The sequence below is a fragment of the Salvelinus alpinus genome, chromosome 4 (assembly GCF_045679555.1).
Source record: "Salvelinus alpinus chromosome 4, SLU_Salpinus.1, whole genome shotgun sequence".
Taxonomy (NCBI): domain Eukaryota; kingdom Metazoa; phylum Chordata; class Actinopteri; order Salmoniformes; family Salmonidae; genus Salvelinus; species Salvelinus alpinus.
This window is the reverse complement of record NC_092089.1, coordinates 58,585,295-58,729,473: the sequence shown is the minus strand read 5'-3', so window position 1 is coordinate 58,729,473 and position 144,179 is coordinate 58,585,295. Positions and strand designations below refer to the sequence as shown.

The following is a 144,179-nucleotide window of genomic DNA, read 5'->3' as shown; positions in this document are numbered from 1 at the left end:
AGCCCTGACCTCAATCCCATTGAAAATTTGTGGGCAGAACTGAAAAAGCGTGTACGAGCAAGGAGGCCTACAAACCTGACTCAGTTACACCAGCTCTGGTCAGGGGGAGTGGGCCAAAATTCAGCCAACTTATTGTGGAAAGCTTGTGGAAGGCTACCCGAAACGTTTGACCCAAGTTAAACAATTTAAAGGCAATGCTACCAAATACTACTTGAGTGTCTGACCCACTGGGAATGTGATGAAATAGATAAAATATGAACAAAATCATTCTCTCTACTATTATTCTGACATTTAATTTTCTTATATAAAAGCAATTTTTTTGTCCATTAAAATAACATCAAATTGATCAGAAATACAGTGTAGACATTGTTAATGTTGTAAATGACTATTGTAGCTGGAAATGGCATTTGTACGACTTTTTATGGAATATCTACATAAAGCGTACAGAAGCCCATTATCAGCAATCATCACTCCTGTGTTCCAATGGCATGTTGTGTTAGCTAATCCAAGTTTATCATTTTAAAAGACTAATTGATCATTAGAAAACCCTTTTGCAATTATGTTAGCACAGCTGAAAACTGTTGTCCTGATTAAAGAAGAAATAAAACTGGCCTTCTTTAGACTAGTTGAGTAGCTGGAGCATCAGCATTTGTGGGTTCGATTACATGCTCAAAATGGCCAGAAACAAAGACCTTTCTTCTGAAACTCGTTAGTCTATTCTTGTTCTGAGAAATGAAGGCTATTCCATGTGAGAAATTGCCAAGAAACTGAAGATCTCGTACAACGCTGTGTACTACTACCGTCACAGAACAGCGCAAACTGTCTCTAACCAGAATAGAAAGAGGAGTGGGAGGCCCCGGTGCACAACTGAGCAAGAGGACAAGTACATTAGAGTGTCGAGTTTTAGAAACAGACCCCTCACAAGTCCTCAACTGGCAGCTTCATTAAATAGTACCCGCAAAACACCAGTCTCAACGTCAACAGTGAAGAGGCGACTCCGGGATGCTGGCCTTTTAGGCAGAATTGCAAAGAAAAAGCCATATATCAGACTGGCCAATAAAAAAAAAAAGATTAAGATGGGCAAAAGAACACAGACACTGGACAGAGGAAGATTGGAAAAAAAGTGTTATGGACAGACAAATCTAAGTTGAGGTGTTCAGATCACAAAGAAGAACATTCGTGAGAGGCAGAAAAAATGAAAAGATGCTTGAGGAGTGCTTGATGCCATCTGTCAAGCATGGTGGAGGCAATGTGATGGTCTGGGGGTGCTTTGGTGGTGGTAAAGTGGGAAATTTGTACAGGGTAAAATGGATCTTGAAGAAGGAAGGCTATCACTCCATTTTGCAACCCCATGCCATACCCTGTGGACAGAGCTTAATTGGAGACAATTTCCTCCTACAACAGGATAATGACCCAAAGCACAGCTCCAAACTATGCAAGAACTATTTAAGAAGCAGTCATCTGGTATTCTGTCTATAATGGATTGGCCAGCAGAGTCACCGGATCTAAACCCTATTGAGCTGTTGTGGGAGCAGCTTGACCATATGGAACGTAAGAAGTGCCCATAGAGCCAATCCAACTTGTGGGAGATGCTTCAGGAAGATTGGGGTGAAATCTCTTCAGATTACCTCAACAAATTGACAACTAGAATGCCAAAGGTCTGCAAGGCTGTAATTGCTGCAAATGGAGGATTCTTTGACGAAAGCAAAGTTTGAAGGACACAATTATTATTTCAATCATTATTTATAACCTTGTCAACGTCTTGACTATATTTTCTATTCATTTTGCAACTCATTTCATGTATGTTTTCATGGAAAACAAGGACATTTCTAAGTGACCCCAAACTTCTGAACAGTAGTGTATATACACATGCTTACACATATACTCTAAAAACACTTAATTAAATAAGTAAATAGGAAAATAAACCCAGTAAAATTCAACATTTGTATCAATGTAACCCTCTGTTGAACATCCTAACAAGCCAGAACACCGAAAATTGACTGGCAAACACTTGGTAATTAATACCCGTCCTGCAGAGCTGCAGTGTTCGCTCGGCTATACAACCTGCAAAACCGTGCCATCCGCCACCAAGCACCAGGGCGGACCAAACAGTCAAATAGTAAAGAATAATACACATGGTCCTTTGGGAGTATAAACGTGTATGTATTAAACATGCTTACAGTATGTTAGTAGGGTATACTATTAAGGCATGGAAAGAGAGCTCAGTGGCTACTCTTAGGTAGCGACTAGGCTAATCATTACCGCGCTACCTAGCACCGTGGCTGTACGGCCACATCTAGCTGCTAAAAGCTAAATTGTACCATGTACTATAAATAAAACACCATTCAAACTATATTGTCCTTGTGAGAACATGTCACCCTATACATACCATCATTGTTCATAATGTTAAGTTACTGGATGAATAATTGTAATTTTTTTGGCAGCGGGGTGGAGGCATGTTTCTAATCAAGATATGAATTCACTAGTTGGTCCTTGGTCGCGTTAGCACGGCTAGTGCAGGGTCACAGTTTGAGCCCACAATGGCTAGTTAGTATTATGTCGCCTGTCCTCCTGTGAATGTAGGTTTATTCTTTGGCCTTGGTTGGGTCTAAGAATGTCTTCTGCTCGCCGGAGGGAGTAGTGATCTTCAGTACAGCTGGGTAAAGAATGCTGAACTTGTTGTCCAGACAGCGGTGTAGGAGCCCCCTCACCTCGTTGAAGGCGGACCTCTTCTTCATGACTGCCGCCGTGTAGTCCGGGTAAATTAGAATATTCTGGCCGTCGTGGGTGATGGGTGCCGCTCGCGCTGCCTTACGGAAGACATCCTCCTTCTCTTGAAGGTAGTGGAGTTTAACTACTATGGGTCTGAGCGGCACCCCATTCTTCGGTGCAGACTGTATGCTTCTGTGCGCACGGTCAAGGGTGGGGGCGTAATTGAGGCCTAGAATTTCATGTAACAGTTTAGCTATGGACACAGTAGGCCACATTCCGCCTACGGTCTTGAGTCCCTCTCTCACGCCGAAAATGAGACCGCTCCCCCTGCACTGTCTGTTCCCGAGGTCCTCAACCTTGGAAGTGAGTTTGACGACATAGCCGGGTGACTTGCTCTTCAATTCAATGTTTGCGCTATCTTCCAGGCTATTCAGACGGGTGTCATGTCTCGCCAAGTCTTCGTTAACGGAGTCGATCTTTATGTTGACCTCGGTGGCGAGAATAGCTATTTGTGTGGATAGGTCAGTGGATAATGACTCCACCTTAGCCAGCACAGTCTCTTCAGAATTAATGATAGTAGCCATTACCATGGCTAGGTCGGGGGGGGATCAGAGTCCGTGTCAGGTGATTCCAAGGCATCAGCATAGGCCTGATCCTTTGTGGCCTGCAGCCGTTGTCAACTCTACATTTTACGATTTAAATGGCCAAACATTTCAGAGAAAAAAAGCCAGATTAGTAAATTTGGTTCGATTCCAAATTAAATGTTACAAAATGAACACTGTGGGAGAGGTGTTGGTCAAGTATTAATAGTAAATTTGTTCGCACTGGATCTGAGCACCGAGAAAACGCGTCTTCACATGTTGCTGCTCACTAGCAACCCCCATAAGATTGTATTTTATAATTTAGCTAGTCATGTTGGCAATATAACAAGCTTTCAAATTATGCCCACCTGACCCAGATTGCGATTTATAATGGACCGTGTTTGTAAAAAACAACAGTAATTTTGTAACGGCGGGGGTGCAGGCTGTCTTCCAAACAAAACCACAGCTAGGAGAGCATAAAAAAGCACCTTATAGTTGAAGACTCTTCTTTAAATGCATTGAAATTACTGTGCATATTTGGAAGAGGTGTGTGGCCACTTAGAAACACTAGTTAGACCTCTCACTGAAAAGTTTTTGTCTTATGTTGCACCTACCCCAAAACTTCCAAGAATTGTCTTATCATGTATCCAGAGTATTTTCAGTCTAATAATTTCCCATAATCTCCCAACTGTTCCCTTTTAATTGGTACCATGGTTATGCATTTCCATATTTCTTCTGTAAGAAACATTTCAATTTAGCCCTATCCATATAGGCCAGTTCCCTCAAGTGTAAGGGGTAAATTATATAATGGATTTTTTTTCAATAATTGTGGCATTTTGTACATATATGCATCTCCTCATGAGCAACAAGTTTCCCATAAGGACCTATAAGCTCGGCCAAGTAATTACAGCGAGGAAAAAAAATACTTCTCTCTCTCATTAATCCGCGCAACATAAATTTGAATTGTTGTCAGTAATTGGCCCAAGGGGAGAGAGCGTGAGGGAGAGAGCGAGAGCGAGAGCGTGAGAGAGAGAGAGAGAGAGAGAGAGAGAGAGAGAGAGAGAGAGAGAGAGAGAGAGAGAGAGAGAGAGAGAGAGAGAGAGAGAGAGAGAGAGAGAGAGAGAGAGAGAGAGAGAGAGAGAGAGAGAGAGAGAGAGAGAGAGAGAGAGAGAGAGAGAGAGAGAGAGAGAGAGAGAGAGAGAGAGAGAGAGAGAGAGAGAGAGAATAACCCTGGGCCCCTGAAAGGCCTCCTTTCTATCTCTGAAGAGCTGCCCAGAGGGGGCCTCTCAGCAGGTGAGTGATATTAAAATGTGGAGCTGCCAAATCCCTTTGCTACCTTCATCTGGGAATGATGAGGAACATGGGATGCCACGGCACCACCTGCTGGCACGCCTTCAGCTACCCCAGGCAGGGAGAGTGGGGCAGAGGGCGTGGGTTGGCGCACACAGCCAGAAAATGAAATACACTCATGCTTTGCTGTGCCCTAGTCCACTCCTTCACACACACACACACACACACACACACACACACACACACACACACGTGGTAGTAGGGAAGATAACGTCCCTTGTTTTGTTGTGGTGCATTGTTTAGTGGTAATAGTGTGATGTACATCTGTTCCTTCCAGAGACATCTGCTGTCTTCTTCACCATGTCTCTATAAAACAATGGGAGGCTAAATCATGATGATGCGTTGACGAATCGTCCCGTTCCAATAAAGCTAAAAGATAAAATATAGTGTACTTTTGTTAGAAAAAAATCTGGGTTCTACAGTTTGACCCCACTGCTGCCAACTTCTGTGTAATTCAGTACTGGATCCATGCAGATACCCCACATATCATTCCGGCATGGTTGAAGATAGAATCTTCCTCATGTATGCCATCCTCACTGGCTGCTTTGGCACATTCCCCTATCCATTCTGCTACTTAGTAAAAACCACTCTCAAGATCTGGAACCAGTTTAGATGTCACTTTGGTTTGCAAACCTATTCATTAAGGGCCACTCTACTCATAAATCACGTTTTCCATCCAACCTAGATGGAGCCTTCTCCATGTGGTTCATCCATGGCATCAAATCATTCAATGATTTGTATATTGACGGCATGTTTGCATTGTTCCAACAACTCTCAGCTAAATTCCATCTTCCGAATAGTAATTTCTTTAGATATCTGCAAGTGCGCAGCTTTGCCCATGACATTATCTCTCAATTCCCCAGTCCTCATGTGGGCCCACCCACTGATGCATTTTTCACACCATCCCCAACAGTAAAAGGTATGATTTCTTATAGCTATGATAAAAGTTACTCTCTTCACAATCCTTCATTCGCAGCTATTAAAACTTTATGGGAACAGGATCTAGTTGATGAGTTTACTGATGACACATGGGAAGATATTCTGTACCGTGTCCACTCCTCTTCTATTTGTGCCAAACATGGTTTGATCCAATGAAAAATCTTACACAGTACTCACTGGACTAAACTCAGGCTTTCTAACATCTATCCTGATCTTGACCCTGTTTGCGACAGGTGTCGGCAAACTCCTGCTTCATTAATACATATGTTTTGGTCCTACTCTTCTCTACATAACTATTGGAGAGTAAATTTGATCTGCCATCTTTGATTCCATATCTAAAGTATTACAAGTGCCTTTTGCTCCTACTGCCATAACATCATTATTTGGGGTAATACCTGAAACTATAAGACTACCAAAATACACATCTGACTTTGTAGCCTTTGTGAGTTTGTTGGCAAGAAGGTTGATTTTACTTCTGTGGAAGTCGCACACTCTTCCCTCTCATTTTGTGTGAATTAAAGAAGTCTTGCACTTGAGTAAATTGGAGAAGATAAAATATACCCTGCGGGTTTCTTCTGACAAATTCTTCCGAATGTGGCAACCTTTCTTTACCTATGTAGAGACACTGCAATTTCCCTCTACTCTACAGTAAACTGCCTACCTAAGCACTGTATTTAATTGATCTACCTTCGTGAGTGTTTAATATTAGCCTGTCTTTTTATTATACTTTTTCTATTCATTTTGAAGACTAGCCATGTTTTTATGTAGTTTTTTTGTGCACTTTGTTGTTCCTAATGTATGTTTTGTTATGAACGTTTTATATCTTTGTATGGGCATATACATTCCTACCTCATTCAAAAAGCATGTTCCCATGGTATAGCGAATGTATAAAACACATGTGCAATGTACTGTATTTCAATTTCGTTTACTGTAACTGTGAAAGAAAAAAACAATAAAAAGTTATTAAAATTTAAAATAAAATAAATCCAAAATAGTTTGCATAGTCAATTTACACACAGCTCTGTCACACACACTTACCCCACCAGACATGCCACCAGGGGTCTTTTCACAGTCCCCAAATCCAGAACAAATCCAAGAAAGCATACAGTATTACATAGAGCCATTATTGCATATTGTTCAAATAAACACCTCAAGGCACAACGCCTCTCCTCTATTTGACTTACAATAGTTTGTGTGTTTGCATTGATATGTAGGCTACATGTGCCTTTACATTTTTTATCAATGTAGTTCTGTCATTGAGCTGTTCTTGTCTATTAATGTTCTGTATTATGTCGTGTTTCATGTTTTGTGTGGACCCCAGGAAGAGTAACTGCTGCTTTTGCAACAGCTAATGGGGATCTTTAAAAAAATACCAATACCAAAATAACAACTATGTTCAGTGAACTTTGAACTTCCTGTCCACTGAGCTGTTGACCACTTGATTTGTGGTGGATTACGAGAGAGAGAGAGAGAGAGAGAGAGAGATCTCGTACCCAGATGTACAAGGTGAGAGGCATCGTTGATGAATGGCATGGTTCATGATGATTTAGGAGACCCCTGTAAGTATGTTATTGGCTAAACTCTAAATTTGTTTCACTGAATCACTGAATTAATTACCTAATTTGGTAATAAAATACTCTACTTGTCATGCATCACACTGCTGGGTTCTTTTCAACCGTGGCGAGTGGAGAAGAGTTCCTCCGCTCCTCCACTCCGGAAAACAAATTGAGATCATATAAATGGATTGGCTGGCTCACTGTAAAACAGCAAGTAAATATAATTGATATCTTATTGATTGAGATGTAAAAGGCATGAACAGACCATTACCCACGATGGAGTGCACATAAACGAGGGTTCCCCAACTGGCGGGCCAAATTTGACCCACAGGTGATTTTATTTGGCCCCAAAGATATCTGGCCAACAAAAAATATATACACTGCTCAAAAAAATAAAGGGAACACTTAAACAACACAATGTAACTCCAAGTCAATCACACTTCTGTGAAATCAAACTGTCCACTTAGGAAGCAACACTGATTGACAATACATTTCACATGCTGTTGTGCAAATGGAATAGACAACAGGTGGAAATTATAGGCAATTAGCAAGACACCCCCAATAAAGGAGTGGTTCTGCAGGTGGTGATCACAGACCAATTCTCAGTTCCTATGCTTCCTGGCTGATGTATTGGTCACTTTTGAATGCTGGCGGTGCTTTCACTCTAGTGGTAGCATGAGACGGAGTCTACAACCCACACAAGTGGCTCAAGTAGTGCAGCTCATTCAGGATGGCACATCAATGCGAGCTGTGGCAAGAAGGTTTGCTGTGTCTGTCAGCGTAGTGTCCAGAGCATGGAGGCGCTACCAGGAGACAGGCCAGTACATCAGGAGATGTGGAGGAGGCCGAAGGAGGGCAACAACCCAGCAGCAGGACCACTACCTCCGCCTTTGTGCAAGGAGGAGCAGGAGGAGCACTGCCAGAGCCCTGCAAAATGACCTCCAGCAGGCCACAAATGTGCATGTGTCTGCTCAAACGGTCAGAAACAGACTCCATGAGGGTGGTATGAGGGTCCGACGTCCACAGGTGGGGGTTGTGCTTACAGCCCAACACCGTGCAGGACGTTTGGCATTTGCCAGAGAACACCCAGATTGGCAAATTCGCCACTGGCGCCCTGTGCTCTTCACAGATGAAAGCAGGTTCACACTGAGCACGTGACAGACGTGACAGAGTCTGGAGACGCTGTGGAGAATGTTCTGCTGCCTGCAACATCCTCCAGCATGACCGGTTTGGCGGTGGGTCAGTCATGGTGTGGGGTGGCATTTCTTTGGGGGGCCGCACAGCCCTCCATGTGTGAGGTAGCCTGACTGCCATTAGGTACCGAGATGAGATCCTCAGACCCCTTGTGAGACCATATGCTGGTGCGGTTGGCCCTGGGTTCCTCCTAATGCAAGACAATGCTAGACCTCATGTGGCTGGAGTGTGTCAGCAGTTCCTGCAAGAGGAAGGCATTGATGCTATGGACTGGCCCGCCCGTTCCCCAGACCTGAATCCAATTGAGCACATCTGGGACATCATGTCTCGCTCCATCCACCAATGCCACGTTGCACCACAGACTGTCCAGGAGTTGGCGGATGCTTTAGTCCAGGTCTGGGAGGAGATCCCTCAGGAGACCATCCGCCACCTCATCAGGAGCATGCCCAGGCGTTGTAGGGAGGTCATACAGGCACGCGGAGACGACACACACTACTGAGCCTCATTTTGACTTGTTTTAAGGACATTACATCAAAGTTGGATCAGCCTGTAGTGTGGTTTTCCACTTTAATTTTGAGTGTGACTCCAAATCCAGACCTCCATGGGTTGATAAATTTGATTTCCATTGATAATTTTTGTGTGATTTTGTTGTCAGCACATTCAACTATGTAAAGAAAAAAGTATTTAATAAGAATATTTCATTCATTCAGATCTAGGATGTGTTATTTTAGTGTTCCCTTTATTTTTTTGAGCAGTGTATATACACTACTGGTCAAAAGTTTTAGAACACCTACTCATTCAAGGGCTTTTATTTATTTTTACTATTTTCTACATTGTAGAATAATAGTGAAGAAGAACTATGAAATAACACATATGGAATCTTGTAGTAACCAAAAAAAGTATTAAACAAATCAAAATATATTTTATATTTGAGATTCTTCAAAGTAGCCACCCTTTGCCTTGATGACAGCTTTGCACACTCTTGGCATTCTCTCAACCAGCTTCACCTGGAATGTTTTTCCAACAGTCTTGAAGGAGTTCCCACATATGCTGAGCACATGTTGGCTGCTTTTCCTTCACTCTGCCGTCCAACTCAGCCAAAACCGTCTCAATTTGATTGAGTTCGGGGGATTGTGGAGGCCAGGTCATTTGATGCAGCACTCCATCACTCTCCTTCTTGGTAAAATAGCTCTTACACAGCCTGGGGGTGTGTTGGGTCATTGTTCTGTTGAAAAAGAAATGATAGCTCCACTAAGCCCAAACCAGATGGGATTGCGTATTGCTGCAGAATGCTGTGGTAGCCATGCTGGTTAAGTGCGCCTTGAATTCTAAATAAATCACAGACAGTGTCACCAGCAAAGCACCCCCACACCATAACACCTCCTTTTCCATGCTTTATGGTGGGAAATACACATTCGGAGATCATCCGTTCACCCACCCCGCGTCTCGCAAAGACACTAATGAACTTATCCTCTGCAGCAGAGGTAACTCTGGGCCTTCCATTCCTGTGGCGATCCTCATGAGAGCCAGTTTAATCATAGCGCTTTATGGTTTTTTGCGACTGCACTTGAAGAAACTTTTAAAGTTCTTGAAATGTTCCATATTGACTGACCTTCATGTCTTAAAGTAATCATGGATTGTCCTTTCTCTTTGCTTATTTGAGCTGTTCTTGCCATAATATGGGCTTGGTCTTTTACCAAATAGGGCTATCTTCTGTATACCCCGCCTACCTTATCACAACACAACTGATTGGCTCGAATGCATTATGAAGGAAAGAATCACCTGTTATTGAAATGCATTCCAGGTGATTACCTCATGAAGCTGGTTGAGAGAATGTCAAGAGTGACAAAAGTTGTCATCAAGGTAAAGGGTGGCTAATTGCAAATTGTAATTTGAATGCACAGAGATACCGTGACAAGATCCTGAGGCCCATTGTCATGCCATTCATCCGCCACCATCACCTAATGTTTCAGCATGATAATGCACGGCCCCATGTCGCAAGGATCTGTACACAATTCCTGGAAGCTGAAATTGTCCCAGTTCTTCCATGGCCTGCATACTCACAGACGTGTCACCAATTGAGCATATTTGGGATGCCATGGATTGACGAGTACGACAATGTGTACCAGGTCCTGCCAATGTCCAGCAACTTCGCACAGCCATTGAAGAGGAGTGGGACACCATTCCACAGGCCACAATCAACAGCGAAGGAGTCAAATAGTAGTCACACCAGATATTGACTGGTTTCTGCATATATCTGTATTCCCAGTCATGTGAAATCCATAGATTATTTTTTAATTTAACCTATATTTAACTAGGCAAGCAAGTTAAAAACAAATTCTTATTTACAATGACAATCTAGGAACAGCCTTGTTCATGGGCAGAACGACAGATTTTCACCTTGTCAGCTCAGGGATTCGATAAAGTAACCTTTTGGTTACTTGCCCAACGCTCTAATCACTAGGCTACCTGCCGCCCTAGATTAGGGCCTAATGAATGTATTTCAATTGACTGATTTCCTTATATGAACATTAAGTCAGTAAAATCTTTGAAATTGTTGCATGTAGCATTTATATTTCTGTTCAGTATAATGTTGACTCCCAAACAGAATATATGATTCCATTTGTGTTATTTCATAGTTTGATGTCTTCACTATTATTCTACAAATGTAGAAAATAGTAAAAATAAAGAAAATCCTTGAATGAGTGATACTGTATTATATGTATATATAGATCACACTATTGGCATTTTTCTGGAGCCTCAGCTCTGACAGGTGCTGTCAATTTGTGACTGGAGAGAAACTCCTCTCTAGAGTATTGGGCTGGGCTGTCAGTGTGTTTTATCCTCACTCAGAGGGAGTATTTCAACAAGCAGCTGGAGTTAGCATGGGTGGTGGGGCAGGAAGAGGGGGAGAAGGAGAGAGGGGGAGGAAACTGCCCAAAATTGTACCACTCATCACGGGTCATTATCATACCAACGACAGACATGATAAATCATGGCCCCTTCGTAGACCCTCTGCACAAACGGCATGACAAACAGCTTAGCCTCTAACCACCAAGGTCAGCATAAGGCTATGCACCGAGAACACGAAAAAGCTGAGCTTGCTTTATTTGCCCTCAAGTTGAATATTTATGCGTTTGGGTGGTACTGTACTTGTCATCAATATTTTGAAGGGGGGTTTTGTAATTGAGCTCTTGAATGCGTAGGCCTACTAGCACAGGCATGCGATAAGTATTTAATGCTAAGCATTTTCGAAATAAAATATTATGGTAAAAAAAACAGCAGCTCTTCCACAAAGTGGAATTCAAGCAATACTGTACAGTAGCTAGCCCTTTGTACTTTATGTATAAGATATGCATGTTGTACTACCACTTATAAAGATTACGATTTATTTGGGACTATTAGTATTCTAGAGTCTGCAAATGTTGAATCACAATAACAATAGCTATAGTACTGGTTACAAAATGAAACGGCTGATGCACACCAACCTTCCCTCCTGTGGCTTAATGTTGTCCCTGGTCTGATGATGGCATGAGAGGACTGCAATAGCTGTTGAGTGTCACTGTCCTGGCTTCCTGGCTGAGGGCAGTGCTGCTGCTGCTTCTGGTCATCTCCCCCTTGGCCCTGTGTGCCCCATGCCCCAGGGGCTGCAGCTGGCCTGGGGTCAGGGAGGTGCACTGCACCTTCAGCCACCTCTCCTCCACCCCACACAATCTGCAGCCCCTGGGGCATGGGGCACACAGGGCCAAGGGGGAGATGACCAGAAGCAGCAGCAGCACCCCACACAAGGACACAGAGAGGGTCAACCTAGGGTAAGACTGCCTGTGCTTCATATACAGTATGAATGTTCATTTTTATTATGGGTTATGGAATTGTAACTAAGAAAGTGTAATGTACTGGAGTGTGATGAGGTTCTGAGCAACCAATGTTAGCTACAAAGTGTATTACTTTTTTGAAAGAGTAAACTCGCACATTCACTTTAACGTGCTAACAGGTGTATGAAAAACTTGGTATTGACAAATAGACATCGGTATGCTGGTGCGCAATGTCTAATATTAAAGAAGTCTCGAGGTGTTGCTCGCCTGTAGTAGAATAGCTCATGATAAGTTGTAGCCCAAACTATCTACCAAGAGAGTTCTCCTCTATATTATTCGTAGCCGTCTATTTACCACCACAAACTGATGCTGGCACTAAGACCGCACTCAATAAGCGTGTTTAAGGCCATAAGCAAATAAGAAAATGCTCATCCAGAAGCGGGGCTCCTAGTGGCCAGGGACTTTAATGCAGGCAAACTTAAATCCGTTTGACCTAATTTCTACCAGCACGTCACATGTGCAACCAGAGGGGGAAACAAGGAGTGGGACACTAATCCAGACGCTTATAAGAAATCCCGCTACGCCCTCAGACAAACCATCAAATAGGCAAAGCATCAATACAGGACTAAGATTGAATCCTACTACACAGACTGACGCTCGTCTGATGTCGCAGGGCTTGAAAACTATTACGAACTACAAAGGGAAACCCAGCCGCGAGCTGCCCAGTGACGCGAGGATACCAGATGAGCTAATTGCCTTTTATGCTCGCTTTGAGGCAAACAACACTGAACCATGCATGAGAGCACCAGCTGTTCCGGACGACTGTGTGATCACTCTCTCCCTAGCTGATGTGAGCAAGACCTGTAAAACAGGTCAACATTCACAAAGGCTATGTAGACCTACATTGAGGACTCCTTAGCTGCAGGGTGTATCCGTCCTTCTACTTCATCCGCCGGTGCAGGGTTCCTCTTTGTGGAGAAGAAGGACAAAACCCTGCGTCCGTGCATCGACTACCGGGGCCTCAATGAAATCACTGTGAAGAACCGCTACCCGATACCACTCATAGCCTCGGCCTTCAAGCCGCTCCAGGGGTCCACCTTTTTCTCCAAGTTGGATCTGCGGAATGCCTACCACCTGGTGTGGAAACGGGAAGGGGACGAGTGGACTACTGCCTTCAACACGGCCAGCGGTCACTACGAATATCTGGTCATGCCATTTGGCCTTACCAACGCTCCAGCTGTGTTCCAGGCCCTGGTTAATGACGTTGTCTGCGACATGTTGAACCGGTTCATCTTTGTCTACCTCGACGACATCCTCGTTTTCTCCCACTCAACCCAAGAACACGTGCTCCACGCCTGACAGGTTCTCCAGCGCCTCCTGGAGAACTAGCTTTTTGTAAAAGCGGAGAAATGCAAAATGCATTGCTCCACTATCCCCTTCCTTGGTTACACCATCGCTGCAGGGAATGTACAGATGGATCTCGGAAAGGTGAGAGCAATGTGGATTGGTGGATTGGCTGCAGCCTACATCCAGAGTGCAGCTGCAACGTTTCCTGTGATTTAGCAACTTTTATCGATGGTAAATCCAGGGTTACAGCACCCTGGCTTCCCCCTGTCTACACTCACCTCTCCCAAGGTTCTGCTCACATGATCCCCAGCTGCTGACAGGCTATTCCGGGACCTCAAGCACCACTTCACGACAGCTCCCATATTGGTTCATCCTGACCCATCCCGTCAGTTTGTGGTGGAGGCTGATAATTCGGATGTCGGAGCGTGGGCTGTCCTTTCCCAGCATTCAGCCCTGGACCTCAAGTTACATCCCTGCGCTGCCTTCTCCCATCGCCTCAACACCAAGGAGAGGAATTACAATGTGGGGAATCATGTGCTACTCACAGTGAAGATGGAATTGGAGGAGTGGAGACACTGGTTGGAGGGGGCGGAACATCCCTTCATTGTGTGGATTGATCACAAGAACCTGAATTATCACCGCATTGTCAAGCATAAATTCCAGGCAAGCTAGGTAGGCCCTGCTTTTAACCCGGTTTAAATTCTCCCTCTCCTACCTACTGGGATCCAAGAATATCAAGCCAGATGCGCTGTCACGCCACTATAGTCCCGCGGCTACACTCAGCTGGGGAATAGGGAAGCAGGTCTGTTAGGCGCAGCGTTCCCAGCTGAACCCCGGGGGGGCACAGATAACCGGATGTTTGTTCCTGACGCTGCCCTCCCCTCGGTCCTGGAGTGGGCCTCCAGGCTTACCTGCCACCCGTGCTCCCGTCGGACCCTGGCCTTTGTGCGGCAACACTTTAGGTGGCCTACCATTGTTCCGGGCGTCTCCGCGTTCATCGTCGGCTGCACAATCTGTGCGCTGAACAAGACTCCTCGGCAAGCTCCGGCTGGTCTCGTTCAACCACTGCCTGTCCCTCACTATCTCTGGTCTCACATATCCCTGGACTTCGTCACGGGTCTCCCCCCGTCTGATGGCAACACCGCCATCCTGACGGTAGTGGACTGGTTTTCCAAAGCCGCACATTTCATTCCTCTCCCCAAGCTACCATCTGCCAAAGAGACGCCCCAGATCATGGTGCAGCACGTCTTCCGGATCCATGGAGTCCCGGTGGACATGGTCTCTGACCGGGGTCCTCAGTTCTCGTCTCGGTTATGGAAAGTGTTCTGCACACTCATTGGGTTGTCGGCCAGCCTAACCTCTGGGTTCCACCCTCAGTCCAACGGCCAGTCGGAGCGAACCAATCAAGATCTGGAGACCATTCTTCGCTGCCTTTTCTCCGCCAACCCCACCACCTGAAGCCAGCAACTCGTGTGGGTTGAATACGCCCGCAACGTCCTGCCCTGCTCTGCCACCGGGCTCTCGCCTTTTGAGTGTTCCCTGGGTTATCAGGCCCCACTCTTCCCAGAGCAAGAGGAAGAGGTCGGCATACCATCGGCCCAGATGTTTGGCCGCCGCTGTCGCTGTACCTGGAAGAGAGCCCGGTCAGCTCTTCTCAAGACTACCTACAGGTATCAGCGACAACGGACCGCCACCGGACCCCGGCTCCCGGTATCGTCTCGGGCAGAGGGTATGGCTGTCCACCCAAGATCTGCCCCTCCGGGTGGAGTACTGCAAACTTTCTCCCCATTTTATCGACCCTTTCCCCATCTCCAAGATCATTAGCCCGTTACTACATGATTCCATATGTGTTATTTCATTTGTGTTATGTCTTCACTATTATTCTACAATGTAGACAATTATAAAAAAAATAAAGAAAAACCCTATAAAATGTTCTCTCATTTGTTGAGAGGCAATCATATGGTAAATCATGTTCAAAATGAATCTTTTTTTTTCCCTTGCCAGATTCTGAAGCTGAGCTACAACAAGCTGAAAACCGTCACCCTTGGTATATTTGAGGGCTTGGTCAGCCTGGTGCGACTCCACCTCGCCCGCAACAACATAGACTTCATCGAGCCGTACACCTTCAGTGGGCTAACATCATTAACACTACTACAGCTTGAGGGGAACAAGCTGAGGGACCTCCACCCAGACGGCTTCGTCACCCTCTCTCTCCTGGGAAACTTCTGGACCTGGGCTGTATCACCTCCACATATCTGACAACCAGCTGCACTAACTCCAGCCTGGGACTGTGCAGCCTTCAGCAAGCTGGAGCTACTCTCACTGCACGGCAACCCCTGGACCTGTGACTGCCATCTCCAGTGGCTGCTAGAGTGGAAAACCAAGCATGAGGGTAAGGCCTCTCACACATACATTCTCTCTCTCTCTACGGTTGTTTGTACTGTATAGTCCTGAAGAGCCTGACCTAGCGGACACCTGGGACCTGGAGCGTCCCCTGGGCCACCTCACCTTCGTCCTGTCCGACAGCCATGGGAACACAGCGTACGAGGCCTGCAATGTCCGGCGGCCCAGCAAGAGCTTCTCTGTGACATTAGAGAACCTGCGGATGTCCGGGGCAGTGGCGGTCAATGTGACCCTGGCCAGCCTGCTGGAGTGTGAGATCAACCGGGACGCTCTGCAGAACCTCTGGAGGCTGATGGCCTACTACTACGAGAGCCCCGCCCTCGTGGAGAGGGGGATGAGTAGAGAGAGAACACCAGCAGAATCACAACAAGGAATCCCCTTACTTTACAGATCTCAAATGACACTTCATGGCTGAACCGACATGGCTCCTCCAACCCAGGGTCACCCTGCAGCTGAACAGGAGGCAAACCACCCCAAAAAAACTTGCGCTGGACTACCACATTCATCTCCAAGCACATCAGTGGTAGGGGAAAACAGGAGGATGGGACTTCCTCCTGGACCCTGATACAGAGAGGAAGCCTGGGGAGAGTTCAGTCTGTGCTGGAGGGCTCTGAGGTCAGTTTGGGGTGTACAGTAATCAGTTCAGGGTTACAGTAATCAGTTCAGGGTTACAGTCTGTAGAGTGGATGCTCCCAGATCTATCTAACCTGGAAGAATCAAATTCCTGGCTGGTGTCTGAGGGAGGCAGACTGGTCATTGGGAATGCTAGTGTGTCTGACTCTGGGTTGTATCACTGTCTGGTCTGCACCGAGACTGATGTGGACATGGTGCCTGTGAGGTTGACAGTGAAAGAACGCCTGCTCAGCCCAAACAACGAATGGGACGATGGAGGTTGAAAGCGGGGAGTCCCTCTCACTTCCCTGCTCTGTGACCTCAGCACAGCCCTGCGAGACACACTGGTACTTCCCTAAAAATCTGATCCTACTACCGTCGCCACCAAAGGGGAGGGTCTAGGTCAATCAAAATGCCACTGTGGTGATCAAAAAGACAACCCGTGAGGACGCTGGGGAGTACAGCTGTTTGGTTGCTAACCTCCATGGAGTAGACATGTTGGCTCATCTTGTGGTTGTCATAGGGGAGAAAAACGTGCAAAAGAAGAGGGTGAGAAAGAATCATCAGGTGTTGAAACAGCCAGAGGAGACTCACCTTTGTTTAAGAATATGAAGGTGAGGGGTCGGGATTCGAGGAGATAAAACACCCCCATGCTACACAGTCTCAAAAGAGGGTAGGTGGACAACAGAGGTACCCTGGAAGGTTTCTACGTCCTGGTACGAAAGGGAAGAGAATCAAGAATAACAGGAGGAAACCTAATAAGTTTGTCAAGGAGCTCGACCCCAACCGTTGGGCTGACATCCTAGCCAAAGCTAACGCGAAGCCTCTGACAGTACCACCTACAAGACAACCACCAACAACAAAAACGGCAATGACAATGACAGCCAAAACCCCTGTGACCACTCCCAAACCCACTACCACCACTAAAAAAACTACAACTACTACAATTTCGACCACTGCCACAACAACTACTACTCCTCCTCCTCCAGCTACAACCTTAACTAAAAATCCCATCAAGCGCCATTCTTAAACCAAAACTGCGAGCCCCGAGTGGTGCAGCGGTCTAAGACACTGCATCTCAGTGCTAAAGGCATCACTACAGACCCTGGTTTGATTCCAGGCTGTATCATAACCGGTCGTGACTGGGAGTCCCATAGGGCGGCGCACAATTGGCCCAGCGTATCCAGGTTAGGGCTTGGCCAGGGTAGGCCGTCATTGTAAATAATCATTTGTTCTTAACCGACTTGCCTGGATAAATAAAAATTCGAAAGAAACAGAAGGAGAATTAGACTTTTCCGAAAAGCAACCTGAACCTTTACGACCTCCACCTTGAAAACAGGCCCCAAGATGGAAAGCACCACCTATGAACTGTGGTAGAGGAGATCCAAACAGAGACTCAGACTCGGTCATAAACCTGTATGTTACTGATACTCCTCAATCCATCTCACAACCAGGGCAGCTAGAGGACAAGCATGTTGAGAGAGAGAAGAAGAGGGTGAATCAAAAAAACAATCCAGTTTGGACTAACAGACAGAGACCCCCTTATAGACGGGGCAGACCCCAACAGAGATGGTTTCGACCTCAGAACCCTTCCCTCATCACACAAACTACAGATGACCCTCCCTCAAAACACAACAACAGTTGAAAAACATGAATCTACTGCATCACGCAATGACAATTTTAAAATGTAGGACATTATTACAGAAGAAATACCCACTATTTTAACGCATGATGACAATGAGCCTGTTGATCAAATCATTGATCCAGCACCACCATAGCAAAATCAGATAGATTCACATAAAATCATTATCACCAGAGGTGAAAGACCCTAGTGTATTTAACCCTTCAAACAGAGAGCATGTACCTGCACCAGAGACAATCACCACACCAGAGCCTGAAAATATGCCTCCCCAACTGAGATGAGGTCACGGGAGAACTCAAATAAACAGGACGCTTATCAGACTACATAAAACAGGCAAACATCCACAAAGATAACTACAAAACCAACTCTTATTATGATATGAATATAAAACCTGTCACGTGACACGGTTACTATGGAAACACAGGTCATGACTAAAGTCAAGGTAGCTGCACAGCCAGAAACACCTATAACAAAAATCCATATTCAAAATCAACTTCCTAAAAATCGCAAGTTGATAAAACACAAACACAAACACACTTGAGAACACCCGCTGCAAAAGGCATTACTCCTCGGGAGGACATTGTAAGAAATAGATACAAAAATAAAGAGGATCACTTTAAAACTAAACCTGACAGTCACAGTCTCTCCATCCACCCCTGGATCCACCAACAGCACGTCCAAAGGAGCGTTCAAACCACCTCTCCACCCCGCTCTTACCCTTACCTTATTGCACTTACAGCCGCTTTCCAGTATGGCCCTCAGTTCATGGTTCAGGGCCATATCCTGCCTTTACAGAGAGGCCCTGGCTTTCCCCCCCGGGGAAAGACAGCAGGACCTCTTAACGCTCTCCATGCTCAAAAACAGATAGACAGGCTCAGCTCGACCGCATTTCACAGCTAGCGAAGAGAGTGACACCTAAGCCCAAGATCAGTCACCCTACACACAGACCTCACTACCAGCCTCCCACTCCATCATATAACTACCAGCCTGTGCCCCCCACCACCTCCCTCCCCGTGCCCATCATTAGACCCTACTCCACAGCCAGTGTCCTGCAAGGCAGCCGCTGGCACTACAGCCACTGGGGCCCGAGGAGCCGTTCCCCAACCTGATGGGTAGTGGGGTGAAGTCAATGATCTCACCTCTGTGAACAGTCAGTGTGTCTGCCATGGCTGAGGGCGATGTGCTGCTGCCTTGTGAAGCATCAGGAGACCCACAGCCAGCGCTCTCCTGGACCAAAGTCTCCACAGATATTGAAATACTCCTATTGTAAACACTCCTATTGTAATGCTAGGCATGAACATTATGACTTCAGCCTCTCGTCTGCTTACCATCATAAAGAAAAATATACAACTGAAATACTATCATTTACAAGCTTGTTAACATTCTAGGGGAGGAAGAAATACTATATGCATAGGCGAATTGAGGCTCCAAAGGATTAAACACTAAACACAAAGGATTAAACACTAAAATAGATTTAAAAAATGGCACCACCTGAGTGTGCTCAACTCACAAGTGACTAATATTTCATGATGTAATATTTGACAGAGAGACCCTTGACAAAAGCTCCACAATGATTCACAGCATTAACATTATAATTCAAGACTAATCCAGAGTACCAATTATGTGCTTCTCTCTACTTTCAACAACAGGTGCTACCATCCACGCCAACACAGAACACCGACAGAGATTTGAAGTTCTAAAGAACGGCACCTTCGTGATTAAAAACGTTAAACTACAGGACTGAGGCCAGTACCTCTGCACGGCACTGAACAAATTTTACCCTGGCTGTGCTGACCCAGCCTCCCAAAATCATAGGACCCCACTCCAAAGAGGTCCCAGTGTATCTGGGCAAGCCTATAAGCTTAGACTGTGTAGCCTCAGGCAAGCCTCAGATCTCCTGGATTCTTCCAGACAGGACCTCTGTGCATGATGTGGGAGTTCTTGACAGGGCAGCCTCTTTGCTGCCTAATGGCAACCTGAGGGTCCAATAAGCCAACTTCTCCAGTAAAGGAGACTATAAGTGTCAAATGAAATCATGAAATCAAATTTTACTGGTCACAGACACATGGTTAGCAGATGTTATTTTGAGTGTAGTGAAATGCTTATGCTTCTAGATCCGACAGTGCAGCAGTATCTAACAGGTAATATCTAACAATTCCACAACAAAACCTAATACACACAATCTAGTAAAGGAATGGGATGAGAATATATAAGTATAAAATATATGGATGAGCAGTGACAGAGCGGCTAAGATGCAAAATAGTAAAGAATAGATAGTGAAGGATAATACAGTATATACATGAGAAGAGTAATGCGAGATATGTAAACATTCTTAAGTGGCATTATTAAAGTGACTAGCGTCCCATTTATTAAAGTGCCAATGATATCAAGTCTGTAGGTAGGCAGCCGTCTCTTTGTGCTAGTGGTGGCTGTTAAACAATCTGATGGCATTGAGATAGATGCTGTTTTTAAATCTATCTGTCCCAGCTTGCACCTGTACTGACCTCGCCTTTTGGATGGAAGCGGCGTGAACAGATAGTGGCTCGGGTGGTTATTGTCCTTGATGATCTTTTTTGCCTTCCTGTGACATCGGGTGTTGTAGGTGTCCTGGAGGACAGCTAGTTTGTCCCCGGTAAATGTGTTGGGCAGACCGCACCACCCTCTGGAGAGCCTTGCGGTTACGGGTGATACAGTTGTCGTACCAGGCGGTGATGCAGCCGACAGGATGCTTTCAATTGTGCATCTGTAAAAGTTTGTGAGAGTTTTCGGTGACAAGCCACACTTAGGTTCTGATGCGCCTTCTTCGCTACACTGTCAGTTTGTCAGTTATGTGTACGCCAAGGAACATGAAGCTTTCCACCTTCTCCACTGCAGTCCCGTCAATGTACCCTCTGCTGTTTCCTGAATTCCACGATCATCTCCTTTGTTGACGTTGAGTGAGAGGTTGTTTTCCAGGCACCACACTCCCAGAGCCCTCACCTCCTCCCTGTAGGCTGTCTCATCATCGTTGGTAATCAAGCCTACTATTGTTGTGTCATCTGCAAACTTGATGATTGCTCTGTGACTAACGCTGTCGGTGCAGCCAGGAGAGCTCTGCACCTGGACGGCAGACAGGAAATCCCCAGCCCGCGACAGTCACACCACCCCACCCAACAGAACAGAATCAAAGCCATGTATGGCTCCACTTTGTACCTGCACTGTCCAGCTACAGGAAACTCCCCCATGCTAGTAATCAAACCTATATGGCAGTTTTCCTATAAAAATAAGACACTGTGCTGAAATTGGTATCAGAGAGCTGACGAATTGTTATACTTATTAATTAAGCTAAATGATTTCATAAGACATTCGGAAGTCAAATGTATATTTATACATGGGGTGGCCAAGGCTACTTCAGGGCGTCCATAGACCATGACAGAAAATGAGTGTGTAACCCTAACCTGGCATCTAAGGAGCATGAATGAATCCTATGACTGCTGATTAGAGGTAAAAGTGATAATTCACTTAACCCGGTGTAACGTCCTGACCAGAGTTATTATGTGTTTTGCTTGTTTAGTGTTGGTCAGGACGTGAGCTGGGTGGGAATTCTATGTTGTGTGTCTAGTTTATCTGTTTCTGTGTCCAGCCTAATATGGTTCTCAATCAGAGGCAGCTGGTAATCATTGTCCCTGATTGAGAATCATATATAGGAGGCTTGTTTGGTGTTGGGATTTTGTGGGTGATTGTTTCCTGTCTCTGTGTTTGTGTTCTGCACCAGATAGGACTGTCTCGGCTTTCACGTTTGTTGTTTTTGTATTGTTGTAAGTGTTCACCGTTTATTGTCAAATTAAACATGTTGAACACTAACCGCGCTGCATTTTGGTCCTCTCCTTCATCCCAGGAAGAAAGTCGTTAGAGAATCACCCACCAAACCCGGACCAAGCAGCGTGGCAACGGGCAGCAGCAACAGCAGCAGCGGTACCAGGAGGAATGGTCATGGGAGGAAATCATGAACGGAAAAGGACCCTGGGCTAAGGTTGGAAGGGATCACCTCCCATGGGAACAGCTGGAGGCAACCGGAGAGAGGAACTGGCGTTATGAAGGTACACGGCTAGCACGGAAACCCGAGAAGAAATCCCAAAAATTTCTTGGGGGGGGGGGCTAAAGGGTAGTGTGGCAAAGGCAGGTAGGAAACCTGCGCCCACTTCCCATGCTTACCGTGGAGAGCGGGAGTACGGGCAGACACCGTGTTATGCGAAGAGCGCACGGTGTCTCCTGTACGTGTGCATAGCCCGGTGCCGGCACCACGCACCAGGCCTACTGTGCGCCTCAGCAGGTCAGAGTCGGCCGTCTGCCCAACGCCGCCTGCACTGCTCGTCTGCCCAGCGCCGTCTGAGCCATCCGTCTGCCCAGCGCCGTCTGAGCCATCCGTCTGCCCAGCGCCGTCTGAGCCATCCGTCTGCCCAGCGCCGTCTGAGCCATCCGTCTGCCCAGCGCCGTCTGAGCCACCCGTCTGCCCAGCGCCGTCTGAGCCACCCGTCTGCCCAGCGCCGTCTGAGCCACCCGTCTGCCCAGCGCCGTCTGAGCCACCCGTCTGCCCAGCGCCGTCTGAGCCACCCGTCTGCCCAGCGCCGTCTGAGCCACCCGTCTGCCCAGCGCCGTCTGAGCCACCCGTCTGCCCAGCGCCGTCTGAGCCACCCGTCTGCCCAGCGCCGTCTGAGCCACCCGTCTGCCCAGCGCCGTCTGAGCCATCCGTCTGCCCAGCGCCGTCTGAGCCATCCGTCTGCCCAGCGCCGTCTGAGCCATCCGTCTGCCCAGCGCCGTCTGAGCCATCCGTCTGCCCAGCGCCGTCTGAGCCATCCGTCTGCCCAGCGCCGTCTGAGCCATCCGTCTGCCCAGCGCCGTCTGAGCCATCCGTCTGCCCAGCGCCATCTGAGCCATCCGTCTGCCCAGCGCCATCTGAGCCATCCGTCTGCCCAGCGCCATCTGAGCCATCCGTCTGCCCAGCGCCATTAGAGCCGCCCGTCTGTCCCGAGCCGCCAGAGCCGCCAGCCAGTCAGGAGCCGCCAGAGCCACCAGCCAGTCAGGAGCCGCCAGAGCCGCCAGTCAGTCAGGAGCCTTCAGAGCCGCCCGTGTTTCCCGAGCCATTAGAGCCGTCCGTCAGTCAGGAGCCGCCAGAGCCGCCAGCCAGTCAGGAGCCGCCAGAGCCGCCAGCCAGTCAGGAGCCGCCAGAGCCGCCAGCCAGTCAGGAGCCGCCAGAGCCGCCAGCCAGTCAGGAGCCGCCAGAGCCGCCAGCCAGTCAGGAGCCGCCAGAGCCGCCAGCCAGTCAGGAGCCGCCAGAGCCGCCAGCCAGTCAGGAGCTGCCAGCCAGTCAGGAGCTGCCCTACAGTCAGGAGCTGCCCTCCAGTCATGAGCTGCCCTCCAGTCATGAGCTGCCCTCCAGTCATGAGCTGCCACTCAGTCCGGAGCTGCCACTCAGTCCGGAGCTGCCACTCAGTCCGGAGCTGCCACTCAGTCCGGAGCTGCCATTCAGTCCGGAACTGCCCCTCTGTCCTGAGCTACCTCTCTGTCCTGAGCTACCTCTCTGTCCTGAGCTACCTCCTAAATCATGTGGGGGCCTTGGGGAGGATTCTTAGGCCAAGGTCGTGGGCGAGGGTCGCCACTCAAAGGACGCTAAGGAGGGGGACAAAGACAGTGGTGGAGTGGTGTCCTCGTCCTGCGCCGGAGCCGCCACCGCGGACAGATGCCCACCCAGACCCTCCTCTTGAGTTGTAGGGGTGCGTTCGGAGTCCGCACCTCAGGAGGGGGGTACTGTAACGTCCTGACCAGAGTTATTATTTGTTTTGCTTGTTTAGTGTTGGTCAGGACGTGAGCTGGGTGGGAATTCTATGTTGTGTGTCTAGTTTGTCTGTTTCTGTGTCCAGCCTAATATGGTTCTCAATCAGAGGCAGCTGGTAATCGTTGTCCCTGATTGAGAATCATATATAGGAGGCTTGTTTGGTGTTGGGATTTTGTGGGTGATTGTTTCCTGTCTCTGTGTTTGTGTTCTGCACCAGATAGGACTGTCTCGGCTTTCACGTTTGTTGTTTTTGTATTGTTGTAAGTGTTCACCGTTTATTGTCAAATTAAACATGTTGAACACTAACCGCGCTGCATTTTGGTCCTCTCCTTCATCCCAGGAAGAAAGTCGTTAGAGAATCACCCACCAAACCCGGACCAAGCAGCGTGGCAACGGGCAGCTGCAACAGCAGCAGCGGTACCAGGAGGAATGGTCATGGGAGGAAATCATGAACGGAAAAGGACCCTGGGCTAAGGTTGGAAGGGATCACCTCCCATGGAAACAGCTGGTGTTCACCGTTTATTGTCAAATTAAACATGTTGAACACTAACCGCGCTGCATTTTGGTCCTCTCCTTCATCCCAGGAAGAAAGTCGTTACACCCGGAGTTCTTCAATGTGGCAGATAGTGTGGTCCAAAAGGGTTACTTCACTAGAATCCTTTAACATACTATGAATAGTCAGTGTCTCTACCTCGGAACTGCAGCTCAATTTCTTTCTCACACACACGAGAGACATGGGTCACTCTGTTTTAAATTAATATATAATCTAGGTCTATAAGTGTTAAACATCCAAAATATTTCCAGCAAATAAAGCTCAAGCACCAAGGAGATAAGATAGCATTTGTGTGTTACATAAATTGAATAGTGTACTTACAAAAAAGTAAATGTACAAAAAAAAACACTGCAATTTGACATACCAGGTATCAAGCAGAAATGGACTTGAAAAATGTTAATAGTTTGTGCCCATCAATATTACAAACTTACAATATCATATTTATACTCAATTACGGTATGTTAACTAAGAGCAAAGAAAAGTTTTGGAATTGGCCTAATCAAGACCAAATTTAATCTGTGACATGATACCCCTTTGGATTTATGATTTCTGATTGTCAGTGTACTAGGTAGTACACAGTGCAGGTTTTAATCAGGACCAGACGTACCGCCTAAGTGCCAAATTAGCCTAGGTAGATTTAAAACAGCATAATTCTGCGGTTCTGGTGAGAACTGGCAAAATGTTTCACAAACTCATCCATGTTAAGGGAGCGTGCCCTCCTTGACTCAACACTGAGAATTCCAAGGTGACTTAACCTGTCATCAAACATTGTCCTAAGATGGGTTTTAATCAGCTTTAAAGCTGAGAAGATTCTCTCGCAAAAAGCACTACTGATTGGTGTAACAGAAATCTTACAATGTCTAAATAGCTCATGGAAGACCTATTTTTAAGGTTCTAGAAACAAAAGTCCCTTCCACTTTCTCTCTCCTATCAAGAAGCCGCTTGGTTTGATTAACCTCATGTTTGAGGTCCTCTAAATCTGACTCAAAGTTCTGAGCAAAGGCAAACAGAGGCTCCTCATTCAAGAATGTTGTACTCTTTGGGTTGAGAGACTGGACCCCTTGCATTATCTCGCAATTCTTCTTTGAAAAACGCCTCTGTAGCTCAGCTGTGAGACTGTCAAGCACCTGATGAAAGATAGCTCTTTGGAAGCTCTCACCATCACTTTGGTCACTATTTTTCTGTCCTACAGTGCTCATCAATGAGTTGTGAAATCTTAAGCTTGTTTTAGGCTGTGTTTTACACACTGTTTGTACACTTATTTTGCAGTGCTCTCTAATCTCTTCAACCTCTTTCCATAGTGATTGGAGCATGTCAGAAAGACATTTGGCATCACCAAGCACTTTACAAAGGGTAACCAAAAGCCCTATGAAATGTAAATCTGAGAAAGAAGGCCCCTTGCCTCCACTGATTTTTTTTAATAACGTTCCCAAGGTAAACGGACTATTTCTCAGGCCCAGATCGTAGAATATGCATATAATTTACAGATTAGGATAGAAAACACTCCAAAGTTTCCAAGACTGTCAAAATATTGTCTGTGAGTATAACAAAACTGATTTTGCAGGCGAAAACCTGAGGAAATCTAACCCGGAAGTTATTTTTTTATTTTTTTTTATCTGTGTTTCATTGCCTGTCCCTCTTCCATTTAAAGGGGTATCAACCAGATTCATTTTCCAATGGCTTCCTCAGGCGGTGACCAGGCTTTAGACATAGTTTCAGACTTTTATTTTGAAAAATGAGCAAGATTTTTCAAAACTAGTCAGGTGTCCTTTGATTAGTTCCTGCGCGCGAGAGGGGTAGCTCGACATTTTCTTTCTCTCTTTTATTGAATAGGTTACGGTCCGATTTAAATATTATCGATTCTGTATGTTAAAAACAACCTGAGGATTGATTATAAAAAACATTTGACATGTTTCTACGAACATTACGGATACTTTTTGGAATTTTCGTCGAACGGAACGTGGCTGTGGTTTTCTGAACATAACGCGCAACCCAAATCGCTTTTTTTGTTATAAAACTAATATTTATCGAACAAAAATAACATTTATTGTGTAACTGGGAGTCTCGTGAGTACAAACATCCAAAAATTATCAAAGGTAAGCAATTAATTTTATTGCTTTTCTGACTTTCGTGACCATGCTAATTTGGGGCTAGCTGTTCTAGCATTGACTGATACACTCACAAACACTTAGATTGCTTTCGCTGTAAAGCATATTTTCAAAATCTGACACGATAGGTGGATTAACAACAAGCTAAGCTGTGTTTTGGTATATTTTACTTGTGATTGCATGATTATAAATATTTTTTGTAATATTTTTGAATCTGATACTTTTAGGAATTTTATTCTGCCTTTCAGGACCGGAACGAGGCTGTGGTTTTCTGAACATAATGCGCAACCCAAATGGCGTTTTTTGTTATAAAACTAATATTTATCGAACAAAAAGAAAATGTTTTGTGTAACTTGGAGTCTCGTGAGTACAAACATCCGAAGATTATCAAAGTTAAGCGATTAATTTTATTGCTTTTCTGACTTTCATGACCATGCTAATTAAGGCTAGCTGTTCTAGCATTGATTGATACACTCACAAACGCTTAGATTGCTTTCGCTGTAAAGCATATTTTCAAATTCTGACACTATAGGTGGATTAACAACAAGCTAAGCTGTGTTTTGGTATATTTCACTTGTGATTTCATGATTATAAATATTTTTTGTAATATTTTTGAATTTGGCGCCCTGCAATTCAGCGGTTGTTTAGGAAAATGATCCCGCTAAAGGGATCTGTGCGCAGAGAGGTTAACAGGAGCACATCTGCAATTGTTTTAATGTAAGTACAGTTTTCCTCCACTTTATTTGTCCGGTCCTCATTTATGACATCTAACATTGATGAGTTGCTGTCAATAGCCCTTTTATGCTGATTCCAAGCATACATAGCATTGATATGATGCTCTGCCTTCGAATGGAGCTTAAACCCAGAATCTTTAAACAGCGCCTTTTTCCAGTTACAAAAATGTGAAGGCAGATTCAGGTGGAAAGAAGAGGAAAGGCAGAGAAAAATGCCTACAGGCAAAACAATAAGTTGAATCTTGACTTACAGAATATTCAAGCCATGAATTGTCCTTATACCAGGAGCTGTTGAAAGCCCTTTACCTAGTACCATGCTGAGTTCTGGGAAATGTTTTCTAACACGGCTATACAGGACCCTCTTCTCTGGATCTTGAAATGTCTGAAATACACGTTAAATAATGTGTCATATCTCTATGTAAATGTATAATTAAGGGATCCACAAGATTAGATACTAACAGCTGCTAACTAAAATGTGTAGTTTAAAGTATAGGCCTGGCCTACCATTGGGTCCTTTTGGAACAGAAGTATCTCTCCCTTTCTTTTCATGTTTAATTGACCCTATGCAAAAATAAGACTGTCTATGGTTACATCTAAGCATTCACCCACATTGTAGGTCCAATCTCAATCTTAATTACATCCCCATTATCATAACTGTACCTTAAAATCAACTACCAGCCTATGTTACTAGTTAGATCATGGCTAGCCCTACTCTGCAGTAAGTATCTTAGAAAGCTGTAATTTCTTACACTTTTACGATAGCAAACAGGCTATCTGCAAATTGTGGTAGTCTTTTGAGTAACGTTAACAGATTGATAATAACAATTGTTCGTTTTGAGTTCAAGTACGAAAATTGAACTGAGTTAATGGATTTCAAATTGCTGAATGTTAACTTGCTGAACACTGACAGCTGTAGCCTACTAGTTACACCACATTAGCTAAACATTTGTATACTGTAACTTATGACACTGCACTGTATATGCGTGTATTACTAGCACAGATGTAAACATAATGTTAAGCTAAATTGGGAACCGGCCTCTCTTATCTGATTAACTGTCTGTTAATGGAGCCAAAAGGTCTAATGTTAACTTACACAGCGACTCAACTTTCGTAAAGGTTGTTCAGGAAACCTAAACCCGATATGCTAAACCTTTAAACTTACTTCAAATATGATGCTTATGCCAATCGCTAAAAGAGCTTGTGAAGCTGTGGAAAAATTCTCTCTTCTACTTCTGTATGTTCTTCTTATTCTTCTGTATCTCGCAACCAACGTTAATATTCTCTCTTCCTCATCCTCGATTTGAGAAATGCGCCACCGAACGTCAAAATAAATGCTTCTTTCAACAAGAGGTGAAATGAGATGTCAATCAGCATCAAACTGACAGTAGCGAATGAAATTCTGGGGTGGCACACTCCTCTGGCTCTGCCCCTGGCCCTGAGAGACCTGTCACTGTGTTCTCCAATGGAACCTTACGGATCCTACAGCTGACTGAAATGGAAAGAGGCAACTACCTGTGTATTTTCCAGCACCAACGGTGAGGACATGGAGCTGTTCCAGGTGGAGATGCTCATGACACCACCTAAGATCGAACACCTGGGCACAGCCCAGAAGAGGGTGACCTACGGGGAGAACTTCCAGTGGACTGTGTTGCCTCAGGCCTCCCTGACCCAGAGATGTCCTGGAGCCTCCCTGATGGAACCATGATCAACAACACCCTCCAGATGGACGACAGCGGCACGCGTTCTGGCCACGAGGTCATCTGCGGGAATGGATAAGATGGCGCCGAAGAGGATGGCTAACCAATTGTACTGTTTTTTTGCATTGTTTGTAACTTATTTTGAACATATTGTTGCTGCTACCGTCTCTTATGACCAAAAATAACTTCTGGACATCAGAACAGCGATTACTCACCACAAACTGGAAGAATATACCATGATGAGAAGGATATACTGCTCTACCGGAAACAGGCCCAAATCTCTGTCATTTGCGTGAAGAAAAGACAAAGGAAAAAGGGACACAGATCGGGCTGCCTTCTGAGAATCCGTAGGCGAGCGAGTAAACTCACACTATTTCCGTTCTACTTGCTAACATGCAATTATTGGAAAATAAAACTGATGACCTACGATTCTGATTATCCTACCAACTGGACATTAAGAACTATAATATCTTATGTTTCCCCGAGTCGTGGCTGAACGACGACACGGCGACGACACGACATGGCAGGATTTTCCATGCACCGGCAGAACAGAAATGCTACGAGAGGTGGGGGTGTGTCTTTTTGTCAATAACAGCTGGTGCACGATGTCTTATATTAAAGAAGTCTCGAGGTATTGCTCGCCTGAGGTAGAGTACCTTATGATAAGCTGTAGACCACACTATCTAACAAGAGAGATCTCTTTCTCTATTCTCTATATTATTCATAGCCGTCTATTTACCACCAGAGACCGATGCTGGCACTAATACTGCACTCAACCAGCTGTATAAGGCCATAAGCAAACAACAAAATGCTCATCCAGAAGCAGCAGGCCTAGTGAACGGGGGCTTTAATGCAGGCAAACTTAAATCAGTTTTACAAAAAAATTACCAGCATGTCACATGTGCAACCAGGGGGGAAAAAACTCCATACAAAGCTCTGCCCCGCCCTCCATTTGGCAAATCTGACAATAATTATATCCTCCTGATTCCTGCTTACAAGCAAAAACTAAAGCAGGAAGTACCAGTCACTCGCTCAATACGGAAGTGGTGAGGTGACGCAGATGCTACGCTACAGGACTGTTTTGCTAGCACAGACTGGAATATGTTCCGGGATTCATCCAATGGCATTGAGGAGTATACCACCTCAGTCAGCGGCTTCATCAATAAATGTACCGACAACGTCGTCCTCACGTATATATCCCAACCAGAAGCCATGGATTACAGGCAACATTTGCATCTAGCTAAAGGCTAGAGCTGCCGCTTTCAAGGAGCGGGACACTAATCCGGAAGCTTTCAACAAATCCCACTATGCCCTCAGACGAACCATCAAACAAGCAAAGCTTCAATACAGAATTAAGATTGAATCATATAACACCAGCTCTGACGCTCGTCGGATGTGGCAGGGCTTGAAAACTATTAAAGACTACAAAGGGAAACCCAGACGCGAGCTGCCCAGTGACGTGAGCCTACCAGACGAGTGAAATGCCTTTTATGCTCGCTTGGAGGCAAGCAACACTGAAGCAGGCACGAGAGCACCAGCTGTTCTGGAGGACTGTGTGATAATGCTCTCCGTAGCCGATGTGAGCAAGACCTTTAAACAGGTCAACATTCACAAAGCCGTGGGGCCAGATGGATTGCCAGGACGTGTACTCAAAGCATGCGCGGACCAACTGGCAAGTGTCTTCACTGACATTTTCAACCTCTCCCTGACTGAGTCTACCTATATGTTTCAAGCAGACTACCATAGTACCTGTACCCAAGGAAGTGAAGGTAACCTGTCTAAATGAATACCACCCCGTAGCACTCACATTGGTAGCCATGAAGTGCTTTGAAAGGCTGGTCATGGCTCACATCAACAGCATCCTCCCGGATACCCTAGACCCACTCCAATTCACATACCACCCCAACAGATCCACAGATGACGTAATCTCAATCGCACTCCACACTGCCCTTTCCCACCTGGACAAATAAAACACCTTTGTGAGAATGTTGTCCAGGCCTCTGGTAGTCTCTATGGGGGTGCCACAGGGTTCAATTCTTGGACCGACTCTCTTCTCTGTGTACATCAATGATGTCGCTCTTGCTGCTGGTGAGTCTCTGATCCACCTCTACGCAGACGACACCATTCTGTATACTTCTGGCCCTTCTTTGGACACTGTGTTAACAACCCTCCAGGCGAGCTTCAATGCCATACAACTCTCCTTCCGTGGCCTCCAATTGCTCTTAAATACAAGTAAAAGTAAATGCATGCTCTTCAACCGATCGCTGCCTGCACCTGCCCGCCTGTCCAACATCACTACTCTGGACGGCTCTGACTTAGAATATGTGGACAACTACAAATACCTAGGTGTCTGGTTAGACTGTAAACTCTCCTTCCAGACTCACATCAAACATCTCCAATCCAAAGTTAAATCTAGAATTGGCTTCCTATTCCGCAACAAAGCATCCTTCACTCATGCTGCCAAACATACCCTTGTAAAACTGACCATCCTACCAATCCTCGACTTCGGCGATGTCATTTACAAAATAGCCTCCAATACCCTACTCAATAAATTGGATGCAGTCTATCACAGTGCCATCCGTTTTGTCACCAGAGCCCCATATACTACCCACCACTGCGACCTGTACGCTCTCGTTGGCTGGCCCTCGCTTCATACTCGTCGCCAAACCCACTGGCTCCAGGTCATCTACAAGACCCTGCTACGTAAAGTCCCCCCTTATCTCAGCTCGCTGGTCACCATAGCAGCACCCACCGGTAGCACACGCTCCAGCAGGTATATCTCTTTGGTTACCCCCAAACCAATTCTTCCTTTGGCCACCTCTCCTTCCAGTTCTCTGCTGCCAATGACTGGAACGAACTACAAAAATCTCTGAAACTGGAAACACTTATCTCCCTCACTAGCTTTAAGCACCAGCTGTCAGAGCAGCTCACAGATTACTGCACCTGTACATAGCCCATCTATAATTTAGCCCAAACAACTACCTCTTTCCCTACTGTATTTATTTATTTTGCTCCTTTGCACCCCATTATTTCTATCTCTACTTTGCACATTCTTCCACTGCAAATCAACCATTCCAGTGTTTTACTTGCTATATTGGATTTACTTTGCCACCATGGCCTTTTTTTTGCGTTCACCTCCCTTATCTCATCTCACTTGCTCACATTGTATATAGACTTATTTTTCTACTGTATTATTGACTGTATGTTTGTTTTACTCCATGTGTAACTCTGTGTTGTTGTATGTGTCGAACTGCTTTGCTTTATCTTGGTCAGGTCGCAATTGTAAATGAGAACTTGTTCTCAACTTGCCTACCTGGTTAAATAAAGGTGAAATAAAATAAATAAATACATTATTGTTATGCTATTGTGTTACTTTTATTTTATACTTTAGTTATTTGGTAAATATTTTCTTAACTCTTCTTGAACTGCACTGTTGGTTAATAAGGGCTTGTAAGTAAGCAGTTCACGGTAAGGTCTACCTACACTTGTTGTATTCGGCACATGTGACAAATAAAGTTTGATTTGATTTGACCACTATTGCTGCAACAAATGGAAAATAAGGATGAGGGGGACTATACGTGCCATGCTAAGAATGAGCTGGGGGAGGATGAGATGAAGGTGAGCGTAAAAGTAGGTCCTGACTCCACCCGAATCATATCCAAGGCTCAGCTGTTGCTCACGGCCCAACTAGGAGACTCTGCCTATATGACTTGTCAAGCGACTGGAGATCCTCCACCGGCCACACCAAGCAATGACGTCACCATATTGTCTTCAACTAATTAACAAATCTTAGGTGATGGGACTTTAGTGATAAAGAGGGTGACTTTGGCCGACCAAGGGAAGTATGCTTGTGTGGTAAGGAATTATGCTGGAGATTACATAAAGAACATGAACTAGAAGCAAGAGAGCCACACATCAATGACCAATGTGGAAGAAGCAGTATGAAAGTGTTGGCAGTATCTTATCAGACAACACTGCTTGACTGCAGAGTGGAGGGAAAGCCTGAGCCACACAATGCCTGGGCCACACCATACGGCTTCTCTCTGCCAACACCTGGGAGGACGCTTCCAAGTACACAAGAATGGGAGCCTGGAGCTGCGTGGAGTGAGGAAGATAGACGAGGGTCAGTATGTATATCTGGCCAAAAATCACTTGGGAGAAGCAAGCCTGGCAATTGAGCTTGGAGAGGCAACCATAGCAGAAAAGCCTAGCTTCGCCATGCCGAACAAAGATTTTACCAATAAAGCAAGATGGAAGTGATGGCCCTCTGGAATGTCCTGCCCGTGGTAAGCCAAACCCAGAGTTTGTTTGTATCCTGCCAAACGGCACAGTTCTGACGCCTGGCACTAGACTCCAACGCTTCACTCACTATCCAGGAAACCAGATGTTGCGCATCGCCCGGCCAGTGACAGCTGACAAAGGTGTTTATCGTTGTCTGGCCAAAAACGTGGCTGGGACAGAAGAGAAGTGATATGCTCTCAAACCAGGAAGAAAGCCTGTGATTCAAGGCACAACAAGGGGCATGAATGTCACGTTTGGCCAAGTTCTGAACCTGCCGTGCTCTGTGGATGGCTGGCCACAGGCCTTGATTACATGGACCCTACCAAACAGCCTGGTCCTGGACAAGCCCCAGGTTAGTGGGAGAATTACTTTTTCATCAAACAGCAGGGGAACCTTTCTCATTTGACAGCAGAACCTACATCTGCAAGGCCACCAACACATTTGGATCATCTACGTTTTCATACCCAGTTGCAGTTATGGTGTATCCTCCACATATCACAAACGCACCCCCTTCCATCACTGGAGTCCACAGGGGCTCGCCAGTAACATTGAACTGCATCGCTGCAGGCATACCAAAGCCTGAAATTACATGGACTCTACATGGAAGAACCACACTTGCTCCCAACAACAGTTTGACACCACAGGAAGGAATTCACATAACAGTTGACGGCAACATGGTCATACAAGATCCAGTGCTTATGAATTCAGGGATTTACAAATGCAAGGCAAAAAATGCTCTAGGAAGTGACTTCAAAGCAACATATCTCCAAGGGATCAGAGCCACAACCAAATAGAAGTGCCTAAATGAGTCATATTTGAACATTTCAATTGAATTCTAAACCTAATCGTCTAGAAAACCATATGTACAGTGCAATTATGTAACCGTGTAATTACTGTGCAGTATTAGTAACAGTAATATCACTAAAATGATGCAAAGATAAAAAAGTGTGCTTAAATTGTTGGCTGAAATATAAGCATATGGAACAACAAAAACTAAACTCTGATGTACCTTAGAGAATGCTTTTTTTATTGATAAATATTCCTGTCTGTAAATATTTAAGTATACTGTTGACTGAACTCACATTGTTGTTTTAACTATAAAACTTTTTTTTCACTAAGATACAGTTTACAGGTAACTAGTGTTCCTTCTGACCATATAAAAAAGTCAATGTGAATTGCTTACATCGGAATCTGTCTGTATGCACTCTCTGATTGTAAGCAGTGAGAATCCAATTCTGGAGCATGCTTTCAGATTTCATAGAAACCATTTGGAACAAATGAGCCTTTCATAGAGAGTAAAAATAAGCTTTGTGTGATACAAATGTTAGAATTGTTTTCTACAGAGCTAATCAAAATGGAGATCCAGTATATAACTCTATGAGCTCTTTTGGAACCAATATTTCATTAGGTGAGTGACATGAATTTGTTAATTACATTGTTAATACATATTTGGTACATTTTACTTAATGACTAGACCTACATATTTAATTATAATAGACCTATGATATCCAGTGCAAATGGGAAACATGCATCATTGGTGCACTTACTTGAAACCTTTCAAGCTGCGTTATACATCAGACACTTGTCTTGCGTGGACAACAGGTTTGAGGCAAATGCATTTGCGCCATTTTGAATGATGGCATCTGATCAGCGGTCGTCACTAGTTCCCCCAGCCACAAAGTCATAAACCCCGCCTATTTATAGAATTTATCTTCTTAAAATCAGATTTTAAATCTAACCACACTGCTAACCTCATGCCTAACACTAAACCTTAAATTAAGACCAAAAAGCAACAAAAATATATACATTTTTACGATATTGCAAATATTGACTTTGTGGCTGTGGTAACTAGTGGAAACCCTGATCAACTGAATGGATCACATGATTTTTCTGTGTGAAATCAAACGTTACTGACAAGAAACGATTGTATATACATAAATAGCTATTTAGAAATAGGGGGACTTTGAAATAATTGTATTTTCCCTTCTTCCACGAGGAAGCTGCTTTTGGGGGAGTGGATTGCTGTTGTTGCTCTGCCTGGCAGCCTCACCTTTCTTCCCCCATTCGCGAGAACAGTGCATAACTGTGTACATCATCTTACCGTAATGACAAATGAATCTCTTGAAAATGATGGAGGGACCGGTTCGAGAAATTCAAGAAATATAAATTTCACATCATCTGTGGATCTCAGCACGTCCTTGGAATCGAGTGTTCAGACTCGAATATTTAAAATAATTGTAATCGGAGATTCAAATGTAGGGAAGACCTGTTTAACCTTCCGCTTCACCGGTGGGAGCTTTCCAGAGAAGACCAAGGCGACAATCGGTGTGGATTTCAGGGAGAAAGCAGTGGAAATAGAGGGCGAAATAATAAAGGTAAGAGCCTACTTAAGCAGCTGATCGCTTTTCTTTCTTTCCTTGTGTCAATTAACCATTTATGTGTTCATCGCTTCAACCGTTATACATCTATGCATGACATGTCAATATACCGAGTTGAGAATTATTTATTTCCAGAGTCCATACGCAATTAAGATGTTCTATTTATATTTATATGGGTTGTTAGGTTGAATGTTTCTATTAAGTAATATATCCATCAGCAATGTTTGCATGTTTTTTGAGTTAAGGAATTGACAGTATAATTTTATGTTGCATCAGAGCACCATCACCATCATATCCTCTGAAACGAGTCGACAAACCTCTGAATGCCCCGTGCCTAACATGATGAACTAGTCCCAGTGTTTTTAGCATAGCTAATGTGATGTTTTAACAATATTTCTCTTAATCTGTCTTCTCATTGAGATTCACCATCAAAATAAAACCTGTGCTCAGTATGAAAGCATAAGCAAGAGCCTCTTTGTTCAATTATCTATTATTCATAAATGGAAGACATGCACTAATGCAGCATTGAAAACATTGGGCCTTTTATAAAAGCATATATATGGAATTAATCTGTCCTCCCTTTTCACATGTCCACTGGCTTCATAATGCAATGATCCTCCAAACATAATCATTAAACTAAGCCGATTACCTACATTTTCCTTTGTACATTGTCCAGTTTATTATTTATTCTGATTATGTCTCAACCCATTTAATATACCATCTATCTCTGACCAATACACACGATTACTCTCTGACCACTGGATCTGTTATTACTCCTCAACAGGTGCAGGTGTGGGACACTGCAGTACAGGAACGCTTTAGGAAGAGCATGGTAGAACACTACTACCGCAATGTGCACGCTGTCATTTTCGTTTACGATGTCACTAAGATGAACTCATTCCAGAACCTGAAGACGTGGATCCAGGAGTGCAACGGGCACCGTGTCTCACCCACTGTGCCTCGGGTACTGGTAGGCAACAAGTGTGACCTGGTTAGTCAGATACAAGTGCCCTCCAACACTGCCCTCAAGTTTGCAGACGCCCACAACATGCTGCTGTTTGAGACATCGGCCAAGGACCCAAAGGAGAGCCAAAACGTGGACTCCATTTTCATGTGCCTGGCATGTCGGCTGAAAGCCCAGAAGTCCCTGCTGTACAGGGATGTGGAGAGAGAGGACGGAAGGGTTAGGCTTTCACAAGAGACAAATATTAATAAGAGCATCTGCCCTTGCTGAGGGAAATACTGTGACTCTCCTCCACTCTGCAATGATTCCTCCTCTCCTTTTAGTACTGCTGTGGCTTGAATTGAAGAATTTAACATAAACAACATAAGAAGAAGATACTGTTCTAATGTTAACATTTCTTGGAGGAATGTGCGTGCAGTTATTTCAATTTTTTTATTGAACGGTCTAATACGGTATTGTTGTCTGTCTGTATACACCTCTTTTTGACCCTCTTTTGCTTTACTCTCTTTCTTTGATATATTATCATTATCACATTCTGTGTTTCCTCCTAAAAATGGCCTTAAGGCAAGAGATGTTATCCAACGTTGTGTTTGTAAAATATGTTTATTAATTTTGTATTTGAGTTGTACATGTCTGTACATTTTTGCTGTCAGTATTATTGTTTCATGCAATATACATGTGTGTAACATGATTGTCACATTCTCACAAAGGGACTTTCATGAAGAATATTCCATGTCAGACTATTTGGGTATACCAGTCAAAAGTTGACACATCTACTCATTCCAGGGTTCTTTATCATTACTATTTTTTTACATTGTAGAATAATAGTGAAGACATCAAAACTATGAAAATAACACATATGGAATCATGTAGTAACTAAAAAGTGTTAAACAAATCAAAATATATTTTAGATTCTTCAAAGTAGCCACCCTTAGCCTTGATGACAGCTTTGCACTCTTGGCATTCTCTCAATGTATCTATACAATCAGAGAGGAAGAAGCAAAGCAAGAGGAAAAATTGGTCTTCTCCATCAGGAGTTTTTGTATGGAGGTCAATGAGATTGTGTAATTTGGTCAACAAAAAATGGAATGGCTTATTTGCTATGCGAGGCATATTTGATCGAATAGAAATTTCGTAATGCTTAGGTTGTTATGAGTGTACTAATAAGTAGGACACGTGACAACTTTGAGAAAACATCGGAGTTGTGCCTGTTGTTCACATGGTCAGAGTGCTATGCGGTATCCTTGGGTCTTCCCTACCCTTAACCCATACCATTTTAAATTTCAACTTCAATGGGGCAGGGATGTCCCAAGGATCCCGGATATTATCGATTTCTTGGGTGGGCATTATCTTTTTCTCATTTCTTAATCCCCACGATGCATATCAAAGTAGTGAAGGTATACGCTGTATCAATTAATAAGGCTGATGAAACAGATCAAAATGTTTAGCTTAAAATGTTGATAAAGTATTATTGCTTCACATTTTAAGCGCAGCAATGTAAACACGGTGGTAGGCCGAGCGGTTTCATAGACTGAGATGGAAATATCCATTTGAAATTTTGAAAGATGGGAGATGTAAAGATGCAACAAATATCATGGATTACTAATATGACTAGGGTAATGCCTTTAGCTGCTAGATAATGAAAGAAAGTTGTTTTGAAAACCAATAGAACAGGAGAGTGCATATGAGGAAGTCTTTATAAAATAATTGCCTCCACGTTTCTATGGTGGGATTTTGGCTATTGTCACGTTCCTGACCTGTTTTCTTTTGCCTTGTATTTATTTAGTTGGTCAGGGCGTGAGTTGGGTGGGTTTGTCTATGTGTGATTTTCTATGTTGGGATGTTTGTGTTCGGCTGGGTATGATTCTCAATCAGAGGCAGCTGTCAATCGTTGTCCCTGATTGAGAATCATACTTAGGCAGCCTGGGTTTCACGTGTGTTCTGTGGGTGTTTGTATCTCGTGTCAGTGTTCGTGCCACACGGGACTGTTTTCGGTTTTGTCACGTTTTTTGTATTTGTAAGTGTTCAGTTTCGAGTTAATAAATTATCATGAGCACTACCCACTCTGCGTGTTGGTCCGATCCATGTTCCTCCTCGTCTGAGGAGGAGAACGACTATGACGACCGTTACAGCTATAGGCTGCTTTGAAGCAAGGTAAGACATGCCTCATAATAGGAAGTAAAACGTCCAGGTTTCAAACAATTAAGGAACAGCAGATGGAAAGGCTTTGCCAAATACCTTCTCAATGAAATGTTAACTAGCTACAAAGTAGTCTAAGAATGATATTATGATTATTTGCATCAATCCAGTGGCCATTTGTTTTGCAAACGCCATCTTCATGTGTGCTACAGAAACACTGCTAACCAAACAACAGTGCTAGGTGCCTGCTCAGTTGAATTAAATTCTAACTACACTCAAATCTAAATGTCTTAGATTTTTACCAAAAGTGGTCTCCTGATGTGGTTTAAGCATTGTTGTCAACTTAGAACATCCAATTTTGTTGTTTTCTATTAAAAAACCTATAAAAAATATGAGATTTCTCATTTTAGGTCATTGAGAGTCTATGTCACTGTTTGTCATTAAAATAAATTCACACGGCACTGTGCCTTCACCGGGTGGGCCGGTAGGGACATTTTTGGCAAAATGTGTATATACCCACTTCTCCAGGCACCACTACACCACTGCCGACACTATATTTCCTGCAAGCATTCCTAAGATCTGGAGAAGCACGTTTTGCAAACATGGAGGAGCCAGAGATAGCCAGACTAGTAAATTGGGCTAGGAAAAGAAGGTGGGTATTGGAAAAAGGCCATCAGTGCATGTTCTGCAAACAGTGCAGCGGATAAAGGCACGGCATGAGCGGGGTGAACGGATAGAGGTGGTTATGGACAGTGAGAAGGAGAAGAGTCGAATACAGTGGGAAGAAGTGTGTTGAGGAAGAATGGCGCCAAGTAACCTGACGAGAGTGAGGATGAATTAACTGTGGTGGCAGGTGTGGTGAAGACCTCTGAGTCCGAGTCTCGCCCCGATGGTCATGCAAAGGATGATTCGGGCCCAGTGGGAGTGAAGGTTTTGGAGAAAGTGGATCTCTGTCTTTTGACTGATCCATATGTAGTCTCAGGGTGGGTAGAAAAGAAGTTGGGTACTATTAAATCGGTGAAGGTAGCTCGAAGTGGATTCTTCTGTTCAGAGGGAGCTTTGTGTCACGCGCCTAGGGACAACACCTGTGACTTGCTTTGCTCTCCGGAGCCGGGCACCTTTGAAAGTAGTGATTAGTGAGGTGGCGTTAAGTGTTGAGGTGGAGCAACTGAAATGTAAGATTCCTTGTGTCTGTGATGCCCACCGTTTGGTGCGATGCAGCTCGTGGCAAGCATGATAAAACTGGGAAGACACTGTCTGTCCTTTTAAGTTTTGAAGGAGAGGCATTACCTGATAAAGTCATGTAAGGATATGTCAGTTATCCTGTGGGAGCTTTTGGGCCGAACCCACTAAGGCATTTCAGATGCCAACCTTATGGTCATATTGCAGTCTGGTGTATTCAGGATGCTTTGAACATTAACACTCAAAATTGGACAACTTTGTTACTTTGCGATTTTGGGGGGATGAAATTTAAAGTCGGCACGATATTTTTTAAAGTGGTTTGACACTTTATTCAGGCAGTAATTAAATGAGATAAGAAAACAGGCAAATGCTAGAAACAGTGGGTTAGAAGCAGAGATTGATCCCTGTCCTCAAGTGGAACGTTGTAACACTGCCTGGCACATGTCGTAGACTAAACCAAGGCTCTGCACAGGAAATATTTTTTATTTATTTTACCTTTATTTAACTAGGCAAGTCAGTTAAAAACAAATTCTTATTTTCAATGATGGCCTAGGAACAGTGGGTTAACTGCCTTGTTCAGGGGCAGAACAGATTTTTACCTTGTCCACTTGGGGATTTGATCTTGCAAGCTTTTGGTTACTAGTCCAATGCTCTTACCACTAGGCTACCCTGCCACCCCGAAGGAAATATTAATGTTTGATGGTAGTGGGTAACCAAATCATAGATTGCAATCTCCATGTCCATAGACTGCTTTCAAGGCAAGGACACAATCATTTTGTAATTTGGGTGAACTCTCTCTTAAAATACGTCTGGAAGAAAATCCTGCTTGCTCTCCAGGAGGTAGATCCTTGCCATCATCTTACTCTACATCAGCGGTGTAAAGTATTAAGGAAAATACTTTAAAGTACTACTTAAGTTGTTTTATTGGTGGGGTATCTGTACTTTACTTAACTATTTATTTTTGACAACTTTTACTTTTCTACATTCCTGAAGAAAATAATGTACTTTTTACACCAAACATTTTCCCTGACACCCAAAATAACTCGTTACACTTTGAATGCTTAGTAGTACTGGAAAAATTGTCAAATTCATACACTTATCAAGAGAACATCCCTGGTCATCCCTATTGCCTCGGATCTAGCAGACTCACTAGACACATATGCTTTGTTTGTAAATTATGTCTGATCGTTGGAGTGTGCCCCTGACTGTGCATAAATAATACAAAAAAAGAAAATGGTGCCATCTGATTTGCTTAATATAAGGAATTTGAAATGATTTATTATTTTACTTTCAATACTCACGTATATACACTACTGTTCAAAAGTTTGGGGTCAAACATTTCTTCTGAAACTCGTCAGTTTATTCTTGTTCTGAGAAATGAAGGCTATTCCATGCGAGAAATTGCCAAGAAACTGAAGATCTCGTACAACGCTGTGTACTGCAAACTGTCTCTAACCAGAATAGAAAGAGGAGTGGGAGGCCAATTTGGTGGGTCAATTTCTCTTCACCACTGATAACCTAAAGGCCATATTTCCTCCTCATCCTTGCAGGTTCAGCTAATAGTCCACTACACCTGTCACTAGTATAAACAACCCTGAACCCATTACAGACGTTTGTATTCAAGACCAAACCTTGACTGAAGTATCCCACAGCGTCAGAATCTCCAAGTGGAATGCAATTTGCTATTGAAGTTGTGTAAACAATTTGCTAATGTCGAGCTGAACACATTCCTAGATGTATTTTGTCTAACCAAGGAATTTCTATGTTCCTTTTTAGCTATGTTGTCCTTTACGACATCTTTCAGTATTTTATATTTCTTTATTGGCCCTTCTTTTAACAAGCAAGTTGACTGAGAACACAAACTATATTAATGCACAAACTGGGGACCATTTGCATATATTGGAAGGTGACAGGTAGAATGGGCCAAAATTAAGTGTTCAAAAATCAACATGTGTTTTTTGTGGGGTAGGGTCTGCCTGTCTTGCCTGGACCCCCTGGGCCTCCAGGTCTTGCAGTTGCTGGGTCAGTGGGACCCATAACTGACACTCTTGCCCATAACATGCTGGTGCCAGATGTGAGTCGTAAAAATGTGGTTGTTTGCTCTGTTTTTAATGGTGGGAATTGAGTCACAAAAATATGTTGAAATTAAGTGTCCAGTATATTGAAATTAAATGCTACCTGGTGTTTATGTGAGACAGAAAGATGAATGGAATTAAAATGTTTTGTTTATGTGTTGTGTGATAATATTTAACAGCATGGCAGTACATGTTAATATTTTACTCAATTTCAGAACTATACATTAAATATGCACTTGGTTATAATGAGTCCTAATACATACATTTGTGTTACAGATAACCCCATACACCCTGGTGACATTGGATATCTCTCAACTTTATGAACATTTCAAGTAGTACAAAATCTTCCTACAGTATTTGTATTTTGGTTGTTGATATAGGGCAGACAGACAAGTTCTCTGCTTTCTCCCCTTTTCACTTGCCTCCTTTTTTGCAGTAATGCTGCAATCACTTGGTTGCATGTATGTATGTATCATCCACCTCTGGCCTGCTCGCCTCCCTACCTCTGAGGAAGTACAGTTCCCGCTCAGCCCAGTCAAAACTGTTCGCTGCTCTGGCACCCCAATGGTGGAACAAACTCCCTCACGACGCCAGGTCAGCGGAGTCAATCACCACCTTCCGGAGACACCTGAAACCCCACCTCTTTAAGGAATACCTAGGATAGGATAAAGTAATCCTTCTAACCCCCCCCCCCCCTTAAAAGAGTTAGATGCACTATTGTAAAGTGGTTGTTCCACTGGATATCATAAGGTGAATGCACCAATTTGTAAGTCGCTCTGGATAAGAGCGTCTGCTAAATGACTTAAATGTAATGTAAATGTATGTATACTTCCTATTCATAATATTTTTTATAAAGATAATACAATTTTTAAACAATCTGCCCATTTGTTTTTGTTGGCATATAAGCATTTGTATTTCTCATACCAACTGAGCCATATGTTTAAATCTGTCAACTCTGTCATCCATGGTCCAGATAGTGACATTTACTGTAAACATTTCTTATAAATTCTGGAAGCAGTAGGCATAGCACACATGCATACTACCTTTACTCCGGTCACTGTCGTTAATGTTATTACTTAAAGGGCTTTGAGGATATTACAGTGCCACCATCGCGGCCCGCTAACAAGGATTGCACGCCCCCCCCCCCCCCCCCCCCCTTGGATCCTGAGTAAAACATTTAAACATGTTAACCCTCGCAAGGCTGCTGGCCCAGACGGCATCCCTAGCCGCGTCCTCAGAGCATGCGCAGACCAGCTGGCTGGTGTGTTTACGGACATATTCAATCGCTCCCTATCCCAGTCTGTTGTCCCCACATGCTTTAAGATGGCTACCATTGTTCCTCTACTCAAGAAGGCAAAGAACTGAACTAAATGACTACCGCCCCAGAGCACTCACTTCTGTCATCATGAAGTGCTTTGAGAGACTAGTCAAGGATCACATCACCTCCACCTTACCAGTCACCCTAAACCCACTTCAGTTTGCATACTGCCCCAACAGGTCCACAGATGACGCAATCGCCATCACACTGTACACTGCCCATCTGGACAAAAGGAATACCTATGTAAGAATGCTGTTCATTGACTACAGCTCAGCATTAAACACCATAGTACCCACCAAGCTCATCAAAGTGGAGGCCCTGGGTCTCAACCCCGCGCTGTGCAATTGGGTCCTAGACTTTCTGATGGGCCGCCCCCAGGTGGTGAAGGTAGGAAACAACATCTCCACTTCGCTGAACCTCAACACTGGGCCCCACAAAGGTACGTTCTCAGCCCCCTCCTGTACTCCCTGTTCACCCACAACTGCGTGGCCATGCACGACTCCAACTCAAACATCAAGTTTGCAGATGACACAACAGTAGTGGGCTTGATTACCAACAACGACGAGACGGCCTACAGGGAGGAGGTGAGGGCCCTCAGACTGTGGTGTCAGGAAAATAACCTCACACTCAATGTCAACAAAACAAATGAGACGATCGTGGACTTCAGGAAACAGCAGAGGGATCAGCCCCCTATCTACATTGACGGGACAGTAGTGGAGAGTTTTAAATTCTTCGGCGTATACATCACGGACAAACTGAAATTGTCCACCCACACAAACAGCGTGGTAAAGAAGGTGCAGCAGCGCCTCTTCAACCTCAGGAGGCTGAAGAAATCCGGCTTGTCACCAAAAACACTCACAAACTTTTACAGATGCACAATCGAGAGCATCCTGTCGGGCTGTATCACCGCCTGGTACGGAAGCTGCCCCGCCCATAACCGTAAGGCTCTCCAGAGGGTAGTGAGATCTACACAATGCATCACCGGGTGCAAACTACCTGCCCTCCAGGACACCTACACCACCCGATGTCACAAGAAGGCCAAAAAGATCATGTAAGGACAACAACCACCTGAGCAACTGCCTGTTCACCCCGCTATCATCCAGAAGGCGAGGTCAGTACAGGTGCATCAAAGCGGGGACCGAGAGACTGAAAAACAGCTTTTATCTCAAGGCCATCAGACTGTTGAACAGCCATCACTAACATTGAGTGGCTGCTGCCAACATACGGACTCAACTCCAGCCACTTTAATAATGGAAAAATGTATGTAATCAATTTATCACTAGCCACTTTATATTATATAATGTTTACTTACCCTACATTACTCATCTCATATGTATTTAATGTACGCTATACCATCTACTGCATCTTGCTATCTTGATGTAATTAAATGTATCACTAGCCACTTTAAACAATGCCACTTTATATAATGTTCTCATACCCTACATTACTCATCTCATATGATCATGAGGAAGCCGGAATTCTTACTGGTTGGTAGGTGATCAAATACTTATGTCATGCAATAAAATGCAAATTAATTACTTAAAAATCATACAATGTGATTTTCTGGATTTTTGATTTAGATTCCGTCTCTCACAGTTGAAGTGTACCTATGATAAAAAATTACAGACCTCTACATGCTTTGTAAGTAGGAAAACCTGCAAAATTCGGCAGTGTGTCAAATACTTGTTCTCCCCACTGTATATACTGTACTCTATGCCATCTACTGCATCTTGCCATCTTGATGTAATGTATCACTAGCCACTTTAAACAATGCCGCTTTATATGTTTTCATACCCTACATTACTCATCTCATATGTATATACTGTACTCTATACCATCTACTGCATCTTGCCTATGCCGTTCGGGCCATCATTTATATATTTTTATGTACATATTCGTATTCATTCCTTTACACTTGTGTGTATAAGGTAGTTGTTGTGAAATTGTTAGGTTATATTTCTTGTTAGATATTACTGCATGGTCGGAACTAGAAGCACAAGCATTTCGCTACACTTGCATTAACACCTGCTAACCATGTGTATGTGACAAATAAATTGTATTTTATTTTATTCTAGCCGAAGTCCAGCGCGCTATCGACCGTGCCGCAAAAGCATGCACGGGCATGGGTCGTTACAATATAATACACCTAGAATGTCCCACATATTTTCCTAAACTAACAAAACCAGGCTAATACACTGCTAGCTGGCACTCAAAAATGTATAAAACATATACTTTATACAATTGTCATAAATTACCTGCAATCGTGGGACACACACCGTATGGGTGAATGATGAGTAGTCGACGGGATGTAAATAGCACTCCTAAAGAAGATGCATTTTCGAGTTGCCTACCAACTACCAACATTAGCTAGCATAAAATCCACATGGCAAACTGAGATTCGGCAAATAACATATAAAGTGGTTTATTTGACACCAAACCAACAACAGTAGTTATTAATAACATAAACTGCTAATGTACGATGTAAAATGTGTATTTTATGATGTAATGTCAACTTTATGTCAACTTGGAATACAAAATGCTGCTCACATGTTAATTGGTTTTGGAAAGCGAATTAATGTCCAAATAAGACCTGGCACTGCCATCTGCATGATAATGAATTCAGTGTCATTGTCAAGCAATATCCTAAATAGACATAGGGCCCATGATAATGCACCTATATGTGACTGGATTCAGGAAATGAGGCGTAGGTCCCAAGTCACGACTTCACATGAGTGCTGGTTGAACGTCCAGAAATTGTAGTTCTAACCCCTTTGTGGTTTGTTGAGAATAATTATTTATTAAAATGTGCTACTTCGACCCCTCCAGCAAAGCCAATTTATCGGAAATCACGAGTCTGCAAGGCTTTATCTCTAAATTGGTTTCTCTGTAGGTTACATACTTAACCCTCTAAAATCATTTTTGGACCGTTAAATGTTGCGGGAAGATATTTTAGTTAAAGATGACAATGGTGATCTAGATATTCAAATTACAATATTTACAAAATAATCTAAATTGACTTGCCATGTTAAATAAAAATATATTTACAAACTCCACAACTAACAGGTCAATGAAAATACAATACTTTGGAAGAAGCAAACCTGTCTAATCCATTAAGCTCAGTTTGGGGTATGCCAGGCTCAAATTAGGTTCTCCTCACCATGACATAAACAGTAAATTACATGCAACCATGGCCTGTATCACATCTAACAATTAAACAGAAATGTGCTTCTTTTAACTCCAAAAGAGCAATAAAACATACAATTGTTAACAAAGGGCAGGAATACAATGACATAAACTAAAACAGAATGGACATGTTAAAAAAAAAAGAAACAAACAAATAGACAAGGCAATACCTGTGTTGTCTGTCTGTGCCAGTTCGTCTTGTTTGTCAAGCTTACCAGCATTTGTCCTAACAGCGCCTGTCTTTTTCCAGCCTCGCTTTTCTTGTCCATCTGGTTTTTGACCCTTGCCTGTCCTGACCCTGTACCTGCCCGTCTAACCATTCTGCCGGTCCCTGAGCCTGCCTGCCGTCTTGTACCTTTGCTCCTACTCTGGATTATCCACCTCTGCCTGCCTTGACCTGTCGTTTGCCTGCCCCTGTTACAATAAACATTGTTACTTCACACAGTCTGCACTTGGGTCTTACCTTTGTACCTGATAAATATACAGTACTGTGCAAAGGTTTTAGACAGGTGTGATAAAAGGCTGTAAAGTAAGAATGCTTTCAGAAATAGACATGTTAGTAGTTTATTTATCAATTAACAAAATGCAAATTGAATGAACAGAAGAAAAGTCTACATCAAATCAATATTTGGTGTGACAGCCCTTTGCCTTCACAACAGCATCAATTCTTCACACTTGCACACAGTTTGAAGGAACTCGGCAGGTAGGTTGGCCCAAACATCTTGGAGAATGAGCCACAGTTCTTCTGTGAATTTAAGCAGCCTCAGGTGCTTCTCTCTCTTCGTGTAGTAATCCCAGACAGACTCGATGATGTTGAGATCAGGGCTCTGTGGGGGCCATACCATCACCTCCAGGACTCCTTGTTCTTTACACTGAAGATAGTTCTTAATAACTTTGCTGTATGTTTGGATTCGTTGTCACGCTGCAGAATATATTTTGGGCCAATCAGATGCCTCCCTGATGGTATTGCATGATGGATAAGTATCTGCCTGTACTTCTCAGCATTGAGGAGACCATTCATTCTGACCAAATCCCCAACTCCATTTGCAGAAATGCACCCCCAAACTTCCAAGGAACCTCCACCATGCTTCACTGTTGCCTGCAGACACTCATTTGTGTACCGCTCTCCAGCGAACAAACTGCCTTCTGCTACAGCCAAATATTTCACATTTTGACTCATCAGTCCAGAGCACCTGCTGCCATTTCTCTGCACCCCAATTCCTGTGTTTTCGTGCATAGCTGAGTCGCTTGGCCTTGTTTCCACGTCGAAGGTGGATGGGTGTACCAGGGTCCCACTTTTCTACCAATTCTGAGCTGATGGCACTGCTGGACATCTTCCGATTGCGAAGGGAAGTAAGCATTTGTCTTTCATCTGCTGCAATAAGTTTCCTTGGCCAACCACTGCGTCTATGGTCCTCAACGTTGCCTGTTTCTTTGTGCTTCTTCAAAAGAGTTTGGACAGCATATCTGGAAACCCCTGTCTGCCTTGAAATTTCTGCCTGGGAGAGACCTTGCTGATGCATTACAACTACCTTGTGTTCTGTTGCTGTGCTCAGTCTTGCCATGGTGTATGACTTTTGACAGTAAACGGTCTTCAGCAACCTCACCTTGTTAGCTGAATTTGGCTGTTTTATTCCTCCTACACAGCTGTTTCTGTTTCAGTTAATGATTGTTTTTCAACCTACATATTGAATTGATGATCATTAGCACCTGTTTGGTATAATTGTTTAATCATACACCTGACTATATGCCCACAAAATACCTGACTTTGTGCAAGTGTACCTACAAGAATTGATGCTGTTTTGAAGGCAAAGGGTGGTCACACCAAATATGGATTTGATGTAGGTTTTTCTTCTGTTCACTCACTTTGCATTTAGTTCATTGATAAATATAATCTATTAACATGTCTATTTTTGAAAGCATTCTTACTTTACAGCATTTTTTCACACCTGCCGGAAACTTTTGCACAGTACTCTGTGTGCATATTTTCTCATCAGGCCACAGAGAAACCTCCGTTCTAGCACCAGACTGAAGGTTCCCTCCAGATTGGTCCTCAATCTGTTACTCTGCAGTCTGTGGAGTGGTGTCTGGAAGCGACTGCTGGTGGGTGACCATCGATGGAGAACGCTGTTCTTCCTCTCCATCGTCTTGAGTTTTATGTAACCAGAAAGGTTCTAAATAATTTGACCAGGGAGATCAATTATATTCATTGATCTAACAATTGCACTGTTAAAAACTGAGGAAGTACCTCTCGATCTGCACAAGCTGAAAAACAGCTGTTCAGTCTCCACTTTCCTGTTGTGCCCTGAAAATATAAAATGGATTGGAGAGGTCATACAATAATGCATGCCGAAAAGTAACAACTTTGTTAAGTCATTTGAAATTGATTACATACATTGCAATTGTATGTTGCTGGAGCATTGCTGGAGCATTGCAACATACTCCTCCCAGCAAAGAGCAGGTTTTTGCCTTTCAAGGGTGACACCTACATTCCTGCCCCAATCCCTAATGGTGTCCAGTGTTGTTCCTAAAACATAACAACAGTGACAGATGTGACAACATTTCTAATCAATACTGAAATGCTTAGATTATTGATTCAATGGTTTACCTGAAAGAGACTGCAATTTCTGCCATTTCCCTTTCTGCCTCTGTTGCAACTTCTGTTGCTCGGGAAAACCTCTGTAGCAGAGAGTCCACTAAATCAAAAAACAGGAAATGTTAAGAACATCACTAGAGTCAACCAGCATCAAGTAAATGAATAAAAATTCCAAGTGTACTAGCGTTGCCTCTGGCATATCTTTTTCCCATGGTAGAGAAGTGCATCAGTCAGGAGTTCAATACGATGGGACGGCGTAATTTTTGGGGTGACCTTCCCAAAGCGCCTCAGATACGACCACAGGCTCCCCATCTGCCAGTCCAGCACTTTCGACATATCGGGTGTTGAATTTCCTCTAGAAATATGAAATCATGTCATACCATGGTAAAAGGGTTATTTGATTAAACCTTATAAAATATGAATAAATACCTACTGATAATATTAATGATAATGTTCAAGTACCTGACATGGCAAGTCATGTCCATAAGCATGGTAAACTGGCACAATGAATTTGGTCCCATGCTTCAATTCAGGAAGGTTTCTCTTAAAAGTTATGGACAAAATGTTCATGTCAAAAGAAAATTGGGAGAACTGCTATTCAAATCTTAAAATGTTAAAAAAAGGTTGATTACGTGCACATGTGGCTGCATCTTGCGTGCAAATGTCATACATGAAGATGCGATTTATGTTCTTGCCTCATCTCTCATAGCAGGTACACTGCATTTGATAAACTACAGAAGAGATGCATCATTATTTGCAAACTAGGTTAATCAAAACCTGAAGAAAAAAACTGAAAAAGAAAAAAACCTAATTATTACTGCATCCCACCTTTCACCCTATTCCATGTTCAAGAAGTGAAGTGGGTGCTCATGCTTGCAGGAAACCCCCAACACGCCTGTCTCATCCAAATTCGTTGTTTTGGCTTTGGACCTGATGGCGTTGCCCTCTTGAAATCCATGGCAACCCTAAAAAAACTACAAATAAATTCAAGTACAGTACAGGTATAATGGTTCCTCTTTTAAATTAAATTGACATTCCAACAGTTTTCCCTCCAATCAGTGAATGGGAAATAGAACAAGTTGTGTTTGTGATTTTAGAGTGTGGGTCAGATCATTCTCCTGGTGAAACTTTTGTCATTTGTTGTCTGAAGCAGATCACACACAGTAGTGCAGGTTCAGTGCCTAAATGGATGTTGCACGAGAACCAGTAATATTACATTCAACATACACAATACCAACATACCGTCACCAACCATAAGACCACTGAGTCAAACAGATGAAGTGGAGGGACAACTGCATCATTTAAATATGACATCAAACTTTGCCACTAATTCATGAGTTCAAATAATTCAAGATTTTGTCACATTCCCTTCCAGTTGTGCATAAGGTAACAATGAAAGGTATCCTTAAAATGCAATGCATATTACATTCAGGCATTACCCGTTGGTGATATGGTCTAACAAACGGATCGATTCACATCAGCTAGGTTTGCAAAGTACTTTTCCCCATGTTTTGGTGAAAGACTGAAAAATGAAAGACTATAAGTCTATTAGTCTGTACAATTGTTTGACAAAAAATGGAACGGATGTTTCTAATAGATCATTTGTGTTTATAAAAGAGGGAGACATCACAAATCTTATGCTTTGATGTGTTTTGTGGGGGTGATAAAACATTTAATAGGCCAAAAAATACAACAAACCTTGGGACAGAGCGGGCACTGAGTTCCATCGGCAGTTTCTGGGGCCAGACGGCGCAACATATCATGTTCCGACATAGCATGTCGGAACTCCTCATAGGCCTCATTTGTCAGGGCAGTTTACAAGTCTCTTCCCTGAAATGAATGAACAGTGTCACTTAAATGCCCTCTGATTCATTACTGCATTCCATCAGAGTAGGCCATCAACACATACAGCAAATGCATCTTCACATACAAGTAGCACAAGGTTTCTGTGACAGATCTGTTTATCAAAACAGGAATTTGGTTAGGAACTGTTGCAGACAAAGTAGACATAGTATAGAATCAGATTATAAAAGTGATTATTTACTGTCCTATGAGAAAAATGTTATGACAGGTATATGGCCCTCAGTGAAACACCACTCTCAAGCTGCAGGCTGGTTATCTGCTTGAGTAGTGAGCAGACCACTGCGGTCTGAGGCTGGCGGGGTGTGCAAGGTCAGAACATGTACCTGACCAATGACACTGCTTCCGGCTCACACTGGCAGAGCTCTACTCGCACATCATGCACGCGGCCTGTATGAAGAAATATTGTTAGTCATGAAAAGTTCCATTAAAAAGAATGGAGCAAAAACATGTTTTTTTTTCTTTGGCATATCTGTGATGTGTAATGGTGTAACAGGGTTGGTTATGTTTCCACTTGCCTCTAAAGAAATGTGTATTTGATGTTCAAGCATTCTTATTGGTTAGTTCAACTCTGATGACAATAAGGGGTGTTGTGATTGGCCCCGCTTGCAGATAGGGGGAGATCGCGAACGTCAGGTCTTCCCAGTAGGAAAATGTGATGCAAGGGGTAGGTCACGTTCTGAATACTGTTTTTTTTTTTGCACATTTATTACAACAACAAAAAAATGAAATACCTTATTTACATTGGGAACCAAGTTGGTCTACACGGACAAGTTCTGGCCTGGTTTAGATCTTATCTGTCGGAAAGATATCAGTTTGTCTCTGTGAATTGTTTGTCCTCGGTGTTTCGGTGTTCCTCAAGGTTCCGTTTTAGGACCACTATTGTTTTCACTATATACACTGCTCAAAAAAATAAAGGGAACACTTAAACAACACAATGTAACTCCAAGTCAATCACACTTCTGTGAAATCAAACTGTCCACTTAGGAAGCAACACTGATTGACAATAAATTTTACATGCTGTTGTGCAAATGGAATAGACAAAAGGTGGAAATTATAGGCAATTAGCAAGACACCCCCAATAAAGGAGTGGTTCTGCAGGTGGTGACCACAGACCACTTCTCAGTTCCTATGCTGCCTGGCTGATGTTTTGGTCACTTTTGAATGCTGGCGGTGCTTTCACTCTAGTGGTAGCATAAGACGGAGTCTACAACCCACACAAGTGGCTCAGGTAGTGCAGCTCATCCAGGATGGCACATCAATGCGAGCTGTGGCAAGAAGGTTTGCTGTGTCTGTCAGCGTAGTGTCCAGAGCATGGAGGCGCTACCAGGAGACAGGCCAGTACATCAGGAGACGTGGAGTAGGCCGTAGGAGGCCAACAACCCAGCAGCAGGACCGCTACCTCTCGCCTTGGTGCAAGGAGGAGCAGGTGGAGCACTGCCAGAGCCCTGCAAAATGACCTCCAGCAGGCCACAAATGTGCATGTGTCTGCTCAAACGGTCAGAAACAGACTCCATGAGGGTGGTATGAGGGCCCGACGTCCACAGGTGGGGGTTGTGCTTACAACCCAACAGGACGTTTGGCATTTGCCAGAGAACACCAAGATTGGCAAATTCGCCACTGGCGCCCTGTGCTCTTCACAGATGAAAACAGGTTCACATTGAGCACATGCGCACATGTGACAAACGTGACAGAGTCTGGAGACGCCGTGGAGAACGTTCTGCTGCCTGCAACATCCTCCAGCATGACCGGTTTGGCGGTGGGTCAGTCATGGTGTGGGGTGGCATTTCTTTGGGGGGCCGCACAGCCCTCCATGTGCTCGCCAGAGGTAGCCTGACTGCCATTAGGTACCGAGATGAGATCCTCAGACCCCTTGTGAGACCATATGCTGGTGCGGTTGGCCCTGGGTTCCTCCTAATGCAAGACAGTGCTAGACCTCATGTGGCTGGAGTGTGTCAGCAGTTCCTGCAAGAGGAAGGCATTGTTGCTATGGACTGGCCCGCCCGTTCCCCAGACCTGAATCCAATTGAGCACATCTGGGACATCATGTCTCGCTCCATCCACCAACGCCATGTTGCACCACAGACTGTCCAGGAGTTGGCGGATGCTTTAGTCCAGGTCTGGGAGGAGATCCCTCAGGAGACCATCCGCCACCTCATCAGGAGCATGCCCAGGCGTTGTAGGGAGGTCATACAGGCACGTGGAGGCCACACACACTACTGAGCCTCATTTTGACTTGTTTTAAGGACAGTACATCAAAGTTGGATAAGCCTGTAGTGTGGTTTTCCACTTTAATTTTGAGTGTGACTCCAAATCCAGACCTCCATGGGTTGATAAATTTGATTTCCATTGATAATTTTTGTGTGATTTTGTTGTCAGCACATTCAACTATGTAAAGAAAAAAGTATTTAATAAGAATATTTCATTCATTCAGATCTAGGATGTGTTATTTTAGTGTTCCCTTTATTTTTTTGAGCAGTTTATTTTACCTCTTGTGGAAGTCATTCGAAAACATAATGTTAACATTCACTGCTATGTGGATGACACACAGCTGTACATTTCAATGAAACATGGTGTAGCCCCAAAATTGCCCTCGCTGGAAGCCTGTGTTTCAGACATAAGGAAGTGGATGGCTGCAAACGTTCTACTTTTAAACTCAGACAAAACAGAGATGCTTGTTCTGGGTCCCAAGAAACAAAGAGATCTTCTGTTGAATCTGACAAATAATCTTGATGGCTGTACAGTCGTCTCAAATAAAACTGTGAAGGACCTTGGCGTTACTCTAGATCCTGATCTCTCTTTTGATGAACATATCAAGACTGTTTCAATGACAGCTTTTTTCTAGTTACGTAACATTACAAAAATCAGAAATGTTCTGTCCAAAAATGATGCAGAAAAATGTATCCATGCTTTTGTTACTTCTAGGTTAGACTACTGCAATGCTCTACTTTCCGGCTACCCGGAAAAAGCGCTAAATAAACTTCAGTTAGTGCTAAATACGGCTGCTAGAATCCTGACTAGAACCCCAAAATGTGATCATGTTACTCCAGTGCTAGCCTCCCTACACTGGCTTCCTGGCAAGGGATGATTTCAAGGTTTTACTGCTAACCTACAAAGCATTACATGGGCTTGATCCTACCTATCTTTCCGATTTGGTCCTGTCGTACATACCTACACGTACGCTACGGTCACAAGATGCAGGACTCCTAATTGTCCCTAGAATTTCGAAGCAAACAGCTGGAGGCAGGGCTTTCTCCTATAGAGCTCCATTTTTATGGAATGGTCTGCCTACCCATGTGAGAGACGCAGACTCGGTCTCAACCTTTAAGTCTTTATTGAAGACTCATCTCTTCAGTAGGTCCAATGATTGAGTGTAGTCTGGCCCAGGACTGTGAAGGTGAACAGAAAGACACTGGAGCAACGAACCACCCTTGCTGTTTCTGCCTGGCCGGTACCCCTCTCTCCACTGGGATTCTCTGCCTCTAACCCTATTACAGGGGCTGAGTCACTGGCTTACTGGTGCTCTTCCATGCTGTCCCTAGGAGGGGTGCGTCACTTGAGTGGGTTGAGTCACTGGCGTGGTTTTCCTGTCTGGGTTGGCACCCCCCCTTGGGTTGTGCCGTGGTGGAGATCTTTGTTGTGGGCTATACTCGGCCTTGTCTCAGGATGGTAAGTTGGTGGTTGAAGATATCCCTCTAGTGGTGTGGGGGCTGTGCTTTGGCAAAGTGGGTGCGGTTATATCCTGCCTGTTTGGCCCTGTCCGGGGGTATCATCGGATGGGGCCACAGTGTCTCCTGACCCCTCCTGTCTCAGCCTCAAAGATTTATGCTGCAGTAGTTTATGTGACTGGGGGCTAGGGTCAGTCTGTTATATCTGGAGTATTTCTCCTGTCTTATCCGGTGTCCTGTGTGAATTTAAGTATGCTCTCTCTAATTCTCTCTTTCTTTCTCTCTCTCGGAGGACCTGAGCCCTAGGGCCATGCCTCAGGACTACCTGGCATGATGACTCCTTGCTGTCCCCAGTCCTCCTGGCCGTGCTGCTGCTCCAGTTTCAACTGTTCTGCCTGCGGCTATGGAACCCTGACCTGTTCACTGTGATTACTATTATTTGACCATGCTTGTCATTTATGAACATTTGAACATCTTGGCCATGTTCTGTTATAATCTCCACCCGGCACAGCCAGAAGAGGACTGGCCACCCCTCATAGCCTGGTTCCTCTCTAGGTTTCTTCCTAGGTTTTGGTCTTTCTAGGGAGTTTTTCCTAGCCAACGTGCTTCTACACCTGCATTGCTTGCTGTTTGGGGTTTTAGGCTGGGTTTCTGTACAGCACTTTGATATATCAGCTGATGTAAGTAGGGCTATATAAATACATTTGATTTGATAAGTATTCAAACCCTTTGCTCTGAGACTTGTTTACATTTATCATCCTTGAGATGTTTCTACAACTTGATTGGAATCCACCTGTGGTAAATTCAATTGATTGGACATGATTTCACAGTGCATGTCAGTGCAAAGACCAATCCATGAGGTTGTAGGGATTGTCCGTAGAGCTCCGAGACAGAATTGTGTTGAGGCACAGATCTGGGGAACAGTAATAAAAAATGTCTACAGCATTGAAGGTCCCCAAGAACACAATTTCCTCCATCATTCTTATATGGAAGAAGTTTGGAACCACCATGACTCTTTCTAGAGCTTGAAAATGAATACATTTTCAACCTGTTTTTGCTTTGTCTTTATTGGTTATTGTGTATAGATTGATGGTAGGGGGAACTATTTCATCCATTTTAGAATAAGGCTGTAACGTAACAAATGTGGAAAAAGTCAAGGGGTCTGAATACTTTCTAAATGCACTGTATACACTGTCAATTAATTTGTATTTTGATTATGCCATGATAGTCACTGCTAGACTGGTAACTACTTATAGCAGAGTAAACATGTTTGTTTGTTCGTTGTATCTTTGACTGGCTTTAGCTAAAGTAAGCTAGCTAATGTTAGCAAATAAGAGTAGCTCAATCTGGTAGCCGTCTATTCCACCCTTGTCTGGAAAACACTGTTACTATAGAATTGGCGATATAGCTAATTCACTATTTGTTTGTGTGATGGTGACGTTAGCAATGATGAATGTGTATAAATCTTCTATGGTTGGTTAGTTGGTTCTTAGCCAGTCTCAGCTGAATAGCAATCATGACGCCAAATTTAGTGACGCTAGTTAGCTAACAGTAAGCAGAAAATATTGAAATGTCCATGTTGGGTATGGTAAGCCAGTCTAATATAGATCAATACAATTAGTGGGTGGGGTGGTTAAATTGTGTATTGTTGTGTACTCTGTTGTAGGTGGTACAGAGTCTGATTCCAAGTTGAAGGTTAGTTGGCAATTTTTTTTACAAGCTGACGGCTAAGATAGCTCAATTTACAGTAAGCATGGTATAAACATGAATTGGGTAGTGTTTGTGTTATGGGGTTACAGGTGGTTACATGTAGCCTGAGGACCACAGAGTCTCTTCCAGACCATGAAATCAATTTAGTCTACCCCTCTTATTTATCTTAGTAAAACTCTTATCTAGAGTCATTCCACAGTGCCCTGCTGAAAAACACCCCAAAGCGGTAGCATTTTGGGTACACAACTATGAGGGAGCCGACACACCTTGCGGTTATGGAGCACAACAAGATTGTGGGACAGAAACCAGCAAGGGACGCTGAAAGATATAACATCAAGACTACAACAGTAATGACACAACCACCTCATTATTCTCTCTGCAGATTCTCAAAACACAATACAAATCCATGTCTACAAAAAGCCCCTGCAAAAGGCTATTTTACAGACAATACTTTGAGATGAGGAAGGGGTTTTGGTTCTGAACGGTTGTGCTTAGACCAGCGTTTCCCAAACTCTGTCCTAGGGACCCGAAGGAGTGCACGTTTTGGTTTTTGCCCTAGCACCACACAGCTGATTAAATTTATAAACTCATTATCAACATTTGGTTATTTGAATCAGCTCCTGTGTAGTCCTCCACAATTAATGTGCCACCAACCTCCTGTGTTCAGAACGACACCTGTTGAGGCATTGCAGGTGGATAGTGGGGAACTGTCACTGAGGATAAGGCGGGACACACCTGCATTAGCATACTGGGCGAGGTTGAAAGGGTGTTCAGAAGGACATCCTGTGGTCACGGCAACTGGGGAATGCAGGGAGTGAGGGGTGGGAAAGCAGAAGGCGTACGGGTGGACAATTGGGCAGAAGGTGGTAGAATATGGACTGGGGGAGAGAGAGATGGGGCCGGCAATTGCATTGGGGAACTTTCCTCTGTGGCTGTTTTGTAGATGTGGACATGATTGAGGGCAGGAGAGAATGGGGTGAAGACGTGAGAATGGTGTTTGGAGAGATATATAGATAATTGGTTTAATTTGTTTTTAAGGATATATACAGATGGTTCAAAGGACCCAGTCAGTAGTAGGGTGGGGGCAGGGGTGTATATCCCATATTTCAATGTTAGAATATGTAAGCGGTTAACTAATTCTGCATCAGTTAGTGTGGCTGAGTTGATGGCCATGATAGGTTTGAGATGGTTGGAGGAGGTGAAACCACTCAGAGTGGTGAGCTGCTCTGATTTGCCTGCAGTGTTGGGTAGTGTGAAGATGGGCAGGTCAGATAGGGGAGACTTGTTTGTGGAGATGATGGAATTGGAGAGGATGGGAGTGGTAGTAAGCTTTTACTGGGTTCCCGCCCATCGGGTTGTGGGTAATGAGAAGGCCAATGTGGTGGCTAAGAGTGCTGTGAGGAGAGAGGGGGTATTTTACTGAGGTCCCGCTGGGCCGTAGGGAAGTCAAGTCCTTGATCCGGGCAAAAGGGCTTGGTCTTTGGCAAATGGAATGGGATGCTAGTAATAAGGGGAGACAATTTTTTTGCATGTACTGGTCAGTAAAGGAAGAGGTGGGGAGTATGGGATGTATGAGAGAGGAAGTTGTGTGGAGTAGACTACGGTTTGGGCACACAGGTTTGAATGGCACATGTGGATGATAGGGAGACATGAAACAGGTCTGTGTGATGAGTGTATAGTGGAGGAAAATGGTGGAGAATGTGTTGATATTTTGTGAACTGTATGACGTAGATAGGGAGAGATTGTGTGAAAGGGTTGGGGTTTGGGTGGTGTAGTGGGAAGTGGTGTCTAGGGCTCTATTTCACTTTCTTGGAGGAACAGGACTAGTGAAGAGAATTTAATTTAGGTAGGCCGTGACTGGCCTCACACTCCAGTACAGTTGGTGGCGGTGTATGTGTTACACCCCTGAAAAAGGGTAGAAAGAATCACGATAGTGATACGGAATGTTTACTCATTGAACGTTTAGTGCAATCATTGTACATAAATAACACATTTTACAGAACAACAGATCTACAGGAACGATAGGTTTTGTAGGGTACAAGGCTTATTCAAATCATAACAGGATACACTGTACATCACTGAAACAAATACTGTTTTCAATATAACTGTCAAGCAAAGCTTTAACTCAGTAAACCATAACACAATTCATCAACAGGCAACAAAGTGTTTGAAAAACAACCACACAAATAACGCCGCAAAACATCTTACCAACAGCGCACACGTTCATTCACAATCGACATAAAATGGCAGCTACGTAGCAGTACCTAGCAGTACGAAGCTAGCTGCAACCGAGCACGGCTCACATTACTCTCTGCAAACCCAACCAACTTCCTCAACATGTTACTAAACAAACCTTAAACACTCTTGACATGTTATCAAGTTATTACATTTAAATTACTCTTTTTAATCATCAATAATGTACCTGAAAAAGGGTAGAAAGAATCACGATAGTGATACGGAATGTTTACTCATTGAACGTTTAGTGCAATGAGAAAAAGACCGCGAATTCTCTGTGAACTTGAGTGGAGACCAGAGCAATCGATCTCAGGCTCATAGATTAAGAGCATTTAGTAGATCACAGATTAACACTTTTATCCACGACAACATAAAGTAATCAACATAACGTTTACACATTCCTCTCACAATTCGTACCCTTTGTATGCTTGACGGATTTTAACAGAATTATATAAATGTTATCAATCTATCAACTAATACTGAATGCATGATCTTCTTAACCTTAGATGTTTTAAGATCCTCACATACTATGAATTTACTAATACTTTTTAATGTATAACAGGCTATTAGTATTTCCTTTAATCTGTCACATATGCACCTTAAAAGTTGGCTGTGATCTGCCAACCCAATCCCAAAGGACAGAAGAAGCTGTGCTTCAAAAAGTGATTGAGAAGGTATGCTGCTAACTACCCTTAGTTTTAAAACTATATTATTTATCAGTTGATACGTCTATGACCAGTCCCTCAAACAAAATGTTGAATGGATGGCAGAAGTGGATGCTGAGTTCGAGTCAAGCAGCGCATCAAGCAAAGTTGGTGACGACAAATGTTCAGAACGGAAACTGATGGCGGAAGTGGATGCTGAGTTCGAATCAAGAAGCGTGTCGAGCAAAGTTGATGAAAACTAATGTTCTGAATAGACAACAGTAGTAGCGGAAACTGGAACAAAAAGGCATTTAAAAAAAAATTGGAGTGGAGGATACGTGTATGAATGATAATGAATCGCTTCTTGTTGGGATGTGTTTGTTGAGTAAGGATGCATATGTGGGAAACCCGTTTGAGGTGTCAAAAATTCTGAAGTATGCGCTTGGGAAAGTGGAGTCTGTCAGAGTGACCAGGAGTGGTCTTATTTTGATTTAATTGTACATCTGAAGAACAGAGGAAGATTGCAGTGAGCCTCAAACGAATCCGGACAACAGAAGTTTTGTGTTTTGACTTCGTAGTAGAGCACCCGTCAAAGGAGTCATCTCAGGAGTGACAATGGATGTTCAGGTTGAATACCTGGTGAAAATTCCTGATGTGGCTGGTGCCTGGCATCTGACCCACTGGGTGAATGGAGAAAAGTAAGAAAGTCTGTTGGTCAATCAAATCTCCTATGCGGAGGAGAGTAAAATAATTGAGAAAGCAAGTGATTCTAGTGAAGATATCAAAAGACACCCTGCGTGTTAAAAAGGTGGATTTTGTGGCGTTCATTACCACCATTATAAACTGTACGGCACAAGTCTCGAAGTCTAAGAAACTGGACATTTTTGTGGCTGCGGCAGAAAAGTTTTTGGGACTTAAGGATTTTACATCTGAAGACTTGCAAAGTTGTACTAGTGCCCGGAGACCCTCCCTCCCAGGTTCCCCTTGAGCCTGTGTAGGGATCAGATCTGTTTTAACAGAAAGTTGTTTGATTTAGTTTTATTCATTTATTTTGGGTAATTTTGTTCCATTTTTGGGAATCCTGTTTCCATTCCCGCACAGTAGGTGGCGGGATGCACATTAAATTGTGCGATCTCCAATGTACCATCGAAGAGGTCAGATTAAGAAGAACATCAAGACGAAGCAGCTGCTTTACAAGTGGGATGCACTGTTGAGCGCTACATCCCGAGGGGTTTGTGCTGATTGTACGGGGATTGTGACAGCCGGTTAAATGGCGTCCCTTGAGAAGGCAAGAAAAAGATGTATGTCAGGAGAAGTGCAGTATTATCATAAGGAGAGTTATACAGAGGAAGAATGGAGGGAAAAGGAGAGGCGGAGGAGGTCTGCGAGAGAGAGGGAGGAAGAGGGTGAGCTTGAGTCAGTTATAAATGGTGGGGAAAAGGAGATGGTTTGTTAAAGAAGAATGGTAGAAAGTGTAAGCAGAAAGAGTTGAAGACAGAAGGAGAAATGGAAGTGATTGAGGGCGAAGTATTGGAGGTGATAGGCGTGTTGAAGTTCTCGGAGCCCGAGGCTTTTACCGAGGGTCAGGATAAAGATGAGTCTCTGACAGTAGGAGTGAAGTTTTTGGAAAAAGTGGACCCTTGCCTTTTGGCTGATCCATTTGAAGTTTCAGGGTGGGTGAAAACAGAGTTGGGTGCTGTTGAATCGGTGAGGGTATCCAGATGTGGTATTGTGATAATTATATGTTTCTGCTGGTCAGAGGGAGCAAGCACTCCATGTTAAACGAATGGGGGAAAGCAATGTGAATTGTTTTGCTCTCAAGAAAAGGGTGCCATTGAAAGGAGTGAATACTGGAGTAGTAGTAAATGTGAAAGCTGACCAACTGAAGGGGAAGATTCCCGGTGTTTGTGATGCTCGTCGTTTGCTGCGACGCAAACAGGGTGGCGTGAGTGGAGAAACATGGTCGTTGTCTGTTCTTTTGAGTTTTGATGTTGTCTTTGCCCGACAAAGTGATGTTAGGATATATAAGTTATCCTGTACAAGCTTTTATGCCAACTACATTACATTGTTACAGGTGTCAAGCTTATGGGCATGTGGCAGCAGTGTGTAGGAGGGAGGCTCCTAGGTGTGCAGAAGAGCATGAGACAAAGGAATGTGTAGCATTGGGGAAAGTAGTGGTTTGTGTTAATTGTAGGGGTGCTGGGGATCAGAAATGTCATGTATGAGAGAGGCAGGTTGAGCTTTCCAGGGTTAGAGTAGTGCAGAAGTTGTCATATGCTGAGGCAGTGAAGAAAGTAGAGGAAGATGGGTCAAGGGGGAGGGATCCTGAGAGAAGTGGTGAGAGTAGACGATCTGTAACAGTACATAGGGATCCACCAACAAGGTATATATGTTTCAGTAAGATTTCATTTTTGGCATTTATAGTAATGGTTATAAACTTGCAGAAAATAGAGGTTGTGGTGGCAGCTGTAGAGAAGTATTTGGGTGTGCGAGACTTGACATCAGAAGATGTCCCACCCCTACAATGGAAATTATGTAAAAATGTACCTCTAGCCACTTTAAACAATGCCACTTAATATAATGTTTACATACCCTACATTACTCATCTCATATGTATATGTATATACTGTACTCTATATCATCTACTGCATCTTGCCATCTTTATGTAATACATGTATCACTAGCCACTTTAAACTATGCCACTTTATGTTTACATACCCTACATTACTCATCTCATATGTATATACTGTACTCTATACCATCTACTGCATCTTGCCTATGCCGTTCTGTACCATCACTCATTCATATATCTTTATGTACATATTCTTTATCCCTTTACACTTGTGTGTATAAGGTAGTAGTTGTGGAATTGTTAGGTTAGATTACTTGTTGGTTATTACTGCATTGTCGGAACTAGAAGCACAAGCATTTCGCTACACTCGCATTAACATCTGCTAACCATGTGCATGTGACAAATAAAATTTGATTTGATTTGATTTGATTTGATTTGAAGAGTTACAGGGTGTGTTAAGTGGTGGTGTCCCATCCTTCCAGGCTGTTGGCCTGAAGTAGTACTAAATACATTTTAATAGTGGAGTATGGTAATTATTTTTTTATTTTTTGTGAGTGTAATGTTAGATGGTAGGGTATTTGTTGTATTTTCTTTTTTTGTAGAGTTATACTCCAGTCTAGTAGGTGGCAGTAATGCAACATTTATTGGATGCCAACGGCCTTTAAATCTCATCAAGAAGCACCATAGAAGAAGTGATTGAAGAGGTAGGCTGCTGTTAACCACCCTTAGTTTTAAAACTAGATTATTTATCAGTTTATTCATCTATCACCAGTCCCTTATACAAATGTTGAATTGTGTTGTTGATGTTATGTAAAAGTAAAGCTGATCCCGTTTGTAAACCAGGAGCTAGAGCTTGCGTAGAGCGTGTTAGCATTGCTAGCTAAATTAGCTACCTTTGTTGGTTGCTAGCTAGCTAGTTGTCTTTGCTTTGTTAGCTAACTAGCTCAAATACTAATTCTAGCTAGCTCATGTTTTGATTCGCCATTGTGTTTATTAATTTTATTGCCAGATACATTAGCTAGTTGGTTAGGTACATGTCATGCTTAATACACCGTGTTAATTTCCATTTTGTCGTGATAAACCAACGCTTGATGAGCTTCCCAGCTCAGACCCAGCTAATATTAGCTAACTGACGTTATTGTAGCTGACGAGCAGTTTTGTGATTACAGCAACTAAAGGTTAGTTGCCAGCTTACTAGCTAAATAAAAAAAATTCCCGTTACGTTAAGCAGATGAACACAGAGAGGGGTTGCAGATTTTATTAATTTTACAAGCTAATATGTTACAAGTTGTCAACAACACTGTGCTTTGACTTTGTGGTTAGGGAGTGGATCTCAGAATACTGTTAACGATAGACTATTGTTTGTGTTCTTCAGCTGCTGTGTTGTGTTCATAAAGGTTAGTTATGGCCAATGGTTTGTTGTTTATCAGATGTGTGAAGGCTTTTTATGTAACTTAATTGGTTTATTTTTCTCTCACCAGATTATTGTTAAATTGGTCCAAGAACTTTGGAATCAGTTGGAACGGATGTAGATTTTTCAGTGTGTACTACTACGTAACATTTGACCATTTTTGATTTCACTCACATCTTCCCTATCGCAACATGAGCAGTACAGTAAGTCCTCACATGTGCACCCAGGGCCACGTGATAACCCTCCAACACCTTCAGTTAAATTTTCACAGACATTTAGCAAAGGTGTCTGGTTTCTAAGAAGTAGTGCTTTGTTGTCACAGACACAGAGGAAAAGAAGGACTGGAGTCCCCTCAAGTTCCAGACGCACGGCCAAGAGTAGCAGAGTCACCACAACCAGTGTGCGACCTCCTGCTGCAGCATCAGCAGCAGTCCCAGAGGCCATTGATGTGCTGGAGAGCAGCAGGACTACTAGTGGGTAGCAATGGCTTTATGCTTTTCTTTGTCATTTTGGTTGATTATGGAAATTCTAACCCGTCTATTGGCTGTGCAGGTGAGGAGGTGGTGGACTTGACATGTGAAGGTTCTGAGTTGACTGTGGTTGACTTGACCAACAATGATTCTGTGGTGGTGAGTTTGAGCTTTCTTTATGCAAATAATGATGTATACATATAACTGTTTTTAATGTATTTATAAGAATATGCTTTTGTCACTGTTGTAAAGACTGACATGTTGACATTTGTTTCTTTTCCACCACTGCGTGATTGCGAATGGGGAAACCAGGTTGTCGATGAAGGTAATTCATTGCTTTTCCTCAATCGCAACAATTATATTTAGATTAAAATATGTTTTGGTCCTCTAATAAAGTAAGCATTTATTACTATGTCAAGCATGTCTTTTTCTGTGAGTTTGTCTATCTGCTTGTGTCTATCTCAGGGCCTCATGGCAGACGTGAAGCTGACAGTGAGAGTTACGTACTGAGCAGTGATGAGGAGGAGGATACTAATGGAGGCCTCAGTGCCGACCTCCTGTCCTCTCTACAGGCCAGCAGTAGAGCCAGGTACTAAGCCCCTCAACCCCTCTGGCTATGATAATCTCTTCAGATGACATATCAAACTTTTTTTAAATCAATTTTATTTGAAAATTGAAGCACATTAAAGCAACGTCATCCTCATCCATCGATTTATCCACTCATAATATTTGCCATGTGACCACTGAAATCAAGACATTGAGTTATGGTAGACCCTGATGGTCTCTTGTCCTCCATAGGTCTACTCCAGGGACAGTCAGCTGCCCAGTGTGTATGGACGCCTATGCTGAGGTAAGCGAAGCATAATTCAACGTGTGTGAAGGTGACTATGTCAAACTGTAATTGCTGTGTAGCTACCAGAATGTGAAGTTGTCCCTTCAACTAAGATGGAGCTCTTTCTCTTCTTCCTCTAGATCATTGAAAGTGGGAGACTAGTAGTCTCCACAAAATGTGGTCACCTGTTCTGCAGTCACTGCCTCCGCGACTCACTGTTGAGATCCCACACTTGCCCAACCTGTAGAAAGAAACTGACCCAGAAGCAATGCCACCCCATATACATCTGACATCAAACACCCATAAGACTCACCCATTGGTTTCAACCTCGCCAAACCTGCAAGACTTTTAATCATACCTTCTCATCTCACTTCCCCCTACTGGACTTAAGAATAATTTTTACATTTACATACACATCATGTGTATGTAAATCTGACCGATGCTTTTGTCTTTCTTCTGCAATGAAAGAAGCAGGAGCATAGGGACGTACTCTTATGCCAGCACACATTCACTTAGATTTTTGCAATTTTCTTCCACTGATTTTCCTACTGCTCTCCATTCATTTCATAGTGAACATATCATTCTAAAGCTGCATCCCCAGTAACCACAACCAAGAAAAGAACTAAGCTCAGAATCATTTATTTTTTGCTCTTAAGAAGCCACATGTGATGTTGTATTGGTAGCAATCACACGTGACTGGCACTCAATTGCAATGAGAACTCAACTCGAAAGTAGAAATGTCGATTTTTATTGCTGCTGAGTAGGTGGATGTCTGAATGATGGGTGTTGCTTGAATTTGGTCATCACCATTGTAAATATTGTTGTATGTTTTGTATATATGGTTGAATGACAAGTTAAGGTGCGCCTAATCTGTAAGCTTCAATAAAACACATTTATGATTGTAAAGGTTTGTTACATGTTTTGCTCACCTGACCCAGATAGTTTATTCTCACAGCCAGAGTGACAGAGACTGAGAAGAGACAAGTCCAAACGTAGGACATTGCATTGTCGAGCCCTCATGCCGACTTGCTAAATAGCTTTTTTTTTAATTACATGTTTTCACTGACTTTTACATTGAATTTCATTTGTAAACTTTGAATTATTTTATATTCTGAACTACATGTAACTTGGCTGACTCCGTTGTGACACGCATCCCCTCAAATGTCCACTAAGGGGCAGTATCTTCTTGCGCATGCATGGTCTGTTGTCCAATAATGATCAATGATAATACAGTTTCTTCTCCATCCTCATTGCAAGGGGTGTGTTACTTGATTAACATATTACCAAACACAGGGTTTATTTCTTGGACCCAGAATAAACCTAGTCCAGGACTAAATTATCTATGGAGATTTTACATGGAGTGTGTTTTAGTCCAGGACTAGGCTTAATCTGAGTATGAACAACTGTCCCTTTCTCATATATCTAATTTTCTTCAAATGACAATTTTCTTTTATGTTGTTGACCTATTTCCTAATGTTGGCGCAGTGTGTATTTATAACACCCAAACCATACTATTTTAATAAATAATCAGTGTGTCATATTACATAATGAAAATAGAAGTTCAATTTACCAACTCAGTGTTATTACTTTGGAATTACATAATGCATTCAGTACATTTAATTTGTGTTTTATTATTATGAATATTATATTTTTGTTTAATTATTATGACGTAGTCCATGATGTTAATAGCAGAACTGCCCTAAGCGAAAGAGTTAATTCTTGAACTGTGTTGAATAGCTACTTGGGCTACTCTGTGATTGGGCAAAAATTCCGAGGTCGGACGGACCGCAGTTCCCACTAATGCGGTCGATTCCTGGATGGCAAGGTATGTTAGCTCAATTATTGCAGTAAATTATTTAGATGTAAATGGTATTTGGGATTAAAAAAGAGACAACTGCTTCTCTTCCAAAATGGATAATGGTAGGAGTTAACTGTAACGCGAGCACAGGGCTTTTATTTAGTTTTGACGCACGCTCGGTCCGGTGTGTTGGGTCTCGCACGAGCGTGATGTGATGACCGTCAATTTAAATAAAACTAGCCATATTTTAGCTGCATGTTTGACATTAAGGTTTTATAGTGTTATTTTTCTTAGAGGGTAACATTGTATCCAGTAACTGAGCCAAGAATACTTTGAGCGAAAGTGCGTGCAGTTCAACTTTTAGTGTTCAACTTTTAGTGGATATTGATATGTTAATTATGTGGATTAAATCACCTTTATTGATGCGAATGTAATGACAATGTAATCATGATAAACTTGTCATTAGTGGGAAACCGATTCAAGACAAATCATTGCTGCTGGACGTTTCAGGTAAGTCCCTAACTTGTATTAATATCAAAGTGTTATTGGCCCAGATCACAATGCGATTATTTATAAGCAGCTGATTTTAGAAGGATGCAGGTTTGTTGTAGACCTGTAATAAAAAATACATACGTAGCCAATTGGAATACTTTTTAACTTTCAATTTATACTACAGATTATTACTTATGTATTACTAATAGAATAGTACACAACTGTATTGCATAAATCAATATTGTGTTAATTATAGTTCTGCTATATTACCTTACAAAGCTATTATTTGTAGTCCACATCTGAGTGTAGAATGTTTTAATTCCACTGATTCAGCATTCATGGATCTATGTGTGCATGAGAGTGGATGGGACTTGAGTCTTTGCTTTCTAACATGTTTAATAAGCAGGTAGATTAGCTGTAGCCTATACAACAGCATCTACACTATATATACAAAAGTATGTGGACATCCCGTCAAATTAGTGGATTTGGCTATTTCAGCCACATGTGTTACTGACACGTATAAAACACGAGCACACATCCATGCTATCTTCATAGACAAACATTGGCAGTAGAATGGCCTTACTGAAGAGTTCATTGACTTTCAACGTGGCACTGTCATAGGATGCCACCTTTCCAACAAGTCAAATTTCGGCACTGCTAGAGCTGCCCCGGTCAACTGTGTTGTGCTGTTATTGTGAAGTGGAAACGTCTAGGGGCAACAACAGCTCAGCCGTGAAGTGGTAGGCCACAAGTCGACAGAATGGAACCAACGAGGGCTGAAGTGCGTAGCGCGTACAAATCGGCTGTCCTCGGTTGCAACACTCACTACCGAGTTCCAAACTGCTTCTGGAAGCAACGTCAGCACAAGAACTGTTCGTTGGGAGCTTCATGAAATGAGTTTCCATGGCCAAACAGTCGCACACAAGCCTAAGATCACCATGCGCAATGCCATGTGTCGGCTGGAGTGGTGTAAAGCTCGCCTACAGTGGAAACACGTTCTCTGGAGTGATGAATCACGCTTTGCCATCTGGCAGTTCGACGGACAAATCTGGGTTTGGAGAACGCTACCTGCCCGAATGCGTAGTGCCAACTGTAAAATTTGGTGGAGAATAAATAATGTTTTTGGGCTGTTTTTCATGATTCAGGCTCCTTAGTTCCAGTGAAGGGAAATATTAACGCTACAGCACACAATGACATTCTAGACGATTTTGTGCTTCCAACAGTTTGGGGAGGCCCTTTCCTTTTTCTGCATGACGATGCCTCCATGCACAGAACGAGGTTCATACAGAAATGGTTTGTCGAGATCGGTGTGGAAGAACTTGACTGGCCTGCACAGAGCCCTGACCTCAACCCCATTGAAAACCTTTGCGATGAAATGGAACGCCGACTGCAAGGCAGGCCTAATTGCCCAACATCATCGCCCAACATCAGTGCCTGACCTCACTAATGCTCTTGTGGCTGAATGGAAGCAAGTCTCCTCAGCAATGTTCTAACATCTAGTGGAAAGCCTCCCCAGAAGAGTGGAGCCTGTTATAGCAGCAAAGGGGGGACCAACTCCATATCAATGCCCATGAGATGTTCGACGAGAAGATCTCCACATACTTTTGATCATGTAGTATGTAACCCATTCTAAGACAATGAGAGGAGGATAGGTGTAGTTCCCCAATAGCTGATGATTTAACAGTCAATTAAACGCTTGTTATGTTGTTATGTATTTGATCAAAGATTAAATGGAAAACTCTAAAGGATTTTCATTTTGGATTTCAAATTACTTGTTTGTTGTGCAAACTGGCAGAAAGAATAACTCCTCTAACCAGAAACATAGGGACATATGGACAAATGAAAAGCTACTCATTTAATTGAAGTTCATGAATAAAAAGCCTATGTTGCTTTTCCGGAAACTAATTTTATAGTGATGGGGACAGACGTCTTGTGTTTTTCGGTCTGTTAAAAGATTAACAACTTATTTTATTGTTACTAGTTTCGACTGTAATTCTGTTATATTTCCTCAATGCCTTGACTATGCCACTTCCAAAAGAAACTTCTGTGAGAAATATAATTTGGTTGTAAAGCATAATATACAGTAGCTTAAGATGTGATATGGATAATAACAATGTGTTCTTGCACCTCTCCTCACTGTGAATTTACTTTTTTCTTTCTCTAAGATTTCAAGTGTTGAAGCCTTCCATCCAGAAAGAATGGGACTTTTATGCATTTGCCTGCTCATTTGTGAGATAATCCTGTTGTCGGACTGTGCACGGGGTGAGTAGTAACGTAGTAGTAATGAACAATAATAACTGAGCGTTTTAGTGGATCTGTAGGCAACCATCTTCAAAAAGTGCCTCACCACAATGAATGATATCTACTACAAGCTGTACACAATTGTGGTTGTGTAACTCCAAGTTGGTGGTATAGTCCATTCAGGCTAAGGGCCTATCTTCCGTTTTCTAACGGACCTTGCCTAGATCACACAGACTTTGGGACAGTAACCTTTGGGATACTTGGTGTGCAAGTGTCAAGTGAGGCATGCTGATAGAGTGTAGTCCTAACCCTCCTGCTGCACAATCTGAGCTGTCAAACCTAGACTCAACATGCCACTGGTCGTCAGCTCTGGCCTGCCTGTCTGGGGAAAGCGAAGGGGCATGGGGGGACCCAAACACACGGCGCCCAGGCAGATTGGATCGGTGAGAGCCCTAGCCTGAACAATGCAGCATTCACAATCACACAGTCGAGCCGTCATGGAGACGCTTAGGCAAAAGTAAATAGAGACCCATAGAGAGCAATGTGATTAGATTAGGCAATTATGTTTGTTTGCTGTGCAATGCCACAGCGTTTCCGACCATGAATGGAGCAACACGGCAAGGAGTGCTGTGGGCTAAAAAGTAGAAGAGACAACATATCTTCCTGGTGATGATATCGGAGGGGTTTACTCACTAGCTTAGCCTAGTTAGCGCCTTATTGGGTAGACAGAGGGAGAGACAGACTAAACGTTTCTCTATCATGATGGCATGCGGATATCAGAGCAAGGAACGTTTTACCATTTTTATAAAGTCTGATATGACACGTTTGATAAGACAGTGAAAAGCAGGGTGGTTGTGTTGAAAACAAAATACCTCAGAGGTACTGAGACAGAATCAGAGATTATTTTCCAATTGAATGTCAGATACGTTGCGCTCTATTTTTCCAAGCACTGTGATTTTGACGTACTGTGGTGGCTCAACAACGACTACTCAACATACAGTAGAAAAGGTTGAGTCCACATCAACACACTTCTCCTCATGGAAAACATTTCCTGACATTATATCGATATTTTGTGACCTGAGTTTGATACCTTCATATGTGAACTTGTTGGAGAAGAAAAGGAATGGACATTCAAAACTACAGGTCAATTAATACTTTTTTTTAAGGATTTTTTTTCTAGAGGAAGAGTCCAGGTTGATTGCTATGATATGGAACGTGGCAAAAAATGATCCCCCAACCCCATTTGAGCGCTCCCCTACTGACCAAGTTTGCTGTTCCTGGTGTGTCCTTGTTGCACGGGGAATGCAGAACATCACGTCAGATGACAAATATTTTCCGCTGCTAGCGGAAGCACAGTTTGGGTCCGGCTGCCAGAGAGGCATGTGAACCGTATATGCTTATGCAATGATTCTGGGTCTGAGTCTGAGCAGCTGAAAGGTGAGGATTTTACTCTCTTTGGTGCATGCCTGAGAGAGAGTATTCATGCATAAATGTGGGCATTAATGTCTGTGTTAACTTTTATTTAATTTTTTTAATTTAACCTTTATATTTAACTAAGCAAGTCAGTTAAGAACAAATTCTTATTTACAATGACGGCCTACCCCGGCCAAACCCTAACCCGGACGACGCTGGGCCAATTGTGCGCTGCCCTATGCGACTCCCAATCACGGCCGGTTGTGATACAGCCAGGAATCGAACCAGGGTCTGTAGTGACGCCTCTGGCACTGAGATACAGTGCCTTAGACCGCTGTTGCACTCGGGAGCCCGACTAATGGGGAAAACAACGAAGTCATGGGATGGTTGACATAACGCAATTTTTAAAAATTATGATCACAAATGAAATACAACTGCATTCATTTAGGTATCACTCATTTGACTCCTTATGACGCACATTATTAAACTAAGTACATTTAAAACTCCATCCACACTGGAGGCAAGATGCGGTGGGACCCAGCTATAAGCACAGGATCTTGGTGCAGCAAAGGTAGACTAAATACTACAGCATTGCATTTAAACAAAGGCGGCAGGCAGCCATATGGACGTGTGGGGGCTATTGGAGGTGGAACTGTTGGGTTTGTAGGGGCATGCTGTGCACTGTACAAACTAGGACCACCCTGCAGCTACATGCTGGTGTGTCAGTGAGAGGCAGCCTTCCAAGATTCATGATTGAGCATCTGGACACGTCTTCATAGAGCAAACAACAAAATGGGCTGATGCTCTAAACACATACACCTATCTAACTTTCTTGTATTCGTCTGAGCCTTCTAAAAGTCAATAGAAACTGAGATGAGTAGTAGCAGCACATTTGTAGAGTCTGCTCTTTCTCTCCCTCAATCTCTCCCTCCTTCCATCCTTGGGCTCCCGAGTCGCACAGCAGTCTAAGGCACTGCATCTCAGTGCAAGAGGCGTCACTACAGTCCCTGGTTCGAATCCAGGCTGTGTCACATCCGGCCATGATTGGGAGTCCCATAGGGCGGCGCAAAATTGGCCCAGCATCGTCTTGGTTTGGCCGGGGTAGGCCGTCATTGTAAATAAGAATTTCTTCTTAACTAACTTGCATAGTTAAAGGTTAAATAATAAAAAATACAAAAATAATCTCTCTCTCTCCTCCTCACACTGCAGCATTTTATGGCTAGGTCTAAGCCAGAGGAAATGTGTGAAGTTAATGTAGAGTGTTGGAGAAACATAGCTGACCCATTGTGTAGCCTTTTGTCACTTCACAATCCTTCATAGCTCTGTAGTAAATTTGAGAATATCGACAGAGCCTGCGGTGTGGGTTTAAACAAACAGTAGTTAATGTTTGAATAGGGATCAATGCATATGTCTAGGTAAAAGGCAATGCTATTAACAATGATCATAAAGTGTGTATATTGAGACGTGTCATAAAATGAAAATATTGCAATGTAGTAATTTACAAATAATGGTGCAAACAAAATGTAAGGCACAAAACCATCAGGCAAATCTCACACATAAACCGTTTTCCAGACGTGACAAACATAGCTGAGTGTGAGTAAGGAATGAGAGATTGGCTCCAAATTCATCTCAATGAGGAGGATGGATCCATAGAGAAAGGCTGCTGTCAGACTACAGGCCATAAAGTGGTTATTAGATTGCCAAATGGTGTTTACACAGACACCATCTTTCTCTCACCCCTTCTCATTAGCATTGGGCTGCTAATCATATTCCTTAGTAATGAAGCTGTATTAGTACATTGATTTAAGACTGGGAACAGCATGTTGATGATGTGGTTATTAGTAAATACAGGCTGGTTTCAAAAATAACTGAATTGTCCCATTAAATGGGAGCTCAGATAAAGTTAGCTTAGCACCCCTGGTGTTTGGTTTTAATGTGTCCATCAAGACACCTCACGGGTAGGTTGATGGGATAGGTGTTGTGTGTGTGAGTGAGAGACCTACGTAGCATGCAGAGGCGCATGGAATGTGGAGTAGTGTGCCTATATTCTGAGGAGAGCTCACAACACACAAGCACACACACACAGAGCAAGAGAAATAAGAGGCATTTTAATGAGCAGGACAGCAGAGAGAGGGGAGGCATTTTACTGAGCCTGAAAGCAACTGAACAAAGTCTGAAGTAAATTATCTCACCATTTCACCCCATTCAACCTTTACCATCAGCCTCCACCTGGTAATTGCTAAGGCAACATGACTTCACAGGACTGAGGTCACAAATATTAACTGTGCTGAGAGTACGATAAAAAAAAGAGCGAGATGGACAAAAATCCATATTACAATTTATCACTATAATGCTAAATTGAACAATAAGTTTATAACAATGTGTACCACTTTTTTACATTTTATATATTACCCTTAAAACTACTACTACTAATTTGAATGTTGTAGCTTTCAATTGTCCCATTAACAATCACCCATATTAGCGAACTTATTTTATTTAAAACCTCACATTTCTCTAGTAGGGCCCTATAGGTTATATATCGTAAAGAACAATATCAGCAAAATGTCCACAATAAGTGGTCGGTTTGGCCGGTGTCAATCATTTTCGGTTTATCATCCCAGCTTTAGTGTACACACACATAGCCTTTATGTCCCGCCCTGGCCTTAGTATTCTTTGTTTCCTTTATTATTTTAGTTAGGTCAGGGTGTGACATGGGGAATGTATGTGTTTTTGTATTGTCTAGGGTGGTTGTATGGTTTAGGGGGTTAAGTACAGTAGATGGGTTTGTGTTTAGTGTAGGTGTCTAGCGGTGTCTATGGTTGCCTGAATGGTTCTCAATCAGAGACAGATGTCATTAATTGTCTCTGATTGGGAGCCATATTTAAGACAGCCATAGGCACTAGGTTAATGTGGGTAATTGTCTATGTTGTACATTTGTAGCTTGTGTGTGCACTTACGTCTTTAGCTTCACGATCGTTTGTTGTTTTGGTTTCAGTTTGTTAAAGTGTTCGTTGCGTGTTTTTTTCCTTTTCTCTAAAAATAAAAGAGAATGTATTTTGCACACGCTGCGCCTTGGTCCACTCTCTCTCAGCAAGACGATCGTGAAACAGCAACAGGACCCACCTACACAGGATTCATGGACATGGGAGGAGATATTAGATGGAAAGGGACCTTGGGCACAACCGGGAGAATATCGCCTCCCTCGTGAAGAGCTGGAGGCAGCTAAAGCCGAGAGGAGGCGATATGAGGAGGCAGCACGGAAGCAAGGCTGGAAGCCCGTGAGTACAACCCAAAAATTTCTTGGGGGGGGGGTCTGAAAGGGAGTGTGGCGAAGTCAGGTAGGAGACCTGCGCATACTCCCTGTACTTACCGTGGAGAGCGAGAGTACGGACAGACACCGTGTTACGCAGTAGAGCGCATGGTGTCTCCTGTACGTGTTCATAGCCCGGTGCGGGTTATTCCACCTCCCCGCACTGGTAGGGCTAGATTGAGGATTGAGCCGGATGTCATGAAGCCGGCCCAACGCATCTGGCCACCAGTGCGTCTCCTCGGGCCGGCTTACATGGCACCAGCCTTACGCATGGTGTCCCCGGTTCGCCTACATAGCCCGGTGCGGGTTATTCCACCTCCCCGCACTGGTCGGGCGACGGGGAGCATACAACCAGGTAAGGTTGGGCAGGCTCAGTGCTCAAGGGAGCCAGTACGCCTGCACGGTCCGGTGTTTCCGGCGCCACCTCCCCGCCCCAGCCCAGTACCACCAGTGCCTACACCACGCACCAGGCTTCCAGTGCGTCTCCAGAGCCCTGTTCCTCCTCCACGCACTAGCCCTGTGGTGCGTGTCTCCAGCCCATTACCACCTGTGCCTACGCCACGCACCAAGCCTCCTGTTCCCAGAGTCCTGTGCGTCCTGTTGCTGCTCCCCGCACTAGCCCTGAGATGCGCGTATTCAGCCCGGTACCACCAGTGCCGGCACCACGCACTAGGTCTAATGTGCGTATCCAGGGTCCAGTATGCCCTGTTCCTTCTCCCTGCACTAGCCTGAAGGTGCGTGTACTTAGCCCGGTACCTCCAGTTCCGGTACCACGCACCAGGCCTACAGTGCGCCTCAGCTGGCCAGAGTCTGCCGTCTGCCCAGCGCCATCTGAGCCATCCGTCTGCCCAGCGCCATCTGAGCCATCCGTCTGCCCAGCGCCATCTGAGCCATCCGTCTGCCCAGCGCCATCTGAGCCATCCGTCTGCCCAGCGCCATCTGAGCCATCCGTCTGCCCAGCGCCATCTGAGCCATCCGTCTGCCCCGAGCCATTAGAGCCGCCCATCTGTCCCGAGCCGTCAGAGCCGTTCGTCAGTCAGGAGCCGCTAGAGCCGCCAGTCAGCCAGGATCCTCCAGAGCCGCCAATCAGCCAGGATCTTCCAGAGCCGCCAATCAGCCAGGATCTTCCAGAGCCGCCAATCAGCCAGGATCTTCCAGAGCCGCCAATCAGCCAGGATCTTCCAGAGCCGCCAATCAGCCAGGATCTTCCAGAGCCGCCAATCAGCCAGGATCTTCCAGAGCCGCCAGTCAGCCAGGATCTGCCAGAGCCGCCAGTCAGCCAGGATCTGCCAGAGCCGCCAGTCAGCCAGGATCTGCCAGAGCCGCCAGTCAGCCAGGATCTGCCAGAGCCGCCAGTCAGCCAGGATCTGCCAGAGCCGCCAGTCAGCCAGAGCAGCCAGACATGAGCAGCCAGATCCGTCAGCTAGCCATGAGCAGCCAGATCCGTCAGCTAGCCATGAGCAGCCAGATCCGTCAGCCAGCCATGAGCAGCCAGATCCGTCAGCCAGCCATGAGCAGCCAGATCCGTCAGCCAGCCATGAGCTGCCGTCTCTCAGTCCGGAGCTGCCGTCCCTCAGTCCGGAGCTGCCGTCCCTCAGTCCGGAGCTGCCTTCCAGTCATGTGCTGCCCTTCAGTCATGTGCTGCCCTCCAGCCATGAGCTGCCCTCCAGTCATGAGCTGCCCTCCAGTCCGGAGCTACCCCTCAGTCCGGAGCTACCCCTCAGTCCGGAGCTACCCCTCAGTCCGGAGCTACCCCTCAGTCCGGAGCTACCCCTCAGTCCGGAGCTACCCCTCAGTCCGGAGCTACCCATCCGTCCGGTGGCGCCCTCTGGGATGGTCTTCAGTCCGGGACTTGCTACAAGGGTCGCCGCTCCAGAGGCGCCACCAAAGCGGGTATTGACAATGGTGGAGTGGGGTCCTCGTCCCGCGCCCGAGCCGCCGCCATGATGGGGGCCACCCCGGACCCTCCACCTCTGTTTCAGGTTCTGCGGCCGGAGTCCGCACCTTTGGGGGGGGGGTACTGTCACGCCCTGGCCTTAGTATTCTTTGTTTCCTTTATTATTTTAGTTAGGTCAGGGTGTGACATGGGGAATGTATGTGTTTTTGTATTGTCTAGGGTGGTTGTATGGTTTAGGGGGTTAAGTACAGTAGATGGGTTTGTGTTTAGTGTAGGTGTCTAGCTGTGTCTATGGTTGCCTGAATGGTTCTCAATCAGAGACAGATGTCATTAATTGTCTCTGATTGGGAGCCATATTTAAGACAGCCATAGGCACTAGGTTAATGTGGGTAATTGTCTATGTTGTACGTTTGTAGCTTGTGTGTGCACTTACGTCTTTAGCTTCACGATCGTTTGTTGTTTTGGTTTCAGTTTGTTAAAGTGTTCGTTGCGTGTTTTTTTCCTTTTCTCTAAAAATAAAAGAGAATGTATTTTGCACACGCTGCGCCTTGGTCCACTCTCTCTCTCAGCAAGACGATCGTGACACTTTACAATACAACTGGCCTATTATTTTCCTCAGTCCTCCCTGTAATCCTCCAGTCTTGTCTGACATGACTTCCACTTGGCTAGCCAACCTCTGGGCCAATCAATGTTGCAAAAACATCAACCACTGAAACTAATGCAGTGTTACATCTAAAAAAAAAAATGTGGCTCTTAATTTGTGAATATATTGGAATTGTGCCACACTCACTCACTGACCGACTGACTGACTGACTAACCGACCGACTGACCGACCGACCGAGCGAGTGAGCAGTGTCTTTCCAGCCTGAAATAGCCACAGCATAGACAGACACAGATACTTTCACGGACCGAACAATGCATTGTGTTGTGCTGGTGACATAATGGCTTATTGTTGGGGGGCCTGGAGCCTTTGTTTGGTTAGTGCTGGAGTGGTCAGAGGGCAACGGAGAGGACCAGGGAAAGGCCCCAGATTGGATCAGGGAGTGCGCATACCTGACCTCTTACCAGAGGGGCTTACAATAACACATCAGTACTCCTGCAGGTTCTGCTTTTTTTCTCTCTGCGATCATTCATCCCCCTATTTTTCAGATATGTATGTATAGATGTAAGCATGTACTTCCTTCCTTCCCAGCTGTTCTCCTGGTCACATTACAAATGAGATGTTGAAAAGCAGTCCCTGGACTGGAGACTGCTCTCCTTGTTTTCTTTTGTATTTTGCGTGTCAGTTTGTGTTGGGGCCTGTGCCCCTGAGCAGCTGTGTGTGTGTCATATGTCAGAGAGACAGAGAGGAGCGGGCTCCCCCAGCTGAGAGGGAGAGATGCCATTCTGGGACCTAAACAAACAGAGCATTAATGTGATTGATGGATGGCAGACATATTGTGTGTCCTCTACACCAGTGGTTTTCAAACCTCTCCTCTTGGACCCCCAGATGTTTCACAATTTTGTTGTAGCCCTAAACTAGCTAACCTAATTCACTTTATCAAGGGATTGATAATTATTTGAATCAGGTGTGCTTGCTCTGGAATAGTTCATTTACATGGAGCGGCTGGCGGTCCCAGATCAGAGATTTGAAAAAGTGTCCATTGATGTGTGTGTCCATTCCCTAGAATAGGGTTCTATTTGTGACACACCCATAGATTGAGTCAGTTGCTCTCACTCTTCGCTGCCTGCCGCTGGTTTGTTTGAAGTGTGGGACCGACCCAGTGCCCCCTGTGCTGTCTTCCTGAACATCCTGAACCATCAGCCTTCACAGGCATTTATTTTGGTGCTGAGGTGAAAGGTTAGCTGTATATCCTAAAAAAACTAAACATAACAGAGATGATAAAGACACTAAATGACTGAGAGGCCATGTCTGATGTATGTCTGAATGACTTCACAGAGCCTCCCCATAAGCCCAGGTTGTTTTCTCCGGTGAAGTCATTAAATCAGGATATACGTCACTCTCATCAGAGATTGTCTTTCATTATTATTTTGCGGAGTTCTGTTTGGCTTTGTGATGGTAAGCTGTTGGGCAGCACCAGAAGAGTGGACTGACAATAGTTCTGTGGTGTTTTTGCCCGTAGCCACACGGATTGCGGTTGCCCGCAGGCAGAGAAACAGAGGCATAGCACACACACACACACGGCTTGTTCATTACGCCAGCTGTTGGGGTGGACTCCACACTGCAGTCGGAATGTGTAAGGATTGTGAGAGTTGTGGGGGTGGTTTAAAAGTTGGGAATTTGAGGAACTTTTGCTACTAGCTGCAGTGTTGTGGCCTTTTCAATCAGGTAGTTGGGACACAGACCCAGCCAAACCCATTGGCTCCAGACAGGAAATCTGAACCACCTGACTGGTCCAGGAACAGAATTTAGTGGAGGAACTTTACGGTGTCTGTCTGGAGTGTCTAGGCCTACACCTGTTGGATTCTTCATCTGTTGCTGCCTCTTAAATCTCACCCCCAGCCCCATGGTGGATCAGGCCTGATTAAATGACCATGTGATATGACCATGGCTCACTATGAAAAGGTGTGGCTCTCTTTTTTCCCCCCCCAGTTTTGGAATCCTTTGTCTACTGGAGGTGTCACTGTCTCACAGTGTTGTTCTCACAGTTAGTTTGTCTTTAAGTTTAGAACAGCGCAATCTATTGCCTCCCCCAGTCTTCCTCAATAGGATTTGAATGTGCCTGAGAAACGTGTGTTTCTCTTCAGCATGAAATGAAAGACGTAAGCAAATCCTCCACATGGGTATTCAAACTCTGCACATTTGATGTCCTACCCATTTCCTCCATCTTCCTTTCTCTCATTTTCAGCATTGAATTCAGTTGAAGTCCTCTATTAACAAAATAAAATCCTCATATTTTGCCATCTGCACTGTGAGTGTCTGGGGCTGCTAATGGACACTTTGTGGGCCCCGGCATTCATGTATAGTGGTGCCAATCCACACTGGCCCGCAACACACAGTCACACTCCAAGGACAGCATCGTTTGTGCGGTGTGCGCCAAGTAATGCCGTCATCTCATATCTGGAGCTTGACTATTCAAAATGTTAATGGGATCATATTGTGTACATCACTTCTCTGTCTTAACCTATTTTCTTCTAAATTACATGTTGTCAATGCTTTCTATGTAGATTTGAGCTGACTGCTGCACTTCATAGTTTGTATGTACACCTCATTAAGATGTCAGTGAGTGCGAGATGAGAAAGGGAGATGCGTCTCAGTGCTTGCCTCCGTCTGTAGACACACATCATTTTTGTGTTTCCCTGAGGAACAGTTAGCCTCAGTGTGTCAGGGCCAGGTTGACCCTGCACTCAATTGACTGTGGTTTTAGATGATACCTTTTCGAACAGAGACCTGCGCAGAACAAATTGAGTTAGTCATGGCTGAGACTCGGTGTGTGGAATGTGGGAGGGAGGCAGGGGTCTGGGGTACATATGGGTGTGAGGTGGTAAGATGTGGGGGAGATCAGAGGGTGGAGTTGCAGGGGGAAGGAATGCTTGACTCCTCCAACCAGTGGAGGAGGAGGACACGTGGGAGAGAGTGAAGAGGAAACACATCTCCATTGTACCAATTACGACATGTATTTTATTGTGCATTTTAATTGAAGTCATTTTTGGTGTGTGTTGCTTTTTTAAAAAGATTGAATTTGCTTTTTTGACAATACAAAAACATTCATAGATAAAAACAATAGACAACTTAACATTTACAAACATACATTTCAACGAACATTAATGGCATACATATGAAAACACAACCATTTGCAATATTCTACCTCTAATGTAAAATCCATATCGCTCAAATCTATTTGGATGAAGATACCTGGTAAGATTTATGAATTTATTAATAACTGTTGTTTGCGCAGTTTTTATGGTGGGAAAAGTATGGCTGCTCTAGTCTAATAGTCTATGCCTAAATCAATATTGACCTTTGATTGCTGGAGAGGTCCATGGCAGGTGCTGGTGTAGTCTACTGGCCTATCAGGAGTGGGGGCAGAGCCGGGAGAGCCATGTGCCTCTCAGATAAGCCCCAGGGGAAGTGGGATCCAGCGGGCTCAACCCAAGCCACTATCAGGCCTCTGGAGGCAGCTGCTGTTATACGTTAACATCCCTGATATCAAGCCTCTGTCTTTGGAGAAGGACACCCCCCGCCCCCACCACCCAGTTTCAGACACTCAATAACACTTTCATTATGGCAGGTATCTTTGTTTTTTTCACTGTTGCAGTGATTCAGTAGCATGTACAGTGCATTCGGAAAGTATTCACACCCTGTTCCCTTTTTCCACATTTTGTTATGTTACTGCCTTATTCTAAAATGGATTAAATTATATTTGTTCCTCATCAATCTACACACAATATCCCATAATAAATAACAAAGTCAAAACAGGTTTTTAGACATTTTTGCAAATGTATTAAAAATAAAAAACAGATACCTTATTTACATAAGTATTCAGAGCCTTTGCTATGAGACTAGAAATTGAGCTCAGGTGCATCCTGTTTCCATTGATCATCCTTGAGATGTTTCTACAATTTGATTGGAGTCCACCTGTGGTCAATTCAATTGATTGGACAGGATTTGGAAAGGCACACATCTGTCTATGTAAGGTCCCACTGTTTGACAGTGTATGTCCGAGCAAAAACCAAGACATGAGGTCGAACAAATTGCCTGTAGAGCTCCGAGACAGGATTGTGTCGAGGCACAGATCTGGGGAAGGGTACCAAAACATTTCTGCAGCATTGAAGGTCCCCAAGAACACAGTGGCCTCCATCATTCTTAAATGGAAGAAGTTTAGAACCACTAAGACTCTTCCTAGAGCTGGCAGCACGGCCAAACTGAGCAATCGGGGGAGAAGGGCTTTGGTCAGGGAGGTGACCAAGAACCCGATGGTCAATATGACAGAGCTCTAGATTTCCTCTGTGGAGATCGGAGAACCTTCCAGAACGACAACTATCTCTGCAGCACTCCACTAATCAGGCCTTCATGGTAGTGGCCAGACGGAAGCCACTCCTCAGTAAAAGGCACATGACATCCCAATTGGAGTGAGTAAATATTTGTATGACCATAACAAGATTCAACAACCGAGACATAAACTGAGCAAGTTCCACAGACATGACTAACAGAAATGGAATAATGTGTCCCTGAACAAAGGTGGGGTCAAAATCAAAAGTAACTGTCAGTATCTGGTGTGGCCACCAGCTGCATTAAGTGCTGCAGTGCATCTCCTCCTCATGGACTGCACCAGATTTGCCAGTTCTTGCTGTGAGATGTTACCCCACTCTTCCACCAAGGCACCTGCAAGTTCCCAGACATTTCTCTGGGGAATCGCCCTAGCCCTCACCCTCCGATCCAACAGGTCCCAGACGTGCTCAATAGGATTGAGATCCGGGCTCTTCGCTGGCCATGGCAGAACACTGACATTCCTGTCTTGCAGGAAATCACACACGGAACGAGCAGTATGGCTGGTGGCATTGTCATGCAAGAGGGTGATGTCAGGATGAGCCTGCAGGAAGGGTACCACATGAGGGAGGAGGATGTCTTCCCTGTAACGCACAGCGTTGAGATTGCCTGCAATGAGAACAAGCTCAGTCCGATGATGCTGTAACACAACGCCCCAGACCATGACGGACCCTCCATCTCCAAATCGATCCAGCTCCAGAGTACAGGCCTCGGTGTAACGCTCATTCCTTCGACGATAAACGCGAATCCGACCATCATCCCTGGTGAGACAAAACCACGACTCGTCAGTGAAGAGCACTTTTTGCCAGTCCTGTCTGGTCCAGCCATGGTGGGTTTGTGCCCATAGGCGACGTTGTTGCCGGTGATGTCTGGTGAGGACCTTCCTTACAACAGGCCTACAAGCCCTCTGTCCAGCCTCTCTCAGCATATTGCGGACAGTCTGAGCACTGATGGAGGGAATGTGCGTTCCTGGTGTAACTCGGGCAGTTGTTGTTGCCATCCTGTATCTGTCCCGCAGGTGTGATGTTCGGATGTACCAATCCTTGGCAGGTGTTGTTACACGTGGTCTGACATTGTGAGGACGAACACCTGTCTGTCCTGTCTCCCTGTCTTAGGCGCCTCACAGTACGGACATTGCAATTTATTGCCCTGGCCACATCGGCAGTCCTCATACCTCCTTGCAGCATGCCCAAGGCACATTTACGCAGATGAGCAGGGACCCTGAACATCTTTCTTTTGGTGTTTTTCAGTCAGTAGAAAGGCCTCTTTAGTGTCCTAAGTTTTCCTAACTTTGACCTTAATTGCCAAGTCTGTAAGCTGTTAGTATCTTAACGACCGTTCCACAGGTGCATGTTAATTAATTGTTTATGGTTCATTGAACAAGCATGGGAAACAGTGTTTACAGATCTTCATTGTGAAGTGTTTAAAGTTATATGGCTTTTTATGAATTTTATTATCTTTGATTTTTATTATCTTTGAAAGACAGGGTCCTGAAAAAGGGACGTTTATATATATAATTATTTTTTTAACCTTTATTTAGCTAGTCAAGTCAGTTAAGAACAAATTCTTATTTATAATGATGGCCTACCGGGGAGCAGTGGGTTAACTGCCTTGTCCAGGGGCAGAACTACAGATGTTTACCTTGTCAGCTCGGGGATTCGATCCAACAACCTTTCGGTTACTGGCCCAACGCCCTAACCACTAGGTTACTTGCCGCCCCTAAAGAACTCAGAACATGAGAAACAAGATTCTCTGGTCTGAAGAAACCAAGATTGAACTCTTGGTGGAATGGAGGAATGCTGGCACCATCACTACGATGAAGCATGGTACTGGCAGAATCATGCCGTGGGGATGTTTTTCAGCGGCAGGGACTGGGAGACTAGTCAGGATTGAGGGAAAATGAACAGAGCAAAGTACAGAGAATCTTGAAAACCTGCTCCAGAGCGCTCAGGACCTCAGACTGGGTCGAAGGTTCACCTTCCAACAGCACAACGACCCAAAGCACACAGCCAAGACAACACAGGAATGGCTTCAGGACTAGTTTCTGAATGTCCTTGAGTGGCCCAGCCAGAGTCTGGACTGGAACCCGATCGAACATCTCTGGAGAGACTTGAAAATAGCTGTGCAGCGATGCTCCCCTCCAACCTGACAGAGCTTGAGAGGATCTGCAGAGAAGAATAGGAGAAACTCCACAAATAAAGGTGTGCCAAGCTTGTAGCGTCCTACCGAAGAAGACTCGAGGCTGTATTCGCTGCCAAAGGTGCTTCAAATAAGTACTGAGTAAAGGATCTGAATACTTATGTAAATGTGATATTTCATTTTATTATTATTTTTTATACATTTGCTAAAATTTCTGAACCTGTTTTTGCTTTGTCCTTATGGGGTATTGTGTGTAGATTGATGAGGGAAAAAACGATTTAATAAATTTTAGAAAAAAGGCTGTAACATAAGAACATGTGAAAAAAGTCAAGGGGTCTGAATACTTTCCGAATGCACTGTATGTAAACTTATTCTGCAAAAACACCTGGAACCAGAAAGAATACTATGTATGCGGAGCCATGTCATTGTGTTGAAAGCAGTACAGCCACTGATCATTTATAGCCTCCTGTTTTTCATCCTTCATCATATGGGGGGGGGGCTGTGTTGGTGTGTGGGGAGCTCTGCTCAGAATATAGGCACACTACTACTGCTCTACATTCCATATGCTTTTGCATGCTAGGCCTAGGCTAGGGAGACAGAATACTTGGGTTATTTGTAGCCTACTCACGGCACAGTTACTCTTTGTGGCCCCGGTCCTGTGAAGTCCTGTTGCCCTATTAATTAATAGGTAGAGGCCGATGGTCAAGGTTGGTTGGGGTGGAATTCGTTTGTTCAGTTGCTTCCCAGCTCAGTAAAATCGAGAGGGGGATGGGCTGATACTCGTGGAGGGTCATTTTTAGCTAACCCCTGTGAAATACTGTATAAAGCCCCTATAGTGGCAGTGTAATAGTAGTTGTGGCCTCTCTTCCTGCCACAGCTTTCCAGCTCCTCTCACTATTATACCCAGGTCACAGGCCTGGGAATTATCTGCACATTTTACGTCGTTTTTTTATCACTCCTTTCCCTTCGAATACGTCTGGATAATTGTCATTCAGGCCCAAATTTTCTTCGACTGGGTTCCAGTAAAATACTTAATAACCTTTTGGAAGAATGCTATCCATTAAACTCTACCTCAGGATATTGGCTTTTTGGTTGCTCTTTTAAAATGCTTCTGAAACTGTTAATCTTTTTTTCACAGATTTTTCAGTGCATGTTCCAGGTCTGATTGCAACATTTCTTTATTTTGCAATCTGTTTTGTGAACCCTAAAAAAAGACAGGTGTGTTTGTAGATGAATAGAGATGAATAGATTTTGGACAAAACAAGTGGTAATTGTGGGGGCTGGATTACTTCCAGTTCTCTGTAAACTCACTGCCATTACTCAGAACTAGGACAATGGAGTTGGTATTGAGAAAGACCTCCTTGTGGTTCTCTTGACATGGCCAGGCTTTTTGTCCAATGAATCCCATGGACACATGGCGTCTTGTTTTCCCAACCAGGCAGTCGGAACATTCTTACTCAGACAAATCCATAATGCATCACTCAAACAGCGCACATCATGACAGGACAAAAATGGTGCAGTGGAGCTTCACAGGAGCACTGATGTTTAATTTTGCCTGCCTGAAACACGGACCTCAGACCTCGCCCCCTTTCTCAAAACAGCGGGTGGAACTTTAAGGATGGAATTTGCTGACTGGTCAGTGTGGCAACATGATCCGCTCAGTGCCCAACACCCCTCGGCTTTCCCAGAACCCTGTGCTAACACGGAGTCCCTCCACCAGCCGAGAGCCGCAGGGCTGTAAAGGGGGAAGGAGACGCAGGCTGGATTCATATGTATTTTTCTCTCCCTCTTTCTCTCCCTCTACCTCTATTCCTTTCTCTCTCTCCCACCCTCTCTTCCTCTCCTCTCTCTTATTTCTGCCATGTAATAAATGTCAAGAGGTCAGAGAGGCACTGTAGTAACTACACCATGTGTGTTGATTGCAACTGATTATTATTAATCTATAATTCAGGAGGGCCTCTGAAAAATTATTTTCAGAAAAATCACTTCAGTAAAGGTGTGAATAGTGATATTCTGAGGAAAGTGTGGCTGTGATTTACGTTCCCAGTGCTTAATGTAAACGTATCCACCTCCCAGCCCCGGGCTAGTGTTAACTGTTATGCTTTACCAATTGGGAGCAATTGACCTATTGACAGCAGTTGAAATTACCTGTCTAAAGGAGAGGCAGTGCGGTCTCTCTAAATGTGTAGTCATCACTCTGCCGGGTCACCCTAGGCTATGGGGAAGGAAGGAGTAAGAAGAGCGAGAGAAGGAGGCTCTCAGGGGGTGTTTAGAAAGCTATGGTTGGAAAAAAGAGAGAATGTGTGTCTTGGTTTTCCAACCAGGTGACGATTGTGGTGGGCCTTTCTGTTGGGAAACGAAATGTGCTGAAATGTATTGTCCCACCATCGTTCCCTAGCCTTTATCTTTGCATTTGACCAGAGCCATGGGCCCTCGCCAGAAGTAGTGCACTGAATAGGGTGCTATTTGGGATGGATCCCGCTCTGATGGGAGGGAGAGCGAGACTAAAAAGAGTGCTCGCTGGCTGGGCGCGATGGTCTGGTCTGTCTGAGATACAGTATGTTGCTGTTGGCTCTGCAAAGCACATGGTGGCAACATGAGAAATCCCACCATTCCCTCATTCCTCCCCTCCCCAGGGGAAGGTAAAGGTTAGAGACCCAATCATCATCTTTTCCTTTCGCCCCTCTGTCCTCTTTTCTCTGCTCTCTTGGACCACTTCAGCAGACAGTCACAATAATCTGGGAGCTCAAGGAAGTGATGTCAGTGAGCACTTCCCCTATATAGGGCCTTTACACCCACCTGGGATATTGATGCCTTATTAATACCGAAGGGTTGAAACGTTGTATCAATAAAATCACCTGGGATCATGAACAGCAGTGTGCGGAATTGTATTTTTTATATTTCATGAGTTCACCTATTTACCTTCAAAAAGTACGAGGATGTGTATATGTTCTTTAGCTTTTGTAGATCGAGAACTGGGCCTTAAGGGCTAAGGAGTTTACATGTTATGCATTGTGTAAGCCCCGTGCCAGTGTTTCAAAGTATGCGCAGGGCAACTTTTTCTTGAGTGGATGGTCAGGGGGCCGGGACATAATTACAAATAATTGTTGACTGCAAGAAGCCCAAACAGAGATAACATTTGACTAAAACATTATCATTGAGTTGCACCTCCTTTTGCCCTCAGAACAACCTCGATTCATTGGGGCATGGACTACAAGGTGTTGAAAGCGTTCCACATGGATGATGGTCCATGTTGACTCGAATGCTTGCCACAGTTGTCAAGTTGGCTGGATGTCCTTCGGGTGGTGGACCATTCTTGATACACACAGGAAACTGTTGAGCATGAAAAACCCAGCAGCGTTTTAGTTCTTGGCACACTCAAACTGGTAAACGCCTTGGAACCACGCAGCCATCATACCGCTCAGGAAGGAGACGCATTCTGTCTCCAAGAGATGAACATACTTTGGTGCGAAAAGTGCAAATCAATCCCAGAACAACAGCAAAGGACCTTGTGAAGATGCTGGAGGAAACAGGTACAAAATTATCTATATCCACAGTAAAACGAGTCCTATATCGACATAACCTGAAAGGCCACTCAGCAAGGAAGAAGCCACTGCTCCAAAACCGCCATAAAAAAAGCCAGACTACATTTTGCAACTGCACATGGGGACAAAGATCGTACTTTTTGGAGAAATGTCCTCTGGTCTGATGAAACACAAATAGAACTGTTTGGCCATAATGACCATCGTTATGTTTGGAGGAAAAAGGGGGAGTCTTGCAAGCCGAAGAACACCATCCCAACTGTGAAGCATGGGGGTGGCAGCATCATGTTGTGGGGGTGCTTTGCTGCAGGAGGGACTGGTGCACTTCACAAAATAGATGACATCATGAGGGAGGAAAATTATGTGGATATATTGAAGCAACATCTCAAGGCATCAGTCAGGAAGTTAAAAGCTTGGTTGCAAATGGGTCGTCACAATGGACAATGACCCCAAGCATACTTCCAAAGTTGTGGCAAAATGGCTTAAGGACAACAAAGTCAAGGTATTAGAGTGGCCATCACAAAGCCCTGACCTCAATCCTATAGAACATTTGTGGGCAGAACTGAAAAAGCGTGTGCGAGCAAGGAGGCCTAGAAACCTGACTCAGTTACACCAGCTCTGTCAGGAGGAATGGGCCAAAATTCACCCAACTTACTGTGGGAAGCTTGTGGAAGGCTACCTGAAACGTTTGACCCAAGTTAAACAATTTAAAGGCAATGCTACCAAATACTAATTGAGTTTATATAAACTTCTGAACTACTGGGAATGTGATGAAAGACATAAAAGTTTAAATACATCATTCTCTTTACTATTATTCTGACATTTTACATTCTTAAAATAAAGTGGTGATCCTAACTGACCTAAGACAGGGAATTTTTACTAGGATTAAATGTCAGGAATTGTTCAAAACTGAGTTTAAATGTATTTGGCTAAGGTGTATGTAAACTTCCGACTTCAACTGCAGATTCACCTGGTCAGTCTATGTCATGGAAAGAGCAGGTGTTCCTAATGTTTTTTACACTGCTTACATACTTTGGAACAGATTTCCAAAATAAAAATAACTTGGAGCTGATTTGCTGGTGTTTTTGCAATGTTTTATGTCCAGTATTGAAATAATGTTTTTTGCTCTGAACACTTGGGGGGCCAAATAATATCACCAGGGGGCAAATTTGGCCCAGTGGACCGCCAGTTGGGGAACCCTGCTTGAGAGGGAGCGCAGTGTCATTGCCTAGGGAAACAGTGCTATTTTTCATCCCATGTCTATAGTTACCCAACAAAATCCAGGTTGTCAAATTGGCTATTGTAAAATTGCACATTTCCCCTACCGCACACTGATCTTTGAAAAATGTGTTAATCTCATAAATGTATTGCTGTTTTCAACATTATATTTCAATCATGCAATTCATTCCAGTGTTGTGTTTTTATTAGTGATAACATATTGTAACCTATGGTAAGGGTAACTATGGTCTAGGAAGGTGTGGTAGGGTAAACCTATGGTCTAAGACAGTGGTTCCCAACCTTTTTTGGTTACTGTACCACCAACTGAATTTTGCTCTGACCTGAGTACCTCTGATGTACCCCCTCATGTGCGTCTTACCAGTAACACTATGGACTCATGAGTCTCCTCAAGTACTCCCATGGATAGGCCAAGTACCCCCAGGGTTCCTAGTACCCCTCGTTGGTAACCCCTGGTCTAGGATGATGTGGTAGGGTTTAACCTACAGTCTAGGGTGACGTGGTAGGGTTAATCTATGGTCTACGATGGTGTGGTAGGCCTATCAGTTATCACCAGGCTCACCCTGACCTCCTCAAAGTGAAGACTCTGGCTCAGAGAACACATTAGCTCTAAGTCCTGCATAATAATCAAAAGCATTCCACAGATCCCAACTCCCCTTCTCCAAGCCCTGATGCATGCCAGCAACAATATTGTGCATTGGACTCAGACCAAAGGTCCCTATCTGACTCACTGGCCAATAGACAGTGTATCTGCTGCGTAATTCTTCTTCCTCTTCCAGACTATGATCAGAGCCCAGACTCACAAGGATACAAGGACAGTCAGACCTCATTGATAATGTTGACATTGGTCAGCGGACATAGCCGAAAGGAATTATACTTTTGTTGACTTTCCTGTCATTAGTAGACATTCCAGACATGCGTGTCCCCTCCCTGCAAACCTTAAGCCAGTATGCCATGAAAGGGAATAAAGAGAAATGGTAGTATGCAGTTTAAAGAGAGATCTATTGAGAGACAGAGGAAAACAGGAGGCTGCTGCCCCTTTAAGGTACTTTAGATCCCCGAGTGGAGCCAGCAACAGCAGCATAGGGTAATGTATTTAGGTTGAAATGGACAAAACAGATTGTGTTTTAAAAGGTCCAGCCTGCAATTTCCTCTCCCCACAATTCCCTCTGCTCCCCCTCTTACAACTTTCTCTCACTCACTCTCTATCTCTCTCTCTCTCACACACACACACACACACACACACACACACACACACACACACACACACACACACACACACAGAGACATTTACATAAACACATCCACGCAGATCCTAAACTCACTCTGACAGACAATCTCATTAAATCGTTTTTTGGTAGTTTCTGTGTCATTCCACCAGAGAGAGGAAACATTTTTTTATTCCAGGGCCTCCCGAGTGGCACATCGGTCTAAGGCACTGCATCACAGTGCTTGAGGCATCACTACAGCCCCGGGTTCGATCCCAGGCTGTGTCACAGCCGGCCGTGACCGGGAGACCCATGAGGCGGCGCACAATTGGCCCAGCGGTTAGGGGGTAGCCCTGGATTTCCTTGTCCCATTCCGCTCTAGCGACTCCTTGTGGCGTGCCGGGCTGACTTCGTTCGCCAGCTGGATGGTGTTTCCTCTGACACATTCGTGCATCTGGCTTCCGTGTTAAGCGAGCAGTGTTTCAAGAAGCAGTGTGGCTTGGCAGGGTCGTGTGTCGGCGGACGCATGGTTCTCGACCTTCGCCTCTCCGTAGGGGAGTTGCAGCGATAGGACAAGACTGTAACTACCAATTTGGATATTACGAAAAAGGGGTAAAAGTTTTAAAAAATTTAATGAAAAAAATAATACTCAAAAATATTCTAGAGCCAACGTAAAGGAAAGCTCCTCAAAAATGTGTCTAATGTATGTTCAATTCGTCACTCTTGGCAAAAGAGGAGTGAAAATCAGGGTTGTACGGTTTGTTGGGCCCCAGAGCCAGTATGAGCAACTCAATGGCTGCAATGAATTCCTGACTGTGACTAATTTATTTTCACACTTTCAAACTCCATGCGTCAAAATGGCAGTTCTCGTGCTCTCCTGTGAAAACAGTGGATCGCTATCATCTTGGCAAGACTGGTAGTGCCCCCTCTAAACATTTTCCAGAATTCTCTCTAGGAGTATTCACGCATGATACCCATTTCTGTGACATGATTGTCTGAAACAGATTTGAGGATGAATGGACATGATAGGAAGGTGACAGTGAAAGCTGAACAAAGATTGTATTGCTTGAGATTTTTTTATATTTTCGCATATGTTTCTCATCAAAGGCTTCATTGGACTGCATTTCATGCCAGTCATATGAATCAAATCTGGAATTAGCTTTACGCTAATGGGCATTAGCATGACTCAAAGCATGGTAGAGAGAGGGAGCTCTGGTAAGTGTTACTCTGGGGGGTTAACCCAGGAAGAATCAAATAACCACGGAGCACATTGTAGTGATACTGACACACACACACACACACACACACACACACACACACACACACACACACACACACACACACACACACACACACACACACACACACACACACACACACAGAGTAGTAAGACCAGCACACAAACAACCCAATGAGATAGACACAGCACGGTAGGGTGACGTGGCCAGCTGACAAGGGACGGTGGTTACCATTTCCCCACAGACATAAACAGTGACACTATCAATTTCCTGCCTCCAGACTCCGACGGGTGAGCCATGCAGTGTGTGGACTGGAGAAGCCATCACTAAAGCCTCTCTCCACACATCAACACTGCACAGCTAGCTCTATGGACGGCTAACGCTAACCACATTAAACACGAGTTGTCCTGTAGTCAAATATTTAGTGTTAGCATTTTTCTTAGATTTATTTCACTTTGGCTATTAAAAAGGTTGACTTTGGATGGTACGAGGGCTCAAGATGTGTGAGTTACGAGGCAGTAAAGGCTTGTTAACCTCTGGTGCCCAGGGACTGAACTCTGTGTAAATGTTACTGTGTATCAGCATGATGTGATTTATGCAGAAAGATGAGCCAGGTTTCAGACATGCTGCTCACATGGATCTGTTTTAGACTGCTGGGATCCATATCAGGCATCACATTTATTTAAGAGGAGAGAATGGAGATGAAAGAAGATGAATCCCTTCTGTCTTTTCTTTCTGTCTGTCTGCCTTTCTCCCACTCTCCTATGCATACTCTCCCTTTTTTAAATCACCCCCTCAAATTCCCCCTCTCCGCTCCACCTTTCATTTAATCTTAACATCTCCTCACAGACACACTGTTTTTCTAATCCTCAAATCAGGACACACCAGCTTCTGTTTAAGGTTGATGTTTTCATGGCTGGAACATGATATCAGTTCAGATTATAGTCGTTACCAGGCTCTGCTTTGTTCTGTTCTGTATGGCAGCCAATCTCTGCCTGAAGTATGACACTGTAGCTACATATTACTGATTGAATCAGTTTTCTGTAAAATACTGTATGTCCCATTGTAACACTCTTACGTCTCCCTCTCCTGTCCCAGGGCCTCCCCGCGTGGCAGAGAAGATCGCCCACCGGCAGACGGTGCGGATCGGGCGCACCATGAAGCTGCAGTGCCCAGTGGAGGGCGACCCGCCACCCCTCATCATGTGGACCAAGGACGGCCGCAACATCCACAGCGGCTGGATGCGCTTCCGGGTGCTGCAGCAGGCACTGCGCATAAAAGATGTGGAGGCCGAGGACTCAGGCACCTTCATCTGCAAGGCCACCAATGGCTTCGGCAGCGTCAACATCAACTACACCCTCATCATCATCGGTGAGTCTCCTCCCCATCCACCTAGCCTGATCTCAGATCTGCTGTCTTGGGGTGTGACAATGACCATAGGAGTTGGCAAGACAGAGTGAACAGATCTAAGACTAGGCTTCCATCCACTACCACACAGTCCAGTATCTCCTCCTCTCCCTGGATGGGAGCAAAGTGGCTCTAATATGTGTATGATTACCAATGGCTTCGGCAGCGTCAACATCAACTACACCCTCATCATCATCGGTGAGTCTCCTCCCCATCCACCTAGCCTGATCTCAGATCTGCTGTCTTGGGGTGTGACAATGACCATAGGAGTTGGCAAGACAGAGTGAACAGATCTAAGACTAGGCTTCCATCCACTACCACACAGTCCAGTATCTCCTCCTCTCCCTGGATGGGAGCAAAGTGGCTCTAATATGTGTATGATTACACATGTCTGCTCTGCCATTGGTTAGTGGTTATAGACATATCATGCTCATCAGTGGAATGGCTCCTCTTCCACATTCATGCTGTTGGAGAATCACCACCACCCCCGTGACACCAGGCCAAGAAACGAGTGAACTTGACTTGAACAATAAGACACAGAAATACCCCTACATATCTCTCCTCCTGTATTGTTCTCTGTGAACAGACATGTCTAAAGAAACATGATAGGAAGAAAATGTAGTCTATTTTAGAAGAGAATAGCATACTGTGGCAGCCTAGGGGAGTCAGAGGTGAAATTCACAATAAAATAAGACATGCGGAGACCGCTCTGCGGTGCTTAAACCAAAGTTGCGGGGAGGTGCAGCAGTCGTGGCAAACTGGGGAATAAACCGTTGATAATACCCCAACAGCACAAGGAAAGTTTTTACCTGCTTCTTTGTGGTAGGCTAAGGCCAGGTTGAAAGAGCCTCCACCTTTTGCTGCTGAGGTCTCAATCTGGGGACCTAGCGGTATTTCTGGAAACATTGGGGTACACCAGATAGGGCAGTCACTCTCTCCCGGGGAGGGGCATGCCACTGCTTTAGAAGGTTCAAGTGATATAACTAGGTGGGTTTGCATCGCCCTAGTTGCTTTACTTTGTAGTTCACCGCATTCACTCGTTCTTCACTCGTGGCCAGGAATTTGGAGGTGGGGATGAGTACTAAGACCAGTTCTCCTGGAGTGAATTCGCGGAGATGGGCCCCCCTGTTGTAGACCCAAGCTTGGTTCTGCTGAGCCTGGAGCATGTGTTCCCGCATCAGAGGCCAGACTCACACCATGTAGTGGCGCATCTCCTCCGCGTATTCAGTAACTGACTGGTGAGGGGAAAGTTGTTGCTCCCAGGCCTCTTTTGCCACGTCCAGCATGCCCGGGCCCGTCTGCCGTACAGGAGTTCGAAGGATGAGAATCCTATGGATGCCTGTGGCACCTCTCTGATGGAAAACAGAACAAAGGATATTAGCTGGTCCCAATTTTTTCCTTCTGCATCAATGGCTTTCCTTAACACAAGCCCATCGGTTTGGGGATGCTACGCAGAAGTACGGATTTGGCTCACCTTTAACATCCTGCGCATTTCATTTCATTACCCGGGACATGAAGCACAATCCTTTATCGGTCAGGACTTATTCTGCAATCCCCACCCGACTGAAGATAAGGAACAGTTCCCGTGCCACGGCACGGGCGCTGGTGGCACGTAGTGGGATGGTCTCAGGATTGCGGGTGGCGTAGTCCATGATTACCAAGATGTACCTATGTCCTCGATTGGACTTCGGCAGAGGTCCCACTATGTCCATGGCTATCCTCTGAAAAGGGATCTCGATCATTGGTAAAGGGATTTTGCTAGGTTACCTTTTGGGGCTGTTTTCTGGCATTCAGCACACTGTCGGCAGTAATCCTGGACAGCCCTCTTCACTCCGGGCCAGTAGAACCAAGCCAGGATCCGATCATAGGTTTTCTCCACTTCTAGGTGTGGTCCAAGCAAATGTGAATGTGCTAGGTATAGGCTTTGGAGATGTAAAATTTGGGCACTACCATTTCGTCTCCCACTTTCACAACCTGATCAAATAAATTATTTTTGACCGCAAAATTTGGAAAGGCACGATCACTCACCCCATCTACTGGTTTTCCACCGACAGCTCTCATCCTCACCTGCTCCAGGTTGGGATCGGTGAGTTGGGCAGTGACAAACTGTCCCGGGGAGGTTCCCTTTCCTTCCTCCGCAAAGGGAAATTCTGAAAACATTTCGCCAGGGTAGTTCTCCTCCCCGGGGTTCTCTTTATCTCGGTCGGTGCTGGGGGAGCCGAGGGGGAAGCAGCAGCACAGGCTGGTATGACGCTTCTACGTTGGCGAACCATTCTCCTTTTCCCCAAGCTGTTCTCCTAGGGGCTGTAACCCCTCTGCTCCAGAATCTCTGGAAGATTAGCCTAGCCCAGTAGGACATCTACTTGGATTTTCTTTACTATCCCAGCTACAATCACAAAGCTACCTTGAGGGGTTTGCACCTTCCTCGTGGCAGGTGGGGTAACCTTTCGTATCTCCATGTATACAAGCCACTGTTATGGGCTGTTAAGGGGTCAGCAGGCTGGTATGACGCTTCTACGTTGGCGAACCATTCTCCTTTTCCCCAAGCTGTTCTCCTAGGGGCTGTAACCCCTCTGCTCCAGAATCTCTGGAAAATTAGCCTAGCCCAGTAGGACATCTTCTTGAGGGGTTTGCACCTTCCTCGTGGCAGGTGGGGTAACCTTTCGTATCTCCATGCATACAAGCCACTGTTATGGGCTGTTAAGGGGTCGGCAGCAAATTGAGGCTTGATGAGAGTGACCATACTACCTGTGTCCAACAAGGTGGCCGCATCCTGAATGCCTATTTTGACAGGGATCTGGGGTGCTGCATTGGCTTGACCAATTCTGTGCGAGAAATCAATATTCTAAACATAGTCTGGGATTTTTTTTTTACCTTTATTTAACTAGGCAAGTCAGTTAAGAACAATTTCTTGTTTACAATGACGGCCCAACCCGGACGACGCTGTGCCAATTGTTCGCCGCCCTATGGGACTCCCAATCACGGCCGGTTGTGATACAGCCTGGAATCGAACCAGGGTCTGTAGTGATGCCTCTAGCACTGAGATGCTGTGCCTTAGACAGCTGTCCCACTCGGGAGCCTTGATGGGATCCTCCTCTTTTTAATAGAAGCCATCACTCTATTTTCTCGCGCAATTGCATAGCCTATAGAATTGCTGCGCAACATGAGCTCATGGGCTCTCATGAAGTGTTTGATTAGATTTTCAATTACATTTGCATGGATGTAGAGTGCTGAGTACCAGTCAGTTAGCAAGTTTGGTAGGCTACTAATGACCATCAGCAGCATCAGAGCTTGGAGATGCCTAATTACCGTGATCTTAACGGTCACTTGGAATGTGACTGCCTTCATGACTCGTGACCGCCAGTTTGGAGGTAATAGGGTCACTGCAACAGCCCTAGCTATAAGCCATGTCTTGTCTGAGGAAAGGAGAGTGAAAGTATAGGAGAGTGGGGCCTGAGCCTGAGTGGTCTGGGTGTCTGCCTAATGAATCAGTGCCTAATTTGGCAGGGTGTCCTGGGGAGAGACGGACGCTGGGATGGAGGGAGGGTCATTCATCCATGGGCTGGTCTTGTGATTGCCCTTCCTCTCTCTCTCTCTCTCTCTCTCCCTCCCTCCAAACCCTAACTATTTAATGACATGAACCCTCATCCCATGGATGAGAATGTGCATGTTCATACAGTATTTGTGTTTGTGAGAGCGAGATCTTTTCCTTTTTCGGTGTACGCATAGGTTCAATGTGTGTGCTTGTATATGAGTGGGTGTGATTATATTTAACTGTGTGTGTTCGAGGCCTGTGTGGAGCGTGCTCATTCCTACTGTCAGGGTTTCATCTGGCAGGGTTGTTTTCTTTAGCCAGTCCTTATTCACTAGTTTGACTAGTGCCCTAACAACTCAGGGAAATGTTGTAATGAACATGCTCTGACAGATGTCTGTAGACACATAACTAATATCATAAAAAGCCAAACTGGCAACAATTATTGCTGTGTTTGGAAACACAAGTCCTCGATTAGTCTGAACAGTACCGATGTTACAACATCATTAACTGGGCTTTAGCGTACGTAGCCCCTGGCTGCTGGGCCAGAATGGCTGCCACTGGGACAAAGGAAGAAGGGTAATCCACTGACCCACCCTCAGCCTCACATTGGCTACGTCCCAAATGGCATACCTTTCTAATGTTGAGTTGCACCCCCTTTTGCCCTTATAACAGCCTCAATTTGTCAGGGCATGGACTCTACAAGGTGTCGAAAGCGTTCCACAGGGATGCTGGCCCATGTTGACTAAAATGCTTGCCACAGTTTTGTCAAGTTGGTTGGATGTCCTTTGGGTGGTGGACCATTCTTGATACACACGGGAAACTGTTGAGCATGAAAAACCCAGCAGCTTTGCAGTTCTTGACACACTCAAACCGGTGCGCCTAGCACCTACTACCATACCCCATTCAAAGGCACATAAATCCTTTCTTTCCCATTCAACCTCTGAATAGCACACACACAATCAATGTCTCAATTATCTCAAGGCTTAAAAATAGTTATTTAACCCCTTCATCTACACTGATTGAAGTGGATTTAACAAGTGATATCAGAAAGGATCATAGCTTTCACTTGGATTCACCTGGTCAATCTATGTCATGGAAAGAGAGAGAGTCAATCTATGTCATGGAAAAAGGTGTTCCTAATGTTTTGTACAGTGCATAGTGCACTACTTTTCACCAGAGCCCATAGAGAAAAGGGTGCCATTCGGGACGCAGACATTGGCCCTGTTCACTGCCAGGCCCAGATTAGCATGGCTAGATTGATTGGCCTTTTATTTGTTGCCCTAATCCACTAGCTGTAATTCTAGACGAAAGGAGCAGAATTGAGTGGTGTGCGCTTCCAAAGGCTATGAATGGGCTGTTTGTGTTGGGCCTGTGCTGTGGTCATTTGGCATTGGCCGCAGTGTGTGGATGCACATGCCTATTATGGTGCCTGAATGAAGAACATGTCCAATAAATGTTACATTTAATAAGCAAAATGGGTATTGTACTCGTAAAATGTTGGCATGAATCATAGTAAGGAAATGCAAGAGAGAGAAAGGAAGAAAACTAAGGTTTAAGGATGAGCGGGAAATGTTTGGGGAAGTTAAGCAAAGTGAAAAGAGGGCTGTGAATGGCTGAGTAGGAGAGAAAAAGGGAGAGCGAGAGAGAGAGAGTCTGAAAGGAGGTCTGCAGTAGTTCTGTCATGCTGGGAGGCCGGGCCCCAGTGATGGCTGCCTGGGCCTGTGAGGTGTGGAGAGAGGCAGCTGCCCAGATGACCTCATCAGCAGCTGCTCCTCCTGCCTTCTCCCCGCCCCCTCCCCCAGCCTGGGTGCTCTGGGTGCCAGCCCACCTTTGAAGTGCCGACACGGGCCTGGAGATGTCGTTTAGTCAGGCCTCTTGAACTCCTTGTTTTCTAATCTCATTGTTGGCTCGCTTCCTCTCATGTAACCCAAGCCCAGCCGGCATGTTGTTCATGTGGCAGGAATGAGAGGTGTTCAATTTGAGGTCCATATGCAGTATATTGCAGTCAGAGAACGTACACGTTAACTAAGATCCCTACAGAGGTCCACTTAGTATGGAAATAGACAAGTGCATTTTCATTAGCCCAACCAATCTGCTTGGTGAACTCTGAATCAAACATGAAAATATAGATGAATCTATGCTTCTCTTGTGTACCCCCAATAATGATCGTGCATGTTTGGTTGTTGGAAAGGCAAAGTCTAACCCAAACCTGGACTAAAAGAGCCTTGTTGTTTTTATCTGCAGTTTTTTCCCCCCACCTTTTTCCCATTATGGCTCAAGTCTCTGGCTGCCCTTCCAACTCCTGCTTCACGGACCACATTTCATTTGTTGAAGTATTTTCACAGTTCTCCTTTTCTACTTTATTGTATTTGATCACACACATCATCTACTGTTCGACCCGGTTACAGAAGCCAGTTGGGAGAGTTATGTGACAACACTTGTTCATCATTTCTTTCTCCTTGCATATCTGTTTTTACTGAGTGCAGGATATCAGTGTGCTGGCAAATGGGACCATGGGGAGTCAAAGCCTCTCTGATTATATGCAGGCGTCAGCCACGGGACCAGCAAGGCTGATGATAGTCTGTTATGACTATAGGGCTCAAGTAACGTTTGCTCGCTATTATGGCCCAGCTATTCATTTACATGTATATTCAAATATTATCATAAGGCATTTATAAGAAGCGTAATAACCCAGTAACAAGACCATTTAGTAAGTACAGTGAGTATTGTGCATGGATGGTGTATGGATTTATTATAGACAGTGAGCTGGTTGATGGACCACAGGAGCAGGCACAGCAGACTGAGTTGGCTTTTTTTTACTCTTATTTTACCAGGTAAGTTGACTGAGAACACATTCTCATTCACAGCAACGACCTGGGGAATAGTTACAGGGGGTGTATGAGCAAGTTGGAAGCAGGCGATTGAGGGGATAGCGGATATTACAAATACATTTTGCATGGTCACCGCACTGGCGCCAGAGACACGTGTATTTCTCAAACCCTGTCTTTAATAAGTTTGATTTCTGACCATTGCATTTGGCCCAGTCTTTCAACCAAATGAGTGGGAGGTTGTACATATGTCTGCCTCTATAGAGTGAGTCACCCCAGCAGCATTATTTCAATGTTATGTTGAAGACTGACTGGTTGATGAGAGGAGTCTGTTGGAGCCCTGCCCTTCCTCCATCCAGCTGGTAAAGGCATCTCTGTCCATCCGTCAGTGGCAGGCCCTGCCTCGGCCTCCCTCCCCTTCCCCTCCATTGTTGGGTCACTCGCTGGTATTTCTCTTCCCTCCCTCCCGCTCCATCCCCTTCAACAGTATGTTTGTGAATGAATGTCCTACTACTACACTCTGCAGGCTGCCATGATAACAGATTTATTTTTCCTTTTGCTACCCGAGCATCCCGGTTTGTTTAGGGAGTGAATGTTATTTATAATAACAGTTGCATGGAGAAATTCGGACCTCTCTGAAATGAAAATGGGTGGCCCTCCCTTCAGCAAAATATATTTGACCTAAACCCTCCCTGAACACTTGGGGAAAAAATAAGCCCGTGACCCCTATACCCAAATGAATAATTCAAACATAGTGGAGAGAACATGCCTACCATTTACCCTCGCTTCTTAGATAGACCAGAGCCTTATATATGCCTTTATAGAAACGGTTCTTTGTACTGTAAGCATTACACGGCATCGCAGGAATTTTGATAGTGCATAGGGCTGCGGGCCAGAAGGTTGTGGGTTCACAGACCACAGTGGACAACAGTAGGGGGTGGAAATATCTACTTTATAGTAAAAGCATTGAATCTATCATATGTGCAGGTCTGTGAAAAAATTGCCTTTTTATAAACATTTCATGCAATTCTAAGTAATTTTACATGTTAGCAGAATCATTTTTTTAACACCACAGAAATTACAGGCTAAGAATGGAGAGAGAGAGAGGCCTATGTTCATCTTATCATATTTCTCCAATGCCAAATCAGTGTGTATTGTTTGCAACGAAACTGTCCCCGTTTGCAAATAATAAAAAAATCTGAGTCGTCATTAGGAATCTGAGCATGGTACTTTCGGAAGGTAGGCCTACCTTTCCACCCCAGACAGAGTAGGCCTACCGACGCAGAAGAATGTAAGCTTTAACTGCTTGCTACTCTTCTTCCATGGCTTACCTTAACCCGATGAGGGAAGGTCACAAGTGTTTCCCTAAAGGCTGTCTGGGTTTTAACAGCTTCTATTGTACAGAAAGTGAATATCTAAATCAGTTGAAAGTGAATTAATTAGATTACTTCCAAAGCAAAATAATTTTTTTAAATCCTTGGCTATAGAAGGTTGTAGCGCAGCCTCTGAATGTCAAAGAAACTAAACAATGATATCCCCATATGTGTCGGAGTCACGTTTTTCCCGGGTATTTTACAGCTTGTTTCTAGCATATAGCATCGCAGACAAAAATGCAACGGATCTGTTTTTTATAACAATGGATAGGCCTGTGATTTTTGCCATTTTCTTTAATGAAAGGTAGGGCTATGGCATACCTTCTCAAACCTCATCAATTCGAGTCCAGGGCCTGGTTTTCTAAAAGCATCTTAAGGCTAAGTTCATCGTTAGAAACTTCATAAGAGTACCTTTACATTTCCGAGCCGTTTCCCAGAACCGTCTTTTTTAGCGTTGCACTTGAAGTCGCTCGTAATCTAATGCCTGCCTCAGACCACTCGTAGAACAGCTAAGAGCGTTGTTAGCCCTCCTGCGTCACTTAACGCACAGAAAATCTCTGCTCAACAAAGAATGAAGATGTTTATCTGTCTCATTGTGACCTCCGAATACTTCATAGTTGAATATAAATAGCCTGAAAAGTTTGCAATGTTATAAACAAGCGAAGCAAGGATAGATAAAATATAACATCTGAAAACCGAGATGACAAAATGATATAATAGCTAGATTATTAGGCTAAATATTGACATCACTTTCATGTATGTGTAGTCGATAGACCTACCTAGTATTAAGCCATTAGGCTACATCTGAGCTGCTTCAATATTCGTCTCTATTAGGCCTATGGGCTACTATTATCTAAAAGCTCACACATTTCACAGTAGCCTAACCAATAATCTAAAGGTCAACATATTAGGTCTATGGCAACGTCGCTTAACCTTTTACTTAATTTTAATTATTCTGTTTAATTGTAGAATATCTGTAGGCCTACTTGAAGCTCAATTCCTGCCTGCCATTAGGCTACAATGATTTATTGAGAAATTACAAAAACTATTGTCATCCTATTTCTAGGTCACATTGATACACTATATATACAAAAGTATGTGGACATCCCTTCCAATTAGTGGCTTCGGGCTATTTCAGCCACACCCCTGACTGGTGTATAAAATTGGCCATGCAATCTCCATAGACAAACATTGGCAGTAGAATGGCCTTACTGAAGAGCTCATTGACTTTCAACGTGGCACTATTATAGGATGCCACCTTTCCAAAAAGTCAGTTTGTCAAATTTCTGCCCTGCTAGAGCTGCTCCGGTCAACTCTAAGTGCTGTTGGGGTGAAGTGGAAATGTCTACGAGCAACACAGCTCAGCCGCGAAGTGGTAGGGCACACAATCTAACAGAACGAGACCGCCGAGTGCTGAAGCGCGTAGCTCGTAAAAAGTGTCTGTCCTCGGTTGCAACACTCACTACCGAGTCCTAACTGCCTCTGGAAACAACGTCAGCACAAGAGCTGTTCGTCGGGAGCTTCATGAAATGGGCTTCCATGGCCGAACATCCGCACACAAGCCTAAGATCACCATGCGCGATGCCAAGTGTCGGCTGGAGTGGTGTAAAGCTCGACTCCATTGGACTCTGGAGCAGTGGAAATGCAATCTCTGGAGTAATGAATCACGCTTCACCATCTGGCAGTCCAACGGACGAATCTGGGTTTGGCGAATGCCAGGAGAACGCTACCTGCTCCAATGCATAGTGGCAACTGTAAAGTTTGGTGGAGGAGGTTTTTCATGGTTCGGGCTAGGCCCCTTAGTTCCAGTGTAGGGACATCTTAACGCTACAGCATACAATTACATTCCGGACAATTCTGTGCATCCAACTTTGTGGCAACAGTTGGTCCTTTCCTGTTTCAGCATGATAATGCCCTCGTGCACAAAGCGAGGTCCATACAGAAATGGTTTGTCGAGATCGGTATGGAAGAACTTGACTGGCCTGCACAGAGCCCTGACCTCAACCCCATCGAACACCTGACTGCGAGCCAGGCCTAATCGCCCGACATCACTAGTGCTCTTGTGGCTGAATGGAAGCAAGTCCCCACAGCATGTTCCAACATCTAATGGAAATCCTTCCCAGAAGAGTGAAGGCTGTTATGGCAGCAAAGGGGCGGCCAACTCTATAATAATGTCCATGATTTTGGAATGAGATGTTTGATCAGCAGTTGTCCACATACTTTTGGTCATGTAGTGTATTTTATATAGCGAACAAGGCAATGAGCGACTTTGACTTTGGCTTTATTTATTGTTACTCACAGTTTACACAAACTGAAGAAATGCAGAATTTACATAATCAAACATTGCATTCAAAATAGCACGAGAAAACACTGAGAATACATAACACATGGCAAACAAAACATTAGTAACATCTGCTCTTTCTATGACAGACTGACCCGGTGAAAGCTATAATCCCTTACTGATGTCACCCCTTATTGTTTCACTTCAATCAGTGTAGTTGAAGGGTAGGAGACAGGTTTATGAAAGATTTTTAAGCCTTGAGACAAATGAGACATGGATTATGTATGTGTGCCATTCAGAGGGTAAATGGGCAAGACAACATATTTAAGCTCTTTTGAACGGGGTATGGTATCAGGTGCCACGAGCACCGGTTTGAGTGTGTCAAGAACTGCAACGCTGCTGGGTTCTTCACAATCCTCCTGAACTGCCATTGTAGGCCTACACAGCACATCATTGGTTAGGCAGCACAAAAAATAGTTTTGATCAGCAAGAGCAGGCTGGGGCTCAGGGTTGGAATATCCATTGCCGACCACAGGAAGAGTAGCTGCTGCCTTCGCTAATTGGGACGCATAATAAATACAAATGCAAATTGCCAAATTGCTAAAAAGTTTATTTGCACCATCCCAGTCAGGAAGAAAGTACATTTTCTTAGAAATATAACTTTGCTCTGTGCTTATCCGAGCACGCACTTCGTAGCCTATAGCTATGGATCTTTTGATTGAGACAATACTAAATAGCCTATAGGCACACTTGATAATGCGCGCTCAGCAGAGAATCAGAGATGAGTGGCGGCATTGTGCACACATCGATATATAGCCTATAGAAACATTCTAAAACAATAAGACACATTAAAATGTCATAAATTACAAATTACATGACCCTCCCATGGACTAGATAAACAAATATATACTAAACCCTCCCCTTGACTGAAATTAAAAAAGCATGACCCTTCCCCATTTTCCTCCAGGTACCCATTCTGTAAATTTTGATCCATCACTTTACTAATGCCTTCCTTTGGCATCCATTTGTTTTGACTGGGGATTATTCAGTTGGAGGATGAGGCTCACATAGCAGGAGGACATGGGGATTTGGAGTTCTACCATCAAACAGGCCTGGTTAAAGAACTAAATTGTTCCTCTAAGCTACAGTGTCAAAGAGAGATGGAGAATGGCTTAATGATAGGACCCACAGCTTGTACTGTACTCAGTGCTACTTCTCACATTTATGAAGTTGTATACTGCACCATCGTGAATGGCACTATTGGATTTACTGGTGTGATGTGATAACAATACAAGCGTGCCTAGAACTGAGTGTTGGATAGACATGTGTGTAAGGGAGCTGGTTGGAAGTGACAATGTGATTTATGGGGATTTTTGCAGCTTGCTCCAGCGCTAGAAGTCCATACTGAGCAAACATCTGGGACTGATCCTGGACCAGGAAGAACATTTAGGCAGATAGACTGTATATATGTTTCTATGTACGTACCTGGTTCTCTTAGGATTAAACCAGGGCTTTTACTGTAGTCTAAAGATAATGGGAAGAGATGTGTACCTGTACCAGCCTGTCTACGGTATGGTTCAGTAACCAAACTTTACTATTTATGATTACGGCGCTCTGTTGATCCCATAATACAGGTTGTTTTTTGCACATGCAAAAAAAAGTGGTGGGATGGAGTGTAGACATATGACTACGATGAAAGTGATAACCGTTACCAGCAGCAATATTTGTTTTCCTTTTCAAATCAAATGTATTTATAAAGCCCTTCTTACATCAGCTGATGTCACAAAGTGCTGTACAGAAACCCAGCCTAAAACCCCAAACAGCAAGCAATGCAGGTGTAGAAACACAGTGGCTAGGAAAAACTCCTTAGAAAGGCCAGAACCTAGGAAGAAATCTAGAGAGGAACCAGGCTATGAGGGGGGGCCAGTCCTCTTCTGGCTGTGCCGGGTGGAGATTATAACAGAACATGGCCAAGATGTTAAAGTGTTCATAGATGACCAGCTGGGTCAAATAATAATAATCACAGTGGTTGTCGAGGGTGCAACAGGTCAGCACCTCAGGAGTAAATGTCGGTTGGCTTTTCATAGCCGATCATGCAGAGTATCTCTACCGCTCCTGCTGTCTCTAGAGAGTTGAAAACAGCAGGTCTGGGACAGGTAGCACGTCCGGTGAACAGGTCAGGGTTCCATATCCGCAGGCAGAACAGTTGAAACTGGAGCAGCAGTATGGCCAGGTGGACTGGGGACAGCAAGGAGTCATCAGGCCAGGTAGTCCTGAAGCATGGTCCTAGGGCTCAGGTCCTCCGAGAGAGAGAAAGAAAGAAATAAAGAGAGAGAGAGAGAATTAGAGAGAGCATACTTAAATTCACACAGGACACCGGATAAGACAGGAGAAATACTCCAATATAACAGACTGACCCTATCCCTCCGACACATAAACTACTGCAGCATAAATACTGGAGGCTGAGACAGGAGGGGTCAGGAGACTTTTCAGGAGTTGAACAAGATAAGTCTCTGAATTCTCCAAATGTCATGTTCTTAAGGTCACATTTTGTGTCCAAACAGGGATGTGCCTGACTGATATTGAATCGTGTTTTTTTTCTTCAGATAAAATAAACACTTTTTTTCATGAGGACAGGTTAATCTGACCAGAATGTGACTGCTGCTGGTCAGACTGCCTGACTGCCTGGCGAAATGGTTGTTTGCACTGGTGATTGTCGGAGTGAGGGGTCAATGTCACTCTCTCTGCCTTCTATATGTCCATCCTCCATGTATACAACTGTGATAGGCTCTGGAACGGTCTGTTATTCATTGTTAGTAAGAGTATTGCTAAAGGTACTGGAATTTGTGGTACTAGAGCCACTCATCTTAAATACAAGATATTCACACACTATTGGTGATATGTTTTACATATGTTGAGTTGTAACAATTACTGCATATGGTAGACAACTTTCTGAAACATTTAGTGTATGATCACAAGGGTGTCCTGTCACGCCATTGTAATTCTCAGAATGTTCTTCTCAGCACAGGCAGGCGCTCTGTATCCATGTTTCACGGCACACAGACCTTGAGTCTGTACTGAAAAAACACAGAGAAATACATTTTAGTTTGACGAGGAAGGTAAATCAACTGGAAGCAAACTCTCTGGGCCTGCCTGTTCTCCTTAATCACACTCTCTCTCCGCACCATGACACAAGTATCAAATTCCACAGCTGTCTCGGTGCAGAACCTAAAAAAAGAGATCATATTACGACCAATATCACAACCTTCATGGGTGCTCTCCACGATATTCCATTAGATGTTGAATAAATTGAAAAGAGCTCTGAGGCATTGACTCAGGTTTCTGTAGTTTAATTGAGAAATCTGGTGTCTCTTTGACAGAGAGACGAAAGAGCCCAAAGTGTTGGCAGGCTGGATAATGCAGGGGCTGACCGGATCTGAAGCCCAGAGGCAGCAAAAATACGTAGAATTATACTGTGTGTGTGTGTGTGTGTGTGTGTGTGTGTGTGTGTGTGTGTGTGTGTGTGTGTGTGTGTGTGTGTGTGTGTGTGTGTGTGTGTGTGTGTGTGTGTGTGTGTGTGTGTGTGTGTGTGTGTGTGTGTGTGTATACTACCGTTCCAAAGTTTGGGGTCACTTAGAAATGTCCTTGTTTTTGAAAGAAAAGCACTTTTTTGTCCATTAAAATAACATCAAATTGATCAGAAATACTTTGTAGACATTAATGTTGTAAATGACTATTGTAGCTAGAAACGGCAGATTTCTTTTAATGGAATATCTACATAAGTGTACAGAGGCCCATTTATTAGCAACCATCACTCCTGTGTTCCAATGGCACGTTGTGTTAGCTAATCCAAGTTTAGCATTTCAAAAAGGCTAATTGATCATTAGAAAACCCTTTTGCAATTATGTTAGCACAGCTGAAAACTGTCCTTCTTTAGACTAGTTGAGTATCTGGAGCATTAGTATTTGTGGGTTCGATTACTGGCTCAAAATGGTCAGAAACAAAGAACTTTCTTATGAAATTCTTCTGTATATTGTTCTGAGAAATGAAGGCTATTCCAGGGGTATTCCAGGAACCAGGGGTTGACTGACAGCCTGTAGTAGGGAGAGATCAAGAAGGTGAACAGGGTTACAGAGTATGCATCCCAAATTGCACCTAATTCCCTATATAGTCCACTACTTTTAACCCAGAGCCCTATGAGCACTGGTCAAAAGTAGTGCGCTATAAAGGGAATAGCGTTCCATATGGGACGTAAGCCCTGGAAGGGGAACAGTGTTACAGTGAGATGCTGTGGAAGTGGACAGAGCTTCTGCTCTCCCTCATGTTAGAATTCACGGACCTTTTTCTCACAGCGTAAAAGTGAGGAATGCCATGTCTTGCAGGAGTAGTATACATGCAATAAGCTGCACACATCCCTCAGATCTTTTTAGTGTAACTTCGGCATTGGGTACAGTACATGCCAGTCAATAAAAAAGCCATATTCCCTGCAGCAAATTCATCCCCAGACCATAGTAATATTGTATCGTTTAGTTCATTAGAGTCAGATTGTTGTGCCTACAGTACAATCTTAACTAGAGCTTTGCTATCCTATCCACTAGCTGATAACAATGCCTCCCTATCAAATTGTTGGAGAGATCAGAGGCTGAATTCAAATAATGATTGTGCCGTTATATACATTGCCTACCCACATATTAATGAAGGCAGAAAAACATTTACAAAATCTGAATTCAGATATCTTTGTTTACATAATTGTTCCTGCCTAAATTTAACAAATTCAGAGTTAGCCTACATTATAGTGAATTTGTATTTGATTTTGAATAGCCTAGTAATAGGGCATTTTTTTCATAATGAATAGGCTAACACATTACCTTTAGTTACAGACTATCTCACTCCTTCATTTCTTTCTCCAGCGCGCAAAGAAAGGGGCTGTCAACTTTTTAATGAAATATGTTTTATTGTGTATCGATGTTCCCAAACAGATTTCACTTTGGTTTTCCAAATTAACCACTGGGTGGCTGCAAGAACAGGGTTGGAAAGCCCATGGCATACAGAGTTTGGGCTGAGTATCACCTGTTACACAGTGAAATAACCGGAATATCCTACCCAACATGGAATGAACCGGCGGGAAAGTGGCCTCCATTCGCTAATTGAGTGTCTCTTGCCCCTGTTCCTGCCCATTTGATTATGGGCCAATCGAAATAAACAAATTTGACATATTAATAAAGACAAGATTATATTGAGAATAGTCTGATGGGTGAAATAATGATCACTTGATGAGAGCTGGAGAGAACAGCGTGTGCAGCCTGAGGCAAGGAACAGAGTGCAAGCTTTTTTTTGAGACTTTCTCAAATCGTCAATAGCCTATAGTCGCATCATGCAGCCCATATATCTTTTGATCTCTAAGGCATTCTAAGGTTTGTATCATTCACAACTAAAGTTGACAAATAACTCTAAATCTAGCATATAGGACCCTTTTAAAAAGATCACTTTTATGCTCAATGGTCACTCTAGCTCCAGAATGTAAAAAATATAATTTATATTTTATTAAGCTAAGCTCAATTATAATCTTCTTGCTATAAAATCATATAATATAAAATAATGGCATGGGACTTGTCTGCTAAATTAACAAGCCTACAGCCTATGGCATGGCTGTGAAGTAACACAAACATAGGTACAGACACATGCATACAACATGATAACATACACACTATACACACATGTACACACAAACCTCATTTGGACGCCTTTCCTTCCAGTTCTCTGCTGCCTGCGACTGGAACGAATTGCAAAAATCTCTGAAGTTGGAGACTTTTATCTCCCTCAACAACTTTAAAAATCTGCTATCCGAGCAGCTAACCGATCGCTGCAGCTGTACATAGTCCATCTGTAAACTACCCACCCAATTTACCTACCTCACCCCCCATACTGCTTTTATTTATTTACTTTTCTGCTCTTTTGCACACCAGTATCTCTTCTTGCACATGATCATCTGATGATTTATCACTCCAGTGTTAATCTGCTAAATTGTAATTATTCGATTTATTGCCTACCTCATGCCTTTTGCACACATTGTATATAGATTCTCTTTTTTTTCTACCATGTTATTGACTTGTTTATTGTTTACTCCATGTGTAACTCTGTGTTGTCTGTTCACACTGCTATGCTTTATCTTGGCCAGGTCGCAGTTGCAAATGAGAACTTGTTCTCAACTAGCCTACCTGGTTAAATAAAGGTGAAATAAAAAAAATAAAAAAAATAAAAAAAATGTACACATGGACTTTTCATTGTAGATATGTGGTAGTGGAGTATGAGCCTGAGGGCACACACTTAGTGTGTTGTGAATTCTGTAATGAATCTATTGTAATGTTTTTAAAATTGTATAACTGCCTTAATTTTGCCGGACCCCAGGCTCCCGAGTGGAGCAGCGGTCTAAAGCACTGCATCTCAGTGCTAGAGGCGTCACTACAGACATTCTGGTTCGAATACAGGCTGTATCAGAACCGGCCGTGATTGGGAGTCCCATAGGGCGGCGCACGATTGGCCCAGCGTCGTCCAGGTTTGGGCGGTGTAGGCCGTCATTGTAAATAATAATTTGTTCTTAACTGACTTGCCTAGTTAAATAAAGGTTAAATAAATAAAAATATATGGTACATAGTGATATAACATACAGTAGGCCAACTCATATTCTATTCTTCTGAAATATATTTTCTTAATATCAAAATGTTTCTTTAGACCTGCCGAAAAAAAATCATGTATTTATTATGATGGCGTATATTCAATTGATTTATTAGACTTTTTTTGAATGTAGATGTTCCACAGGCACACATCAGCAGCTTGTATGCGTGGAGGCCTGGAGATGCTACACGTGTTTATGTTGATCAACAGTCAATTACTGTGAGAGCGGCAGTTTTTTTAATGACAATAACCGGCAAACAACATTTCATGACTGTCACAGCCCTAGATCAGACTCCCGTGGAAACAGCACAGAGGAAATGAAGATGGCATTTGAAAACAACCCAAATGTCAACATGGCAGTCCGGAGGGGTTGCCATGCCAAAGGTGGAAGTTGGGCTTCAGGTTTCAAAGGTATTTGCAAGCAGTTATTCAAAAAGCCGGAAAAGAAAACGGCAACAGACCAGTGAGGCAGGGACAGAGCCCCACTGCACCCCAGCACGGGGGCCCTGACTTCCATTTCACGCCTGCCTGTTCCTGTGGCCCGGAGAGGGAGCTGCACTGTCATGGGTCAACGCGCCCCACATCGCGGTTCTGCATCATTTCACCGACCATAGAAAGACGGAAACAAGCTAGAGAAATGGAGGAAAGTAGAAAGAGTCACATTCCTTTTTGTTTGTTAGAGCTGCAATGCAGGCAGACATCAGCTCTGGAAATCTGGAGATACTAGCTCAACCTCTTCAGAGCAAAGCCAATGCTGTTCACTGAATGATTTTTATTTTTATTTATTATGGATCCTCATTAGCTGCTGCCTACTCTTCCTGGGGTCCGGCAAAATTAAGGCTGTTATACAATTTTAAAACATTACAATACATTCATTATAGAATTCAGAACACACTATGGGTGTCCGAGCTGTGTGCTAGTATTTTAAACAGACAGCTTGGTACCTCCAGCTTGTCAACATCTCTTATAAAAACAAGTAATGAGGAAGTCACTCTCTTCCACTTTGAGCCATGAGAGATTGACATACATGCCATTACTGTTAGCTCTCCGTGTACTTTTAAGGGCCAGTCGTGCTGCCCTGTTCTGATCCAACTGCAATTTTCCCAAGTCCCTCTTTGTGGCACTTGACCACACGACTGAACAGTAGTCCAGGTGCGAGAAAGCCCGGGCCTTTGAAATGCTTACTGAATTTGTTTACATAAATGTTCATTAGAATAAAGAGAGTTGATAAATCTTCAAAGCTGATCTGTACTAGTTGTCCCAGCCAGGCAGTGGGCCTTCCCTGGTGGTTAATGGGCTTATTAATTTGTAATGCTTAATTGTCCCATCATTCCTGAAGTGGCAGGTCGTTTGTCTGCCCCTCGGGGGCTCCTGCGTCCCCATTGAGAGCTTAAATGGAACATGTAGTCTTGGAGCCCAAACCTTTCATTTGGGCCAGCCACAGAACAGCTCTCCCTAAGCCTATTTGCTGTCATTCTGCTTTAATGGATTCCTCATCCAGCCCTCTCCCTCGCAGACCCGCCGCTCAAAGGGAAGAATTCCTCCCTGGCAGAGCGCTACATGCTTCAGCTGCAGTTGGAAGTCTCCTTTCTCTCAGGAGTTGAATTGGTTTCGGATCTTTTGTTTTCTTCTGTTTGTATCTGCTCTGTTTGAGTCTAGGGGCTGTGTTGTATGTATTAAAATGGGGGCCAGGGTAAGTCAAGCTCATACAAATGCTCCCTAATGAAACTTAAGTAGCCTATCTACAGTTTTGACTAAAATTACAGCATTAACATTTGTCATACAGTTAGCATGATATGTCTTTTTTTGTTCTCAGTAAGTCTGACCAAATGTTGAAGAAGGGTAGTTTAGTTTTAGATAGGGGCTTGCTGAAGGGAGTGAGAGTGTAAATTTGTCCATCTGTAGCTCATCTCCCTCGAACCATCGCGAATATGGGCCTTCCTCGCCAATGTGATGCACTGTGAAAATCTCACATCAACAAAAGCCCGTCAACATCCAAGCAAATGCCGACCAATCAAAAGATAGAAATCATCTCAATCCAAAGCATACTTCCTATAAAATGAATTAAATTCCATCTATCCATTCTAACAGGTCGTCCAGCACTCAAACTTCATCAACTCCCCAAAACACTTAAAAACAGAGCGAGGGACCAGGGTTAGCGGAGAGGTGCAGGAAGGAACAAGGTTTTCAGGCCTGTGAATGGGACAGGGGCATTTGTCTGTGATTAGAACACTAAGCACAGAGACATTTATGTGCTGAAAGGAAAACTTAGCTCATTATGTGGTGCTGAGGATTAAGATTGTCCACTATTGTTCCCTGGGGTGGTACCAGGGGCTTGGCCCACAGAGGGAGGGACTTGTCCTCCTTTGAGCCAGCAGCCGTACACCTACCCTGAGTTTCCCCCTTTTGAAAAGGGCCATAATAGGTTGTCTATGGCGGCTAGGTTGTATGGTGGAGGAATCTTTTCTCATTAGAATTTTTTTTTGTGTGTGTGTGTGTCCTGCTTGTTGTCCTTTGTGATTCTGCAGGGTGAATATCAGCCCAAATTCTGCAGTGGTCCAACCTGAATAGAAAAGAAACAAGCGGAGTGTGGATGGGGGGGAATAGGCATAGCAATTAGTAAAGACATGTTTGAAGAGAGAGCACGGTGCACACAAAGGTTTCTTTTGATGTTTCAAAAACTTTGTCCTGCATCCTCCATTCTTCCATCAAAGCACAGCAATTCTGCATAATGTTCCGTTTTGGTACTCCTATGTACCTGAAATGTTTGTCCCTCAATGCCCAAGAACCAGCAGTTACTTGTCTGGCTTTCCTTTAGTCTTCTTTTGTTCATGTGCAGATTCTCTGGCTCAACAAATCTTTTCATTATGTTTCCTTTATGAGGAAAGGTAGACGTAAAGCAACTTTAACATTCCATTAGAAGTCCAAACACACAGCACGGATTCAGAATTCAACTACTTTTCCTTTCTGATGTTGATATAAAGGTCTCCTTTTTAAAGTTACCATTCCATATCTGGGTGTGAGTATAGCTATGCAATTACTCCTTTAATTAGTTTGTTACACAAACATAGAAATCAATCCCCGGTGCCTCAGCTATCGGACGTCAGTTTTATCAGCAGGACATTGTGTTGAAAGTAATAGCTGGAGTCAACGGGAATTGAAGGCTTGTTTTTCACATTCTTCTATCCTAAGCGCATTTCAAAACGTTCTGCTCATTCAGTATACCCATGTACAATTCACTGTAATCGTTCTCAATTAATTTCAACTGCAAATGTTTGCATTATTCAGAGATTTAAAATAGTTTATAAAGTTATGTCAGCCTGCGTGGCAAAAACATTCTACTTGAGAGAGAGCTCTGCTTTGATGTGGTTTGTAGCTTCCACTTTCTGATTTGTTAGATCTAATTAAGTGTGACTCCTTGAGTATGTACTGTACACGTCTGGCAGAGGGAGGAAAGCTGTCATATGGTGGAAAGTGAAAGAGTAAGGCTTTATAAACATGTTGTACCAAGTCAAGTACAAACCACAAAGTAGAGTTCATTCAGCCCTCATCTCCTCCTACTAGTGTCTAGCACTCAAGTAATAATGCATAGAGTAGTTTAACGATGTAGAATAGTACAAATTCTGAGTTAGTGTTTTGCTGTAATCACATTTATCAAAGGGACACTGTCAGCAGTAACCTCGACACAGTGAAGGATGCCAGATCTTTTAACCTAGGGCTTTAGTCTTTGGCTGCCTGTTGACTTTGAAGTGTGGGTTGCATAAGCCAGTCTCACATTCCAGAACTGATTTTATAGTACAGTATAGTACAGACTGTTTATCTATCTCTTGTCCATGCACCTAAAGTACGTGTTAACAATTTGTGACATGTTCATATAAAACATGTGTTTGTCGGTGTGTTCAACTTTTGTTTGTTGTTTGGCAGTCTGCATCTATCAGTTTGTATCAACATGATTTGTAATAATATCCATGTCCTGCATATTACCCATTTTCTTAACTTAGAAGGGATGTCAATACGTACCCTGCTTCTCTGAATTGTCTTTCATTTCTCAGTAACAGGAACCCCAATCCTGGAACCCTGTTCCTTTTATGGAGCCTTAATATGTTAAAATTATTTGGATGGAACTGGAGAGGGAGTTTAAAGTGCAGGGGCTGAATGTCGGTTTCAAAGTAAGTGTGGGGCGATCGATATGTGAGATATGTTAATTTGGTAAAGCCTTGTCCTGACCTTGATGTTTGCTACAATTACACTGGAGCAGCTGGAATGATGAGTGGGAGTGTCAACGAGAAGAGACAGGGACACATGTCGCAGGCAGCGACCACCGAAGACAACTGGGAATTTCCTCATGCCACTTCCCCGCAGATATGTCTTAAAGCATCAGCATGCTTCGGTTCAGCTGCCGCCTAGCCAAACTCCGATAAGCCAAGAAATCTGTAATTCATTTTGACGTTTTTGCTGAGAAATCTTAGTTGTGCAATTTTACATTTAATTAAGATGTTTGGTGCAGTGTTTCTCTAGTGAACAAATTTACATGAAAACGATTAGTCTCTCTTTGAATGACAACAAACACTTAATTGAAGAATCCCTACTGTTGACCAATCACCGACGAAGGGACGTAGACTTCGGCTACCGACTTCTGCTTACCTCGAGAAAATGTTTGTGCGCACGAACAGCCACAGAAAAACTTGCCGAAGACCAAAACGAACAAAAACATAACAAAATGTTGTCATAATATACAGTACCAGTCAAAAGTTTGTACACACCTACTCATTCCAGGGTTTTTCTTTATTTTTACTATTTTCTACATTGTAGAATAATAGTGAAGACATCCAAACTATGAAATAACACATATGGAATTATGTATTAACCGAAAAAGTGTTAAACAAATCAAAATATATTTTATATTTGAGATTCTTCAAGGTAGCCACCCTTTGCCCTGATGACAGCTTTGCACACTTTTGGCATTCTCTCGACCAGCTTATTAATGAGGTAGGAATGCATTTCAATTAACAGGTATACCTTGTTAATTTGTGGAATTTCTTTCCTTGATGCGTTTGAGCCAATCAGTTGTGTAGGGGGGATATACAGAAGATAGCCCTATTTGGTAAAATATCAAAGTCCATATTATGGCAAGAACAGCTCAAATAAGCAAAGAGAAACAACAGTCCTTCATTTTTTATTTTAACTAGGCAAGTCAGTTAAGAACAAATTCTTATTTTCAATGATGGTCTAGGAACAGTGGGTTAACTGCCTTGTTCAGGGGCAGAACGACAGATTTCTTTTACCTTGTCAGCTTGGGGATTCGATCTTGCAACCTTACGGTTACTAGTCTAACGCTCTAACCACTATGCTACCTGCCGCCTTATTACTGTAAGACATGAAGGTCAGTCAATCTGTACAATTTGAAAAACATAGAATGTTTCTTCAAGTGCAGTCGCAAAAATCATCAAACGCTATGATGAAACTGGCTCTCATGAGGACCTCCACAGGAAAGGAAGACCCAGAGATTCCTCTGCTGCAGAGGATAAGTTCATTACAGTTACCAGCCTCAAATTGCAGCCCAAATAAATGCTTCACAGAGTTCAAGTAACAGACACATCTCAACATAAACTGTTCAGAGGAGACTGCGTGAATCAGGCCTTCGTGGTCAAATTGCTCCAAAGAAACCACTACTAAAGGACACCAATAAGAGACTTGCTTGGGCCAAGAAACACAAGCAATGGACATTAGACCAGTGGAAATCTGTCCAAATTTGATATTTTTGGTTACAACCGCCGTGTCTTTGTGAGATGCAGAGTAGGTGATGATCTCCGCATGTGTGGTTCCCACTGTGAAGCATGGAGGAGGAGGTGCGATGGTGTTTTGCTGGTGACACTGTCTGTGATGTATTTAGAATTCAAGGCACACTTAACCAGTGTGGCCACACAGCATTCTGCACTATCATATGTTTTTCAACAGGACAATGACCCAAAACACACCTCCAGGTGTAAGGGCTATTTGACCAAGAAGGAGAGTGATGGAGTGCTGCATCAGATGACCTGGCCCCCACAATCACTCAACCTCAACCCAATTGAGATGGTTTGGGATGAGTTGGACCACAGAGTGAAGGAAAAGCAGGCAACAAGTGTTCAGCGTATGTGACTCACCAGCTCAAATTGGTCTTATGTAGCATAATTTGAAATAGTTTTTTTTACATTGGATAAAAGTAGAGACTCAGAACTACAAAAGTGTATATCATACACTGCAATTGAGGAACGATGGCAAAGTAATTCTGCTTTGAAAGTTGATCAACTTGTTAACTCACTATTGAGAAAAGGGCCTTTGAAAGTTTTGGTATTTACTGGAGAACTCTCCTTTGTCTACACCCATTCGGCATTGTTCACACCATCTTAAGCCAGCCCCAACCATCTCTTTAAGGATTCACATGTGAGGTCGTGCTAAACAGTGACTAGTGTAGTAAAGATTAAGACTAAAAGTGGTAGTAGCCTACAATAAGGAACAATTCCAGGTAAACATTGTGTCCAGATAATTTTTTAAAATAAATATTAGATGACACTTACGCAGACACACTTGACGAAATTGATGGGTAATTTGAAATGCTATAACCCCCAGCCACATCCAACGGTGGTAAAAGTATTAAATTGTCATACTTGAGTAAAAATATAAATAATTTCACATTTCTTATATTAAACCAGACGGCACAATTTTTAATATATATATATTTTTTATTGCCGATAGCCAGGGGCACACTCCAACACTCAGACATAATTTACAAACTAAGCATTTGTGTTTTGTGAGTCTGCCAGATCAGAGGCAGTAGTGATGACCAGGGATGTTTTCTCTAAGTGTGTGAATTGGACAATTTTCCTGTCAAAATGTAACAAGTACTTTTGAGTGTCAAGGAAAATGTATTGCGGTAAAAGTACATTATTTTCTTTATAAATAGTAAAATAATGTACAGATACCACAAAAAATGACTTAAGTAGTACTTTAAAGTATTTTTTACTTATGTACTTTACACCACTGCCCAAAGACTTTACACCAGTACATTAGCATACTATATATACTGTTACACATGCACTTATCACATAGTATTTCATACATAAGTTAAGGCTTAAACCTGAGTGAGGTGCACATGTACAGTACATAAACAGATGCATGCGCCAAATATTTATGTGGTGGACACTTGATACATGATATTGTTGTGGTATGTCACAAAATCATGTTACGACCACACATATCAATATTTATTATACATCAATATTTTGCTAAGTGGATGGCCTTCACAGAAGGTGTAAACGGTAAAGCCAAATGGTTACTTGCATAGTAGCAATATAGATGGTGTCAATATAAATGAACTATACAGTATGTACAAGAACAATATCAATAATGATAGTGATAGACGAGGTAGTTGTATGCATACAATCAGGGTTAAAGTGGCTGAGCAGCAGGATAAAAAAAAATAGTAGCAGCAACGTAGGTTAGGAGAGAGTCATGTCAAAAGAGGCACTGCAGATAGTGCTGATAACTGGTCCGTCCAAACCACACATGAACAAGGGAATCTATATTCAGAAAGCCTGTTTCTGTCCTGCCCTTGACTTTGGTGCAGGGCATGTGATGTCCATAGCCTCTTTGTCGCAAAACTCCCTGATCTTGTCAAAAATATAGTTTGTCTAGCTGTGTGCAGTCCAGGTGGAGCTTTTACAGGCAGACCATGTATGGGAGGAAGGATGTCAGGATTGCGCAGCAGCTGAAACCTGGTCCCGACAGTCCGAACGCTCCTTGGCGACAACACCCGGCTCCAGAGCATCGAAGCTGTAAAACAGGGAATAACAACAAAAAATCTGAAGACATTACAACCCTGCACAACATCAATTCACCTCCCAAGTTTAGATAAGAATAACCTCGAACTCCAGCTAGCTAGCTAACAGCAAGCTTTAGCTTGCAATGAAAACAACTTTCTGACAAAATTAGAAACGTATAATATCTGAGTCTGTCGCTAGAGTCTTACCTGTATACGTGGATGAAAGCTTCACGGCAGACTGCTACCCATTTTATAAGACATCCTGTGTTTCCGTTTAGTTTGCACAGCTTGTTTGGCCTATTGTGTTCCACTGATTTCAAACCGTGTTATTTTCAGAGTGAGAGAGTCAGCATTGCATGGCACGATTGTCGTTCAGAAAGTAGTCCATCACAACTTTTCCCCACAGACCTTTGGTGATAGCGGTTCAGGGCAGCAATTTTATTGAGAGCAGTAGCAACATATTTGCAGTTCTCCATGGCTAACGTTATATCTTTCGGGGAAAAATGCAGTATAAAGGATTATCTACGCATTACGAGCAGCTCATTTTATAGACACAAGATGCAACACCGCAGACCAATCCAAACTCATCTCTCGGCATGTCCAGCCCACTCATTATCTCAGCTAATCATGGCTAGCGGGAAGGTTGCTGGCTTTCTCTGTGGCTAAACCAACTAAGCTCGTGATTTAACAATGTATTCATATTTACAGTTGACATACAAGTTTGATATTAAGGCACATAAAAGTTCACCAGTTCGAGAAGGCATTTCTGCCAAACAACGCATTTTGATAAAAAAACATTTTTTTTTACATTTTAAAGGTTCTCCTGTGAAGGCTCTCTTGCGACAAACGCCTAGTTTCCTGAATCGGGTCACATATGTGGGAACTCTTTCAAGACTGTTGGAAAAGCATTCCAAAGTGAAGCTGGTTGAGAGAATGCCAAAAGTGTGCAAAGCTGTCATCAAGGCAAAGGGTGGCTACTTTGAATAATCTCAAATATAAAATATATTTTGATTTGTTTAACACTTTTTTGGTTAATACATGATTCCATGTGTTATTTAATAGTTTTGATGTCTTCACTATTATTCTACAATGTAGAAAATAGTAAAAATAAAGAAAAACCCTTGAATGAGTAGGTGTGTCCAAACTTTTGACTGGTACTGTATGCATAAACTGTTCCAAACTGTTTCAGATGGGAAGCATGCCGACGCCTTGAGAGGCTTCCGTGAGACAAACAGAGGCCTGTAAGGAGGAATTCAGTCAGTTCCCTTCTTGAAGTGAATCCATGTGGGACCTGGGTGGTTGAGTCTATCATCCTCGTGTGGGGGTTGTATCAGTCCATCATCCTAATATGGTAGAGGGTCAGAGGGCTCAGGGATCCATTGTATCTTCTCCAGCCGATCCATATACCCATTTTAGGCAAATCTTTGACTTTCATACGTGACCCTGAGTAAAAGAAGTGTGAACGTGATATGAAGCAGCCCCTGCACGCAGGCATGAGGAAAATGTGCTTTCCAAGTGAGGCAGAAACCAGGCTTGAACAGAAACCAAGGTTTGAACAGTGAACTAAAACAGGCTTTTGGCTTAATCCCAATACCCCCCTTGTTTAACAGTGTCCCTCCGTGGGGGAGTGTCACTTGAAAATGGAGCAACAAAAGTGGTAGAGAGAGCTAATTTAAGACTAGGGAATGGGACATCACTCTCACATCAGAAACCGCCGACGGATACCACTCAATTCATTTATTACGAGCGTTGTGTTTTTCACAATGTGGCAGTAATAGCTTTCCTTACATGTGACCGACCGGCTTGAATCGGTCTTATGTAGCAAAATGTGCAATATTTTTTTTTACATTGGATAAAAGTAGAGACTCAGAGCTAGAAAATGGTATATCAGACACTACAGGTGAGGAACCTCACTTTTGAGAAAATGGCCTTTAAATGTTTTTGTACCTACTGGAGAGCTCTTCTTCGTCTACACCCATTCAGCATCGTTCACACCCACTTAAGTTTTAGCCCCACCCATCTGTTTAAGGGTTGATCCAAGCGTTTTTTCCTAAAACAACAGTAGTCAAGCACCCAAGCTAACTGGCTAATGTTGGCTAGCTTGCTAGCTACTTCCAGACACAAATGAGAGAGCAGCTCACTGACCATTTTACCCACCCTAGCAGAGATGGTTAGGCTGTTTTTATGTCATCCAGAGCGTTGGTGACTGCAACTGTGCTACTGGCAACAATTTACACTTTTTTGCCAACGTGTACTGACACCGGCCATGTTCAATGGGTGTTGAGCATTCGTAAAATCGTCAGTTATTCTGTGGTCTGGCACACTCAGAGGAGAGTGCTCTGAAATCGGAGTTGATAGCCAGAACGAATTTACCAGCTCCGTCTATCAAAAGTTGTCGCAGTGACATTCTATTGAAATGGTTACTTGCATAGTAGCTAGCTAGCTAAACACTGAACCATAATCCCAACTCATGACGTTACTACCCTGCATGAATCTGCAGGTAGTTAACCAACCACGTTCAATGTTAGGTAGCTAACATTAGGCTATAACTTGCAAAGCAAATGGCTCTGACGAATAATATTACTACACAGATCATACGTGATGTTAGCTAGCTAACGTTAGCTAGCTAGCTAACAGTACACTTTAACTTGAAATGAAAACAACTTTCTGACAAAATTAGAAACGTCTCCCGAGTGGCGCAGTGTTCTAAGGCACTACATCGCAGTGCTAGCTGTGCCACTAGAGATTCTGGGTTCGAGTCCAGGCACTGTCGTAGCCGGCCGCGACTGGGAGACCCATGGGGCGGCACACAATTGGTCCAGCATCGTCTGAGTTAGGGGAGGGTTTGGCCAGCAGGGATGTCTTGTTCCATTCCGCACTAGCAACTCCTGTGGTGGGCCGGGCGCAGTGCACACTGACACGGTTGCCAGGTGTTTCTTCCAACACATTGGTGCGGCTGGCTTCCGGGTTAAGTGGGCATTGTGTCAAGAAGCAGTGTGGCTTGGTTGAGTTGTGTTTCGGAGGACGCATGACTCTCGACCTTTGCCTCCCCGAGTTCGTACGGGAGTTGCAGCGATGAGACAAGACTGTAACTAACAATTGGGGAGAAAAATTTCAAACGTGTAATATCTGATAATTTTGCTAGCTAGACTATCTTACCTGTATACATGGACTGGAATGGATGCTTCTGCCTGTTACGGATGCCATCGTTGCCCTAACTTAGTTTGAAGATGTAATCCGGAGACAGTTGTTTTCTCCATCTCCTTAGCTATCATACTCGGTCCTCCAGAAAGTGGAGAGCACATCTTATGCAGTTCTACTACGGGATATATTTAAAAAAAAAAAGCAGCATTAGACAAGATTACCTACACATGCTGACCAGCTCAAATAGACAGGAGCATGCTACACAGCAGACCAATCCGAGCTCATCTCTTGGCATGTCCAGCCCACTCATTTTGTCAGCCAATCATGGCTAGCGGGAATGCTGCTGTCTTTTACTGTGGCTAAACCAGGCACATAATTTAACAATTGTATTCGTATTTACAGATGGCATACAAGTTTAAGGCACATGAAGTTCACATGTTCCAGAAGGCATTTCTGACAAAAAATGCATTTTGATCAACAAAAAAAGTTTACGTTCAAATTGCTGTCCTGTGAAGTAGTGATGCGCGACATATGTCTAGTTTCCTGAAACGAGTCACATATTTATCATGCAACAAATATGTACTTCCCATATGAACAGCTGAACAATAATGTGCCCGTAATGTATCCACCCTCTGAATGAGAGTAGTAAAGTAGTACTGAAACAGGTTTTTAATTCCATAGCAGTTTGACTTGATGCACCGGTACCGCTTGCCATGCGGAAAAAAATAGAATAATATATGGCTTGGGTGGTTGGAATCTTTAACAATTTTATAGCTGTCCTGGATGGCAGGAAGCTCGGGCCCAGTGATGTACTGGGCGGTCCGCACCACACTCTGTAGTGCCATGCGATCGAGGGCGGTGCTATTGCCATACCAGGCAGTGATGCAGCCAGTCAAAATGCTCTCAATGCTACAGCTGTACAACTTTTTGAGGATTTGAAGGCCCATGCCAAACCTTTTCAACCTCCTGAGGGGGAAGAGGCGCTGTCGCATGTGTTTGGACCATTTTACTGTTAATGTGTGGCGCCGTCGATGTGGATCGATTCGTGCTCGCTCCCCCATTACCTGTAGTGCATGATCAGCTCCTTGGTCTTACTGATGTTGAGGGAGAAGTTGTTCTGACACCACACTGCCAGGTCACTGACGACCTCCCTGTAGGCTGACTCATCATCGCCGGTGGTCAGGCCTACCATCGTCGTGTCATCAGCAAACTTCATGATGGTGTTGGAGTTGTGTGTGGCCACGCAGTCGTGGGTGAACAGGGAGTATAGGAGGGGACTGAGCACACATCCCTGTGGGGCCCCTGTGTTGAGGGTCAGAGTGGTGGAGGAGATGTTGTCTACCCTTATCACCTGGGGTCAGCCCGTCAGGAAGTCCAGGATCAAGTTGCAGAGGGAGGTGTTCAGACCCAGAGTCCTAAGTTTGGTGACGAGCTTGGAGGGGACAATGGTGTTGAACACTGAGCTGTAGTCAATGAACAGCATTGTTACATAGGTATTCTTCTTATCTATCTAGGCAGTGTGGAGAGCAATCGAGATTGCGTCATCTATGGATCTGTTGGGGCGACCTTGTGGTTGATGACCTGATTAAAGACCTTTTTCCCTCACACCCGGCACGATGTTGTTGTTGTCAAAGCGTGCATAAAATGCATTAAGTTCGTCTCGTAGAGAGGCAGCATTGGGCAGATCACGGTTGGGTCTTCCTTTGTAATCTGTAATGGACTGTAGCCCCTGCCACATACGGTGGACATCGGAGCCTGTGTAGTATGATTAGAACTTATTGCTATATTTTTTTTGTTTGATGACTCTGCGGAGGTCATAGCGTGACTTCTTGTACTTATTCCTGTCCTCGGCCGTAGTCTCAGGGTTGTTTGTCCACGATAGCTCTGTGTGCGATAGCCCTGTCCTTTAGTTTAGCGTCAACCTCAGTGTTAATCCATGGCTTTTGATTGGGGAAGCAGCGAACCCTCACTGTGAGGACAATGTTGCCTATACATTTTCTAATGAAGCCGGTGACGGAGGTGGTTAGCTCGTCAATGTTATCGGCGGAGTCTCGAAACATATTCCAATCAGCACTAGCAAAGCAGTCCTGTAGTATAATCTCTGATTCGGGTGACCATTTCTCAAACGGAGCGAGTCACGTGTACTTCCTGTTTGAATTTCTGCTTGTAAACAGGAAGCAGGAGTATGGAGTGATGATCTGATTTGCAGAATTACGGACGAGGGAGGGCCTTGTATGCTTGCTTGTGGAGAGAATAACAGTAGTCTACGACTATATCGTCCATAGTGGCGTTGGAGACGTGTTGATGGAAGTTGGGCATCATGTGTCTTAGTGACCCAGAATTTCTGGCAAGCAGAACAGCAGCCTGGATGTAGGTTTTCTTGCTTGTTTACAGCCTTGTACAGTTGTGGCCAAAAGAATGACACAAATATTAATTTTCACAAAGTTTGCTGCTTCAGTGTCTTTAGATATTTTAGTCAGATGTTACTATGGAATACTGAAGTATAATTACAAGCGTTTCATAAGTGTCAAAGGCTTTTATTGACAATTACATGAAGTTGATGCAGAGTCAATATTTACAGTGTTAACCCTTCTTTTTCAAGACCTCTGCAATCCGCCCTGGCATGCTGTCAATTAACTTCTGGGCCACATCCTGACTGATGGCAGCCCATTCTTGCATAATCAATGCTTGGAGTTTGTTAGAATTTGTGGCTTTTTGTTTGTCCACCCGCCTCTTGAGGATTGACCACAAGTTCTCAATGGGATTAAGGTCTGGGGAGTTTCCTGGCCATGGATCCAAAATATCGATGTTTTATTCCCCGAGCCACTTAGTTATCACTTTTGCCTTACGGCAAGGTGCTCCATCATGCTGGAAAAAGCATTGTTCATCACCAAACTGTTCCTGGATGGTTGGGAGAAGTTGCTCTCGGAGGATGTGTTGGTACCATTCTTTATTCATGGCTGTGTTCTTAGGCAAAATTGTGAGTGAGCCGGTTCCCTTGGCTGAGACGCAACCCCACACATGAATGGTCTCAGGATGCTTTACTGTTGGCATGACACAGGACTGATGGTAGCGCTCACCTTGTCTTCTCCAGACAAGCTTTTTTCTGGATGCCCCAAACAATCGGAAAGGGGATTCATCAGAGAAAATGACTTTACCCCAGTTCTCAGCAGTCCAATCCCTGTACCTTTTGCAGAATATCAGTCTGTTCCTGATGTTTTTCCTGGAGAGAAGTGGCTTCTTTGCTGCCCTTCTTGACACCAGGCCATCCTCCAAAAGTCAGATGCACTCACACCTGCCTGCTGCCATTCCTGCCATTCCTGAGCAAGCTCTGTACTGGTGGTGCCCCGATCCCCCAGCTGAATCAACTTTAGGAGACGGTCCTGGCACTTGTTTGACTTTCTTGGGCGCCCTGAAGCCTTTTTCACAACAATTTAACCGCTCTCCTTGAAGTTCTTGATGATCCGATAAATGGCTGATTTAGGTGCAATCTTACTGGCAGCAATATCCTTGCCTGTGAAGCCCTTTTTGTCCAAAGTAATGATGACGGCACGTGTTTCCTTGCAGGTAACCATTGTTGACAGAGGAAGAACAATGATTCCAAGCACCACCCTCCCTTTGAAGCTTCCAGTCTGTTATTCTAACTCAATCAGCATGACAGAGTGATCTCCAGCCTTGTCCTCGTCAACACTCACACCTGTGTTAACGAGAGAATCACTGACATGATGTCATCTGGTTCTTTTGTGGCAGGGCTGAAATGCAGTGGAAATGTTTTTGCGGGATTCAGTCCATTTGCATGGCAGAGAGGGACTTTGCAATTAATTGCAATTCATCTGATCACTCTTCATAACATTCTGGAGTATATGCAAATTGCCATCATACAAACTGAGGCAGCAGACTTTGTGCCAGCTTGTTATTTTTCGTATCCAGGGGTGGAATGTATACAACAATCACGTTAACAGCTGAAAACTCCCTCAGGGGGTATTCCAAGATGGGTGAACACTGGGTCAACACTTCCACCGCACTGAAGTTAGCACACCAGTTGGAGTTCATGTAGAGGCAACTCCCCCCTCAATTTCCATGACTTACCTGTCCTGTCCGCCCGGTGAATGGAGAATCCATCGAGTTGTATTGCCATGTTTCAGAAAACCTAAGAATATTGCATTTTTGAGAGTCCCGTTGGTAGCAAATCCTCGATCTGCGGTCATCCATCTTTTTATCGCGTGACTACATTGGCCAGTAGACTTGAGGTAATAGGTGGCTGGTTTTCCCTTCATCTTAATATCGCCAGGATCCATCCCCTCTTGCCTCTGTAACGCCAGCATTTCCTCTTGGCTAACCTGAACATTGGGTCGGAATTACAAAGAAAGCCCAGGGCAGATGAGTCCAAGTTGACTCCGGAATTGGGGAAAGTAAAAGTTCTTGTCGGTTGTAAGAAATAGTAGTGGATACATTTTGGGAATATAAAAATAATCGGCCCCAATTAATCGGCCATTCCGATTAATCGGCCCTAATTAATCGGCCATTCCGAGTAATCGATCGACCTCTAGTCCACATATTCTAAGTCAGAACCGTCCAGAGTAGTGATGCTAGTCGGGCGGGCGGGTGTGGGCAGCGATCGGTTGAACAGCATGCATTTGGTTTTACTAGCGTTTAAGAGCAGTTGGAGGCCACGGAAGGAGTGTTGTATGGCATTGAAGCTTGTTTGGAGGTTAGTTAACACAGTGTCCAAAGAAGGGCCAGGTGTATACAGAATGATGTCGTCTGCGCAGAGGTGGATCAGGGAATCACCCGCAGCAAGAGCGACATCGTTGATATATACAGAGAAAAGAGTCGGCCCGAGAATTTAACCCTGTGCTACCCCCATAGAGACTGCCAGAGGTCCGGACAAGAGGCCCTCTGATTTGACACACTGAACTCTGTCTGAGAAGTAGTTGGTGAACCAGGCGAGGCAGTCATTTGAGAAATCAAGGCTGTTGAGTCTGCCGATAAGAATATGGTGATTGACAGAGTCGAAAGCCTTGGCCAGGTCGATGAAGACGGCTGCACAGTACTGTCTTTTATCGATGGCGGTTATGATATTGTTTAGTACCTTGAGCGTGGCTCAAGGTACTAAACCCGTGACCAGCTCGAAAACCGGATTGCACAGCAGAGAAGGTATGGTGGGATTCGAAATGGTCAGTGATCTGTTTATTAACTTGGATTTCGAATACTTTAGAAAAACAGGGCAGGATGGATATACGTCTGTAACAGTTTGGGTCTAGAGTGAAAATAAGAATGTGTTCTTACCTGACTTGCCTATAAAGGTGTAAAAAATGTAATAAAATAAATTTTAAAAGGCAAAATCGGCGTCCAAAATTACCGATTTCCGATTGTTATGAAACTCTTTAGGGATCACGGACGATACGAAAGAGAGGTTGAAGAGACTGGAAATAGAAGTTGCAACAATGGCGGCGGATAAGTTTAGAAAGAGAGGGTCCAGATTGTCGAGCCCAGCTGATTTGTATGGGTCCAGGTTTTGCAACTCTTTCAGAACATCTGATATCTGGATTTGGGTGAAGGAGAAGCTGGAGAGGCTTATGCAAGTAGCTGCGGGGGGTGCTGAGCTGTTGGCCGAGGTTGGGGTAGCCAGGAGGAAAGCATGGCCAGCCGTAGAGAAATGCTTATTGAAATTCTCGATTATCGTGGATTTATCGGTGGTGACAGTGTTACCTAGCCTTAGTGCAGTGAGCAGCTGGGAGGAGGTGCTCTTATTCTCCATGGACTTTACAGTGTCCCAAAACTTTTTGGAGTTAGAGCTACAAGATGCACATTTCTGTTTGAAAAAGCTAGCCTTTTGAAAAAGCTAGATGGAGTGTCACATTGTTAACTTCTCTTGGGTAGGGGGCAGCATTCAGAATTTTGGATGAAAAGCATGCCCAAATTAAACTGCCAGCTACTCATCCCCAGAAGATAAGATATGCATATTATGAGTAGATTTGGATAGAAAACACTCTGAAGTTTCTAAAACTGTTTGAATCATGTCTGTGAGTATAACATAACTTATTTAGCAGGCAAAACCCCGAGGACAAACCATTCTGACCATTTTTTTTTGTTTTGAGGTCACTCTCTTCTCAATGAGCTTTCATTGGGAAACCAGATTTCTAAGGGACCTTCTTGCAGTTCTTACCTCTTCCACTGGCTGTCAACGGTCTTTAGAAATTGGTTGAGGTTATTCCTTTGTGTAATGAAGAAGTACGGCCATCTTGAAGGAGGGTCACTCGAAGTGTCCTGTTTGTTAGAAGCGCATGACCAGAAAGCTAGCTACAGTTGGTTTTAATCCTGTATTGAACACAGATCATCCCGTCTTCAATTTGATCGATTATTTACATAAAAAAATACCTAAAGTTGTATTACAAAAGTAGTTTGACATTTTTTGGCAAAGTTTAAAGGTAACCTTTGAGATATTTTGTAGTCACGTTTCACAATTTGGAACCGGTGTTTTTCTGGATCAAACGCGCCAAATAAATTGACATTTTGGATATATATCGACGGAATTAATAGAACAAAAGGACCATTTGTGATGTTTATGGGACATATTGGAGTGCCAACAACAGAAACTCGTCAAAGGTAAGGCAAGGTAAGACACATTTTTGCGACTGGCTTCCGGGTTATGCAAGCAGTGTGTCAAGAAGCAGTGCGGCCTGGCAGGGTCGTGTTTCGGAGGACGCATGGCTTTCGACCTTCGCCTCTCCCGAGTCCGTACGGGAGTTGCAGCGATGGGACAAGACTGTAACTACCAATTGAATATCACGAAATTGGGGAGAAAAAAGGTTAAATAACACCAGTCTCGACGTCAACATTGAAGAGGCAACTCCGGGATGCTGGCCTTCTAGGCAGAGTTAATCTTTTCTTTTTATTGGCCATTCTGAGATATGGCATTTTCCTTGCAACTCTGCCTAGATGACCAGCATCCCGGAGTCGCCTCTTCACTGTTGACGTTGAGACTGGTGTTTTGCGGGTACTATTTAATGAAGCTGCCAGTTGATGATTGTGAGGCGTCTGTTTCTCAAACTAGACAATCTAATGTACTTGTCCTCTTGCTCAGTTGTGCGCCGGGGCCTCCTACTTCTCTTTCTATTCTGGTTAGAGACAGTTTGCGCTGTAATGTGAAGGGAGTAGAACACAGCGTTGTACGAGATCTTCAGTTTCTTGGCAATTTCTTGCATGGAATAGCCTTCATTTTTTAGAACAAGAATAGACAGTTCAGTTTCAGATGAAAGTTATTTGTTTCTGGCCATTTTGAGCCTGTAATCGAACCCACAAATGCTGATGCTCCAGATACTCAACTAGTCTAAAGAAGGCCAGTTTTATTGCTTCTTTAATTTGCACAATAGTTTTCAGCTGTGCTAACATAATTGCAAAAGGCTTTTCTAATAATCATTTAGCCTTTTAAAATTATAAACTTGGATTAGCTAACACAACGTGCCATTGGAACACAGGAGTGATGGTTGCTGATAATGGGCCTCTGTACGCCTATGTAGATATTCCATAAAGAATCTGACGTTTTCAGCTACAATAGTCATTTACGACATGAACAATGTCTACACTGTATTTCTGATCAGTTTGATGTTATTTTAATGGAACAAAAATGTCCTTTTCTTTCAAAAACAAGGACATTTCTAAGTGACCCCAAACTTTTGAGCAATAGTATATATACAGTTGAAGTCGGAAGTTTACATACATCTTAGCCAAATACATTTAAAAATAATTCCCTGTTTTAGGTCCGTTTGGATCACCACTTTATTTTAAGAATGTGAAATGTCAGAATAATAGTAGAGAGCATGATTTATTTCAGCTTTTATTTCTTTCATCTCATTCCCAGTGGGTCAGAAGTTTACATACACTCAATTAGTATTTGGTAGCATTGCCTTTAAAATGTTTATCTTGGGTCAAACGTTTCGGGTAGCCTTCCACAAGCTTCCCACTATAAGCTGGGTGAATTTTGGCACATTCCTCCGGACAGAGCTGGTGTAACTGAGTCAGGTTTGTAGGCCTCCTTGCTCGCACGCACTTTTTCAGTGTTGCCCACAAATTTTGCACCAGTCCCTCCTGCAGCGAAGCACCCCCACACATGATGCTGCCACCCCCGTGCTTCATGGTTGGGATGGTGTTCTTCGGCTTGCAGGCCTTCCCCTTTTTCCTCCAAACATAACGACGGTCATTTTGGCCAAACAGTTCTATTTTTGTTTCATCAGACCAGAGGACATTTCTCCCAAAATGTGTCCCCATGTGCTGTTGCACACCGTAGTCTGGCTTTTTTATGACGGTTTTGGAGCAGTGGCTTCTTCCTTGCTGAGCGGCCTTTCAGGTTATGTCGATATAGGACTCGTTTTACTGTGGATATAGATACTTTTGTACCTGTTTCCTCCAGCATCTTCACAAGGTCCTTTGCTGTTGTTCTGAGATTGATTTGCCCTTTTCGCACCAAAGTACGTTCATCTCTAGGAGTCAGAACGCGTCTCCTTCCTGAGCGGTATGATGGCTGCGTGGTCCCATGGTGTTTATACTTGCGTACTATTGTTTGTACAGATGAACGTGGTTTCTTCAGGCGTTTGGAAATGGCTCACAAGAATGAACCAGGCTTGTGGATGTCTACAATTTTTTTCTGAGGTCTTGGCTGATTTCTTTTGATTTTCCCATGATGTCAAGCAAAATGGCACTGAGTTATTATTTCAATTAGTCCATCAGAACTTCTAAAGCCATGACATCATTTTCTGGAATTTTCCAAGCTGTTTAAATGCACAGTCAATTTAGTGTATGTAAACTTCTGACCCACTGAAATTGTGATACAGAGAATTATAAGTGAAATAATCGATCTGTAAACAATTGTTGGAAAAATTACTTGTGTCATGCACAAAGTAGATGTCCTAACCCGACTTGCCAAAACTATAGTTTGTTAACAAGAAATGTGTGGAGTGGTTGAAAAACGAGTTTTAGTGTCTCCAACCTAAGTGTATGTGAACTTCCGACTTCAACTGTACATATATATATGTATATTCTGAAAACATCTACTTTGTGCATGACACAAGTCATTTTTCCAACAATGTTCACAGACAGATTATTTTACTTATAAGTCACTGTATCAAAGTTCCAGTGTGTCACAGGTTTACATACACTAAGTTGACTGTGCCTTTAATCAGCGAAATGGGCAGGCTGAGCTAGTTAGCAGTTAGCATTGGATAGCCAACTACAAACTTCATAATATATAACTGGTTAAAATACATATACATATACATGTCTCATATGTAAACATTAAAATACAAATAATGTGAGCCTTAATTTGTGCAAGTAAAACCATTAGGAGTTATAAATATGAATTGCAGCCACCATTTTGTCTCACAGTGTTACATGTAAAGCAAGCCAGCAGCTAGCCTGGCTTAATTCGGTAAGTTTTCACTCAGTTTTTTACTCTGCGATCTTGTGCACTGCTGTATGATTATGCAAAATACAAGTAAGACATAGTACATCTAATCGATTCTTAAAAAGTTCTGCAGCTGCACAATTAACAGGATCATGACTGGCTGCATCACCGCATTGTATGGCAACTGCTTGGCATCCGACCGCAAGACGCTACAGAGGGTAGTGCGTACCCCCAGTACATCACTGGGACCGAGCTCCCTGCCATCCAGGACCTCTATACCAGGCGGTGTCAGAGGAAGGCCCTAAACGTTGTCAATGACTCCAGCCACTCAAGTCATAGATTGTTCTTTCTGCTACCGCACGCCAAGCGGTACCGAAGCACCAAGTCTGGAACCAACAGGATCCTGAACAGCTTCTACCCCCAAGCCGTAAGACAGCTAAATAGTTAGTCCGTGTAACTATTTGGTTCACTATTTAACTATCTGCATTGACTCTTATTGCAATGTTTTTTGACTCATCACATTACGCTGCTGCTCCTGTTACTATCTGTCACTTTATTCGTAGTTATATGTACATATCTACCTCAATTACCTCATACCCCTGCACATTGACCCGGTACTTGTACCCTTGTATGTAGCAAAGTTATAGTTACTCATTGTGTATCTATTATTACTTTAGTTTTTTAAGTGTTTTACTTTTCTATTGTTTCTCTATTTTCTTACTCGCTGAATGGTTAGGAAGGGCCCGTCAGTAAGCGTTTCACTGTTAGTCCACACCTGTTGTTTAAGAAGCATGTGATGAATAACATTTGATTTGCTTTGATTTTGATTTATCTAACCAAACTGTACCTTCTGATTATGTCGGAGCACAAGATCTGTTGATCGCTGGAGTCAGGTATTTAGCACAAAGGCTTTCAGAGGCCCTGAAAAATATATTAAGGTTTTTCTTCTTTGAGGTTTATTTATACAACCTATAAGGTGTATTGCCGCCACCTACTGTACGGGGGTAGTTCGTGGGACTAAAATTAGAAGAACAAAGGGGGGTTGTCAGGGAACGCACCATTGTCAGGGAACACCTCCTTGTCAGGGAACGCCCCATTGTCAGGGAACAACTCCTTGTCAGGGAACGCCCCATTGTCAGGGAACACCTTCTTGTCAGGAAACGCTAGCATTCAGACCATTCTTAATTAGAGGGCTGGAAAGTCAATACCCCTAGCTCAAAGTTGAATTGGAACACCACTCTGACTTGATGCGGCTCGCGGGACCGCGCAAAACAGAGGGGGAGTGCTAAGGGGGGTATTGGGATTGAGCCTTTTATTGTGGATACACACAGAACATAATACTTAACTGCAGGTTTCAGAACTTATAAAATGCATCGGACTTGACATTTATGACTAACGGGATGGGACCACTTGTACCCGGAGATGTTATTTTCGCGAATGTTGACATTATATTTTTACTTGGTAATGTTCATGCTCCGAGGATCTATTCTTTATATACATTTTCTACATTTTCATCTCACCAATCAACCACACCATCAATTCCAAATTGATCCGTGCAATACGATACCATTCCATTACAATTTAAAGATACTGTACATTAAAGTAATAGATACAGAAATGTAAGAGTAACCATGGAATAGCACGTTTCAATACTGAATAGGGATCGGTTTGCAGTGTTCCATGTCAAAAGAACCTGCACATTAATCATACTGTGTATTTGAACAATGTTAAATAAGAGTGAATTAGAAAGTGTTTAATCATCTAAACACTGAACTACTTTAGTTTGATTTCTTCCTCTGACTAAAAAACCCAGCTTCCATCCTCTTACACTACCATAAGTGGGACAACAAAAGGATATTTCTTCCCTAAAATGACAGTCAATGACAGTGTGTTTGCATCCCAGCTGTGTGTGCTGAACCCGACAGCCCACGGGACTCTGTACACATTGGAAACTGAGGTGCAGCAGGTCCTCTTTCCCCTCACACAGGTGGCCACAATTGGAATACAGAGCCCATTGATGGCAGGAGATCAAACCCGGGTTCCGATGCAACAAACTACAGAGCTCTGCTTGCAGTTACAAAAACACACACACATAGGCACACACACATGCAACATACGGCATAAATGCTGTGTTTTCCTTTTGTCTGAAAGATTGCGGTAGAAATCACTGAAATACTAGTCTGTTTGTGTTGACTTTAAACATAGAGAGCTGAACCTCTCAGTCCTTGAATGGGCTCCTGGATTGCTCTCTGTTTGCTTCTTGATTTAGAAGGTACTTATACAGTTGGCATTTGTAAGGGGTCCGACTGAGTTGTTAAAATAGCAGGTGTTTATCGTGGGGTCCCTAACAGTCTGAGTAAGGAAAAGTTGTAGCTATAGCTTAAGTTACCATCCCTGACTGAGTCACTGCCATGTTGCACTAGGCTGGCTCTCAGAATGTCAGCTCCAAATGCAGGTGTAGATACATTGGTATCATGCTGTTTTGATTAAATGGAACCCATCCCCTATCTGTTCAACAGATGGGGACAATGCACTTATGATCATCACAATGTTACACTATGTCTTACTAGTGCTTTAGTTGTAGTCTGGATACCAGTCTTTTTAGCTAACATTCCACTCCTGTCATTTGCCAAAGAATGTTAGCTAATATTAGCTGAAAGGGTACCCAGGCTACTTTAGCTGTAATTTGTTAGTTTGCCGTTCCTATCTGCTACAGGGGAGCTTCAGAGCAGCTGGGTCCGGGCTCATATAGGGCAGTGGTACAGGGCATAGAAAAGATAGCCCAGGGGCCAAGAGTCAGCCCAGTAGGCCAAAGTGCAGCTTGTTTTGGCCCTCTGTCTCTCCTGGTGCTGAGGTCCCAGAGAACCCTGGCCTGAAGTAGGACGTTGCGTGGTCCACGTCGTTCCCCCCTCTGTGCCAGTAATCCCTAAAAGAGTAGAGGAAATGCTTAATGCCGGGTCAATCCTCCGCTCGACAGAATAAGGCATCGCTAAATCTGACTTGCGCTTCCTTCCCGTGGACCCATGTCAGAGAGCAAGGCACCCTGGGTAATGCACATGGATTACCTTATGAAATTGGCTGAACACTGGAAACAGTTCACAGAATGTTTAATCGTTCATATTTCGGACCGAGATGGAACTCAGAAATTGCAACGCCTAATCATATTTAGTAAATAGTATTAGTCCTAAACTTTGTTGCCTTGGCTCAGTCTAAAATAACTTTAAAAGAAGCAAGTATCAGGTGGACAGCTTAGTGAAAAGGAATGTTTAAAAACATGTCAGAAAAAAAGATTCACTGTACCTTCATGTCTTTTGTTGAAGACCCTCGCTCTACAAAAGGAAGGTAAAAAAATATTTGTGGAACAGTGGAGGCTGCTGAGGGGATGACGGCTCATAATAATGGCTGGAATGGGGTCAATGGAATGGTATCAACCAAACGTGTTTGATACCATTCCATTGACTCCATTCCAGCCATTATTATGAGCCGTCCTCCCCTCAGCAGCCTCCACTATTGTGGAGGGCCTCTGCGAATTGAGTCCTTCAATGCAAGCCAAGCATACATAGTTTGGCCATTAAAAGCGATTAAAACTCACACACCTAGGAAATGTTGTGAAATGTCAACATTTAATAGCGCTGAATCAGTCATGTTTAATGAACTTTGAAAATGTTAACACCTCAAAGATGCATCTGGTGCAATTTTGACTGTATATATCCTCAACAGGTTGTTAATCTGTCGGTCTTTCTGTGTTGTTCATTCTTTTGTATGCGTGTAGTGGGTAATACAGTAAGGTCTGTGCTGTGACCAAGGCTCGTAAATTTCCCCCTCCGTTAAGAGCCAGCCGTTAATACAGACCTGTGTAACAGCACCGAACTGTAATTTTTTCCATAAGCTAGGCTCTGGAGTTGTATAAATCAGAGTGCTGGGGGTGAAGACTGTAGCTAGTGCTGCACACTGTCAATCCTCAGGAGCTTTGAATGTGTTGAGTTGGAATAACAGTCCCTCTTGGATTTCACTCTCTAGTTTCTGCTCAAAAGGCATAAAAGATGACAGTAATTAATGTGGCTTTGAGATAAATCTTAATTAGTTTGAAGCTGGGGGGTTAACCTTGGTCCTGCAGGGACTAGGTGCTATTTTGATAGTTTGGTTAAATGTCTGTGTTGTGTAATGCTTTTGTCCGACCATCTTTGCGTCCATGGGTTATTATCTGATCTTGGTACATCAATCTAAAACATGTTGTGGTAACGCTCTGGTTCTGAGAGTTTTTAGCCCTTCACCACTCAATTGAACTGTGAAACCACAATTGAACTGTGAAGAGTTGGCTTGGCCTGGTCTCAACTGCCTGCCAGTGAATAAAAGTGGGCAGTAGACACTGACCCACCCACCCTCTTGTTACTAGACTAGACTGTCCAGACTGAGATCCAGTGTCTCTAAATTAAAATCCTAGAAGGACATGACCCTGTTGGAAAACAGAGCCCTACACCAACACCGAACTCAGGGATTTACATTTCTGTTGACCAAACACCTGGCCCTCTCGAGCTACCAGCCTCGTTACTTGGCAGACATGAAAGCAAATGCACTGTGGAGTTATACAAACAGGCCTGTCACAGGGCACCCAAACAGTAAATGTGTGAAATGCAGAATTGTGCCTGAAGAAAGGGGGAAATGAGTTTGTTTTGTTGAGAAACCTGACATCCCTCATACTGCGTGTCTTTGTTTGACTTTCCATAAATCAGGGAGAGTTTTTGATGGGCGAGTTGCCGCGCGTGAGGGGGGATTGATTTTCTGCAGGCATGGAGTGATGTTTGGATGTATATCAAGAAATCTATTGCTATTTCATGGAGGCTATATTACTGTATGTTTTTCTAGGCAAGAAATTTGGCTTTTGATTAGAGGGTAGGGATCTGATCAAACGAGGGTGCGTATATATCATTTATCGCCCTCCAGGTTCCCTTGGAGAGTTCATCAATGAGCTTGACGCCCTGATAAGTTCCTTTCCTGAGGATGGCTCACCTCTCACAGTTCTGGGTGACTTTAACCTCCCCACGTCTACCTTTGACTCATTCCTCTCTGCCTCCTTCTTTCCACTCCTCTCCTCTTTTGACCTCACCCTCTCACCTTCCCCCCCTACTCACAAGGCAGGCAATACGCTTGACCTCATCTTTACTAGATGCTGTTCTTCCACTAATCTCATTGCAACTCCCCTCCAAGTCTCCGACCACTACCTTGTATCCTTTTCCCTCTCGCTCTCATCCAACACTTCCCACACTGCCCCTACTCGGATGGTATCGCGCCGTCCCAACCTTCGCTCTCTCTCCCCCGCTACTCTCTCCTCTTCCATCCTATCATCTCTTCCCTCTGCTCAAACCTTCTCCAACCTATCTCCTGATTCTGCCTCCTCAACCCTCCTCTCCTCCCTTTCTGCATCCTTTGACTCTCTATGTCCCCTATCCTCCAGGCCGGCTCGGTCCTCCCCTCCTGCTCCGTGGCTCGACGACTCATTGCGAGCTCACAGAACAGGGCTCCGGGCAGCCGAGCGGAAATGGAGGAAAACTCGCCTCCCTGCGGACCTGGCATCCTTTCACTCCCTCCTCTCTACATTCTCCTCTTCTGTCTCTGCTGCTAAAGCCAATTTCTACCACTCTAAATTCCAAGCATCTGCCTCTAACCCTAGGAAGCTCTTTGCCACCTTCTCCTCCCTCCTGAATCCTCCTCCCCCTCCTCCCCCCTCCTCCCTCTCTGCTGATGACTTCGTCAACCATTTTGAAAAGAAGGTCGACGACATCCGATCCTCGTTTGCTAAGTCAAACGACACCGCTGGTTCTGCTCACACTGCCCTACCCTGTGCTTTGTCCTCTTTCTCCCCTCTCTCTCCAGATGAAATCTCGCGTCTTGTGACGGCCGGCCGCCCAACAACCTGCCCGCTTGACCCTATCCCCTCCTCTCTTCTCCAGACCATTTCCGGAGACCTTCTCCCTTACCTCACCTCGCTCATCAACTCATCCTTGACCGCTGGCTACGTCCCTTCCGTCTTCAAGAGAGCGAGAGTTGCACCCCTTCTGAAAAAACCTACACTCGATCCCTCCGATGTCAACAACTACAGACCAGTATCCCTTCTTTCTTTTCTCTCCAAAACTCTTGAACGTGCCGTCCTTGGCCAGCTCTCCTGCTATCTCTCTCAGAATGACCTTCTTGATCCAAATCAGTCAGGTTTCAAGACTAGTCATTCAACTGAGACTGCTCTTCTCTGTGTCACGGAGGCGCTCCGCACTGCTAAAGCTAACTCTCTCTCCTCTGCTCTCATCCTTCTAGACCTATCGGCTGCCTTTGATACTGTGAACCATCAGATCCTCCTCTCCACCCTCTCCGAGCTGGGCATCTCCGGCGCGGCCCACGCTTGGATTGCGTCCTACCTGACAGGTCGCTCCTACCAGGTGGCGTGGCGAGAATCTGTCTCCGCACCACGTGCTCTCACCACTGGTGTCCCCCAGGGCTCTGTTCTAGGCCCTCTCCTATTCTCGCTATACACCAAGTCACTTGGCTCTGTCATATCCTCACATGGTCTCTCCTATCATTGCTATGCAGACGACACACAATTAATCTTCTCCTTTCCCCCCTCTGATAACCAGGTAGTGAATCGCATCTCTGCATGTCTGGCAGACATATCAGTGTGGATGACGGATCACCACCTCAAGCTGAACCTCGGCAAGACGGAGCTGCTCTTCCTCCCGGGGAAGGACTGCCCGTTCCATGATCTCGCCATCACGGTTGACAACTCCATTGTGTCCTCCTCCCAGAGTGCTAAGAACCTTGGCGTGATCCTGGACAACACCCTGTCGTTCTCAACTAACATCAAGGCGGTGACCCGTTCCTGTAGGTTCATGCTCTACAACATTCGCAGAGTACGACCCTGCCTCACGCAGGAAGCGGCGCAGGTCCTAATCCAGGCACTTGTCATCTCCCGTCTGGATTACTGCAACTCGCTGTTGGCTGGGCTCCCTGCCTGTGCCATTAAACCCCTACAACTCATCCAGAACGCCGCAGCCCGTCTGGTGTTCAACTTTCCCAAGTTCTCTCACGTCACCCCGCTCCTCCGCTCTCTCCACTGGCTTCCAGTTGAAGCTCGCATCCGCTACAAGACCATGGTGCTTGCCTACGGAGCTGTGAGGGGAACGGCACCTCCGTACCTTCAGGCTCTGATCAGGCCCTACACCCAAACAAGGGCACTGCGTTCATCCACCTCTGGCCTGCTCGCCTCCCTACCTCTGAGGAAGTACAGTTCCCGCTCAGCCCAGTCAAAACTGTTCGCTGCTCTGGCACCCCAATGGTGGAACAAACTCCCTCACGACACCAGGTCAGCGGAGTCAATCACCACCTTCCGGAGACACCTGAAACCCCACCTCTTTAAGGAATACCTAGGATAGGATAAAGTAATCCTTCTAACCCCCCCCCCCTTAAAAGAGTTAGATGCACTATTGTAAAGTGGTTGTTCCACTGGATATCATAAGGTGAATGCACCAATTTGTAAGTCGCTCTGGATAAGAGCGTCTGCTAAATGACTTAAATGTAATGTAATGTATTGTTATTGAGTACAGCTGAACTTGAAGGAATGATTTGCAACATGTTCTCTGTGTGTGTGCTCAGATTTAAGTGCACAGTGTAATCAAAATAACCTCTCATAGTGCCTTTAGTGTTTGAATGTGCATCAAATCAAATTTTATTGATTTGACCGACTTGAAGAAAGGGTACTGTGGAGGGAGGGAAGGGGCCTAGAGTGTAAGGAGCATTACTGAGTGATAATGAAGCTGTCAGATGCCCTATCATCAGTGGTGCTCTCCTATCTTCTGAACATGCCGGTCATGTGGTGGAGGGAGGAGCGGGGGAGAGGGTGGTGTAACCAGAGTACCATACAGCAACTCATTTTACCACTTAGTCAGATATTACCATCCAGTACTATAAAAATACTTTCTTCGTTTTCTTCTATTTGCATTTCAAATATATTCTCAGTCCAAATAGCTGAATTCAAAGACGCTGTCTTCAAATCAATGCACGTGGAGCTCGCAGGTGGTCCAAGACAGTTCTCGGCTCGCTCTTTTCACAAGCATCGGTTTTTGATTGAGATCTTCAGCGCAGGCCAGCCAGTCCAATATTAGCACAGATGGCCACTGACAATAGATAAGTAATGTATCTGTTCAAACAAGTTTCCATTGGTTTACCCAGTCCCACCTGTTGTAATGTCTGATTCTTGCTTCTCTGATGAACTGCTCTGTGAGAATATGGCCACATCTTGAAGTGGTTTTGTGGCGTGAAGTATGGCAGATCTGTTTGGCATTGACTCATCATTGTTAATCCATCTCCTGGAGTGAGATACTGGGGGTGGCAGTACAAAGCTTTGAGCAGGACGAGTCACAGAGATGAGATAGGAGATATGATCTGGGGTCTTCAGCATCGTGTCCCATGTTACTGGACACTGGATTCTGGTTCTGTCCTAATCCCACTCCTACAGCCATGAGAGCGTATTGGGTCACAGCTAGAGCTGTAAAGGAGGTTAAAGTGAGTTATAAAACGGAGGGTTTTTTTCTCCCACTGACCGTAATGCTAAGCTAACTTTGTCTGTCTTGTCTCTCTCTCTGTCTGTAGATGACGCCAGCACTGGGAGGGATGGAACTGGAACAGCGGGAGACGCAGAATACAGCACTGACCAGTCAGGGAAATTTGGTAAGACACTGAGCACTCTCTCTCTGACCTTTATCTCTTGTTTCATCTGACCCTAGTTCATTTAGAAACAGGGCATTCTCTTACTGCTGGGTATGTAGTGGCCGGTACTCTAGTTAGGGGGTGTAGGTCTAGTTTTGCATCTGGCCACACCTGGACCCACTCTGCCCTGTGTGTGCTTTTCTGACACACACACACAAATAACCCCCCACTCACCCCAACAGCAGGGTACTGTTTGCTTTGGTAATTGCCTCTGACAGGCCAGAGAGCAGGCTATTTAAGTGAAGTGTGATTGGGGAAACATTCCATCTCTCCCCTCTCTCTCTCTCTCTCCGTTGGCTGCCCCCTTGGACTCAGTGGCTGCAGAATGTAGCCGTGTTCTACCCTGATCAAAAGCGGGCTGCCACAAGTATTTTTGCACTGTGAAGTGTGGTGGTGAAGTGCTCCCACTGAGCTGTGGCCCTCTCTGCTCTCAGCTCTCTAGAAGGCCAGACCAGTCTTATCAAACTGGAGTCCACTACTGTATATATTTTATCCTATTGACTCAATCTCAGCACAGTTTATATACAACAAGCGTTGAACTGCTGAGTGAAACTTGTTTTGTGAATGTGCCTCTTGGCAGGTTACATTATGCTGAGTAGTGCTACCACACCAGAAATACTGTTGGGTGTTAGAAAAGTTGTCAAATAAACAGACCTTAATTTTTTTCTAAGTCATGCAGCGTCATTCATTGCAGTATTTAATAACTGTCTGATGTGCATACCATTATAAAACTTGTAAAAACATTGCTTTGATGTTCTCCCCAACAACACTATTTCTTTGATTGTAAACTTACTTTATTGTAAACAACCCTTTCTTTGATCGCAGTCCGACCACGCTTCACACAGCCAGCCAAGATGAGGAAGCGCGTGATAGCCAGGCCAGTGGGCAGCTCAGTACGGCTGAAGTGCATGGCTAGCGGGAACCCTCGTCCAGATATCGTGTGGGTGAAAGACAGCAAGCCGCTGACCCCTGGGGAGGTGGGCGAGGACCGTAAGAAGAAGTGGACTCTGAGTCTGAAGAACCTGACCCCTGAGAACAGCGGGAAGTATACCTGCCACGTTTCCAACCGGGCTGGAGAGATCAACGCCACATACAAAGTGGAAGTCATCCGTAAGTTTGGTCACTTACTTTCAGTATAGATTTATTCGTTGTTGGTTGATTCATAGACTTGGGTCAGTGTTGAATGGTAAGGTTGGATTAGCATTGAGCTAGGGTTGAAGTAGAGTATTGATGCAGTTGAGTTTGGAGGTTGGGCATGAACTAGTGTTCACTGGTCAAATTGGTTTATAGTTGAGTATTGAGGATGGGGTTTGGGTTTAGGTTGGTAGTGGTTGATTTGAGTGTTGAGCTGTGAGGTTGGGTTAGAGCTGGGCTGGCTTGGTGTGGCGAGTCTCAGGCTCCCTCTCTCTATCGCCATCTGCTCCTCATTATATCCCAGCTGTGTGCTGACTTCAAAAACACATGTTTCTACCAAACACAGAAGCGGTGAGGATGAAGTGAATGCAGCTTGTGCTTTCTCGTGTCAAATGTGGCATTTTCTCCATCAACCTCATCCTATTCTAGCCGCAGCACAGAGAAAGAGAGGAAAGGAAAGCGCTGAACATGGCAATAACTTTGCTGTTAATATGAAAACTATCTCCTTTGTCTTTCCATCATAGAGCGGACAAACTCCAAGCCCATCCTGACCGGCACTCATCCGGTGAACACCACAGTAGACTATGGTGGCACCACATCGTTCCAGTGCAAGGTGCGCAGTGATGTCAAGCCGGTGATTCAGTGGCTGAAGCGGGTGGAGCCGGGGAACGAGAACAAGTACAACTCCACCATCGAGGTGGGCGACCATCGCTTCGTGGTGCTGCCCACGGGAGATGTATGGTCCAGGCCAGATGGCTCCTACCTCAACAAGCTGCTCATCACCCGCGCCAAGGATGAGGATGCTGGCATGTACATCTGCCTGGGCGCCAACACCATGGGCTACAGCTTCCGCAGTGCCTTCCTCACCGTGCTGCCAGGTGAGTGGAACACCCTGCTACACCTTTACCTTGTTACACCCTGTTTAATCATAACACTCTGTTACAACCATATAGCACCCTACTACACCCTTACTCTGTTACATTCTTAGTCTGTTACATCCTGTTTAACCATAACACCCTGCTACACACTTACCCTGTTACATTCTTACACTGTTACACCCTGTTTTACCATAGCTACACTCTTATCCTGTTACATTATTACTCTGGGTACACCCAGTTTAACCACAAGACCCTGCTACACCATTAGCCTGTTAGATTATTACTCTGTTACAACAATGTCATATCCTGTTACATCCACAACCAAACAAAACATGGCCTCATGCACAACTGAAGTGTTTTTTTGTTGTCATGGTTTTATTTTCTACTGTATGTATTCTCCATCAAGTTTTAATAGTGACATTTGACCAAGCTTCTCATAACTCCTCAAATCTCCTCTTCTCTCCGCTCCAGACCCAAAGCCTCACCACATCCCCGTCCCCACAGCCATCTCTCCCAGCCTGCCCTGGCCTGTGATCATTGGCATCCCAGCCGGCGTGGTGTTCATCCTGGGTACTGTTCTGCTGTGGTTCTGCCAGTCCAAACACCATTGCTCCTCTGGAAGGGTAGTTACCACCCATGCCTCACAGCGCCCACCCCCCCGGGTGCCAGCCTGCCCACCACATAGCGTGGACAAAGACTGCCTGGGCTCTCTCACCTATGAGGAGTACATTACCCAGCAGCAGCAGCTCCTTCTGGCCCAGGGAGGCAACGGCCTGGAGGTCCCCAAAGTCTACCCAAAGATCTACACGGACATTCACACACACACCCACTCACACGTGGATGGCAAAGTGCACCAACACCAGCACATTCACTACCAGTGTTAGTTGCCACTGTCTCGACAGGGATGCTCATATGTACAAAAGCCCTAATTAATGCAGTGTTGGGTCGGCTCCCACCACCTACACCTTCGCCTCCTCCACGTGCCCAGTCCTGCCTTGATCCTACAGACCCAGACAAACAGTCTGGGCCCGGGTGCTTCACAAAAACCCCCTGACTGCTACATACTGTTCTGTACTGAACAAAGCCTAGGGGAACATGGATCCAGTCAGGATAGAACCCTCCATGAGGTACAGAACAAGGGACATGGCAATGCCGTTCAGGAATCCCACATGTAATAATGTGAGTCCAAATGGAGTAACATTTCATACAGACATTTCACATTAAACTCCACTCTGCAGAGAAATAGCAACATTTGTTTCTCTAGTCTAGAACAATATGAGCAAACTCACAGTGGCTGAAATGAGTGAATGTATACATTTAGCTATGTCTCATTTGAGAGTCTTTACTCTGTATGAAAATGGCAGCATGTCCTGCAACATCCCATCTCCTCTCTGGCCTGCTTTCATGTGCAGTGACTTTGTAAGGGGCTAAGAGGATCATGTACATTAGCTTTGGATTTTTGTCAGATGCACAACCTCAGCGAGTAACAAAAGGAGTAAGGTGCGATGTTAAGTGTTTTCAGATTTTATGGTTTGGTGATGGATTGTATCAGAATCCTCATGTGCCATCCTGAGTACCTCAGAAGCAGGTCAACCAGCAGAGACAAAGTGTGATTGAGCAAACAAAGGTCGAATGTATTCTGTTTCTCAAAATGGTTATCGTCAAGGAAAAGGACCTGCAAGGCATTACAATATATATTTTGTCTATTGTATGTGTACGTGAATGAAAAATGATTTATCTGTAGTAGGAAATGGTATGAAATCCTTTAAAGAAGGTTTCTTTACTGGAGGTAAAGGTCCCTAAAGCGTGAAACACACAGAGAATCTTACTACCAATAGACTGCCGATAGGTACTTGTTGCGTGCCGACCCGGTAGCGTTGAACCTGACGTTTCTACTTGTAGAATTGCAATACTGTTCAGTGGCCAACGACTTGACTTTGAGCCAATCAGAGAGCATGAACCCCCACGTGGGGAACCCAACGAGTGACAACAAATAGGAAAAAAAAAGGGCATTTTCTCCGTACATCCACGGTCATGAGCCAGTCACACTTCATATGCAACGTAGGCTATGGACTGGTAGCTAGCTAAGTGCACAGACTAGAGGTTTCCCACCCTGACCAGATATAACAGACGCGACGACAACGAGACCCGTTCCGAACAGACCTGGTCGGAGGCAGACCCGATTCGATCCGAGTAAGGGAAGCAGCAGAAAAGTCATTTTTTTAAGCTACTTTATTAACCGGAGCTAATAAAGCGTGAGGGGAGAGAGAGATGCCGCTCTAGCAAGTGGTGGAGCATGGAGGGAGAGACAGCAACCAACCAAGCCAACTCACGTGATAGTAGACTAATAGCTTCCATAGCTAGGTTATTTATCATCAAATATGATTACGTAGTACTTGTCTTGACTGCATCAAACCGGGAAAAGCTAGCTATCTTTAACTAGCTAGGCTAATTGAGGCTGCGGGCATGTGCTTTCTCTTCCTACAGTTACAAATAACAACAATTCCATTCAGAATATTAAGTAGCAGCCTTCCCGTTGGCTCTTGATTGTTGTAGCCTATTCTTCTTCTTTAACTTTTAATTCCGTCATTTTTATTCCATCTTCCATTGATTAGATATCTCCTAAATGTGCCACACACTTTTAGTTCTACGACTGAATAGCCTTTTGCTGCTTTGATGACTTATGATTGGCCAACAACAACAAGCTACATGCGCCACTCTCGTGAAAAACAGCATAAATTATCAACATTTCTCTCTCTCTACAGAATCGCATTCGGATATCTACAGGCTCTTCCGGACAAGTCAGTTAAAATTACACATACCGGAGGCCTTTGACAATCATATCAGATCTGACCCAGACCCGTGACATTATTTAGAATTCTGGACCCGGACCCGCTTGGGTCTTGGGTATTCAGGTACAGGTGGATCCTTGAAGACTTCTAGCACAGACGCATTGCACACAACACTGAATACTTCTTCCAATTTACTAACCACTGTAGCTAGTATTGACATTATAATTAAATCACAATGGATTAATTTACATGAAACAGCTGCCTGTGTTAGCTGTCGAGTTAGTGCAGTGTCCTATGTTGTGCTAGCTTGCGAATATGCTGATTTTAGCTAGCTAGCTAAACATTTGGCTATGGGCTAGCACTGGCACTATGGGATTATGGAGAGTGAATTAAATTGGTCTGACCCGGACCTCCTGGTCACCCAATCACAAAAGAGTCAATCAATTCTTGAATGCTCGTCCCTACTTACCACAGCCACAAAGTCATACAGGCCGCCTATTCTTACAATTTATCATATTAAAATGTGATTTTAATCCTAACTTTAACCATAAACACACTGTTAACCTTAGGCCTAAACTTAAATGAAGGCCAAAAGCAAATGTTGGTATAAATGAATGTTTACTATAGACAATGTTGACTTTGTGGCTGTGGTAACTAGTGGAAACCCTTTTGAATTCTCAGGTGACAATCTTTATTTTTTTGTCTCTTGTCCTTTGGATGTGTGTGTATAATGTGTGCATAACTCTGACCACTATATGAAAGTGTGTAATATGTCTTTGACTGCTAATGTAATGGCACCCTTTTTAAGCTTTGCGAAGGGAGACGGAAAGCTTGCCTAAAACCAAATAATAGTATGTCAAGATTGCTGCATTGTCTGTGAAAAGTGTCCTCAATCCGAATTGTTCATTTGTTTTTTGTTTTATCCCAGTGTTTATGTGTCAAAGCTAATGGACTGCCAGATTATTAATCCATGCACTTATTCCAAGTATGTTGATCGAAGTAGTGTTAAAGTTAAGCTATTGCCTTCAGCTTTCTTTTGAGGAATCTAGGACCATGGAATATCCCATGTCGAATTGACTTAAAAATGTAAAAGTAATTGTCTAGACTAAGACAGTGTATTTAATTTATTTTCATAAGCAAGATATTTTTTTCTCCTACAATTGAGCATTATGTAATTTTTGTATCCCAAAAAAAGACCAACTCATCAGTGGATTACATTTTGTCTTAGAGTTACAGTGTAAGCTATATAGCAAATACGTAAGTGTAAAAAATATTTATATGTGCTGTTCAGATATATGGTAATCTTTGTATTGACAATCTTGTACAGTCTATTGTCTTTTAGGTTAAAAAAGATTTTTGTCACATGGAAACATTTTAATAATTTTATTATCACCATTAAAATGATAGTAAATCTTCACAATTTGTGTTTGATATTAAGTTGGTCAGTAAATAGTGCTGTGTACAATGTATTGTGAGAGTTCAGTGACCAGCCGGAGGAAGACGACACAACAGCACCCTCCTCAGGTGATAAGTACTCAGTGTAAAGCCAATTAGTACACAGCTGGGCCCACTAATTGCTTTGTGTCTTCCTCTAAATAGGTGTGCCAGGAGAGGAGCTGGGGAGGATTGGGAGTAGAGATGGTGACCTGTGAAGATGTCGGTTTTTCCTACCTCAGAGAAAGCTTCTGTGACTGGGAACCTTGTCTCTCTGTTAACCTAGGCAGGCTTTAGGTAGAGAGAATCGTTCCTCCTGTAACTGTTATGTGTAGACGATAGTCTAAGACAGGAGTAGACGTTTGTTGTTTTGCTTTCCCTTTTTGGCCACAACCTTTTGGTCAACGGCTTAGTTTGTTTATTTGATTTGTTACGCTGGTGTTTCAGCGTTGGACATTCCCTGTACTGGAGTTAGTTTGTCTGGTGAAAGAAGACCCGTTTAGTAAACGTTACAAAAGAAAAGGAACCACAACCACTGCCTCTGGTCTGTTCATGTTGTGCCTCCTGCCTGTGTTAGGGTGCTTTGGACAAGCTGATCCGTTCACAGTGTGCATGCATATCAATCTACTTTTATATAATGCACTTTGTCTAAGTGAG

General features: G+C 44.1%; 3 protein-coding genes and 1 pseudogene across 7 annotated transcripts; all 4 read left to right on the top strand.

Moving 5' to 3' along the window:
• The first annotated feature begins 13,563 nt into the window (after positions 1 to 13,563).
• LOC139572620 (immunoglobulin superfamily member 10-like) lies at positions 13,564 to 34,133 on the top strand (annotated as a pseudogene).
• Positions 34,134 to 35,086: 953 nt separating this feature from the next.
• LOC139574037 (ras-related protein Rab-33A-like) lies at positions 35,087 to 38,744 on the top strand. The gene is made up of 2 exons (XM_071398165.1): positions 35,087 to 35,714; positions 36,502 to 38,744. The coding sequence occupies exons 1-2, from the start codon at positions 35,445 to 35,447 to the stop codon at positions 36,949 to 36,951; spliced, it is 720 nt and encodes a 239-aa protein (XP_071254266.1). The 5' UTR covers positions 35,087 to 35,444; the 3' UTR covers positions 36,952 to 38,744.
• A 23,694-nt stretch (positions 38,745 to 62,438) lies between these two features.
• Positions 62,439 to 65,482, top strand: LOC139574036 (E3 ubiquitin-protein ligase RNF4-like). 3 transcript variants are annotated; one of them, XM_071398162.1, is made up of 8 exons: positions 62,439 to 62,567; positions 63,345 to 63,477; positions 63,597 to 63,747; positions 63,827 to 63,903; positions 64,057 to 64,069; positions 64,210 to 64,333; positions 64,543 to 64,594; positions 64,717 to 65,482. In XM_071398162.1, exons 2-8 carry the CDS (start codon positions 63,466 to 63,468, stop codon positions 64,864 to 64,866), a joined length of 579 nt encoding a protein of 192 aa, XP_071254263.1. In that variant the 5' UTR covers positions 62,439 to 62,567; positions 63,345 to 63,465; the 3' UTR covers positions 64,867 to 65,482. The 3 variants fall into 3 exon arrangements, with proteins under 3 accessions (XP_071254263.1, XP_071254265.1, XP_071254264.1); XM_071398164.1 differs by lacking the exon at positions 62,439 to 62,567 and adding an exon at positions 62,576 to 63,041; XM_071398163.1 differs by lacking the exon at positions 62,439 to 62,567 and adding an exon at positions 63,068 to 63,260.
• Positions 65,483 to 66,318: 836 nt separating this feature from the next.
• Positions 66,319 to 143,508, top strand: LOC139574035 (fibroblast growth factor receptor-like 1). Of its 3 annotated transcripts, XR_011674691.1 has the most exons (9): positions 66,319 to 66,401; positions 66,841 to 66,884; positions 69,032 to 69,128; positions 91,179 to 91,451; positions 137,168 to 137,245; positions 138,110 to 138,394; positions 138,943 to 139,296; positions 139,768 to 141,489; positions 142,062 to 143,508. XR_011674691.1 is itself a non-coding variant. In XM_071398159.1 (8 exons), the coding sequence occupies exons 1-8, from the start codon at positions 66,377 to 66,379 to the stop codon at positions 140,178 to 140,180; spliced, it is 1,569 nt and encodes a 522-aa protein (XP_071254260.1). In that variant the 5' UTR covers positions 66,319 to 66,376; the 3' UTR covers positions 140,181 to 143,508. The 3 variants fall into 3 exon arrangements, 2 of the variants coding, with proteins under 2 accessions (XP_071254260.1, XP_071254261.1); XM_071398159.1 differs by having other exon boundaries at positions 139,768 to 143,508; XM_071398160.1 differs by lacking the exon at positions 66,841 to 66,884 and having other exon boundaries at positions 66,339 to 66,401; positions 139,768 to 143,508.
• Positions 143,509 to 144,179: the final 671 nt, after the last annotated feature.

Excerpts from the sequence above, each read along its gene's own strand:
- LOC139574037 (XM_071398165.1), top strand. The coding sequence starts at position 35,445 with ATGACAAATGAATCTCTTGAAAATGATGGAGGGACCGGTTCGAGAAAT. Across the intron at positions 35,715-36,501 it reads TAGAGGGCGAAATAATAAAG|GTGCAGGTGTGGGACACTGC; the intron begins GTAAGAGCCTAC and ends ACTCCTCAACAG.
- LOC139574035 (XM_071398159.1), top strand. The coding sequence starts at position 66,377 with ATGCGGTCGATTCCTGGATGGCAAG. Across the intron at positions 66,402-66,840 it reads GTCGATTCCTGGATGGCAAG|TGGGAAACCGATTCAAGACA; the intron begins GTATGTTAGCTC and ends ACTTGTCATTAG. Across the intron at positions 139,297-139,767 it reads CTTCCTCACCGTGCTGCCAG|ACCCAAAGCCTCACCACATC; the intron begins GTGAGTGGAACA and ends TCTCCGCTCCAG.
- LOC139574036 (XM_071398162.1), top strand. Across the intron at positions 64,334-64,542 it reads CAGGCCAGCAGTAGAGCCAG|GTCTACTCCAGGGACAGTCA; the intron begins GTACTAAGCCCC and ends TGTCCTCCATAG. Across the intron at positions 64,595-64,716 it reads GTATGGACGCCTATGCTGAG|ATCATTGAAAGTGGGAGACT; the intron begins GTAAGCGAAGCA and ends TTCTTCCTCTAG.